The sequence below is a fragment of the Haemaphysalis longicornis genome, unplaced genomic scaffold (genome assembly GCF_048455015.1).
Source record: "Haemaphysalis longicornis isolate Haplotype H1 unplaced genomic scaffold, Haemaphysalis longicornis Haplotype H1 scaffold_5, whole genome shotgun sequence".
NCBI lineage: Eukaryota > Metazoa > Arthropoda > Arachnida > Ixodida > Ixodidae > Haemaphysalis > Haemaphysalis longicornis.
The window spans coordinates 143,179,551-143,323,729 of NW_027526385.1; the positions used below are offsets into that span (position 1 = coordinate 143,179,551).

General features: G+C 47.1%; 2 protein-coding genes across 3 annotated transcripts in view; both read left to right on the forward strand.

The window, feature by feature from the left end:
- The window catches only part of LOC144138716 (putative phospholipase B-like 2), a 22,548-nt gene extending 10,683 nt beyond the window's left edge, over positions 1-11,865 (forward strand). Inside the window, exons 8-12 of the mRNA XM_077671124.1 lie at positions 2,764-2,856; positions 4,152-4,223; positions 6,352-6,504; positions 7,420-7,579; positions 11,203-11,865. Of these exons, the coding sequence (XP_077527250.1) occupies positions 2,764-2,856; positions 4,152-4,223; positions 6,352-6,504; positions 7,420-7,579; positions 11,203-11,385 (661 nt within the window). The 3' untranslated portion in view covers positions 11,386-11,865. The remainder of the gene's footprint in view (positions 1-2,763; positions 2,857-4,151; positions 4,224-6,351; positions 6,505-7,419; positions 7,580-11,202) is intronic.
- A 14,773-nt stretch (positions 11,866-26,638) lies between these two features.
- Positions 26,639-80,929, forward strand: Dic1 (Dicarboxylate carrier 1). Of its 2 annotated transcripts, none has more exons than XM_077671125.1 (10): positions 26,639-26,812; positions 33,511-33,625; positions 35,807-35,926; positions 40,361-40,521; positions 45,614-45,655; positions 50,133-50,247; positions 57,459-57,551; positions 60,380-60,460; positions 68,828-68,884; positions 74,436-80,929. In XM_077671125.1, the coding sequence occupies exons 2-10, from the start codon at positions 33,515-33,517 to the stop codon at positions 74,541-74,543; spliced, it is 888 nt and encodes a 295-aa protein (XP_077527251.1). In that variant the 5' UTR covers positions 26,639-26,812; positions 33,511-33,514; the 3' UTR covers positions 74,544-80,929. The 2 variants fall into 2 exon arrangements, with proteins under 2 accessions (XP_077527251.1, XP_077527252.1); XM_077671126.1 differs by lacking the exon at positions 26,639-26,812 and adding an exon at positions 26,873-27,109.
- Positions 80,930-144,179: the final 63,250 nt, after the last annotated feature.

Consider the following 144,179-nt stretch of genomic DNA (forward strand, 5'->3'; position numbering starts at 1 on the left):
GAGAAGGCTTCGCTTTTTAGCACATACGTAATAAAATTTAAGTTAAAGCTAGTGCAGACCACCAGTCCCGCTGTTTCCTCAGTCTTCGCAAGGTGGCCAAATCTTTTCAGGAAAAAAAACCGCAACAGATGCTGCAAAAGCCTGAAATTTCGCGCTAAAGTGATGTATTATGGGCAGGAGTGACGCAATAAGACGGGCGCTAAAAACACAGTTAACAGTGTGTTAACTGAATGTTACCATTCCAGTGATACGACCAAAGGAAGCCAGACGCCTTACTACAATTGCCCCGTCAGGTTTTTTTGGTGGTGGTTATAGTCGGCGGCAGCCAATCACACAACCAAGATCCTGTGACGTCGTAGTGACGTTGCTGGAAAGTGCTTGGAAAGTCGCCACTGCTTAATCTGTTTTCCCTAACACATCCGTTTTTTTTTTTTTTGTCTGAAGCATATGATAAAATTTGTATCATTGTTCTCCGGACAAAGCAGAATTTTTATCGAACCAAACTCGTATTTCCTCTTCATAGCCCCTCTCATGTTCACAACGCGTGTGAATGGTCCCCGGTGCCCAGAGCCGCCAGAAACCGCTCGACAATTACCTTTATTTGCTTAAAATAGGAGCTATTCAAGTCAATATCGCTCACGCTCCGATTAATTAAGTACCTGCGATTCTCATTTTTAGAATTACGGTGGCGTTCGCGTCTGCACACGTCATCAGCACGCTCCAGTCAGTGCTCTTGTGCAACATTTTGTTGGTGCCTCTGCAGGTTTAGCTCATGGATGCCCGTTTCTATGTTACAGTTGTCTTTCACTTACGAACCGCTCACATCTGCGCGAATATAGCGAGCTGAAATAAAAGGTACTTCTCAGCATAGAACCAGTGTCGTGAAGTAATTGCAAATTACGTTGACATCATTATTACAGTTCAGATCCGTGATAGTGAAGGCAATAGATTAGATGTGAAGCCGAGGTGAAAAAAAAAAGCGAGTCATCAGGGAAAGTATGAGCTACATGGGGTAAGAATTTTATCTCTGCCACCCCGAGTTATCGCTCGTTGGAACGGGGCTTCAGAGCTCCCTCTAGAGTTTCTGTATATAGCTCCCGTTTTCAGCTGGCCATATATAGAGAAGCAAAGTGCAGTATTGGGCGAGTTGGTTATCCATCATTACTAAACAGCGCAACAAAAACACGGACTTTAGCTGAGGTACACAGGACGAGCGCTGACTTCCAACTGAGCTTTTATTGAAAAAACACATATTTATACCCCACACTCCTACACACACGTGCCATAAATGCAAGGGGGAAGGAACAAGGGGGAAGGAACGCAACATAGAAAGTAATCTGGGGGCGCAACACGTGTGTCATGGCTTGAGAGGGCTTATTATCATTTCAAGTGCGTGTGTTCTTAATGGGAATTTTTAGAGCGTGTGTGGCGCGTCATAGCACCGCTATGATGAATCGCTTGTTTTGTAGTGTGCATTTATGGCACGTGTGTGTAGGAGTGTGGGGTATAAATATGTGTTTTTTCAATAAAAGCTCAGTTGGAAGTCAGCGCTCGTCCTGTGTACCTCAGCTAAAGTCCGTGTTTTTGTTGCGCTGTTTAGTAATGATGGTCATATATAGAGAGGAACTTTAAACTCCATCACTTCTGCATATTCCCGCCAACGAAAGGGGAACGGGAAAGCTGGCGGCGTAGCAAGTAACAGGCGGGCAATGGACGAACCCCTTATGAAAGCGCAATCATGTTCGTTCACGCTATATGATTCTATCGTATTCGTAAAAAATCATCCTGGGCGCGATATATACTCTGGTGGCCACACACACGAAAGTCTAGAGTGCAGGGAGAGTTACTACTTAGTACGCTAGTAAACACTGCAAATAATAAACACTCAAATGAAGCATTTGATGAAAGCTGAAATTAATGCTGTAAGTGCGGGTTGTCTTATATTATTTTTTGAAAATTCATTGCGCCTCCGCATTTTGAATGCGTGAATCATTGTGACCATCACAGTGAATGTATGTGTGCACGTAAACTGGATTTGCAGCTCGGCCCTGAGTTTGACTTCGGCAACACGCAGCCCTATCTGTAATCATGGTACGAATTTTTTAACATACAATTGAAAACTTGTCTGCGAATGCGTCTCCAAAAAAACATGGCTGCCTCGTCGCCATGAGGCTCGTTGACAACCATGAAATATCTCTGTGCCGCCCTACATTATTTGCATAGATAGTTGTAGACAGAGAGTTTCGCACCGCCTAATATCTTCTTTCATCTCGATGCCCAATGGGGCCGCCAAAAGTAAACGGGCCAGCACACGGTTGATTGCCGCGCTTTTTACCCCACGTGGCGCTTCGGTAATCTTCTTGGTGAGCTTTTGGAAGTAGCCGGACCATTTACGCAAATAACTAGCGTATACCTCCCCGGTACATTATGACTGAAAATTAAGTCCAACACGCGAAACAAGCCAAACTTTCTGCATACGCAGCTCTTGTACAGAAAGGTTGCGACAAAGGTAGCCTGAAATGAGCCTAAAATTCGCGGACACACACAGGCAGTTCAAAGACGTTTTAAGTATGCCCAATATTCTGCTGTCCAAAAGGCTCCTTGGATGCGTTTCTTGAAGGCGTCGATCTAAACTTAACCTTGAGCACTCTGTGCCCTACACTTGACTGAGAGTGAGCGTAGTATTGGGAGAGTACAGCGAACTAAGCATTCAAACTAATTACTTTGTCCATTCTTCTATTAATAGTCGTGTTTTATCGACAGGAATAGCAAACAGTGGATGATCATCGACTACAGCAAGTTCCAGAAAGGCAAACAGCCACAGGACGGGCTCCTCTGGATCCTGGAGACTCTTCCGTAAGATATTCGTATATGAATATTTTTAAAGCAGCATTCATACGTTGGCTGCGAGTTTTCCTCTACTCAATTTCATAAAATTCCAAAGCCAACAAATATCCAAAAGCGTTGTATATAAAGGTCTTCGCAGTTTACTTCGTTCTTTTCCCAACAGGCCCTGCGAATGGCAGCAGGACGGTTCCATAATGTTAAGTGATTTAATAACTGAATAAGTAAGTGAAATAATTACTTTTGGGGGAACAAAACTGGAGGCGGAGATCGGGAACGACGTTTATTTTTGTGGCATTTTTGTTTGATTTCCTCCCTCTACCTTTTGTATTTCCATTTTACATACAAAAAAAAGTAGACTGCTTAATTTTGCTTCAAAGAACGCCGCTGTCATCAGATATTGCGCCTGCGTGTTCAGATCGTGCTGTTTTATAGTCTACGCTACTCTCCCCCTCCCCCCCCCCTCCCCCTCTTCCCCCTCCTGCACCATCCGTGCATTGTTTAGCGGCGTTTGAGTTTCGAACAGGTAGGAGTTTATCTAGTGTGTTGTGCTCTCCTTCGTTTTCTTTTGCCCTATCTCAGAAATACTGACTGCACTAACGTACGTAAAGAGGTTGTACAGAAATTCTGAGAACTGTCTACTTGTGTGTAAGCATTCTATTCCATGTATAAGCATTCTGCCACACATGGAACCCCCTTAGAGCTGGCTTCACAACTACACCCAAATGAAGGGTTTCGAAGACATTTTACTGCGGACAATGACAGCAGTTTCATGCCAAAGTATAAAAGCTTCGTGTATCCCCATGGAGCCGTTTTCACCGAGTAGCTTTAAAGTCGGCTTCAATGTTATGCACAAATCGTTGCTAACGCTTCGTTACACATTTCTTTTTATTTGAATTTTTTTCATCAATTCTCAAAGTACCAGCAATATACATTTGAACTACTGTAACAACCACATGTGTTCACTCGAACAATGATGTATTTATAAAAATACAAAAGGTAGAGGGGGGAAATCAAATAAAAATGCCACAACAAATCTACCGCGCCACGCCAAAAGCAGGCGTCCCAATCTCTCATTGTTAGTTGGCAAAGAATGCATAGTCATTAAAAGTGTAAGTGCTTATTGCCCCAGGCTGCAACAAGTGCAATAATGTTTGGCTTAGGTCTTATCGGAAGTGGGAATAGGTGTCCAAGTTTCGCGCCAGTAGCGTGCTTCATGGACTACTTGAATTGCATTATTTATTTTGTTATTCCAGTGTTTTTTAACGTAATTAATCTGACATTTATTTGTTTGATTACATGAACAGGGGCTACAACCACTCCGAGGACGTGACCGGCGTGCTCCGCAAGCAATCGTACTGGCCCAGCTACAACATTCCGTAAGCTACTCTCGATCGCAGCCGCCCCTAAAAGTGTTGCAACTGACATATAAAGAAGGTTCCCAGCTTGGTGGCTTCCAACATAGTCTGGCCAATTTCACAGACGGGGAAGTTAGCCTTGTGAGTAAAGAAAATTGTGTGAATTTTGTTGTAGGGAACAACGGGCAACAGGTCGAGCTGCGAAAAAAAAAAGCAACAGAGTTTCCCGAGCAGCTTTGGTTCTGGGGCATGGATGTTGAGGAGAGGGGGAGATGCAAAAACTCTTGATTAAGGTCATTCAGGATATTAAGGAAGTATAGATCACTCAAGTGGTGTACGAGGAGGGCTTTGATGGTGATTCAGCTTCAGCATTCAAAGGGATAGCCCATCAAAAGAATTTCTAAGGTGTGGTGGAGAGGAGAGGAGGGGCGGAACACAAGTGTAGCATCGCGTTCTTTTAGGCTTCTAAAACAGAATTTTCTGTGTAGATGGCGACGAGATTCTGAACTCTGCATGCTTGCTTCTATCGGTCCGTCCGAGAACGCATGCTTTGGACCTTCGCTTCAGATTAGTTTATATTTAGCGGCATTACTAGGGGCAGAAGAAGGGACATTTGCCTGCGGATTAAAAAAATTATTTCGTGCAAACGTAGCGAAAGGACGGGTGGACATGGACACCGTAATCTTCTATTCGTTTGCGTGGTTGGATGTATCATGCGGGCAGATTCAAGACTCCGTGGCCTCCGAAAGGTACGGGGAAGAGAGGGGGGTGGGGGGTCGAGTTCTTCCTTGTCAAAACTAAGTCTCCCCCCCCCCCCTCTACTTTATGGCGCGGAGGCATGGCCTCCGAAACTAAGGGGAAAGAAACTGGCGGTGTCGTCCAAAGTGACACGCTCAACAAGATTGATCATTTGGCCAGGGCACGCATCCCGTCTGCCAAGGCTAAACGATACTTAATTCCGTATTACCTTGTTTCCTTTGTTCCTGAAGTGGGTAAGTGAGTGAGTGAATTGTTAGTGAACATGTGGACCTGGACTTGACGAGAGTGCCGGTAATTGCTACATCCTCGCAGCACAAAGCTACCTGCGACCAATCACCACGACTCACATGTGTATGTGTCTTTCAAAAACTGAAGAAACAGGCGCAGTATGTCCCGCTAGTGATCCAGTGCCCGTACGGGAAAAGAACATCTTAATGAGGCACGCGGGGCGAATTTCCTTCGAAGTTGTTTAAATAAGGCTGACCGCTCCACCGCACGTCCCGGACTGTCTATGAAGCAATGTCTGATATCACCTGGTACACAACACGTTGGACACAGGATCAATAAGTTAGACTTCACTTAGTAAAGCCACGCCAGAATCCGTGCCAAATTCGTGCGGATACCGTACAGCAGCGAACGCATGTCTAGAAACACGGGCACCCAACGGACTTGCAATGTTCCAATACGGTTTGCTTTAAAATGCACCAGGTAGCTTTTTACTGACACATTACTAAATGTGGAATTTTCCTGTTCCTGTATGTGGAAGTAAAATAATTCCTTCCTGTACTTTTATTCGCAATTTCGATGGCATCACGCGTGAACGCGCTTGCAAGTGCATTTCGTGTCCCACCCAAAAGGCATAATTGCTCCTACCTAAGAATACAAATAGATAATAGCCCTTGATATCACGATATGAAAGATGTCTGAGTGGGATAAAAAATGATTTTTGATTAAGAATCCAGTTATAAACACCAGGAATGAGCATTGTGAAGAAAAAAACTTTTCAGACGTCGAAAGAAAATGTACTCTGATTTCTATACCCACAATATTCATAATGAAAAGGCAAAAGATTTCCCTGCATAAAATGTACTACATAATACAAATACGAATATCCAACAAGAGGTGTTCTTAAGGTTAGATATAATCAAAACAACAATAAGCAGCGATTTTCGTGATCCCTCCCCCCCCCCCCCCCTCCGGCACACGCACTTACCTTTGGAACAGTTCCGGGGCCTATGATCCCATCCGTCACTTGCCCAGCAAGCGTGTATTAATTTCCCCGCACTAAACCAGCTACTGTGTGTTGTCTCAAGTAAAGAGACGGAGACATTGTCACTCTTATATGTAACCTGTGCCCATTGATGATCTGGCAACGTCTATCGACCTCCAGGTACTCTCCCGTCATGTTCCAGCTGACCGGAGCTCCTCTGTACGTGCAGAAGTATGGCGACTGGTTCACCTACGACAAGCACCCGCGGGCGCTCATCTTCAAGCGAGACCATAGCAAGGTCGCCGGCATGGACGCCATGATCGGCCTCATGAGGTATACGCCTTGGAATATGCGTGGCCGCTCGGGCCGTAAAGACGAAAATTGTTTCCACTCATGTGGGAACTGTTTACAGTCATTATCGTATGCAGAAGGCCGAAGGCCGCTAGATGCTGGGCTTACGTGACGATCGGCACTGGCATAGGCCCTACTTCTTTTCGTCCAGGCGTCAGCGGGAACAGTTCCAAAGTCCAAAAGAATTACATGTGTGTGCGTGCGTTTGTGTGTATGGAGTGGAAAGGGAAAAATGTGACCCAGCGAGGCATTTTAGCAAACGACATGGACGTGACACAAGATGTGAGCGAAAACTGTGAACAAATATTATTTTTCTTGAGCGAGGACGGCGGTTGTCCCGCAGACAGAATTCTGTAAAGGAAAGTTTGACATCCACCTAAATGCAGCCATGCGGCTACATAGGAAAGCTATACAGCTTTCTCAGAAACTTCGCAGTTGAAGAAAAATTCGTCCTGGTCCAAACTTTCATTTACAGAAACTTACTCCACCTTGGGGATTTCCCCTAAATCTGGTCGATTAGACAGAATTCTGCGTCTCCGACTCGATGCATACATGCAACCACGGCCATACAATCTATATAATTCGCAGCGGGAATTGCTTCGGTCAGTGGCCAAGCGTGGCCGGTGGTGCTTTCGTCGGTGCGGCGAACAGCACGTGCGCTTGCCTGACCTTGAGTGCACGAGGCGCTTGCTTGGAGGTCAGAGGGACGGCACCAGGCGTTTCCTGGATTTGTACTTGGAGTAATAAGCTTCGCTTGAAATGCGTGTTCCTACAATGAACCCTCGGTGGCTGAACATTCTATGTTTATTTTGTGATTGGCCGAGTAACGCGTACGGGGACCAAACAAACGGAATGCCGCAGCTTATTTCAGCACATCTGTCACCGGTGATGGCGCAGGTACAACAACTTCAAGCACGACCCGCTGTCCCAGTGCTCTTGCATCCCACCGTTCAGCGCCGCCAACGGCATCTCGGCGCGCAGTGACCTGAACATCAGGCCCGGCCGGTACGCCTTCCCCGCCCTCGGGTGCGCGTCGCGAGGCGCCATCGACATGAAGGTGGGTCCCAGTGGAACAGATAAAAAAAAACAGGGTCACCTTCCCTTCTCGCATTCTTGAAAAATTTCTAGCGCATACAGACAAGCAAAAGTACAAAAAAAGCACATATCACTGTGTGTTCGCCCACCCTTGGTCTTTGTTTGACTGCGTGCGCTATGCATTTCAAAATTGCAACACCAAGTTGCCCGGGACTGCATTTTTCTCTATCATGGACTTCGACAAGGGCGCATAAAAATAATATGGCAGTTTTGTTCACGAACTGCGGTTACAAACAGTGACGCAGGCTTTTCCGACTACTTGACGCCACAGACCCTGACCCGAATCAGCGATCATTCCGCTGGATGACCCGTCCTTGCAACTCTAGTACTGTATCTACTTCCTATTCATCCGTCTGCCTAACAGAGCATTTTTCCCACTTCGTTTTTTTTTTGTTGAAAGTGCAGGACCCGACACTGAGTCTATGAATAGAATATTAATAACTTTTTTTTGTACAGAATTGATGGAGTAACTTGCGGGTAAAAGCTGCACACAACAGCAGCTTGACATGAGCCCAGTCGTAAGTCCGTACCTTAGAGTTAATGAAAAGCTGGTCATCCATCCGTCAGTGAGGACACCGTTCATGATTTTTGCTACATGACTATGACGATGCGTAATGACGTACATTCGCACGTGCGGGGAAATTTCTGATTGGTTACAGGCAAATATCATAGAATATTATCCACTTCCCGAACAACCTGCATGCACACTGTAGGTGATAGCGGAATTTTGAGGAGCTTATCACCACCGTAGCAGCTCAATACTGCTGACCAGGATGAATTTTTTTATTCTACCTTGGAGATTTCCGCTAATTGTGGTAGGTTATCACCTGCTATGCACAGCGTGCCTCCTTTATCGCATCCGCACAACCTCGCGTGTTCTCTCCAGGACTACCACTGTGTATTCGCAGCGAGATCGACATGTAGGTGGCGACAGCGTCGCGCTGCTGCTCCGCTGAGCTGCCCGGAAGAATGCACACAGTAGTCGCGCTTCGTGCCTTTTTCGCACCGTATGTGCGCACGAAAGGCGCAAACAAGAGTAGTTCGGTTCCTCAGCGTTCAGTGTATAGCACAGAAGCGGCAATAAGGTTTCATTACTGCATAGCATGGAAGCGGCAGTAAGTTTTCATACTATGCCAAAAAAGCGACTACCCATCGGGAATCTCAGAATGGCCGTAATAGGGACAATGAACTTGTACGCCGCGGCTCGTAGCAAGCTCGATCTTTCCAGACTATGGCTTTGAGCCTGCAATAAAAGCATAAATAGAAACATATCATGAAGCATCGATCTCTGCAATTCAGTTTACAACAGTAATTTCAATCGGTATCATTCTTGCATTTGTGGGATTCCTGAAATGGTAACACTACTTAACTGCCCCGACATACTTTCTAAGAGCTTACCATATTTCTTGTGTGTTCGAAAGGCAACATAAAATTACTGAATTTTAACTAGCGCAGAGATATAAATGCAATCGTTCTAACGGGTCTTTCGCGCAGCTTTAGTTAGATGAAATTTTAGCTAATCTGAAGGCAGGTTTGATGAATAACGGTGTCCGATCACTTATTTAAGGCTTTCATCACTAGTAAATTTGTGAATTAAATTGCTAACGACTGCAGTACAATCAACATCTAATGTCTAGCTGCACTTGCAAAGTGACAAGCAGGTTTACAGTGTGTAAACCAAGCTTGTGGGACCTCACACTGAGCACAGATTTTCTGTTACGGCGGCACTGTTGACCATTTGCGTTCCTTTTAAAATCTAACAGGCGCCTATAGCAGCGAGGTGTGTTTACATTCTTGCGTAATGTCGCTTACGAACCATTTGCCCTGTTGCAGATGTAGTAAAACATCCTTTTTTATTTCTCGTTACGAAACAGCGCAACGGGTTCCCGGTAACTACATTGTTTTGTAGACTGAACCTCGCTTTTGTCTTGACATTTAATTCTCGAGAATTCGTTAGAAAAGCAAGGATAAAAGTTTTCTTTTTTTCTTTGGGGGGGGTTGAGGTTCTGCCAACGTTCCAAGAGCCGCGAGAAGAGAACACATGTGACAGGAAATTCCAAACGTCGCTTATCAGTATTACTTGCAATTGAAAGTACGCTAGGCGTCGTGTTCCGTAGCGGTGAAAAAGCAGTACTTTAACAAGTAGACGCCAGTATTTTGAAAACTGATTAACCCTCATTTAATCGAGATTGTCGAGAAATTCTGCCTCGCCTTTTTCAAAATTGTATTGAAAGCAAGGATTGTGGTAAACATTTTAAAAAATCCAGCGAGTCATGACACACACCCTTCACACTTGCGGGCAACAACGTGCATTATATTACCCAATTTTTCCTCTTTCTTTAAACTTAGGTCCACCTTAAGATGTTAAGACGTGACCATATTAGGTATTTGGTTATACTGAGTGAAGAACATTTCTGGACAAGGTGATTCATGTCGGGATTCGAAAATGGGATATATAAAAATGGCAAACGAATTGCCACGGGACAGACGTAAACTCCCAACTGCCTAATTTTACCGAGAAATCCCCCCGAAATACTCTTGCGTATCTATAGAAACATATTTTAAATAACACGTAACATTAGCAACACAGTATATATCAGCCACGGCTGTCCAAAAATGGTATTTATTTTCGAAAAGGTACGGGAAGAATTCTAACACACAGGCGCTTGCGGGTGTAAAATACGTCTCTGGTAATGTATGGGCGATAGCGCACAGGTCGTGTACAGTGTAATTGTTTTTGTTTGTTTCTTCTTTCTATAAGGACACAGCGCAATTTTACAAGGGTGTAGCAAATGCACGGTTATGCATGTCACTTGTCTTGTCACTTCTTACCCGTTTCGTGTACTAAACTTTTATCCTTTAAATAATCCCCACGCCACCTTCAAAAAGCACCCTTTGACATTCCCGAAACGGCAGACGATTGCGCGCGTCAGCAAGAGAAGTGCAATGTGTGGAAGCAATGTTTATATCACGTTTCGCACTCAAGCGGTGACAACGGCGAAGATGTTTCGTGGAATTAAACCAACGCATTAACCCGCAACGGCCGCTGATTATTGCGTCTCTAGAGGAAACGCGCAAGCAGAGGTAACTATGTCATCGCTTACTGCCAAACAAGTACACATGTTGGTTGTTTTATCGGGTGCAGCAGTCGTCTTGCACCGCGCGCAACGTGAACGAGCAGACGACGCGAGAGCGCCATCCACACTAGGAGCGGTTCGTCCCGCCGCCGCCAGGGGCCGACTGTGTTCGATCTGGGGGCGAATAGTCATGTAAAAATGAAATGCGAACACGCAAATATGAACCAAAGCAGGCAAAATTGAAAACTACCTTTCCTGGAAGTTGAATAAGGGCACGATATGGGTACATTTGGTAAGCCGCATTTCATAACTTTGCCATGCAACAATTTGAACTGCATGGAAAGAGATCGTTCTATTTCTGTGTTTTGATTCATATTTTCTTGATCTCGTTTCATTTGTGCATGACTGGGCGTCTGCCTGTTACCGCTGGCATGTTTTTTTTTTTTTTTTCGTAGATTTATGGTGTGCATATCCTTCATCTACTCATGATGTCGGCGTGTGCGCGCAGGTCACGAATTCGTCAATGGCCGCCACCCTCGGAATGATCGCGGTGGCCGGACCGACGCACGACCAGCAGCCGGCGTTCCGCTGGTCCACGTCGGGCTTCCCAGACGGCCACGAGGGCCAGCCCGACTTGTGGGACTTTGCCCCCTTCGCCTGCACCTGGGGCAAGGGGGAGTGCAATCCCTGAAGGGAAGTCCGCACCGCAACTCTAGACCTGCACAAGACCCGGGAAAAATAAACACTCACCAGGGCACTTGCGTCTGCTTATGTGCTCGAAAGGCGGAAGCTCAACTATTATCGAAGTCTTCTTTACTGCTACATCGTGTTTCCTTCTTTTTCTTCGCTTTCGCTTCTTCGTCTTCAGAAGGCAGACAGGCCGGATGTCACGCGTGAGCTTCTAGTCAGAGCTACCCTCTGCGTGAACTGGTTCAACACACGGGCCGTCGCCTGCATCTTTCACGGTGTACGCTTCAGGGTAGTTTTTAAGTACGAATGCACTTCTTAAGCGAGCCTGAAGCGTCCGCCGCCGTCCGCATAGCAACAGCTGCGGGTGCGCGCGCTCCTCGTCTTCCTTGGCAACGGGGGGAGATGGGCGCGCGCTGCCTGGCCGCTGACATGGCACATACCCACGTGGGGGATTGGCCAGGAATCGGGCGTGAGAAGGGCTAATGCACCCGCCTAAAGGAGTACTGACACGAAATTTCAAAGCTGAGATCCGCTCTAGCAATCAAGTACAACGACAACACAAATAGGTGTCTGTGAATAAATGCATCTTTCTTTCTTTGTAGTTGTGTGTGTGTGTGTGATCTCTCTTTCGCGAACATTACAGTTGTGTGCGTGTGTGTAATCTCTCGACTACTCATTAAGATCACGATATCCACCGTAATCGCGCAATCAACAACCGTGCATTCGCACTTACACACTCTCCCCCTCGGGGAAGTGCGAGGGAATTTTTTTGTTTCATTCTGCTAGGGTGCCTGCCGGGGTAGCGCTGTGGTTCAAGTCCCACGCGAACCGAGGCGTGCTTTTAACAGCAGAGCTGATTAAGCTTGAGCTTGGTTCGTTGTTAGCAAAAAAATAGCAAGAAAAAAACTCCCCCGGAACGATCTTCGCGCAGTTGTTTTAGCAAAAAAATACCGAGCACCCGTGAGCGTGCCCCTCGTGATTAGCGCCCGGCATCGTCCAGGCTTGCGCGTGGGCTTGAGCCACGTGAGGAGCTCCCGCCTTCGTCGTCATCATCTTCGGCGTGGCGGAGCCGTGGCACGCCGGTCGCTACATGTCTTCCCCACGTAAAGCCGGAAGGAGGCCGTTGTGTTTCCCACGTGGCGTTCTTTGCCCATTGAGCTTGGGAATTACGAGGCGGGGTCATTGAGGTGGGGAAGCCCTGGCTGGGTCGGAGGGAGGCGCGTAAGCAGGCTTGCCTCGGTCGGCGGCGACGACGTCTTGGCGGAGGTTAATGTCGAGGGTGACAGTCTTGGGTTTCCGCTCGCCGTACAAGGAACGTGCATAGACTTCCTCTTTCTACTGCCTCTCTCCTGGGATCTTCTGTGAGCGTGGGGAGACGCTAGGGCGACCCGCCGCGGTGACTCAGTGGCTAAGGCGTTGCGCTGCTGAGCACGAGGTCGCGGGTTCGATTCCCGGCCGCGGCGGCAGCTTTTCTGATGGAGGCGAAAAGCAAAAACGCCCGTGTGTACGAGATTTCGGCGCACGTTAAAGATCCCCAGGGGGTCAAAATTAATCCGGAGCCCTCCACTACGGCGCGCCTCATCGCCTGCGTTGCGTCGGCGCGTGAAACCCTCCAATCATAAAAAAAAAAAAAAGACGCTAGGGCGACCCCCAGCTGTGCTGTTTCTGCAGCCTTGACCTTCTGACCTTCAAGCTCAGCCAAAGTCAAGCAAGCGCCTCATGCGTTGCTGTGGCGCCGACGGAAGCATCCCGTGTCCATGTGAGAGCAGCACGTCTCCTTTGTTGGCTCAGATAAATACCTCTAAAAGCACTTTGTCAAGGACAAATTCGGAACGCCATGCAAGCGAAGCTTTCCTTCACATCGATTCCCGCCGTAGTATGGGATTCGTCGATTTTCTTGTGTGCGCGCACGCTTGCGTTCCCGGTATTTTTTTTTCTTTTTCTGGTGCCGATCATTGCAAGAAACACATTTTAGGATAAATGTAATTCCACGGAGTAATTACCGCTCGAATAAAGAGGCAGAAATGGTGTTGAACATCGAACATGAGCTAAGACACGTAAGTACAAAATTGATACGTGAACTAAGCGAGCAACGGAGTCAACGGCATTGGGAGGAGGAGAAGCTTGTGAAGGGGTGAAAACATGGGCAACTGGTAGTACGTCAGGGGCAATGGGTCATTCTGTCAGCGTCACTACTCGGGAACAACCCTTTTACTCAATTTCAGGTTATATGTTCACAAAAAGACAGACTGATGATGATGATGTGGTAGTGGTGATGGGTTGAGGTACACTCGATCGGTTACAACTTAAGAACGGCAACGATGATGATGATTATTCCTATTGGTTTCCCCTTTGAAGCGGGGTGATGACATGTCATCTTACCAAAAAGGACTAATACCACCATGTTTTACACTCTTGGTTTAATACTAGCGCTGCTGAGGGCAGGCACTAAAGCTTATTAGGCTCGACATACTTTTTTCTCTGTTACAGGTGGTAACTGTCCTAGGCAATATTCCCCTCTCTGCTTTTCGTCCACCAGCATTCTAATCTTCTTTTCGTCCCCTCAACAGCCTTGAAGTTAACTTCCTCTCTGATACCCTTAAATCCTAGGGCTTCTGGAAGCCCAATATTCCCTTCATGTAGATTTGGATGGATACCCTCACATTCTAACACTATGTACAGCATAGTTTCTGTTTCTTTTCCGCAGACCACGCATACCCCATCATTTTGTGAATACTTCCCCACAAAACTCTTAGTTCGCAGGCAACCTGCTCTAGCCTCAAAAAGCAAGACTGCCCTGGGAATTATCGTAGAAATTTTCCTTTCTGATGCTTAATTTCTCAGCCCTGTACATCTCTAACGACGTTTTAGCTTCCATTTTTTCCCTCCATTTATTCGTTTCAATCTGCCTTGCCTCTTTTTTTGGTTACCTTGGCTGTTTTGTATTCTCCACTGTTCGTTCCGTATTTCCGTAACGATGATGATTGATGATTGATGATTTCTATTGGCTTCCCCTTTGTATCGGGGTAATGACATGTCATCTTACCAAAAAGGACTAATATAAATATCTTTTACACTTTTGGTTCAATACTAGCACTGCTTAGGGCAGGCACAAAAAGCTTATTAGGCACAAAATACTTTTTTTTTCTGCTACAGGTGGTAACTGTCCTAGGCAATATTCCCCTCTCTGCTTTTCGTCCACCAGCATTCTAATCTTCTTTTCGTCCCCTCGACAGCCTTGAAGGTAACTTCCTCTGTGATACCCTTAAATCCTAGGGCTTCTGAAAGCTCTAGGATTTACGGAAGTTGCCACTGTGCCTCATCACCGCTGCCGGGTGCTACTCCGCGTGGCTCAAGTAGGGCGTTACCGGGAATATTTTGAACATGGCACGAGCCATTCCCCTAATTTTGTGGACTAAATATGCTTATAAACTACTGTAGCGACGACTAATAAACTACTTTAGAAAAGGTAGGCGATATCACGCATTCATAACAATCTCTTTTCAAAACGTGCGCGCCCTTCGACACCCGGGTCCGTCGCTTAGGCGGAGTGATACCGTACATGAGCTATTGCCGTTCATAACTTGTTCCCGAGTGTAGTACTTGATGACCTATTGTATATTTCATGGGTGTGGGCGCGCCTCCAATCAGTGTATGGAGCGACACGGCCCTTTTCCAGGTAGTGAAACTGTAACAGCCGTTATCCTGCGCACCGAAAGAAAATAGAAGGGCATATCGCTTCATGCACTGTCCTATCGCAAGGGATGCGGAACAAAATCGCAGTGCAATCCCCACGCAATCCGAGCGCAATCCTTGTCGTCGACTAGAGAGGATCAAAACAAAGTGTCGATCACTGGGTCCCACACCCGAAGGCGAAAGTTCACCGGTGCTAAATCACGCGTTCGACGAAGGTCGGCATCGATCAGCGGCACACGAGAAAAGGCAAGTAACCGCATGTTACTTGCGGAGTCACACGCGCCAGTCAGGACGTCCTTGAGTGTTGTCATGGTCTGAAGCATCCGCCTCCTTGAAATTATTCCAGCGAAGCTGTCTGGCTAGTGTCCGAAAATTTTAGCGAGCGCCCACAGAGTTGCGTCGACGAACAATTTTCACTTTTGCGGCAAAGCCAACTTCCTGGTGAAGTGGTGACTGCTCTCTAGTTCTCAATATAATGTAGCTACCTTTAAAGAAAATACTGAAATTCGCGGCCTTTTCAATTATTTCTCATAACCAGTATAGTTAACGGTGAAGTTATAAACGTACCAGAATAGCCGCTTGCTGTCAATAGATGGCCGTCTACGCAGTAATATCTCGTTAACTCGGAGTTGAAAATTCCCCAAAATTTTTTTTGAGAGGAGTAGAGTTTCCAGTTAGGCGAAATGCCAAAAATGGTGGCCATGTTACTGAAATAAGAGCTAGTGTTGGTAACAAAAGCTCCACTGCACAAGGGAGCTTTCGTAATGAAAGCAAAAAAATCGCAGGAAAAAAAAAATTTGTTATTACGCTGGAGATGACTGCGTAATACTAACCTGTTTCGCAGTAAAACTATGGAAGTAACTGACTTGTCGCATTGCTATAATCTTTGACCATACGACGCATTTTCCAGCGCCTTATCAGAATTGTAAACACTCATTTTGTTCGCAGTTACCGCTGTTCTGCTTGTCTGTACCGTTTCTTAGTACCTGGCTGTTTTATTTTTTTTTCTCTTGTTCACTTTTGTATTGCTCGGTCCGTATGAATGTTATCTCCGTTTATGGGCTTTTCCCGTACTGCTGTGAATATTTACGATATTTTTAGACCGAAAGCTAGCTGTCTTAGGGGACCGATAGCGTACTGTCAGTAAATTCATGTACAGTAATCCCTCGTCATAACTAAGTCAGCGAGACGCGAAAATTTTCGTTATAAGCGGTATTTCGATATAAGCGAACACTCCAGAAAAGCTTGCGTAGTTGAGCTTTAATTGCCCCACAGCTGCAAGGAATCAAAACACAATGTATTCAGTGAAGAAAAGCTTTATTCAGGTGCAAAAAGGCAGCTAGCTTTGGCTGTTTCAAGTTCTTGCCGGGCGCGAGAATCCCCTGCTCCAATTTGACGAAGCATTGCATGAGGCTGTGGTCTCGATCATAAAAGTGGCAGTGGATGTGGCCAATTTACAAGGGAGCGTGCCAAAGTCACGGAACGCTGCTCGAGTTTCGCGCTGCTAGAAGCGCCGCAAATTCCGTCTCTAGAGTCTGAGGTTGCGTTTGTTGCGTTAAAAAAAATGATTAGCTGTTCATTTTGGGTGCACAGCGCAATTATGAAAACGAGTCGGATTTGCACTAGTGGCCTTGCATGATCTCTGGGAAATTTTTTCCGAGGTGTGCAGCAGTGAAGTTTGCAAAACAAGAGTTTTTCGGCGCTCCGTTGTCGACGACACTGTTAATTCTACGGTTTGAGTGTGGGTGTTCTCGCAGCGTCGCGTCCACGTCATTAACCAATGTCTAGGAACAAAATTCAATGACCCTACAACGCATTCGGACCGTTTGTTTAAAGTCGGATGGCGCGAATCGAGCATGACCGGCTCGAGCAAATCGCCGGGGAAAGACCAGCTTGCGTTGAACCGCCATGTTTGAAGCTTCACTCGCCGCTGGGCCACCGCCGTTCGGCCATGCGTTCGCTCGCCACTTCTAGCGGGTCAAGCTCTTCGTGCACTTCGAGTAATGCGGCCTAAAATGCATGCGTTTGGGATGGGACCAGAATAAATTTCGAATAAAGCGATATTTCGAGTAAAGCGAGTTCGTTATAACGAGGGATTACAGTATTTCCCCATAGACCGGGCAATTGACCGAAAAGCTCTAGAAAACACGACGCGTGTGTGAAACACGGCTTCCAGTGTGTCGAAACGGTTTCTTGGAAGTCGCGAAAAATTAATTCTTCCAGATAAGACAAAACACGCATTGATTATGATGAAGTAGTACAATAGTATATCCCTTATGTCATGAACCACGTATCGGCATATCGCGGCATGGGTTCGTTCTTCGTTTTCGACTCGGGTCTTTGAATGTTTTAATTACGACCGATTGGACGCACTCTCAGCAAAGGTTGTACGCACTTTTACCGACAGTTTCGACGCACTTTTGACGCGTTTCGATGTTTGAATGCTTTCGCGCTTCGTTCAACTTTTTTAAGGAAGGGATGCCAAAGTTTTTGCAGTATATGTTACACGATGTTCTAATTGCATCCCCCCTCTATGTAATAGCTCTTTCCGGGGCCCTTAAGGTGCTTTTAATAAAGAAGCTAAAACTAGATACAGAGTGCATTCCTGTGGGGTAGCAAGCCAGTCAAGGTGAAGAGGCAGATAGTGAAAGCAAGGGAGGCCTCGGCCTCGCAAGGCTGTACGGGTGTCCGATATGAACGGGGGGCTGTAGGCACACATATTGCTCTCACTCGCAGTTTGACTTCGTAATTCCTTTGCACCCGCACACGGGTATTGTTCGGCTAGAGCTCTTTTCGTAGTAATATCCTCCGCGCGGGTTAGCTGTCGCCTTTCTACAAGGGCACGGTTGACGACACCCTCCTAAATTCAAAAAGCAATCCTTATTGAAAACAAGGCGTCTCACTGAAAGAACTAACAAATATCCTTAGCACGGGCCTTCTCAGTCATTTTTTTTACTATTCCGTAGCTTTCAAATACCGCAAACGCCATTTAATTATCGCGTACTTGGTGGATGCCAGCCAAGCTTCATTTCAGTGACCCCACACATGTGAACGTCTTCACCCCCGCACCGTGTTGACCGTGTTGGTTACCGTTTTGACCAGGACCCGTCTTGGCACTTGGGCATTCGTCGCGGAAGGGGGGATTATAGTTCCTCGGGCCGGCCCTCGCCATGGCCCTGCATTCGTCACAATGAGGTGCGCCTCCTCGCCCTTCCTCCTCGCCCTTCTGCGCGCGCAGGCGCAGTCGGGTCCCGGTAAACACGGTAACTACGTACAGGACGGAACAGACGGACTTCCAAAACTCTCTTATATTTGCATGGTTGTTTCGCGGCGCGCACGAGACTGTCGAACAGCTTTTCTTAGAGTGCCTAATCACGCTGTCCCAAAAAATCTTTTAGAAATAAGGCGATCTCTTCGTCATGCCAGCCATGATATACCCAAGTGTCGGCCGGGTGTTCTCGTTATCATTCAGGTAGAGACGTCCACCACTGCTGCCCTGCGACGTTAACGTGCACGAAGTGCCTGCGAATGTGTGGTACGTTTCACTTGTGACGCCTCAGACGGGCCACAGAAATTCACAGAAAAACGGTGTCGGCAGTGGGGGGCCCTGGTGACCACACGTTCATGTGCGTTGCGGTGTCCTTGTGACCAGTTTCCAGATGCGCTTTATCCTGGGAAAGCTGAAATGGCGATTAGACGACTCGCCCGATGACACAAATGGCGCCACCCTGAGTCCTGGAAAAAGGACCACTGCTCTAAAAAAATGCCCATCAACCCTTTTTGGGCCAAAATAGGGCGTGCTGAGAGAAGCGTCACTAGTGCGTGGTACTCATTCGAGTGCCACGGCCCCTTCCAGTCTGTCAACGTCAGAGGCTTGACACAAGTGTGAGGATACGCTAGGACAGTGGTTCTCAGCCATGACTGCCCCGGGGACCCCTTTTGGGGTTGCGATAGTGATGGGGGACCCCACGATGGAGCGTATGTTGATCGGTGCCATAATGTCAAACAATTTTTACTTGAATCTATAAGTCTTCTAAACACCTATATGCTGCCTTGTGTGGGTCTGTTTTCTTTTTCTTTCATAGCTGGCGTGTTGTGAAAAATGCAGATGTTAAAATATGTGCCACGCGGAGAAGCTAAATGTACATGTAATGCGGCGGAGCCACCTTTTTGCATTGCAAGAAAGCAGCGCTAGTATTAAACCTAAGCAGCGCTAGTATTAAACCAAGAGTGAAAACATGGTTGTATTAGTCCTTTTTTGGTAAGATGACATGTCATCGCCCCGCTTCAAAGGGGAAACCAATAGCAATCATCATCATCATCAGAAAATGCTGGCGAAATCGAGAGAAAAAGGGCGGGTGAAAAGTTTTGCGGGGAGCTTCGCGGACCCCTGGAATGCTATCGCGGACCCCCTGGGGTCCGCGGAACCCCATTTGAGAACCACTGCGCTAGGATATATACTCTTGGCCTTTCGGAGCATTTTGACGCCACTGCGGATTTACCTCCGAGACACAGGCGCATGCACGGGAAGACACAGGGCAGCATTGATTGAAGCGCCTACTGCACAGCAGAGATCGGGAATGCACAAAGGGCAGGACGAAAGTTGCCCCTGAAGAAAACCACTCAAATACTTATTTTTTTAGTGCTAGCGTCCCCATTCTGTTTACGCTAGGCAAGCTATTGGCGAAAGCGTGGAAGGAAAAAAGAAACTTTTTGGCAATAGATGAGGGTTTCCAAAAAGGACGTAGCTATTTTTGTCCTGAACAAAGAACAAAAATACGCAGTGTGTGCGTGCGGCTGAAAAATAACGGGAGCGGTGACCAGCCCGCACAAAGAATTACGTTGGAGACGGATGAATGAATGAATAAAATATTTAATGAACAACAGGTGCGGCTGTTAGGGCACTCGCCCGGTGGAGGGGTCCTCAGCCGCAGTCCCCAGGCTGTGGCTGGCTGTGCAGGCCCTGTTCACCCCGTTAAGCTAGATCGTATAGTGTCCTCGCTAGCCAACCGCGCCGTCCACTGTTAAATCGAGGGATTAAAGATGGGCTGTAGACCTGGCGTTTTCTGGCACTCACATACCTGATGGTATAGGGCGCCGAGTGATGGACAGTAGTGGCAACTGGCCTGTTGAAGAATCTCAAAGGCGAACGGAAAGCAAGAAAAGCAAACTGTATTTACAGTAAGTACAGGGAAAAACAAGCTGATGATGATGATGATGATGTCCTCAAATTTTTTGGCACGTACCCACAAGGGGGGATTGGCCAGGGCTAAATCGGTTAAAAACGCGGGGACTTCAATATACTTATTTCCGGAAAGAGGCTGTAAAAGGAAACTTAGTTGTGAATGAAACCCGAATTACCCATTAATCAGCACCGCTTAGCAATTCAAACGACCTGAGGCAGAAAGAAAATTTTGAATGCAATTATATATATCCCTTCTTGCAAACCCCAGCTTTGATGCGCCAATAGATAATATAAGTGTTATCGATAAAGTCAACCCCAACCTCTCAATCGGCTCCTTCAAAAACAGTTGTCTAGCTGTTGAGAAACGGCGACAGTCGAGGAAAAAATGGTCGATTGTTTCGGGGACCTGGCACCGCACACATAGTTCTGTAGGTGAAAGTTCTGATCTGAACAGATAGAAATTAAGCCTCGGTACCCTGCAGCGCAGCTCGGTGAAGGTCACCTCGCATTGCCGAGAGCCACAAAAATGAACATTCCACCCGTACTTTAAATGTTGGAACTCTTCAAATGATAAGAGTGAATCGGAACGGGTGGCGTCTAAATGCCAATATCGTCTTAGTCTCGCAGATGCAAATAGAGCCAGATTAGGAATTCCGAATTGAATGGGAGCTGTGACGGCGAGATTAGCTAAATGGTCCGCTTGCTCGTTGCCCGTGATGTCCGTATGGCCAGGGACCCAAGACAAGCGTACCTCCTTCACGTGCCTGGGAACAAAAAATAATAGTGTGCGGTACAATGGAGAGTCCGAAGAGGAAGTTAACGCCGATACAACTGCCATCGAATCAGATAATATGATGATTTTTGAAACATGCTGCGGTACTTTGCATAGAGCTAGAGCTATTGCTAAAAATTCGGCCATAAAAATGGGTGTGTAATCCGGGATTCGCAGCGAATAACTCCAGTCTAAAGATTGTGAAAAAATACCAATTCCAGCTTTCTCGCCATTTTGAGATGCATCAGTATAAATCACAGAAGAAGCAGGATAATTGGATAAATATTCATTTAAAATAGCGGCTAATAGCGAGCGTGGTAGAAGTTTTGCAGCGGAAGGGAAGGGGTTTTGAAATTAAAACTCAGTTTCTCGCTCGATTGGGGATACCGGAATGACCTCATATAGCTTAACCGAAATACAATCCAGGCATGATTGAACGAATAGCACTTGGGGGGAGATACGTTTAGGCCACGGGGATGTAAAAAATATACTCGGCTCACAAATAAATACAGGCTTGGCAGCCCCAGAGGGGGCTTCGTACATGCGGAGGTAAGTTTGCACCGTCAGCAAGAGAAAACGGACCCTAAGTTCAGGAACGCGTGCCTCTAAGTACAGAACTCGGTTCGAAACGAACCGGGGAAGGCCAAGACAAAATCGAAGAATGCGCCTCTCCAACAGGTACAACGGACGCAGTTTGTAGATAGGACAACTGCAAAATAAGACGCACCCAAACTCCATGACTGGTCGGACGTAGGCTCGGTACAACAGTAAAAGTGTGTCCCGGCGCATTCCTGCTCGTTTCCCACATAGTCTTTTCATGCGACCAAATGCTCTCTCCGCTTTTTTGACCGATGTGTTAATATGTGCCTTCCAATCAAGAGCAGACGTGTATGTAACACCAAGATATTTCAGCGAATCCACCTGCGGAATGACTTGATTTTTGTAAGCGAGAGAAATTGAAATTGTTCCTGCAACCGGGAAGACAAGTAGAGCACTCTTCGACACATTTAACGTTAAATAAATGCTGTCAAGCCATGTCTCCAAGACAGATAAATAGGCCTGCAAACGGTCATATAGCGAATGAATGTCGACTGCGGCCGCAAAAAATGCTATATCATCCGCATAAACGTAGGTTGTTACATCTGGGAATATAGGAATGTCACTCATAAGGATGTTAAAAAGTAAAGGCGATAAAACCGATCCTTGAGGCACTCCTCTAGTTTGAGGAAAACTTCCTGAAGATAGCCTTCCGTTTGTACAAAAGAATTCCCGATCAGCCAAAAACTCCCTAATCCAAGCAAAAAGATATGTAGGCAAGTTTATACGCGCTAGTTTGTCAAGTAAGATACCATGCTCGACACTGTCATAAGCTTTAGCTGCATCTAAGGTAACTAGTGCCGACACCAGTTTCCCTTTTTGTGCTAAGCGGATCCTCGCCTCTAAGTCCACATGAGCGTTCCAAATAGAACATCCCCGCCTAAAGCCAATCTGAGCAGGACTGAGTACTTGCCTGTCCTGCATGAAAGAAGTCATCCGTTTAAAAAGTATTCGCTCTATTAATTTTATCATGTTGGAGGTCAGAGCAATCGGCCTTAAGTTGTCTAAATCGAAACCCTGACCTGGCTTTTTTTGGAGCAAAATTATCTTGGACACCTTCCAGTTGAGTGGAATCCAACAAAACCTGAGGGATGAATTTATCACATTCAATAGAACCGGTTGGAATTCCTCAGCCAAAAATTTAATAGCACCAACAGTCACGCCATCAAGCCCCGGCGCCGCAGAACGTGTGATGGACAAGGCCTCCGTCAGATCACAAGATCAGACTGGCATAATGGTTGGTTGGTTGGAACCAAAAGTCAGTGGCGCGTACCCACTCTGGGGGATTGGCCAAGTCAGATCGGGGAAACTGGTCAAGAATTCAAACTAAGGGTAAAATAGAGCTGTGGAGTGTGAGGGAAGTGATGTTGGCAATTTTGAGAGAAAAAAAAAAACTATAACATACTGAAGTAAAAACAGATAGTACACGTACCAGAGAAAGAAAGTACGAAGTGTCTTTTAACAGGGTAGGCGACCGGATTGTGAAATAAAAGCGTGAAGGGCGCGACAAACATCCCCGTGGCAGAAACCTAAACCCGATGCCCCAAATGACAGTAAATTCGATACAGACAAGGAAAGACCCAGGCGCCGGAGGGGAACCTCCAGGAATCGATTTCGGATAGAGGAGAACCGCCGGCAAGACAGCAGGAAATGTTCGATTGTCTCCTCCTCTTGACAAAACTCACATTGGGCCGAAGGCGCTATGCGTGCACGGTGAAGGTAGAAATTCCAATTGGGCACTCGGCAGCGAAAGCTGGTCAATGTGACCTCGCACAATCGCGACTGCACAACATCACTCTTCCACGCATACCGGAGGTGCTCAATTTCGGGGCATCCAGAGATACTGTCTGGGTGCAGGCTGTCCAACGAGCTATACCTGCGAAACCGGGATGAAACAACTTGGGCTATGGGGGGCACAGCATCAACCAGCGGTCCATTCAATGCCACACCCGCCAGATAATCAGCGGTTTCATTAAGGTGGATACCCCTGTGTCCTGGAACCCAGACCAGGCGGATTTCTTGTACATAGGGTGGTAGGAGCATCGAGAGCGTTCGGCTTAGAGGGGTAAATCTGGGATTAGATAGGGTGGAGCAGACTGAAAGCGAGTCCGTCACAATAATCACTTTCGAATGGTCTTCATTGAGTTTTCTAATAGCAAGGGCAATCGCCAAAAATTCTGCCAAAAATATTGTTGTAAAATTGGGTAGCCGCAAAGAAAATGCCCAGTCAAGTGCAGGTGAAAAGATACCAATACCAGCCTTTCTTTCCTGAACAGACGCATCTGTGGCTACAACCACATGGGTTGGAAACTTCTCTAAATGGGTGATTAGAAGACCAGCTATAGTCTTCTCCGGCAGATATTTGGAATTGGAGGGGAAAATATTATCAAAATCAATTTCCACCATCGCATTTCGAGGTTCAAAGGAAGGAATCGAGAGAATGTTGACGTTTAATGGGGCTAATAGAGACTGTACAAACACCACCTGCGGGCGTTTGTACCTGGGCCATGGTTGAGCGAAAAAAGGCGTTTGGGAGTGAACGAAGACCATTTGCGACCTTGAAATAGGCAATTCCATTACTCGAAGGTATGCCTCTACTGTCAACACTTTGAATCGGGGAATCAGGGGAAGGATGCGAGCCTCCCAGTACAATACCCGAATAGGGACGTACTTCGGTAAACCCAAACACAAGCGCAAAGCTTGTCGTTCTAGTGTAATCAATGGACGTAGCTTATAAAACGGATAACTTGAAAAAAGGATGGATCCGAATTCTAGAATAGGTCGAACGTATAGGCGGTAGAGCATGAGGAGAATGTCTCTACGCATACCCGACTTCTTGTTGCAAAATCTTTTTAACAGTGAAACCGCCCTCCTCGCTCGCTTTGGCTGCAGTATAATCAATATGAGGACGCCAGTTTAGATTGTTCTCATATATCACACCTAGATATTTCAGGGAAGTAACTTGTGGAATTATTTTCTGTCGGTATGTCAGACAAATGGAAACAGGGTCTTGAACCGGGAATGCCAGGAGGGCACACTTTCCGACGTTTAAGGATAGGCAGAGCCCGTCTAGCCACGATCCTAAGATCGAGAGGTACAGCTGCAGGGACCGGTGCAAAGAATGTATATTCCTTGACGATGCGAAAAAGGCTAAATCATCAGCATACAAATATGATTGAATTCCCGCTATAACGGGCACATGGCGACCGAGAATCTTCCTTCTTCTTTCTCGTCTTCGTCTGTCTCCTCCACGTGCCATCACGCCGAGATTCCCGCTATTTTTCCACGTGCTGGGCGCCGCACGCGGGCGCCAATTTCAAACCAGATCACAGTTCCTGGCAATAAGAAACATGGCCCATATAGGTGTTGGTTTGTGGTCTTCTGAAGGTGGTGGCTTCATCTCTTGTGAGTTGAAGGTATGGATGGGGGAACATTTTCTGTTGATGTTTCTGGGCCAAAATGTTCGTGTAGCGCAGGAAAGGTTGTTGGTTAGGTGTATAGGGGGTGATGATCCTCCCGCGATGGAGACTGCCCGGTCAAACTTGAGCTTGAGCAGCTTGAGCCGTTTTGTTCCCATCGGGGGATTCGTGACCGGGAACCCAAGCTGTGTAGACTTCGGGAGTTTTCAGGATTTTTTTGGAGAATAGAAAGTGCCGTTTTGGAAATGCGTCCTCGTTGATAATTTCTGCAAGCGGTCTGAAAGTGCGTGATAGTGATTGTGTCGAGGGCAGTATGAGCTATTGCGGCTTCTTCGGCAGTATCGATCGACATGGTCTTGACTGCGCTGGACGTTATTTCTTGTCCCTGTCCATTCGCTGCACAAGCTGGGAGGAAGGGTGCGAATAGGGAGATGCGGTCGCACAAAACGTGCACCCTTTGTCAAAATTTTGTTGGCCAATCCTAAGCCTTCTCGACCCCAAAGAATTCAAAGAATCGGCTTTACTTTTAAATGTGACAAAAAAAAATATTTTAACGCAGTAAGAACGAAAGGTGTTTTCTCTACCTTTCCTGCATAAAAAGTTTGAGCCTCGCTCGGGGCGTAAACTTGTACATTGAATTTTTTTCAGCCTGCGCGTTTCCGGCTTGGCCCACAAAATTTTGACAATGACCGTACGTATTCCGGTTATTTTTATATTTTGTGGACATGGCTTGAGCTCGGGCAATTCTTCGGGCCTCGTTGAATTCCGGGTGCATATTTCGTGGATTGGAGCTCCACGCACGCACTGGCAAATTTTTAACAGGTGGTATATAATAACCAAATCGCCGAAGAGTCATGTGCGACGGATTAAACGGGTAAGTGAGATGAATGGGTTGAAATGGGAATAAAAGGGGAAGGCAAGAGGGGGGGGGGGGGGGGGGGGAGGGCGGTGTAATAAAGGCCCCCTTTTGGATCTGCCACTGGCCGCATGCAGCAATCATTTTTTCTCAAAAGCGCCATAGTTATGCTTAGTAGTGGCGCGCGCCTGGAAACAGAAAAGCCCTTGCATCTTCTTACTCAATATATGTCTACGACTACGCAATGGTGGATATATATATGACACGAGTCGGCCGGGTTTCGGCATATATTAAGTGTTTTCTTACGGTACTTCTGTTTTTTTTTTCGTTATGCTCAGATGTCCAACTTACGTTTTAAAATGCTGTCAGCTCAATAAAACCCGCAATAGTCTTACTCGTTTTTTTTTGTTTATTTATGATGTACTTTCATTAAAACGCGTACATTTCTACGAAAAATAGCTACACGGTTGGAATTGCTGGTGCCAACTAGAACTTAGTAAGCTTTTTTATTTACAAGAGAACATATAACAACTTTGAAATGCCTCGTCAAATTATCTTGCTAAGACAGTCGACGATCTATCTCGTTACATAACCGCAGAATCTTGACCGGTTGTTGTCGTAACAGAACTCGGGCTAAAAACGGAACCGAAACTGAATGAGCTGCTGCGACTCCTGGTGTCGACTCCACCGAGACCAACTAGACAAAACAAAAGCCAGTATTGAATCCGTTCAAATCCGGTCGGAGCGCCGGTCGGCCGTTCATGCGGCTGCTTTCGAAATGCCGTACCGGTGAAAATTTCCTGTGCCTCTTTGACGAGGAAGTCGCCGCCGTGAGCAGTCGTTACTGCAACGACGTTCGAGCCCGCGCAACTATTTCCTCCTGTTGCATAACATCGCGTAAAGGTAAGGGAAACTCCGAGGAAACCCCTTCGAGCAGATTGCCGCTCGACCCAAGCTATTTGCTGCACGAACAAGCGTAGCTCGACGCACCAGCTGTCCTTTGCGAAACCACTAGCTTCGTCCGCGCTCGGTTACTGGCGTCACTTTCACGTCACGGGATCGCGGAGTACACTTGTGTTATCGCTTCGCGCCCTTCGACGCGCCGTTTGCGGGCGTCCTAAGGTTTCTAACGGAGCGTGAAACGCCGTTGTCCAATGCCCTAATTTGACCGCCGTTGCCTCTGGGTCGGAATTCACAAAGGTATCTACCGCTCCTCTGTCAGTCCGGCTTTTTGCATGTTGGTCTTGGTCTCCATGCCGTACCGTGAAGCCAGAGATTCCTGTGAACAAGCGCATATTTAGCTATAGTGGTTGTGGAGATCTGTGTAAAGTAGACCGCGCGGTGTACGACCTGGTTTTCCTGTCAGATGCTGATAACCATCCAACGGGGTCTGTCTCCGGGCAGATAGCGGCAACCGATTATGAGCTGTTGACTGCCGGTTTCGATAGACGGGACGCGATAAGCTACTGTCGGTGTTTTCGCGAGTCATTCTTTAGTTAACTCGAAGAAAGACGGCCGGCTAAGTTCCGTCCGGTGACAGGTATCGTCAGGTTTCCCTTGTTTTTGTTTTTGTCGGTACGTGTTCTTGCAGACTTTCGGCGCGCGTTTCGAAGAATCGATATCCGTATTTGTACGGGGTTACAGATTACGTACGCTAAAGCTACTAGCGTTTTATTCAGCATGCGTTGTAACTTTGCCGAACGGCGAGATTTACTGATTATACCCAGGAAGGCGCGCGAAATTTCTGCTGTAGGGCTTGGCTGACGCAATCATTTGACGTATTCGCTTTGGGATAGTTACTATAATCATTTTTTTTTTTTGCGGCCAACGCATTTTTAGCAAGGAAAAAATCCATGTGTCACGTGCAGTTTTGACAAACCAGTATATGGATACGTGCTTGGCATGACACCATATTTGATTTCATGTCTGCTCTTCTTGTCCAGGCTCCGTGCAATGTAACTTGAGGTTCTAGAGGAGAGACAGTTCTGTTACGAAATCAGCTTAGTGCAAAATAAAAGGTTGTTCCAACCTTGATTGTAGCATGTAGTGCAATTGTAAAGGCCAATGTTATCCGCGGTTTTTCGCTGCATTTTTTAAAATAAGGTGAACAAATGCAGACATGTGAAAGGTACTAAAAAAACTAGACTCTTTAATTTACAAAGTTTCTTGCACATGGCTGCAGCTGATTTTTCTTTAATATGAAATAAAAGTTTCTTTAATGCATGCCCGGTACCAGATACCAAAGTTACCAGGTACCAAAGTTTGACTTCTGGCTAAGTTATTTTAATGATGTTATGCGTAATTCTCCGGGGTATGTTTTTGTTACCGCTAATTGCTACCACACATACCAATATAGCATTGTTTGCTGTGCAATGTATTGCAATAGAAAGATGAAAATTATATGTGTTAGCTTCAAAGTGACAAGTCGTGCGGTTTAAACAACTTATTCTTACAAATATAAGCCGACTCGACTTCAAAATGATGCGAGGTAGGCCCACCAGGTATCCTCTGGCTGTAGCCTTGCTGGATGCTGTCCCAAAATATTACAAAAACAGGAGGAAGTTGCTCGACACTACAGCTACAGCCAGATGAGATAAACAAGCCTGTAAAGTGGTAGCATGTGCACTCTATATTTTAATGAACCGTATTTACGGCTGACATTGGCAGCCTTGAGAGCTGAAAAAAACACCAGCAGCTGTGGGAAAGCGTAAAATTTGGGGTAACATTTTTTTCCGTGAACATATGGACCAACAAAAAATAAGGGCACCTTACTTTATTTTGTTAGTAAAAAAAAAAAAAATCTGCTTATGTAACCCAGAGGTTTATGCATACATATGCTGATTATTTGATTTTGCATTCCGCTGTAGACACTAAAGATTTGAATATCAACATAACAAATATTGAGTGGCAGAGGGACGATGTATTGACAACAACCAGCAGTTTCGGGATGTCAAGTGGGGGTTTCGAGTGGAACCGCATTTGCTGTGCCATCAAGCCTAGTTACATTCTTGAGAAAAATAGAGTAGCGTTTTCCTGCTTAAAGTCTACCTCGCTAAAGGCTTCCCTCAATGAAGCGTTCAGAAAACCGGTTGCCCGACTCCGAGGTGCAGCTGTATCGGCTAGCACAATTGCAGGCTTCATGTAGTAGGATAGGAGCAAGATTTTAAATTGGTAATGTACCTGCTCCAGAATGAAAATGGCTACAAGAGGAAGAACATTGAAAGGCCTCTGGTATTTTTCTCAGAGTTCAAGAAAAAATTGCAGAGAAGTATCAAATAGAGGTGTGTTTTTTATTTTTAGAGTAAAAGCAAGGAGAAATTCGTGTTAATGGGTGAAACAGAAATTTTCAGGCAAAAAAAGAACTTTGCAATGACTGAGAACAGTAAAGCAAAAAAATAAATGTGCTGAATGTGTAACGAATCTGACCTGCAAGTGTAAGAGGGTTAAACTAGAAGCTGTCTGCAGATTAATGTAGCATCTGTAGTATAAAGGGATGACAACGCTTACGTTTGGCTTTGCACCAAAACGTACATAACTGCATCTTTTGCTTTGAGGACACTGGCATTTCGTTCATCCACCCTAATCAGACATCGAGGGAAATTGTAGGCGCTCTCTTTCGTTTCCAAAAACAAAAAAACAATGTGCATCCATCCATCACTATTATAGATAAACGAGTGTTGTTTGTGCAAGCGCAGGGTTAGCTTAAAGCAAAACCAACTGTACGTTGTGTGTGCCGGAGTCTCAATCGTGAGATAATAGGCAGTATGTTTTTTTTCTTTTGAAAGGAGAAACTCGTTTCTGACCTGACTATCCTGCTGCATTCCTTGTTAGCGTAACGAGAAAATTTCACCATGAGCGAACTCCAACTAGGCCGGCTTGCAGGTGTTTTGAAACTTAGCCACAGAGTAAGGGAATGCCATTTTCTAGATGAAAGTTTTCTTTAAGTCATGAAAAAAACAAACAGAATAAAGTGTTTATGTGCCACAAAAAGCAAAAGTAATGAAAAATTGTTATTTTATATTGTAGAAGTAATTGGTTGGAATAGAGAACGAGACGACTATGTCAAATGCTGCTGCTTCAGAACCTGCGCACTAGTGGCAGGGTGCATGCAAAACTTTGCTCTTTTCATTTTGTTCTTTTGTTTGTCCTTTTTCTGGAGGGGAATCTTTTCGCTGAGAGGACGCAAAAATGACATTTCACAGTTAAAAAAACAGCGAAGATTAGAGCGTTGGTGTGAGCCTTCTTCTGGTTTAGCAGTCAAAGACGATGTGATGTGCCCTGCAAGCCCATCTGGGAAGCCTGTCACTCAGTAATTAATTGTTTCAAGGGGCTGCAAAGATGTGCCTACTCATTGCTTAGGTTTAAGTCCAACTTGATGAAACCTTCATTTATTTTTTTTATTTATTTCCCCAAAAGGGCATTGGAGAGGGGAGGGGCGCAGCATACATTTTTAGCAGAGAACAAGGTTTAACAAGTTTTTTTACAGACTCGAATTAAACGCAAAAAAGATAGCGGTGTTATCCAATACCATACAAGGACAGAAAAAAAGGGAACAACTTTTGATTACAAGCAATGCAACAATCAGGCACTTCAACCATACAAAAAGCTAAAAACATGCACACAATGACGACAGTGCGAAGCAGGCAACTAATCAGCAGCCTGTACTCCAAAGTGTGCGCACAGCCACTTTTTTAACTCTTCTAAATAAATTGTTAGTTTCAACGACCGCTGCTGGAAGGTGGTTTCACTCTGATGACGTCTTTGGAATGAAAGATGATAAGTAAGAAGCACTACGACAAAAAGGCGTGCCCACTGTGTGGCGATTATCCATGCGCGATGAGACGTAGGTTGCTGGGGTGAACAATGCATTTCTTAGATATGAATTGATGTGATTTATTTTAAGGAACAAGCTTAAGCGTGAAATTTTTCTGCGTAGCTCCAGGGGTATCAACAATAAAGACTGCTTCATAAGTGTAACACTAGCTGTACGATCGTAGTTGGAGAGAATAAACGAGCTGCGCGATTCTGAACAGCCTCAATGGCATTTGTTAGTGCTTTAGTTGGGGGGTCTCATATCGGAACGGCATATTCAAGCTTTCTGCGAATTAACGACTTATACAGAAGAGTTTTAACAGAAGGTGACGTCATATAAAAATTCATTTTAATATACCCCAGCATGCGGTTAGCGTTGGCGATTACGCGGCTGACGTGACTGTTCCAAGAAAGATCAGAAGTATGTAAGACACCAAAGTATTTGTACAATGTTACTGTTTCTAACAGTGTGTCATTAAGGGGGTAGGAAGCATGGTCAGTAATTTTACAATGTCAGAAGTGCATTAGTTAGTTTGCATTTGTTAGTGTTTAGTGTCATTTTCCATTTGGAGCACCAGTCCGAAATCGTGCCCAGATCTGCTTGGAGTAACACGGTGTCATCAGCGTTTTTAATCTCTCAGTGAACAGCACAATCATCGGCAAAAAGTTTTACAGTGGAGGTTAAGTTGCTTGGCAAATCATTAATATAAATCAAAAAGAGTAAGGGACCAAGGACTGATCCATCTTGCTCTCTCTGCCTTTGTCCCAGAAACCTTGGGGGCATTTGTGGGTACAATGTGGTACTGTGTATTAGCAAAAGTGGCAGTAAATTCGTACAGTACACCTCTCCACCGATGAATATGCAACACCTACTTAGTAATATCCTAATAAATATCCTATATTTTATGACTGTCCTAATAAGTATCCTAAATACAAATTTGTTCACTTTGCAAGACCTTGCTGTGGTAACCCACTCTGCACTTTTCCAGCCATGAAAGATTCGTTTTAACCGAAAAAAAAAAAAGAAAAAAGAAAACTAAATATTGAAAACTACCGCGGGGTGGTATGAACAGGAGTGGCGCAGTCTATGCCAGCTCTAACAACATAGTTATCAGTAAGTTAATTGCACGTTAACATTCAAGTGACACGTAAGATAATCTGAACTATAGGCCACACTTCAATCACCTGGTCATGTTTCTTGGCAGTAGTTTAAGGCCACTAGTTGCCCTAACAAGATTCCATGACGTCGTAGGAAAATTGCTGCGGCTTCATTTGTTCTTTTCACTAGCTTCTTTATTTATCCGAAGTTTGTGATAAAATTGATGATGTTGTTATCGGGACAAAGCAGTCTTTTTTGTAATGAGCCAAACTTGTCTTCTGTCTTTGTGGTCTGTGTAATGAGAGGACAGAGTGTAACTTGATACTGAAAGAACAGTTGCATGCTCAACCAAATGGCAGCAAAATTCACACTGCTGTGCTTGCATGATAACTTTCATTTCGGAAAAATACGTCTTATTGTTTTACGAAAAACTGCATCCATATCTGTTTATTGGAAATTATTTCATGCCATCTGTTCTAAATGCTGTTCCAATTAATAGCTGTGTGGTGAGGAAGGGCAGGAGATTGGTGCTACGGATGCGTGGCATGCGAAACTTGCTGAGGCAAGCATTTGGAAATCATGCGTCACGTCACGTCATTCATGTTTTGTTGTTCAAGCCACAGATGGTTTTAAGACTAAGTACCCCCTTGGATATTTTTCTTCACAACTAGGTAGCCAAAAACAGAGGGAGGGAATGAAGAAATTATTGCACGCTTGGAGGTGCAAAATTATTGTTAACACTCTAAAGATACTTTGTTTTTTCGCGCAAATGATCAACTCGTTTGGGCTTGAATTTCACAAGGAGACCAGTGTCTCGGTCTGTTTTGTTTTAAATCACGACTGGTGATAGTTGCCTCTTTCATTGTTGAACAAAAGCAGGTCCACTAGACCCTTTTTCCTCCTTCACATGACTGGTTAAAGGAAGACAAACTACAAGTTTTGGTAATTGAAAAGGCTGTTCTGTCCCACTAATGGTGAGACCAGTTTTGTCGAAAACTTCAAACAGTTAATTGAGATATTGAGGACAATAGACAAAGCAGTGGCAACACCCTCTGGCGGAGTCTTTGTGATGTCACTTAATCTTGTCTTATTGATGATATCCATGTTTTCAGAAAAGTACGTGGCCATATTATGTCACCCCTGCCCATATTGCATAACTGTAGTGCAAAATTTGAATGTTTTTCAACATTTTGTGCATTTTTTCGGTTAACGAAATTTCCTTCATGGCTGGAATGGAGCTGATCGAGTTTGAAAGGCTAGTTGTTTCAAATTGACCAAAGTTGCGTTTGGTATTACTGGCCCCTTCTGGAATGGAAGAAAGAATAAAGTGGTCTGGAAGGTGCAACCCATTATTTGTTAAAAACTGGTTTGCATCTGATTCCAAAATAACCTGTTAAGTTCTGTCACCTGTCTTTATGAAAAAGCAAAACAAGAAAAGTAAAATAGACTACAAAACTCTGCCTCTGTATGTGTGATTCGCTCACTAACGTGCCATGTTTGGACAAACTAACGTTCTTCGAGTGTCAGTGGGGATTTGGTAACGCCCCGAGTTTGCCTAAATGGGGAAAAGTTTGTCCCTCTCTCGCAGTTTGTTCGTATCAATTACTGTTTTTTACAATGTATTTATTAATTGGGAAGAAATGAGAGAGATCTGGGGGTATTGATTGTCTATGCTTGTCAACACGTGCAGCGAGATGGCCAAGAGCATGGAGAAGTCCAAGGAGGTGCGGCTGGCGCGGTGGTACTTCGGTGGCGTGGCGGGGTCCATGGCGGCTTGCATCACACACCCACTGGATCTCCTCAAGGCAAGCTATGGAGGATAGAGAGGCAGAGAGCTTGTGTGCCTAGGTTACCACTTCTTTAGTCACTCCTCGGATGGTAAAACAAGGGCCGATGCAGCGGTTTTGGAGTCGCACAAGGTTCGAGTGGGTTCTTGAAAACCCTGGAACTTGAAAAACTTGTTTTCAAGGCCCAGAAGATCCTGTAATTTTTACAAAAAAGTCAACATTTAGGCAAGTTGATATTGATTTAACATCTTGAAGGGCAACGTAGTAGGCAAACACAAGAGAGCAATAAGATGACCAGACAACTCTGAACTAGCAGCTAAGTCTATTGAAAACACACCACATACATAAATGTTAAAACCTCATATCTTGATGCGATTCCATGCTGTGATGCATGTTGTTATCTAAGTAGGATATCATGATGTGAGGTCTTAGTATTTATGCGTGTGTTGCGTTTTTGCTAATATTAATTGCGAGTTTAGAGTCGACCTGTTGTTGCCTTGTTCTCATGTATTTGCATACTATGCTGCCTTTCAAGATGTTATATTTTTACACACCCTTGAAAAGTCCTGGATTTCTGGAATTTTCCTTTTTAATAGGCATAAAAGCAACATGATGCTAATTAGGGACTGATTGAGTGAGTGTTGAGCTTTGGTTGATCCAGTGTAGATAATGAAGTTTTGCATTTTGTAACACACTAAAAGTGCATGTCTGTGCAGCTGTAATCAATAGTTCTAAGGGATAGTGAAAAACATTGGGAACGTTGTTGGGGCCATCGTTTTGACGAGGGAAAGGAACTTGTCTGAAGACAAGCACTGGCTCCAGCGATCTCGTTTCTTGGTGATGTCCCACGATTTCAATGCTCCGTCTTGTCCTCAACATCAGTCTTGTTTAGATTGTTAACACACAGCGTGGTCCTTCAAAATTCACAAACAGATCCTTGAAAGTTCCTAAAAAGTCATGGTAGTCTATTTGTCACATAAACTAGCATGAACCTTAGGAGTGAGGCATGGCTATTGTGAAATGTTTTTGGGTTTCCTGAAAGCAGTGCAAAATTCTCTTTTAGGTTGCAGTTGCTTTCAAAAATGTAAGGGACTTTCCTTTATAGGAGACTGATGGGGGTTGGGGGGGGGGGGGGGGATAGGGGATGTGTGTGTCGTAATCGATCGGGTGAGAGCAAAGAGATTCCAAGACGATGTTGTGAAAAATATTTTTTCAGAAGTGCTGTTACCCCTGCTCCGTTGTTCTAAATAAAGGATGTCTGGGCAAAATTTTAGAAAATTGTGGATTCTGTGGACATTTACAGCTGAAGTCAGTTCGTGTAAGACCTGTCTCATTGCACGAGATTGGCAAACAGGTGCAAAAGAATGCAGCTGGAATTTTACTGTCACTTTCCTCCTTAAAGCAGTGGATTGCACAACGAAAAGTGGCCAGTCATAGTGTTCTTGTGTCTGCGCGATATGTTGGTGTTGGTTGGGCTGTCAAAGTGTCAGATACAGCTACAATGCAATTGCCTAGAGCATTCACAGACAGCTGAATGGCTGAAGTCTGATGTGCCTGACCAACACGGCTGAATAACTGCCAATCTGTGATACCTCCTGTTAGTGTGGTGTCTTTGGTACACAAGCAGTTTGGCGCAGGCAGAAGTAACAATGTTGAACATAAGCTGCGCTATTGTTGGCCATTGTCTAGCCATTTTCTATGGGCTATTGTTAGCAATTTTCTAATGAACCGTATATGTATTGAACCGTATTTCTTCGTGTGCCACTATGTACTACGACGATTTTAGCTCCCTACCCCACTGGGGTCCTTAAGGGTTGAATAAATGATGATGATTTACGTGGTTTTGTTGCAGTCTAAACTGTCTTTCTGCTAGCCATGGCTAACATAAAGCAAGCTTGCCAACATTTACCTGATGTATTCTCTGATGTGAGCAATGAAAGCTGTCTGACCTGATGGGATCGTTGCATGACACCTCTCTGTTCTCGCTCTGCTGTCTCTGTTGTCGTTGCTGGCCGCTACTCATTGGCAGGTGTCTTGCACAAGCTCGTTCCCTTCTCTTGAGTGCTCAGCGTGATGGCGGGGGTGCAGAGTGTCGCTTTCTCCTTGCAGTTTGTTTTCTGTCTTGCGTTGTTGTCTTTTTCGCTTCTTCTCGCGTGGTGTCCTCATCACAGTGCGCGTTCTATCTCATCTTCCTTGCAGGTCCACCTGCAGACGCAGTCGGTGGGCCGCCTGAGCCTGGTGGGCAGCACGGTGAGCATCGTGCGCAGCCAGGGGGTGCTGGCCATGTACAACGGCCTCAGCGCTTCCATCCTCCGACAGGTAGGTGAGGGGGATCAGAGGGGCAGGGGGGGGAGTGGCCGAAGTGAAGGGCGAATTGATCAAGGAGAAAAGCTGTGTGTGTGCGTGTGTGTGCGCGCTCGCGCAAGGGGGTGGTCATTTAAGATTCTGGCTCGGGGTAGCATCAGCAGCTTTGATGTCTTCATCATCATTCTGGGAATAAGCGCAAAAAATGACACGCAAAAAGGAACACACAGGACGGCGCACTTTTCTTGTGTTCTCTTTGATGTGTTCTCGTTTCTCGCGCTTATTCCCGGAATGTATCACCAACTCGCCCAACTTTCAATTGTGTTAGACTTCATCGTCATCATCATCATTATGAGCTTTTTTTTAGTGAAAAAGAAAGCTTACTGCTCAGCAAATGAGAATGATTAAGAAACGCACCCCTTCTTGTACTACCTATTCTGCATTCAGCTTCTTTTTTACAATTTGAGTCGGCGCTTCTAACTTGCTCAAGATAAACAATACTGAGTCATTATAAAAACAGCAGAGAAAAGGAAGCGGGTGCTTGAAGTCCTGAAGTCTCTTAGGGTAGTCGAATTGGATGTGATGATGCGCCATCAACTTCGTCGCGACGTGCGGCTTAATGGTCCGACTGTTACAGTGGTTTTGGGATTGAATTGCACAATAGCATTAGTCTGAAACCAAGGAAGAGAAAGAAGAAAAAAAGGAGCAAGAACGTGAGGCAAGCGATGTCTTAATTAAGCAAAAAATGTTGCCAGGTGATTGCCGTTTGCTCATATTACACAAACTATAGCAGCACAGTCTACAGCTCCACTGGGAGGCTGAAACTTGTCAATTTCAGTGTCTTTCAAGGAAAGGTAGAAGAGGGTCAACTCACTTATGCATGCTGTGGTTGCCGTAGGATCAATACATTGAACGCCTAGATCAAGGGCCGGTAACTTTGAAGACCATCCTAGGGCCATGGACTTGCCCCTCAAAGCAGCGTCAGGCTCTAAAAAGTTTGTTTGTTTTTATTTGGAGGACATTGGCCACATTTCAAAATTGTGAATTCTGTGACACAATCTACAAAATAGTCTGTTAAGTGTGTGAAACCACGCCGGGTTTTTTTTTTTTTGTTCTGGCCGCCTCTTTCTAGGTCCGTTTTCCCTACATCCCCGACCCCTAGCAGGGAAGCATGTAGGTGATTGCAAATGCCGGCAAAACTCTGCTTTTTTCACTAAAGAGCCTTCTCACTCTCTCACCCCTCTCCAAATTCAAGCTGCTTTGGCCATGTTGCAATTGGATCGACGGCTTCATAACGCGAGCGATCCAGGTTTGATTCCAACCACGGGAAGCGTTTTCATTGTTTTTCACTTCATCCACCGTCATCACAAACATTTCCCACAGGCATTTTTCCCTCATAGGTATGTTCTTTTAATCTGCTATTTACACATCTCCATATATTCTTTGCCACACCATAAAGGAACGTTATAAACAATGTTTGTGACGCATGGAATGAACTCTTGGGGGTTCTTGGTACCAAGGGGAACAAGAGATGTTTCACCATTAACTTGCTTAGAGAGCCTTACAAGCTTTTCAGGGACTAAAAAGGCAACATTTGTTTGGGAATTTCAGATTGTATGACACCTTATGCGTATGTATGGTGGCACTGCAGTTCTTTCTCTCTTTATGGTGTTTGGTGGCCATTTTTTTCTTCTTTTGTCTTTGTTTTGTTAAGACGCCCTTCGGCAACCGAAGTCAAAAGATGTTCCGGGTATGCTGCTTTCTTTAGATGGTTAACCTGTTCGCTTAAGCTGTGCGCTTGTTGAAGAGGCCATGTAGAGAAAATACAAGTCTGACTCATTAGAAAGACTGCTTTGTACTGGTTACAATGGCGCCATTTTTGTCGGCAACTTCAAACAAATAATGGAGGTATTAAAGAAAACAGGTGAAGCATTGGTGACATCACAGCTGCCTTCCAGGGATTTTTCTATGACATTGAAAAATATTTGAAAATTTTTGCAGTATTTCTTGCATTTTTTTTTTTCCGGTTTAGAAAAGCACCTTTCGGGGCTGGTACATAGCTGAGTGAGTTCTTTCAAATGGAATGCCTTATCTACCCAGCATGGAGGCTAGCCAGCCCTAGCTAGTAACACGAGTCGCTCGCCATTTTGAAAAGCGCTCTTTGTGTTGCGGGCAGCACGGTTGAGGCATTGGGGACCGTTCCTGATCTACCGTAACAATGCCTCCGCCAGCTCGGCGCCAGTACAGCGCGGTAGTCAAGCGCAAGGTGATTTTGTTTGCCCAGGAGAAGAACAACGTCGCTGCAGAACGAGAGTTCGGCGTCTCCGAAAAGTGTGTTCGGGGATGGCGGCAGCAGAAAGACCGGATCTTCGCGTGCGCTGGTACGCTTCGGTTGTTTCGCGGGCCGAAGCTGGGATGTCACCCCGTCGTTGAAGAGAAAGTGCTCGAGTGGGTACAGCTGCAGTGGGAAGAAAGCGTCAGCGTGTCTTACGAGGACATCGAAATGAAGTCGTGGGACGTCGCAAATGACTTAAACATCCACTGTGACGAGTTCAAAATATGCAAGAAATGGATAATGAACTTTATGAAGCGGAACGGGCTGAAACCTCCGGCGTTGCACAACAGTTGCGCAAAAGCTCCCGGAGACATACCACGAGAAGGGGCTCGAGTTTTGGCGGTACGTCGAGGACCTGAGGAGGTGGTGGGGGTTCCTGCTTGGCAAGATCGGCAACGCTGACCAAACACCGGTCTGGTTCGATATGCTCAGCAGGAGAGCCGTCGCCAAAAAGGGAGAGTGTCAGGTCCGCCTCCTAACAACAGGAAACGAGGACAACCGCTTCACGGTCATGTTGTGCTGTACGGCAGACGGCCACAAATTGCCAGCCTTCATTGTTTTCAAGCGAAAACCCTGCCGAAGGAGACGTTCCCGCCCAAGGTCATTGTGCGAGTCAACGAGAAGGGTTTCTTCAATGAAGAAACCGTGCTGGAATGGTTTTGGATGGTGTGGTGCAGGCGTCCCGGAGCTCTGCTGAAGCCCCGGAGCATGCTTGTGCTGGACTCTTTCCACGGCCACATGACGAACCGGGTAAAGAAGGCTGTGGCCAACGCCGAGTGCGACCTTTGTCGTGATCCCGGGCGGGATGACGCCGATGCTTCAGCCGATCGATGTGTCCCTCAACAAGCCCCTTCAAGGACCGTGTCTGGGCACTGAAGCAGGCGGACAAGCCCTGTACAACACCCACCAGCCGTGTGAAGCGCCCATCCCTGAGCATGGTAGCCCAGTGGGTTAATGACGCCTGGTACGGCCTACCTGATGACATGGTGCATGACGCTTTCGCGAAGTATTCGATTTCAGCCCCGCTTGAGCCAGCCACCTCCGACGATGAGAGCAACGACGACAACGACGAACAAGCTTAGGCTTCGAGCTACCGCTCTGGAACTAAACTCACTTTTTGGTTGTCACCCATCGCTTTTTGATATTTTTGTTTGGTTTCCTTGGCTCGGTGACAGCACTGATGGCCAGGGCTACGCCCGCAGGGCATCCACAGCGCGAATAAAAGTCAGTTTTTTTTTGTTCCCTCACAAATTGTTTGCCTTTTTTTTTCTGTTGGCGGACATGAAAACTAGGGGGGGGGTTGACTTATTTTCGGAGTTGACTAATACGCAGCAATATACGGTAGGCCCCCATTGCCACATTTTTGTCAATCTGCATTACATTGAGTATTGAGTGAACTTGCTACTAGCTGGTTAGGCTGTACTGTACTTATTGCAAATTGAGCTTGTGTTCTGTCTTGTAATCATGTTGTATTCCCCCCACTGTAATGCCTTATGGCGCTGTGGGTATCAAATAAACAAACAAACAAACACATTCACGGGACTAGCCCTTTCAGACCTGAATTTTTTCTTTCTGTAGGAAAAAAACCTTTGGTGTGTTTTCTTTATTATTTGGATGGTACAAGCTTACAAACTGAAAATTGAGCTTCTAATGCAAGTATTTAGCTATTTACATGCATGACATCTAATTAGGTGATCAGGTAATTAAAATTTAAATTTTCAGCAAAAACTGTTTTTTTGCTTGTTTTCATAAATGTTCTAAAGCTGTGAGCCCACACACAAAAAACACGGCTGGTGGTGCAAGTAGTTTTAGATTTTCAGCTATGTCATCAAACTGGGACTTCGGTCCTTGCGGTCGCAATGACGCCAGTTTGGCCTTCCCTGCAACGCCTTCCTCTTTCTAGCATTCAGTTTTAGCAAAAAACAAACAATGGTGATATCTATCAATCGATGCATCCTTGGAGAACTATTTCCCAGAAAACTAGCTGTTTTGGTTTTGTTCTCAAATTTCTAGAATTTTTTTGGTTCATGTCCTAAATATAGGACGCCAGGGCCGAAAGGGCTAGAGGGGGTTGACAGCTTGTCTCTGCCCCAACCACCGCCCCTTGACTGCAGCTGACGTACTCGACGACCCGTTTCGGCATGTACGAGGTGGTCCGCCAGTCGGTCGTCAAGCCCGGGGAGAACCTCAAGTTCTACCAGAAGATCCTGCTGGCCGGGGCGTCGGGCGCCGCGGGCGGGTTTGTTGGCACGCCGGCCGACATGGTCAATGTCAGGTGAGGTGATGTTAACTGGGCAAGGCACTTGTTCGCCTGAAAGCCACTGGACAGTCCAGGGCTGCTAAGGTCATCCAGTGACTCACTGCAATGGCTCAGTGGTAGAGGCGTCATGCTTCTGAGCCTAAAAATGCGGGTTTGATTTCCGGCTGCGGTGGCCACTTTTCATGTGGAGGCAAAAAACGCCTCTGTGTTGAGATTTTGGCGTAAGTTAGAGCAACGCCGCCTGTATAAACATTGCCTGACGCGTTGCGCGCTTTTCAATGGGAAGGGTAGGGACGCTTAGTTCAGCCACTCATCCGCTATGTGGCGCGCGCCGGCGGACGTCCCGCCTTATGTCACTGCTCGCGAGTCACGAACGCTGCACCCACTTCTACGACATGTGTCTGTCAGCTTGCTTGTTGGGTTGAAAGAGCGGTTTCATTCGCATCTTAGCCGTGACGGGGCGCTAGTTCCGGCAGGCACTGGGGATCTCGTTCAACGTGTCACTCGCATCATACCTTCTTCATTTTTCGAGACATGACTGACGGAGGACGAACTGAAATAGTGAAAGGACATAATAATTGTCGGGTCGACAAATATGAAACAGAAAAACGACATTTTCAGATGGTACAGCAATTATTTTTCTTATATTTCTCTCTCTAAAGGACTTACTGTAGGGAAAAATACGTGCACATTTTTTGTTCACGCGTTCACTTCTACCATTACTTTCCAAAAAATATCGCGTTCTTGTATGTTTCAGGAGATTTACAAAACTAAAGAATAAGCAGTTGAGGGTCCATTCACGTTGTCCGGGCGGTTCTACAGTACAGTTCTCAATTTGAAACTGTGTACCGATGCAGAGTGCGAATAGCGTAGACAAGACGACGCCGAAATGCGGAGGGGACAGAGGGGGGATGCCCAACACAGAAAATTTCGGGGCCTGTGATCCAAGTAGATAAGCACGTAAAGCCGGCATCAGCCTGCGGCAGCTGAAGTGATTCTGCGTCCGCCGTGGCAAAGGCGGTTTTATGACCGACAGACCAAGATAAACAGGCATAGTTAAACAGGCATAGATAAACAGGCAATAAGAAAGCTTAGGAGCGCCGCCTGAGTAACGTTAGACAAACTGTCAACTATTTTGCATAGTTTCCTAGAAGTGGTGCTGGCTGGCAGACATAAAAGCACGCAGGAAGGCTACGGAGTGGGAAAGGGTAGGTGTCTCGGAAAACAAAGCTACGCGAAGTCGTTGCTTTTTTATGACCTATCAATAAAAATGAACCGTACAGGTTTAAGAACATCAACTTTGTGCCTTATGATATCAGAAGACCAGGGACTGTGGGACTCTGTCAGGGCACGGGTTGAAATTTTTAGCTAGATGGTGTTGACAGGGACAGCTTGGGGGCAACCGCGTTGTCAGGATGCTGAAAGAGACAGGCGCAAGAGTGGAGTCTGTGGAACGCCAAGGAGATGAGAGAATCCTTAAACATCTTTCTCCTGCCCTTTGAAGGGACCACAATGGCAAAATACAACCTGCTTCAGTTTACAAAGTGTGTAGCCTTTGGTAACTCACTCAGCTCCATTCCAGCAACCAAATGTGTTTTTTTGAAAAATTGAAACAAATAAAAGAAATATTGACAAACTTTCAAATTTCACGATGCGTGATATCAGCAGTGACACGATTGAGGGAAGCACTGAAAAAATTAAAGCCGTTCCACTCGATATGAAAGTTGGCGGAAGTGCAGAGCTGTGATTCGGCCTAATGAGCTGTAGCCCCGTTATCCGCTAACTGCTACCACCAAATGCAATGCAGATTTCCCGCCTTCGCAGTGCTCGCGTGACCCGTGCCTGAAACTGTACCAGCAGAAGTTCTGTTCTTTTTGTGCTTGCTTTTCCTGCCGCGCGTGCCGGCGTTGCACTGCCACTGTTTTTCGCTTGCTATCGTAAAAACCAACCCAAGGAGCGTTCCTAACTCAATGAGCGCTGGCGCTGCCGGTTAATTACGTATAGTATTTTGCCTCACATGTGCCTGCTGTTTTCTTTGCGCTAAACAACGGGGAGATGTATGACAAGCGCCAGCAGTTCATGCGTTTCAAACCCTTATGACTATATAAACCACTTGGCTTTCGAAGCCTCTGGGTTACGCTGCAATGACAGCCACTACGACAGAACACTGTGTGGCTCTACTTACGTCCAGCGAGCAAGCTTCAAAGACAAGGCGAGCCCCTAAAGTGCTCTGCACTTAAAACGTTGTTGCCAGTATGTTAACTGCCAGTTTTCGATATAGAAGCCCCACTACAATCACCCAGTCACGTTTCTTGGTGGTGGCTTCGGCTGCCAGCCACCAATCGCACAAAGAAGATTCTCTGACGTTATACAGAAATTGCCCACAAATGGCCTGGGCGTTGCCCCTGCTTTGTGTGCTTTCGTTGATATCTAGATCATTCATTTGAAGTATCTGGTGAAATTGGTAGCATCAGAATTGGGACAGAGCAGTCTTTTTACTGAATTGAACTTGTATTTTGACTTCATGGCCCCCTTTTAAGGCGGTGTTCTTCTCTTCGCATGCTGCAAAAGTTCAGTAAAAAAGTCGTTCCTCGACCAAATTCACCCTGTCATCTTTCCACCCTTCAGCCGGTTTTTCGGAAGCCGGAATAATCTATTTTGTTGGTGCTTGTTTCGACAGCATGGTGAGAGAGGAAAACGGGCTTTTGCCGCATGTCACCGGTGCATTGCGGGAAAGCCTGCTGCTGCTTGCAGAGGAAGGCGTGCATGTTACTGGTAGTTGATCTCAAGCTATCAAACTGTGATACACCTGGGGCTCAACTAGTTCTGTTTCGTTGTAGACAGTATATTTTTATGTTATTTTATCTCGGGGGACCTCGTTTTTAACAAGACGTACTTTTATGTATCCGAGCTCGTTTGAACAGCTGTCCCTTTGCGTTCTTAAAACTCATTATACTTTGAGAACGTTCTCAAGTGAATAGGGCTGTCTGGTTTGTAGTCGAATCAAATGGCGCATTATTCGCTTCAATATTTCAATAGTCACACGCCCCTACAAGTTTCCAAAACAAAAAAGAAAAAAAAAATGTTATTTGGTATTCTCCACTAGTCTGAAAGCCGTAAAGTGGCCAACAGAGCAGGGTGTGGTAAGGATGTGACTTCTGAGGATATTAGGTCTTTTTTAGATGCGAAGCATCTCTTGCTCTCGGCTCCGTCGTCCGTCGTCTGTCCAACCGCACCTCTACCCGACGCTATAACAGTTAGCGGCGCCCGGTTTCGGTCGCACGACTCTCTGGCCGCAACGGGAGGTACGTGGCGCTCTTCCCACTGCGCTACAAAACTGAGACAGGAGCAAGTGCTACGAACACGCCTTATGTCCTTGACTTATTCAAACTACGTCAAGAAGCTACTGATACAACAAAGGCACGCGAAGCTGAACGTCAACAGAAACGACGAACTGAAAACTTTAGAGGAGGATGTTGAATAATTTCCCGTGGGAAAGCTGTGGCAGGATGTGCCGCACACCTTGCAGCTCAACCAGAGAAGAAGACGAAGAGGGCGGGCAGCGGGGTAGGAGTGTGAGCACGCAATAAAGAAAGGCAAGATCCAGGAGGTGTTCGATCAGGTAACGCCAGTGTCGGTCTCTTCACTGTCTCTACATTTCTCTACATTTCTCTGTCTCTACATGGGGGTTCACACTACATTCCCATTCGTGCTCCGATAAATGAAATAACATAACGGCAACACAATGGAACCTACACGGAACCCCTATGATTCTTCACATCCTCCTCTTGGTTCCTCACGGGAAGATGGTGTAATTTTTTCAAGAGTCGAAAAACTGCGCATCAAAGACAGGAGTCAGTGCAAAGGGGACAAAATGAGCCTAACATGCTGTACTGATATTATGTGCCATTACTGAGCATCAGAGTCATTTCTTTTTCTTTTCGAAACACTGAGCAGCTCAGTTCTGAGCAGCTTTGTACAGCCCAAAACAAGGCTCTCAGAAGGGTGTACAGGCGTATTGAGGTCACAGAGCAAGAACAAGACAGGTGAGGGGAAACGGCACTTCCTCGGGCGATCAGATAACATCAGAAGCGGTTGACCTAGGTTGAGATAATGCCGTTTGTTGCGCGAGAAAAAACTGCGTGGCCCGGAGGAAATTGGCATTTCACTGCGAAGCCCTGGAATGAATTGCAGCCGCTATTGTTTTGTCCATGAGATGCCGCTACCCTCTCCTTTACCGTTGGAGCTACGGAAATTCGTAGCCCGCGTTGGTTTTCACTGTGACATTATCTCGTTTCTCGCCTGGTCCAGCAGCATTGGGCTGTTTCCCCTCCCATATATTCTAGATTTGTGATTGAAGTGTAGTAAGGATGTTTGGGTGCCAAAACAACCTCTGTTTTTGCAAAGCTTATTTGACTGTAGGGTTTTGTGTATGCTTAATTTCTTCATGTTTGGAAACAAAAAATCTCGAGGTTTCGCGTGTCTTTAGAGTGTGAGGTGCTGGAAAACAAACATCCAGGTGTGTGCGCTATTATCACGTGGTAACCCCCAAAGTGGCACGCCATTAAAAACACGATTTACACCTCAAACTTATATGTTGCCTCACTTGGATATGCTTCTTCAGTAGATTACTTAAAATAGTCCCCGTTTTCGACGTCGAAACTCAGCTCTGACCTCAAGCGCATCTGTCTTATCACTTGGCTATGCGTTTTGAGGAGATTGGCATCATTGTCAAGATCAGTTGCATTCAAAATAAAAGTTTGTGCGTGTTTGTATATGTCTTTCTTAGGGATGGCCGCAGGTCATTCTGGAGGAAAATGAAATTCCCTCCTGCCTGTCACCTAAATTCTCTAAATTCTCTATGTAGTGCACTAAAAAGCTTCGCTGGTCACCCTCCTTCACAGATTGGAATGGCTCATGTTTTTTTTTTTTAATTTAAATTTGCGTGGCCACCGTCTGTTTTAATTGTCATGAAGTGTGGAAAATCAAAGCTGGAAAGGTTTGTGCCACTCTCAGATAGTCACTAGGAAAAAAAAATGTGTGTGTTTGTTGTTGAGGAAAAATGCGAGCTTCGTTTGCTTACACTGTGTGTTTTTCAATTTTTCAGGATGCAGAATGACATCAAGCTCCCCCGAGAAAGTAGGAGGAAGTGAGTGCTCGTTTGTCATTTTTTTATTGGGTTTTTGTGAGGGGCATTACTCAAGAGGGACTCTGAGAAAAAGGTTAGAGACGTCTTAATTACGTTACTAGGTTAGTAACTCTTTTGTGACCGTGGAAAAATGGCCGATTTTGAGTGCTTCCATAAAACATTTTTTTTTTTTCTCGTGAGCTGCTCGACACATTTAGCATTGCTGTGCATAAAATTGGGGCTTGTAGATTGCTCTTTCAAACACATAACAGCAGTTTCGTGAAAGGTACAATTATTTATAGTTTATTTGTCAAATAAACAGAAAAAGAAATACACCAGAAAAAGTACACACACAAAATATATAGGTGATTGTACTGAGCCTACAAGTTATTTTAAGAATTATAAGATATACAAGTTGTTTCTACGTCAACGCTGTACACCAAGTTTTGGATGTTTGCGGGCCCGCCAACCTAGCGGCCCTGACTGCTGTGCCACTCGGCGAAGCAAACTCGAGAGTAAGTCGGTCTCTCTAAAGCATACCTGCTTGCGTTCTGATGCAAAATCATTATCGCTTCAGTGGTAAAAAGCAAGAGAAAAAAATCTAGCGCTCTTGAGAAGCAGCGCTAATCTGACACGAGGGCCAGACTATCTTGAAGGTGATAACGCAATACGGCAAAATATCCCCACCGCACATTTTCGAGAGCCTACACATGAAAGTAAAACCACAGTCGTCAGATAAGAAGCAGGTTTTATTTATAAATACCGCGTGAAGTCAAAAACGAACCTTACCTGTCAGCACCTGTTCTTAGGCCTCTTAGCACCTGTTCTTAGTCTTAGGCCTCTGAATGGGAGTGTCTTCATCAGAACGAAAATCTGACCAATCTACATCGTTGTTGGAGTTAAAAAAAAAAAAAATCAGCAACAGCAGCGGCCAAAGTCCCTGAAAGAGCTGTCCGCCTTTGTGGAGCGCGCAGTGAAACAGGACGCTATTTTCGCCAAACTCGCCGCTACCTTGGGTTCAAATTTCACTCCCAATGCCGTCTACGTTCGCAAAATGGAGACAAACAGTAATCAAATGAAAAAATGAGTTTTTAATAAATACGCCAGATGTGTTAGTTATAAAAACGCCGCAAAGCGCCGTTTTTAGCTTTCACAAGAGGTTTGAAAATCATCGTTCACCCGTGAATGGTGGCCTGTGGTGCGGTCACGAGAGAGTTAAGGTAGAAAATGTTAAATTGGAGCTCTAAGTTTGTTAAGAACAACTTATGCGATTTCTTTCACGAGGAAATCGTGATATTTATCTACGATTTGGCAATGTGTGTTTTCATAGACCATAGTTGCGGAAAAAAATACAAAAATCAAAATTTCCGTCAAGTTGCCCAAGAAAATGACAAAAAAGGAGTTTTGTATATGATACCACCAATAGTAGAAAAAAAATAGAATATACATTTTGTGGGGAAACATTTCAAAAACAAGCCTTCGAAAAAATGTCGACTTGCACAGAACATTTTGTCAGATACAACAAAATATGTTAGCACGCATGGTGCTCATGCCATGCGGTGAAGCCCAACCTACATTTCAAAATGTGTAATTTCAGGTGGTTTACTGGAAGAAATCTGGCGGTTTCACATTATCAGAGGCACCAATTTGCCCCACATAACGTAAAAACATTTTGTCAATGACTGACTTTGCATTTACAGCCAGCGCAATATTTGGGACAAGCACGCAATGCAGAAAAACATGCATGAAGTTGAAAACGGAACTCTGTGATTGATGTTTGTTGACGTTGACCGTCAGTTATCTCTCAAAACATCAAGTTGCACTTTATTATCACCTTCTCACTCACTATTGTAGCCTTGCTTGCAGGAATAAGGTGTGATGCGCGAGAATCGTGCCCTGCAAACTTTGGCCGAGTAGCTGTTGTGCGATAAAAAAAGATCAGTGCAACGAGCCTCCTCTATTGCAGCGCCACCTAACAGTTTTCAAATGAAACAGTACAAAAACTTATCGGAGACTGTCACCATTTTCTTAATTGGGTGCGCTGCTAGAAGATGTGGGGAGTCGACTCAAGAAACAAACAACCCTACCGAGTCTACAGGACACAGGTGACGAAGGGGGTGGCCGTCTGATGTGCGGCTTTCGCCGACGGCTTTTGCCGACCAGAGCGGTAAGAATGAGTCAGAGCCTTGAACGAAACAACAGGAAGATTTTATATTTGAACAGGCAAAACACTGCACAAGCACGAGGACATGTCACGTTAACCAGAGGTAACAAAACGAATACAATTGCGGGAAATGTACAATTAGGAACTCTAACAATGAATATTATGAGATAGAAAAGTTAACTAAAAGAAAGGCAGTTCGATGCATATGAGAGACAGAGTCCTACAATATTCACCGACCGGGCCGGACGATGCACCGCTGTCGGAGGTGGTACGGCTACCTGTAAAGCATGGCTCCGGGCCGTCCGAGACGATCATGGTGATTCGAGGCCAGGGAGTACGTTGGAGTCCTCCAGCGCACAGGTCGCCGATGGTGTGATGCACAAACTGACAGGTGCCATTGTTACATCACGGCGCCCAGCGTAACTAATTTGCTTCGGTGCGAATTCTCTTTTTATAACTGCGCCGGCCCGGAGAGAGGGGGTACAACACACAACACGCCTGCCGCCGTCAAGCGCACAATTTCCCTCTTTCTCCCTTCTTGAATCATCGGCGCACCTTAGCACTGGCAAAGCTACGCTCGCCCCTCGAAAGAACTCAAAGCTTCGGTGAAAGTTGAGCGGCAGAGGTTTTATTTTTTGTATTTTCTTGCCAGCGAGCCGGCGAGTGGGCGGAGTTACTGCCGCCTCGTTTGAGAGAGTTCGAGGGTTTTCCCGGGGCGAATAGAACCGAAACTAAATGAATCAAACGACTGTAACAAGAATTAGGCGGTGTACAACAATATGAAAAAACTTTTCGGTACTTTTTAGGCGTTGTATGCTCGAGTTTGTGACAGAGACTCCGTCTGAATAGACAGTTCAAGTACGAAGGAACACTATACCCAGGAGATAACCTCGCATGGATACGAAACTGGCAGGCGAACAGCTGGTGATGTGTTAGGCCGATTTGAAGCGCTCTCCTGGTCAGAACAGATATCCAACGACTGGGTGTGACCTTTTGACTTGCATCGGAAGTTCTTATCGCAGAAATTGGGTTAGGGTTGGGTAAAATCAGGAGCGGCATGCTTTGTTCGAGGATCAGTCGCGGACGTTCAAGGCGCCGTGGCAGGTAGCCTTGAAGTTTCGTAACTGCGTAGTAGCGCTAAATATGAATTTCGCGATGCAGAAACGAAGCCGAAACTGTTGTGAACTGTTTGCGAATTGTCCTGGGTTAAGTAGAACTACCACAGAACTTAGAACAACATGCACAAAGGCAGTAAAACTGCCTAAAATCATTAAGTTGCTTTGCAAACAGGCACTGCTTGACATTTTCAGCCGATTTCTGGGATTATTACTGTCAGAGTGCGAACCTGACGATTGAAAATCGTGTGCTGGTGCCCCATTCATGCCCTGATGATGAAAACCAAACGCTGACGGAGAGTAATTACGAGTGGCACGCATTCTTCTTTGGTAGCAGTGACGTGCGATGACCACGCCCCTTTTCGATGTGATTGAAACGTGTCAAAAATCACGTTTTTGTTGCAAAAATGAAAACAGAACTGACTTTGAAAGGCCATTTTCTGCTCTAACTCCGAACAGCTTTACTTGTTCAAGCAACGCCTGGAATGCTATGAAAAGGCGCTCCCAAATTATCGATCAAATTGATCGATTTTGAATAGCCGCGGTAGCGAAAGAGTTAAGCAGCGACAATTGCAACGCCGCAGGGGCCACCACTGCGAAAGAAAACATCTTAGCAGGCATTACTGATGACTGCAATCCACAGTTTCGTAAAAGTAATAGTTATTTTTATAAGTATTATGCTGTGTAAAAAGTAAATCAAAGCATTTCACAACCATAAAATGTCACGAACTGTTCAACTTAAAGGACAAGTTGGTTCGTTGTAACATTAATGTACAAAAAGGTGGTGCTGGCGTCGCGTTTAAGTTTCTACAGGGAAGTAGCCTGCATTGTTGTCAACGTCGAGGCTGTCACCTGCTGCGATGTCGCATTGGCTGAAGCATTGCGCTGCTAAGCCTATGGATGTGGGTTGAATTTTCCTGGCCACAGTAGCCACTTTCCAGATGGACGCAAAAAATTGAAAATCCCTTGTGTTCAAGATTTCGGCGCGCGCTAAGGATCCCCAGGTGGTCAAACTTAATCCATAGTCTTCGACTACAACACGCCGCATAGCCCGGGTGAAAGTTGGGCGCGTTAGGCCTTACAATCGTCACTTGCATGCGTTTTCTGGGAAGCAGTCATTGTTACTGGCTTTGTTCAAATTGTACCGAGCGTTATTAGGGTGGCCAGTCCCATACTGTCTAAAGGGAAAAAATTGCAATGGCCCTCTGCCCCTGCACAGCTACAAGAATGCAGTGGACGGCCTGTGGCAGGTGTTCAGGCACGAGGGACCCCTGAAGCTCTTCTCCGGCGGAGGCACGGCCACGGCCCGGGCGGTGCTCATGACCATCGGGCAGGTCGGTGGGGCTCATTCTCTGGCTGCCTGCCTGCCTGCTTGACCCCGTGTTTTGAGTTGCTGTATCCACTCACGTAAAGCTTGTTTTTCTGGGGTTGAGAAATTAGTGTGAAGGGGATAATGGTTGTGACAATTGCGTGCGGGAAGTTTGGGGGAATGTTTTGGGGCACTGGGAAAATATATATGTATAATACGTCTTCTAACCTTCATTTTCATGCCAGCTATTGCAAAAATGTATGCACCTTTTTTTTTTTTTTTTCACATGGGGCTTATCTTTGTACTTCTATAAGTACATTTGCAGCGGTGGCCCAGGTGCGTCATTTTAACTACAATTGCACTTGTCTGCATCTTGGAGTGCCCAACCAAGCTCCATGTTAAGTGCGCCATATTGCACTAACGTCGAGAGAACACTGATTGGAATAGTTTCATTGTTCATATGTTCACAAAGCTCAAATTTTGTTGCCACCTGTGTGTCCACCAGATTCTTGAACGCACCTGCTGTCAGGGGGTTACCTGTCCTGCAGTTCCTACTTGCAGGAGGCCCGTTGTCCAAGTTCCCCTTTAGTGCAGTTGTGGTTGACCTCTGAACATTGGTCATGTGCAAATGGGGGACGGGAAGCGTGGACGGCTGGCCAATAAACACCGACGAGCACAGCAGCTCGCGGCCAGTCACCGTCACCACCAGCGCGCTGTGGGTCGTCACTCGACCCTCCCACATTCACGAATGCGGGGCTAAATGGTGACACTGGCGACGAGGGAAGAAACCCGTGCACCTGCCGAAGCCACCGAGAGCGCCAAGACACCGCCCCCTCAAGCCAGTCGCCATTACGCCATGCCGCTGTATGGGAGGCTCGAGCTGTTCCAGGGTGAAGGGGCCGCCTGGCCGGTCTACGAGGAACAAGTCAGCGTGTTTTTCCGGGTGAACGATACACCGGACACAAAACAGCGCGACATTTTCCTAGCCAGCTGCCGGACCCGTGTCTTCGATCTCCTGCTCGACCTCCTGAAGCCGGCCATGCCGCATGACAAGTCGCTGGGTGAGGTGCTCGCGACGCTGCACTCGCACTTCAGCCCGGCCCCGTCCATGTTAATGGAGCACTTCTGCTTCAACAACCGGAGCTGCTGAGACAGAGAGACTCTCGGGCAGTTCGTCGCAGCGCTGCGAGGCTTAGCGAGCGGCTGCGCCTTCGGGGACCAGCTCGACTTGCTGCTCCAGGACCGTTTCGTCTGCAGCATCAACAACCCCGCCATGCAGACGCGACTCCTAGAGCTTCCCGACCCCTCTCTGGACGACGCCGTGAAGGCAGCGCTGGCGATGTATGCTGCGATCAAGGACGCGGGCGAGATAGCACGTGCGGCCGGCTCACCGTCGACGGAGGTGGCAGTGAGCAAGATGGCGACATGGCATGGCAGGTGCAGTCGGTGCGATGGTGACCACCCCCCTCACAGTGCCAGTTCACGCAAGTGGAGTGCTTCACGTGTGGGAGAACTGGGCACATTGCTCGGGCGTGCCGAGGGGGATGGCGAATGGACAGAAGCAGCAGCCGGGGGCAAGCACGTGTTCCCCGGACGCCCATCGCCAAGAGAGCTGGCGCAAGGGTAGGCGGCGGGGACGTGCGGCAGCAGCTTCAGGTTCATTAACAGCTAGGCTCCACGTCGTGGCCGAAGACCCGCACATTTTTGACATGCAGCACACGGACATACTTCAGTCATCTGTGCCACCGTACATGGTGACCGTCGAAATCTGCGGGCAACCCATCTTCATGGAGCTGGACACAAGGGCCAGCATGTCGGTCATGGCCGGGAAAGTTTTCAAGTGCAACTTCCCTGGCGTGTCCGTCACAGTGTCTGGTTTCATGCGCGCAGCTACTCTGTACAGCTCACCCAGGTCGAAGGTCAAGCCCAGGTCAGCGTTTGCCTTGGCGACAGGGAGGCAACTCTTCCCCTCTACTTGACCAAAGGGTCGGCACCGACGCTGCTGGGCCGGAACTGGATCCAGGCATTGGGCGGGCAGTTGCCGGAGTACCAGGAAGCAGTACATGCGGTGGAAGGTGTCCCAGGCCTCCTGACCAAGTTCAAGGCCCTGTTTCAGCCTGGGGGGGGCACATTCATGTCCCAGAGGGAGCCCGCCCCGGTATTTCAAGCCGCGCCCACTACCATTCGCCTTGAAGGATGGGGTCACCCAGGTGCTGCAACGGTTGGTGTGAGAGGATATCCTGGTGCCCGTGAAGTCATCTGAGTGGGCCACTCCCATCATGCCAGACCTCAACCCAGACGGCAGTGTCAGGATCTGCGGGGACTTTAAAGTCACCATCAACCGCGTCGCTACTGTGAAAAGTACCCGCTGCCCCGAATTGAAGATCTCTGGTCGGCGTTGTCCGGAAGAAAGAAGTTCACAAAACTCGACCTCAGAAATGCTTACCAGCAGCTGGTGCTCCAGGAGTCGTCCCGGAAGTATGTCACTATATGAAAAACGCTGGGACTCTTCCACTACAAGCACTTACCGTTCGGCGTGGCTTCAGCGCCGGCGATTTTCCAGAGGGATATGAACAACCTGTTTAGGGGCATGAGGCACGTGGCAGTGTACTTGGACGACATCTTGGTGACCGGTACAGACGACGAAGACCACCTGCAGAACCTACACAACGTCCTGGCACGACTGCAGGATGCCGGGCTAAAGCTGAAGCTTGAGAAATGCATTTTCTTGGCCCCCAGCATTGAGTACCTGGGCCACGTCATTTCCCAGGCAGGCCTGGCCCCGGCACCCCGCAGAGTTGAGGCTGTGCTCAAGGCGCCCAAGCCCCAGAACAAGAAAGAGCTGCAGAGCTACCTGGGCCTGGTAAACTTCTACAGGAGCTTCCTGCCGAAACTGTCTTCGCATCTGCAGCCGCTGCATCTTCTGCTTCGAGATGGACAGCAGTGGGCCTGGAAGAAGGAGCAGGACTTCGCCTTCCAGCGCAGCAAGGAGCTCATCAGCAAGGCTCCGGTGCTGGTCCATTTTGATCCGGCCAAGCCTGTCGTCCTGACCGTAGATGCGTCACCGTACGGCGTGGGAGCCGTTTTGGCCCACCGGGAGAAGGATGGGCAGGAACGCCCTGTATCGTTTGCGTCCCGTCGGCTTCATGCGGCAGAGCAGCGGTACAGCCAGCTGGACAAGGAAGGCCTGGCCCTCGTATTCGGGGTCGAGCGCTTCTACCAGTACCTGTGGGGCCGGAAGTTTGAGGCGGTCACGGACCACAAGCCGCTGCTGGGACTACTGGGGCCTGACAAGGCGGTTCCAGTGCAGGCATCGCCTCGAGTGGTGCGCTGGGCCTTGAGGCTCGCGGCCTACAGCTACCAGCTGGTCTACCGTCCGGGAAAGGACCTGGCACCTGCTGACGCCCTGAGCCGACTGCCCCTGCTGGAGGTGCCTGCTGCAGTTCCTGAACCTGCCGAAGTGTTCATGCTGGAGCACACTTACCCGGAGGTGCTGTCCAGGTCGGCAGTGTCGCAGGCGACCAGCCGGGACCCAGTCCTGTCGCAGGTGGTCAAGGCGGTGTCCCGAAGGGAGGAGTTGGCTGAGCGCACGTACAGCCACAAAGCCGGCGAGCTGAGCCTGCAGCAGGGCTGCCTGCTGTGGGGCTCTAGGGTGGTGATTCCGCAGAGCCTGCGGTCCAGGGTCCTGCAGTTGCTGCACGCGGGTCATCCAGGCGTGGAGAAGACCAAGATGGTGGCCCGGTCCCACGTTTGGTGGCCTGGCCTGGACCAGGACATTGCTCACATGGTGCAGAGCTGCCAAGTCTGCCAGGAGAACCAGCGATCCTCGCGCCATGTGGAGATCACCCCCTGGCCGTTCCCGGAGAGACCCTGGTCCCGCCTGCACGTGGACTTCGGGGGCCCCTTCAAGGGCCACTACTTCCTGGTGGGGGTAGACGCCTTCTCCAAGTGGGTGGAGGTACTGCCAGTCACCACTCCCTCGGCAGGAGCAACCATTGCGGCGCTGCGGCTAGTCTTCGCTGCCCAGGGGTTGCCGGACGTCATCATATCCGACAACGGTCCCGCTTTCGCCAGCGAGGAGTATCTGGCCTGTGTCCGCCAGATGATGGTTCTTCCGTACCACCCTGCGTCGAACGGTGCTGCCGAGCGGGTGGTGCAAATGGTGAAAGACAAGCTCAAGAAGAGCAAGGCTGGGGATTTCCGGACACAGGTTGCCCGAGTCCTGTTCCAACACCGGACCACACCCCACGACGTCATAGGCCGTGCCCCCTGCGAGCTCCTGTTGGGCCGGATGGTGAAGACACCGTTAGATGTGTTGCACCTTGACCTCCGGTCCACAGCGCTCCTGAAGCAGCTCAAGCACAAGCTGGCGGCTGACCGAGGTTGCCGTCCTGGGCCTTTTCCGGAGTCTGTGGCTCTGGTCTTCGCCAAGAACTTCCGGCCTGGTCCAACCTGGTCCGCCGGGTCTCTCCAGCCAGTGCGTTATCACTGCTCGACCGCATGTCAGACGGGACCACGTGGCACCGGCACGCTGACCATGTGAGGCCTCACCTGGCAACCTCAGCCCCCCTTTAGGAAGCCAGCAGGCAGGGGAGCCAACTACACCGGCCGCTGCCAGCAGAGCACCAGGAGCTGGTGCTCCTCGCGCCACTGTGGCGCCACCTGCAAGGCTGACAGACGGTGCGAGAGTGACACAGGCGGCACCCGATGCTGCCACACCTACATCGACACCTGTGCTCAGGCGGAGTACGACACTGCTGAGACCACTGGACTGTACTCGCCAGGTTAACATGTGTAGTCTTGTGTTTGTGTTGGACAAACAAACTTTGGGCATGAGGGGTGTGACAAGTGTGTGGTTCCTCCCGACCCTAATCTTCGTTGGCCGCTAAGTTCGGTGGCCCCGCCAGGCCCTGTGGGAAACATTGTGCACGGCTGGCCAATAAACACTGACGAGCACAGCAGCTTGCGGTCAGTTACCGTCACCACCAACACGCTGCGGGTCGTCACTCTGCTGGAGGGACCCTCCCACGTTCACGAATGCGGAACAAATCGTGACACATGGGTTATGTCATTCAGTTATCTCATTCAGATAAGGAGAGTGCTTCGCCCTAACATCACTAGCCTAGAATAATCTTCTTTGATCTACAACGTTCTGGGTGTAAATCGACGGTTTGAGAACCACTCGCGCCGAAACATAAAAAGCCTGCAGAGCAGATGCCTTGATTGTAGGGTTTAACGCGCCGACGCAACGCAGGCGATGAGGCGCGCCGTAGTGGAGGGCTCCGGATTAATTTTGACCACCTGGGGATCTTTATCGTGCGCCGAAATCTCGTACACACGGGCGTTTTTGCTTTTCGCCTCCATCAGAAAAGCAGCCGCCGCGGCCGGGAATCGAACCCGCGACCTCGTGCTCAGCAGCGCAACGCCTTAGCCACTGAGCCACCGCGGCGGGTCAGAGCAGATGCCGTGGTATTTGACTCGCCAACGCTCGCTTGCGCGTGTCACTTTGTTGACTGCTTCTTCGCCGCCTGTGTACTCTTTGAGTTGTTAGGGGAGCACAAGTTCGCTCCAATAAACTTGTTTTCCTTGAAGACAACTGCGTCGTCTTTGGCTTCGTGACAATATCACATTCGTTTAACTAAGGCAGAGCAAAGCTTCTGTGTTAAATTACCCTGAATTTGTCGAGAATAGATTTCCAAGTGAAGAGAACCTCTAGAGATGTGTCAACTGACACTGGAGAGTACACCCACAAAGGTTAGGAGCCATCGTATCTGTACGTTGTGTGTCCTTTTAGTAATACTGCGCTACACGTCACCAAATGAGTTAAAAAAATTATATAAATATGTCATTCTCAAGCTTAGTGCATTGAAGACCACCCTTCTTTGCCAACTGCTTTGTGAGAATTTTGTTGCACAAAAAGATTTTTGACAGCTTCACTCATAAACTTCACTTTTTCTCAAGTGATGTGAAACAAGGCAGCTCAACTCGCCAGTGGCATTGCTGGTGCGGGCTGGGGCCCATATTTAAAGTTCTTTTCACTTCACTTCACTTTATTACTTTAAAGACCGCACAAAGGGGTGTTACATAAAGGGTGGATTGTAGATGTGATGTTACAAATTCCACCATTTTTTAACAAGACAGATACGTGGATACACTTTGAACAAAATGTGATGGACAGGTGATAGAAACGATGTCGTGGGGAGGCCATTTAGGTAACTAGGTGCTGCTTGCCACCATTGATTCTTGTAAGAGTTGCAACCTACCAAACTATGTGGGTAAGGGGAAAAAAAGTGGTGTGTGCACAGATGTGAATGAAACTACTCAATTTTCGGTTCCTTCTGGATGGAAGGTGTGAACATGGCAAGATATCTTTCAGCTTGCTTTTCTCCAAAATGCTGGTTCAACTGAAGACATTCGATACTAAACTTAACCATTAACCATTTGCTTCCATGTTTGTGTAGTGTGAACGCTGTTTGAGCGTGAATTTTTTGCGATTTGCGTGCCCCTAAAGCTAGCAGGGAAACAAAAAACAAGTTCAAAACACAGGAAAGAAAAAAAAAACATCTTAAGAAAAACAAAGGGCAGGTGGGGATTAAAGGAGCCATGAAGACAAAATACAAGTTGGGTTTATTAGAAAGATGGCTTAGTCCCGATAACAATGATACCAATATCATCGCAATCTTTGAACAAATAACGGAGATTAAAGAAAACGGGTGAAGCAGTCGCGACCCCCTAGCCAATTTCCTGCAACTTTTCTATGACGTCACGGAACCTTGTTTGTGCGATGGGCGGCCGCCTAACTGACCTGTTGCGACGACACCTGACTGGATGTCTGTGATGGGGCCTCTGGTTCCATTTGACCGCATCACTTGAATGCTAACGTGCAGTTAACGTACTAAAAATTATGTTTTATTGTTGGCCCGTACGACGTCATTCTTGCTCATAACACGTCACTGTGGCGCAAAATTTGAAAGTTTTTAAATACTTCTTGCTTTTTTTTTTCGTTAAAAAACATCTTTTGTGGCTCTAATGGAGCTGAGTGACATACTCAATCCTAGTTCTTTCAAATTAAACGAAGTTGTATTTTCTCTTCATGGTTCCTTTAAGTGTGTGTGGGGAAAAATATGTTTGCTTTCAGGATATCTCAAACAGTCCAGGAAGAGTTCTGCTTGGTTTCTCCATCTTGTTCCAAGTTTCTCACAGTGCTCTGTTTCTTTACGTGTCGCTCCTGTGCAGATCTCATTCTACGAGCAGATCAAGCAGCTGCTGCTGACCACCCCCTACTTTGGCGATGACCTCACGACACACTTCACCTCCAGCCTGGCGGCGGTAATGTCATCCCCCCGCTGTTGTTTCCGTCTCCTTCGTTCTATCCGCAAAGTGCCTTCAGGGATACCGAGAGCACATCTCCGTAGGAGCGTGCGAATATTCGAAAATTTCGAATATCGTAGCGCATAATGCAATATTCAACGTGTCTTCAAATCAAGTAGTAGCACTGTTTTATCATTTGAAGTAGAGTTTTGAAGTCTTTCAAAGTTTGAAAACATACACCAGCATTCTCTGCTGCTGGCAATGGGTGCAAGTGGTTTTTAGAAGGGAAATTTATGAGTTGTTAGTTCTGGAAAAAAAATGTGGTTGATGCCTCTTTCATAGGAATCGGTAAAACGCGAAAGGGAAATGTGCCTTCACAGGAGAATTTATTGTGTGGCGATTTGAACTTGCACATCGCTATTTACGTTACGTTGGTATGGCGCCATTAGACGCATCAACATTAGACACTGGATTGCATGTGCCGGAACATTGCGTGAATCCGACTGAAACCACAGCCCCTTGGAACTGTGCGAACGAAACGCAACCGTAACCGAAAACAGTAGGTGGCGAAGGGTGGCTCAATTCACCCGCGTCCCACGTACAGAAAGACGCTGGCATCGAGGCACCAACTGTTGGCGCTCATTAGTGTCATGATGAACTACTTTGCTTCACTTCTCCTAGACGGCAGCATCTCTTAGATGGCATCTGAATGAAGAAAGTAGTGGGAAAGGTATAAGGCGCGTTCGTAGACGCACTTGCGCTTGAATTTGTAGCGCAGTGGGAAGAGCGCTGTGTACCGCCCATTGCGGCGAAAACGTTCATGGCTTGAATTCGGGCGAAGCTGTGTCAACGAAGCTTTTTTTGGCAACGTCATTTCCTGGACGCCTATGCCCATGTGAAAATAATATTTTTTCTAGCTGGATTATTGAACCAGATAGAAATATTTCTAGCTTTTATTTCTAGCTACAAAGAGATAATACATAAATAAAATAGAAATACATGTTTCTAGCCAGAAATAGGCAGAATTTCTAGCTAGAAATTTAATTTCTAGCTCGTTTATAGTTGGATTGAGATTTTTTTGTCAGTCCAGCTGGAAGACGAAAACTTGCAAGCTGGAAATAATCGTCTCTTGCTAGACGAAGAATTTTTCTACTTAGAAGCTGTCGATTCCAGCTAGAATGCATAAATCTAGTCAGAAATGAATCTGGAGTGACGCCGGTCAGATCTTGGTGTACCTGGGCATAAAACACTTTTGTGTTAAAAGGACTTGTGAGCAAGTGGGAAGTGGGGTATGATTATCACCATTGTGTGAAGGCATGGAGAGGAGGGTTTCTATTCTCCATTTCATACATAGCGTGCAACGCTGCTAAGACTACAAAGTGTGAATGATGGCTTCCTAGGATGAGTGAAGCAGGCTGGAAGGCTGATGAAAGCAAGAAACTTCCAAACACTGTGAACTCAATTAGTATCATAATTAGGATCTTCCTAGTGTTACCTGGACAGACAGAGTTTACTTTCACTGCTGCAATATTTCTTAGTAGTTTACGTAAACTATTTGTTACAAGAGGAACTCGGGAATGGTGCTGTGTGTTCACGCAGAATGCTGCGAGGACGAGCGCGTCTGAACTTTGGGCAGACGACGTGAACGGTTTCGCCGCTCCTGCCATTTGTTCCGGCCATGTAGGGAGCATAATTTGTCCGGGGTTATTTTCTGACCTTTATTGCTGTTTTTAAAGAATTCTTTCTGACGAAGGATCCCAGGCTGCATTGTCCTTCGGACGTACACTTTTTCCTGGCATGCACATCTGAGCCACGACGCGATGCGGAGTGATACCAATTGTTTGTTTTTTGCTGCGGACTACTTGCATAGCTTTCACTGTGTTGGACGCTACGTATTACATGTAGTATAAACCCGACAAATTTTTCACGCATTACGTTTTTCACGCGTCACGCATTAACATGGCAAGTTAAGTTTGAAAGATGAGTATTTAGTAGCAACAATAGTGTGTACAAACTCAAAACATGAATGTGCGTTTGTATTTGATTTTCTTTTCTCACAACACAGTATGGTAGGCCAAGTGGAAACCACTGGGCTTCAACTGACAATTCTTTGCTGGACTTTTGGACCCAAGTACTAGTGGACCCAAATTGTTAATTTTGAATATGAGATATAGCTTTGATATGAAGGGTAAAAGAAAAAAAAGCCTCTGCGGTGAGTTGGAAGTGAACTCAAAGCCTCCTCAACATGCCACAAAATTTAGGGGGCTCAATATACTCTTACTTGGGAAGGAATTCAAGGCCAACCTGCTGATGCCGATACTGGAATGTGTACGGCTATCAGGTGCTAGCATTTTTTCTTTCCTGGGATGGCATAAAAGAGGAACACAACAAAAAGAAAAGCATGAGATGCACAAGAACTCTTAGATTATTGCTTAAAATAGAGCATTTTCCGACCTTGTGAGCATTTTCCGACTCTAAAGGTGAAACAGTAGTGTGAGAAAATTTTCATTGTAGAACTTTTTGTCGTAATTTTTTAAATGTATGAAAGAAGTTGACGCATCTCGAAACCAAATACTAACAGTAGCCGACCGTTTTTTCGGACTCCGAAAATTCGGACTTGCTGGATATTTTGGACTTTCCTAAAGAACTGCTAGTTGTCCCATAGGGGTGATGACTCGCGGATTTTTCGGACTTCTCTTTTATTTGGACTAGTTCTCATTCCCCTCCTGGTATGAAAAATCGGTCGGCCACTGTGACTATTCCCTGGCCTTGTAGCTGGTTCCTGGCTGTGGTTTGGTCCTACTTTCTTTTTCTTCTTCTGATAAGTTCCCTGTGCTTGCGTGCAGGCAGGAATAGCCACGACGCTCACGCAACCGTTGGATGTCCTCAAGACACGGATGATGAACGCCAAGCCTGGCGAATACAGGGTGAGTGGGCACTGTTTTTGCTAACGCCGTGCGTAATCCCCCGTTACCCATTACAAATAGGGGAACAGCGCAACGCAGACAAAATGCAAGAAGGAGGTGACAACCACAAGCGCCGACTTACAACTGTGTTTTATTCCTTGGCTTTTCACATATATATGCCAATAGTCAAAAACACAAGAAAAGCAGAAAATAACACGAAAGCTGGCGATATTCAAACCACTCGTCGCACTTCACCGATGCCACGTGCCACAAACACTTGCTGTACTACTGAGGGACAGATATTTCTGCGACTTCAATTATTTCTCCGGTTATTTTAACTTCGTGTCATGAAATGACCTGCGTTTTTTGAAAGATTGGGGCGCACCCGCGGCAATCCCAACAGTGGACACCTAAGTGGCTACTAATCGCCTTATGTACCTACATTATAGTTATGTTCTTTTAATCTTTCATTGAGACATCGTCCAGTTTGGTCTACGTGCGTTTTCCCACAGGATGGTTACCCACATTTTTCTTTTTAACAGCGAGGCTCTGACTGAAATTGGGTGCGTCTGTAGGGTCGGGTTGACAAAGAATCGCGTGGGATGGCTCAAGAGTTGGTGTAAAATGCTCTACAGCACTCCATCTAATGTGGGTATCGTGGAAAATAAATTGTACTGAAAGTGGTCACTGGGGTCGACTCTATTGTTACGTTGAGTTTCATTTACTTGTCATGATTACTTACTTCACGTAAATGTTGCATAATTCCCATCTGCTGTCAAAATGAAGCCACCTGCAGAGGAAGCATGGTCGCAGCTAACAACTGCAGCTCTTGTTTTATCCAAACTATCTGGAAACAGATTTTATGCCGGTTAAGTTAGAATCACTTTCACAGAACTCGTGTGTGTGTTGTTATTCATTCAATGTAAGGAGTTAGTCACTGTACATGACTAAATACAGTAGAATCTCGATGATGCTCTACCCCAGTGACGTGTCGAAGCGCAGCAGAAGACGTACAAAAACACAGATGAAGACAGACACTGCGAATGTTTTGTGACGATTTCGAACTTCTGCGCAGTTTTCGTTTTTGTGTTGCTGCCATATATTGAATGCGTCCTGGTTGGCTCAAATTAGGCATGTTGGCTGATAAGTGGGGTATATATATGTGGTGGTAGGGATTCTATGTCATTGAAGTTGGAAGTTAGCGCACGTTGTGTCTTCTTCCGTGTTTTTGTCCCTCGTGTTGCGCTGCACTTGGCGCTTCGCTATGTCCCAACTCGCCCAAACCACTGCTCCGAATTACTCCGGTGCTGTGCGGCCAAACAGCAAGAGAAAAGTGCCTTTGTGCGATGCCTCTTGTCTTCTCAGCATCGGGCCATCTCCAATATTTTACGGTCGTCTCAGCTTGTTTGAATGTACGTCCATAACGGAGCCATGAAGACAAAATACAAGTATGTTTTATTCGAAAGGTTTCATGTTTTATAGTGTCCCCAGCACTTTCGCGGCAGCGAATGATGCCGTATTCACTGAGAAATTAATTAATTGAGGTTAAAAATTTGATTTTCCTGCAAAATCGTGTGTTTTGGTGATGACTACAATGAAGCCATAACGGCGCATATGTAAATGACCTTCCAGTGCGCCATTCAGCTTGCAGGCTTGCTTGCCGTCAAACCTCCCAAAGGGCACTAGGATACTCAGCACTGCGCCGTTGCTTTCTTTTTGACTGTATTTACACCTGGCTTGTTTTTGTTTTAGTAGAAAGTAACAGTGATGCTACCGCTGCGCCAATTGCGCCAACCTCCTCCCAAGTGCTCTGGCTGCTACATCCTGCTACATTTCCTCTAAATTTGGCAATTCTGTGCCCAACCTGCACCCAAGGGTGCACGCTGACTTTAAAGGGACACTGAAGTGATATGTAAACATTGCGGTATTACTAGCGCAAATTGTAGTCCGGAGTCCCCAGGCCATGTTTCGACCACTCTAGGCGCGTTTACGCGATTTTATTTAGTAGAAAAACTAATTCGAAAATGCTGTCCTCCTCTCTTTACGCTCGCCCATTTTCTGTGGCGTTTTCGTGTGACGTCAGGAGGGGATGAGCTGGCAATTGGCTGCGCCACGGCTGCGCTACTGCACGGCTCCCCGGCCGACAGAGTCAGTCGGCCCAGCGTTTCGTCCGCCGGCCGCCGGCGGGTCGTCGCAATCAAGGAGGTTAAAAAAAATTGCTTGGTCGCAATTCGTTCGCTTAGTTGAAACGAAGCCAGGACACGTTTGTGAATGGAAGAATGTGCCTTTCTTTACTTGGTTTGTTTGTACACTGTATCTAGCTCCAAGTCAAGGTCGCTTCACACAAGCGCTGCACAAGCGCACATGCGACGCTTTGCTGACTGGTACGCCAGTAGGAAAATATAAGGCCTCTTGAAGGCGGGAGAAGAGTCAGCGAAGTCAATATAGGTACTAAGGAAATAAAATCAACTGATATTTTTACCGTACAGCGTAAAACTAGGGCGCGGGAAGCACTTTTTTGCGCTGGGCGAACAAGCACAGCGGTCAGCAGCACGGCTACGCATCTGCGAACGCTTTTCCGTCTACGAAATGCAATTGCTAGACGTGAGCTACTGTGGAAACTCGGGCGACGCTTACTGCACGATCGCAGTACAACAAATAGTCACCTAAGCTGCTTGAAATGCCAAAACTAAATAAAAGTGTAAACCGGTTGTACAATATATACCCTATATTAACTAGGCCTCCGCGTCCCGCGCCGTGGCTCAGTTGTCTGAGGCGCTAGGTATGTCACCGCAAATATTTTGCAAGTCACGAGTTCGAATCCCCGTGGGTACGTGCTTTTTTTTTTTTGTAAGTTAACTTTTTTGTTTTCCGCCGATGTTTTCTATATTGAGTTCACCTTTTTTGGGCCGCAACGTTCATGGCTACACGAACTAGTTCACAAAACGCGCGCAGGCTGGCACTGGCGCGCTAGCGAGTTCTCGTTGGCGTGCTGTTGCCATAAGCACCGACTGCTTGCAGGCAGTGGGCACAGGGCAGAATGAACAGACCCTTGGCCTGGTGCGAACACGCTTTTTACGATACAGGCATGAGGGAGGCAAGCTCCAAATATGGGGGAAAAGCGCATGACATTTGGGCGTCTGCGGGTACGCGGAGGGCGTTCATGCACTGCATAGGTCTCGGCTAGTGAATGCTACGACTACAAGCCGTCCTGGGAGGCTTATCTTGTGCATTTTAGAACATGGCAGAAGCGCGGTACGATGATTACTGAGATATTGAGAATGCCCATCCAACAACGCAATTGGTAATGTTTTACAGAACCGAAACCGAAACCGAAACTTGTGTGATTGCTAACCTTGGGCATCGTCCAATCACGGCGCCCCTCCTCCCAACGTCACAGCCTTAGTTGGTGCGGCCGCCGCAAACCGCGCATGGTAGTTTTTCTTCTTTCGCGCTTTGTAAAATAATTACCGATTTGTCAACCGGATAAACGATGAAAAGTGTGCTAATTTGATCCAGTCTACGCAGTGCAAGCAAAAACGGGAGCTTGAAAAATTCACTTCAGTGTCCCTTTAAGAAACGAAACTAACTACTTGAGGTTTCCCATTGAAAGCGACATGGCGGTGCACCTGTTTTCAGGACGCAATCCGAGCTAATTTAATGCAAACTGGCCCTTGTTTCGATAACGGCGATGATGCGTTTTGCGGCTGGCGCCTCGTAGGCGTTGTGAAATCCCCCCCCCCCCGCCACCCGAGACTGTTAATTCCATGTAGTGCACTTCGCATGTATTGCGCTCGCGTGACCGGCTGCCGCCATCGCGACCGTCCGCCTCGCGGTCTTCGGGCCGCAATATGCGTTGTGAAATTGCCGTACTCGGTCGCCAACGCGCCCCAACAGCGTACGCGTCGACCGGGTGTTGGCGGAGTTGTGCTGGAAGAAAAGTAGGGGCAAGAGATGAGGACGCAGGAATTGTAGTTACATTGGAATCTGGATACGATTCACGATGATATGAATTTCTGATAAGTTCCGGCGAAATTGCATTCTTTGAAATTGGAAAAATTTCGGCTCTTAAGCGGGATTCACACGACGGAGAAACCCTCTCTTTTTGGCCCGCGGGACCCGCTCATGTGACCGGTTTTAGGCTCCGCCCTTCAGTGGGGATAGCCCGCGGTGGCTCCGCGAAAGAAAATGCCTCCGCATGTTTTCGCTCGACGGCGGTGGCCCTCGGCGGGGAATGGAACCTGTTCCTCGGCGCTGTCGTCTGCTAGTCACTCCGCGTATCTCCGCATGTGTGGATGCGCCACCAGGCCGGATAATCCGGTCACGTGCTGGTGACGTCACATAGTATCCGTCCGCCTCCGTGAGAGGGTTTCTCCGTCATGTGAATCCCGCTTTACGAACGGACCTGCGGTGCCCCGCGGATGATATGAACGAGTTGGCGAGGCGCCCGACTGCCGAGCAAGCAAGCTACGGCGACGTACGGGCTCTCTGCTCTCTTTGTCGCTCTTTCTCCAGGAACGGCCGCGCTGTTGTTTTCTGCTCACGAACGCGCCGTGCACTCCACAGGCACGCTGCCGCCGCCGCGAAACCACCCGCACGCTGCACGGCCCGCCGCGGCAACATGGCGGCGGTTTCGGTCGCGAAGTGGTGCGAGGCGCTCAGAAGACCGCTTCTAAGCGCTCTTTAAAATGCCTCTCAAAGCACACACGAAGTTTCTTGTGCGGTAAATGGGCTAATAATGTGAGCGAAAATGGTGCTATAAAACGTCATCTTCAGCGCTAGTGAAAGCGCCCATGAAATATCTGTCGGGGTGCTAAGCCTAAACATCCCTGGCGGAGCCAGCCGGCTGTCTCGCCGTCATGAGGCGCGCGCCTTCCCATTGTCGCAAGTCATCAGGCTCCTCCCACTGCCACGCGCGTCGCGCGTGATTTTCTGACCGCGGGCGCCGAATCGCCGACACGGGCGTGAAAATATAGCGCGCACAACGCAGACGCGCACGAATCGCATGCAAAAAACACACCTGTAGCGAGCTTGGGCACCGCAAGTGAGGAGATGGAAGTCCAGAAAGGACCGCTCGGCGACATGAAGGTTTAAAAAAAAAGCAGAAAAACGTCGCGCATTTCTTTACGCGAAAGTAAGAAAAGAAATAAACGAAAACTTGTAGTGCTTAGTTTTTTGGTTTGTGTTGTTCATACGAATTTCGGATGATACCAATATTTTTCGCGGTCCTGCGAGATTCGTAGTGTTGAGATTTTACTGTAAACAGATGAGAATTTAAAAAGTGCAGGGGGGAGAAAATATTATCCAAGGGCAGAAACTGTGAGAGAGTTCGGGCCGCGCGCCAGCGAGCGAGTACGGCAATTTCACGACTCCTGACGTTGTCGAGCTTCACGAGTACAACACGCATATGATGACGCTTGTCTTAGATTTCACGTAGAGTTCATAGAGGCATAGAATTCACATATGTGGAAATTGAACAAGAAATGCGCGCATGTGGCCTCGCAGGGAATTAACATAGTCTCGGGGTAGGGATTTCACAACGCCTATGAGGCGCCTGCCCGTTTTGCTGTGTGAACGTCAACTGAAGTTTCTGCGCACAACTGGGTGTGAAAACCGTTGACAGGCCTTGTCGATGACGTTTCGAAAGCTGAAAGATTCCTACATTTTACTTGTATTTTGCTTTTCGTGTATGTGTGCCACTGCAGGTCGATGGGGATCTTATTTCATGACCGCCTTTAGGGATAGCAGTGTGCAAACAAATGACGGAGCGGTTCTTTTGCCCATACTTGAACCCTTGTTATACACGGGCACCTTAACGGCCGTTATGAGAACGGCAGTTGGCCTTAAAGGCAGTTACGCGGAGTTGCATGGCAGTGCTAGCGTCGTTGGAAACCCAACGGCAATCAGCGCGCCAGCGGAGGTCACCGGTCTCCGTTCCGTCGGCAGATGGGCAAGATGGCTGCACCAAGCAACGTGTCCCCGCTGCAGGCGAGCGCGCTGCCACAAAAACGCTTCGTGTGGACACCGTCGCTGACACATTTTTACTTGTGGTAGGACAGCGGTGCTGCGGTTAGTTCAAGCGATGGAGTGGGAATTAGGACGCTTCACCACATTGGAACTACAAAAGCGCAGCCATTTTCAGTGCCATGAATCGGTATGTTTCGGTTAAATGTTACGCAGTACTCACTGTACTGTTACAAAAAACGGTTGCGACGAGTGAAAGAAATACGCTGTGTAACATGCAGCGCAGAAAATAATTAGAGAAGAAAATTTTTGAGTTCGCGAGGTAGCATTTTAAGAGTAACATGATGAATCATCCAAACGGAACTGAACATGGGAAGTGCCGTGTGAGCACAGCCACTACCGTTCAGTTCCCTGGCTGTGAGGGCATTCAACTGCCGTTTGCCTTAACGGCCATTGCAAGTGCCCACGTAGCCGGGGTACAAAAGCGATGGCTGATTTGCCGTTGATTATTGCTTCAATGGCGGTGCACCAGCGTCACAGGCAATTTTTAATTCGGATTTTAATGGGCTACCTTGTCATTAACGGGGGCGTTTTGGTTGCTGGCAGCAAATGTATCATGAAAGGGCAAGATTCAGCCTGGTGCTGTATGTTGGTTGCCAGAAATGGCTGCCCGCTGCCTTTGTAAACAATAGCGCTGCTATCGGTGGCTTGTCGTTTTAGACCCTTACGGTGGCAGTGCTGACGCTGCTAAATAGTGATGCATGTGCAACACGGGGAGGAGCGTGATGTTCAGTTATGAAGTCAAAGCCATGGCGCTACTGATGTTATTGGTCAGCACTCCCACGATAGCCTTCCAATAGTGTTAGATTTTACATGACACGTTCATTGTGACAAGCAATTTTTAGTTTGTTCATAGTAAATCTGCTATTGTGTAAAAATGAGAGCTTTTTTTATATATTTTTGTTGTGCAGGCCACTGCACTAAGTTCAATGCCGACATTCTTCAGGAGACTGATGAAAATGGGGTTCTGGGTTTTTTTAATTTCTTATTATCGTTGAAGGCCATGCTTTTAGCGATTATCTATCATGAATGCCATACGTGTCTTAAAATTGCTTCTATCAACACCTGCTCCAAAAGCTGGTTTTGCTGCTCCAAAACGCATTTTTGTCTGCTCCAAAAGCTGCTCCAAAGAGGCCTAAGCCGGTAGCATCACTGAAGTAATCGCTTGGTGAAACAGGGGCTATGCTTGACAAACACGGTCACGTAAGGCATCGTCACTTGCGCCAAACGGCCAGCGTCGTATAAGACAACTCCAAAGCATCGGACTGCTGTGCAGCTAAGACAAGCATAGTGCACCTAGTACCAACAGCAGCGCGCATCGGTACCTCTATGTTTACGGGTATTTTCATAACTTTTGTTGTTTACCGCACCAGTGTTACTTGCTGCAAAATGGATATGGATTACATTTATGTTTGCTTTTCCGGCCTCCGCCAATCGTAGAGCAGGCTGGTATTACATAATAGATTCTCTTGCGGGAAATGAGCGAGTGGGTCGCATGGCCGTTCCCTTTTTTCCTAATTATATAGCTTATTTGAGCGAAGTTTACGTCAAAACTGGTGTCGGTATGATTCTAACGAGGCAATCTTTTGAATAAACCAAACTTGTGTTTTTTCTTCATGGCTCCTTTAATACAATAATACTGAAACACTTGTAGGTGAAGTCGCCACGTGCAATAAAAGTTGCCCCACATTATTAAAATGTATCGTCATAAATAAAGCCTGATGCACAGGATACCTTCTGTAGGTTTTTCATGCCTTCAAGGAATTTTGCAAACTCTTTTTAGCGAGCCATTCACCATTCGCTGCTGCCGAGTACATTGCAAGGCTTCACTTTTTGAACGAATCTGCAGACTTCTTTTCAGGATTTCTAGGCTTGTCTTGAGACCCCTTTTAGCAAGTGTGTTTCTTTCACGAGTGCTGAGTTGGCACCTTGCCTGAAGGTTCAACAAGTTCTCAGCCGCTAGCACAACTTTCCTTTTAAAGGTGGCACTACAGTGACGCCACTACTGACACAGGGGCACCAAGCAGGCAAGCTTGCTCTGCCTGGCCGATAAGAAACACAGAGTGGGCAGGAGGCCTGTCACATATGCTTTGGTTGGCTGTGGTCACGGACACTAGTGGCTACAAATACCCTCTTTAGCAGAGCCTTTGGGGTACAATAACTGCAAGTGACTTTTTGACTTTGAATCAATACTTTGCACATCGGAATGTAAACCTTCAAACTTAAGAAGACCCATGACTTTTCTATCCTACCTTTCCTAAAGATATCAGCGTAAAATCAAGTAGACAAATTGTGCTCCAGACATGAGTGTCCTTCTGTTTCTTCACTGCTATAGTGTTCTCTCCCATTGTTGTCCTTTTGCAGAGTATACCGCACTGCATCCTAGAGACCAGGAAGCTGGGCATCTTGGCTTTCTTCAAGGTGAGTGCGGGAAACCAAGGGGGCGGACTGCCAGGCAGCAGAGAGCATGCATAGAAAGCGTCACAGGTCGCGAATCAACTGTTTTTACCGCCACACATACGGAACATTGATGTCTCGTTCTTAGGCGCACGTGAATAGAGTAGGGGTGTGGAAATACTCGAATATTTGAATGCAAATCGAATAGTACCGCCTCGAATAATTCGATTCGCAAATCGAACGTCTGCCGTTCATTTTTTTGAATAGTTGAATGGAGTTTCCGAACGTTCCCTGGCTTTGCAAAAGCGAAAAACGTCGGCGCACGCAAACGTACTGCTCCTCAGCAAATTTCATCCAAATCGCGCTTTTGACGGGCGTGCCTTGCAGAGGCCGTAAATTTTATTCCGCTGCACGGAGTAGGTATTCTGCAATTGCGACGATAAGACCTTTTCTTTCCGAGACGTCACCGTCGACTCTGTCCGCCATTTTGAATTCTGTGACCAGATGTTTGCATGTTAGGGCAGCTTCCAGTAAAGACCACCACTGTTTTGACAGCACTTCCGTTAATTTAAAATCAAAAGCGGTTCTGGTTGTTTTTATTGCAGTTGGTGTATGGTTACTGCGTGTTTACTTGTTTTTTAGAACACAGTGGATAGCACACTCTTGTGCATGGTGACTGTAGAGCAAGCTTTCCTTCTGCAATGGACCTATCAGTCACTCTTCCTGCTCCACGTGTGCTTCCAAAGAAGTGCCTCATCGTCGTCCGTGATTGTGGTTGTGCCGTGTTTTCACGTCCTACTGGGCACGCCTGCAAAGTGCTCGCTTCTGAGTTATGTGGCGCTGTATAGTTGTTGCCTGTGATTGCAGAACCACAACTCCAGTGCAAGTCGTTTATTTCTTTCTTTCTTTTTCTTTCTTTTTTCTTTTTTTTTTCTTTTCTTTGAAATCCGTATTGTGTCCGCTCCAGATTCCTGGAGTACCACCGATGCGAGTTGAAAAGTGCGTCCTCCGAGTTGAAAAAGACCACCATGTCTCCCAAGCATGCGAAGTAGCTTCTACTTTTGACAAAATCCCATGAAAATTCGAGGCCTGTAAACAAAAATCAATATTCGATATTCTGCTTTTTTTTTTTTTTTTTTACAAGTTCGACTCGATATTCAATTTAGAAGTTACTGTTCAGCATTCGCGCATCTCTAGAATAGGGATTTTTGGCTTCCGAATGGTTCAGGATTTGTTCTGAACACCCACTGCGGTGGCTGAGTGGCCGAGGCATTGTGCTGCTGGGCCCAAGAACATGGGTTCGATCGCAGTCACACTGACTGATCCTCAAATGGAGGCAAAAAACAAAATTTCCAGTGCGTTTGAGATATCAGCGCACATTAAAGGTTAGTGTATCACAGTCAATCCTGAGCCTTTCACTACTGCCTGCCTCACAGCTCACGTTTTAATTTTTTAATTCGCTTCGAACAGTTTGGCTAGTTGCAAACAAACGTAACTGGCGGAAGCTGTGAACAATTTGTCGACAAGCCAACTGATTATTCATCTTGATCGATGCACTCCGTCAGCAAATGCGAGAAATAATCAATTCCCCAGTCAAAGATCCTGAAAATTGCTCTGCTTTTCACGCAGCCGGCAGTTGTCCCCATCAAGACTTTGTTTTGCTTCAAGTTAGGTTTGCATGCATAGCGCAGTCATTTCTGTCTTCAATATGTTCGCAATGTGATGACTGCACAGAGGCAAACCAATCACCAGTGCACAAGAGAAAATTTCGATTCAGAGATTTTTTTTGCCTTTTTTTTACTACAATGCACTTGTATTTTTCCACAAGTCATGGGCCGAAATTGAACTATAGCATTTATGCTTCTTTAGTAGCCGTTTTCTTTATTCCTTTCTCAGCTGCTTATTCCCTTCGCGTACACCAAAGATGTGCGAATCATAGAAGTGTGCAAATATTTGAAATTTTGAATACCTTGCAAAAAGTATTTGCCATTAGATTCGATTTGCAGTGCAGTTTTAGCTTTCGAAGTATTGCAAGTTTTCAATTACGTCGAAAATTCGCGAATAATAGAGCTACGAAACTCAGCTCTGCTCCAAGACATATGAACTTTTTTATGGCATGCTGTTTTAATAAATGAATTTATTCTCAAGAAAAAAGAAAAGGAAGGTCCACCACAGGCCTAAGTTTTCGCACCTAGAGGTGGACACCAGAACACCTGGTGTGGGAAGCTGTGGAGGGGTGTCAAGACTGACAGGAGAGGCAAAGGAGAAATAGACTACGAGATAATGAATTTTTCGGGTTGGCTTTCCCGCACGACACCAGATTGTGTAAGAAAGCGTGACACGCGCGAGTCTTGTGCCAATCAAATGCATGCCAACACTACTAAATGTTACCTAAAGTGCCGCGGAACACTACGTGTGTACAATCTATAAGACCCAAAGAAGTTTCCTGTCACTATAGTGGCATAAGTGAGCAATGAAGGATTACTGCTCATTGAGTTTCAGCAAGCGCAAACCCGCCGTTAACATGCCTAGCCTATTTTCAACAAATGAAGAGATGGCAGCCGAACATACTTGCTGTATTCACAGGTGGTTGTCGACAAACTTCCATTTCGCCATGGCACTGTTGTCCAAACCTTTGTTTCACTCAGATGTGGAAAGTACTTACGGCTCAAGTGGTCTTTAGGTATAGTCTGCGCTTACTGAGGCAAGGATATTCGTACTTAAAAACATTTGCTTTGATTCTTTGATTCGCAGTCGGTTGTTACTACAGTTAAACCTCGATATAACGAAGTCGTACTTACGGGCGAAAATTTCGTTAAATTGAGAATTTCGTAAAATCGAGGTTTCGATTTTACAGTTAATTTAACCAGTTATTGAGGTTTCAAAACCTTGCCCATCGCTCAGAAACAACTGCTATGTAGTTACCTCTCGACTTAAAGGGAAATTTGTACTAAAAATTGCCGCGAAAATTGTGTGAATTAAGAGCTTCAACACTTAGGCAATGGAATTCGGATAGCCGACAGTAGTTCGTGTCGTCGTAAAACCGGTTCTTTTTCCGCAACGCCTCATTAAATATGATAGCAGGGTAGGTTTCCACTTTTATCTTTTTTTCATTTCGGTCACTACTAAACGCCGCAGTTAGTCAATTGAACCCGCGTCCATGCCCCGTGAACTTCACCCTGGCGAGGTGCTGGTTCGTTACGCCTCTTTTTGTCTATTCAGTGGTAGGCTTAGACACGGCGTTGAGGGGTGCGGTGGGCCAACAGCGGAAGGGTGCTATAAAGCTTTCTAAAGACTTTTTTTATGCACAAAGGCTCTGCAGTATGGGCGCGTGATGCAACCACGACACTCGAGATAAAGCCATGAGTGAGAGTTGAGCGGAGTACACACGGACCGCTTCACTTTGTGGATCACCGCTTACGTGCTCCCGCTAGAGCGGAAAGCTTGCATTAAATATCTTCTGGTAAAATTTGATTAGGCACTTACTTTTATGCCCGCTGAGCCCTAAAGAAACCGATTTCTCCGCATCGCAGCTGTCTAATGAACACATTTTGACCACGTTCGGAGAGCAATTTATTGCCACCAGCACTCGATGTTCAAGCCGTAGTGAAGAAATCCGTAAGCAGTGCTTGGCGTTTCTTGAACAGAGTGGGCTTTACGTGATGCTCGTATGCTGACAGCGCTAACAAGGCTTGCTCCTAAACATTCGCGTGCGCCTGCGTGCCTGCACAGAACGTCGATGGCATCCATCACTTCGGTGGCCTTCGGTTTCACCGACACTTCCTAAGGCTCTTGTTCGGAACACTATTCTTTCCCTTTGAGTGCTCATGCTGCTTATAAGACCCACCTAATGATGCACGAACAAAATATTAATGTGGTTTAGCGAGCACATCCCAGAGCAGCAGCACCGTGAGCAAGGACTCGTAGAAAAAACACTTAAAGTAGGCTTCGGCAGTCCAAGCATAGGGGGCGCTGGCGTAGGCAACGATGGAGACGTCAAAATGGTGGCCCCACTATTAAACCATCCATGACCGCCAGCAGTTTTTGAGCCGCTTCTTTCATCGCTTTTAATTGTTGTCAACAGCATAATTCACCGCTTTTCTTTCATTTTAGCCTTTTAAGAGTTAATGTGAGTATTGAATGTTTTCAATGTAGGCTCTGAGAGGCAAAATAAAACGTGCCTCGACTGGAATTTCGTTCTTCCTTTTTTGCCATGACTTCGTTAAATCGAAAGCGCCGCGCGAAATTACTTCGTAAAATCGAGATAAAAATACATGGATTTGGCAAAATCTTGATAGAAAACTTGAACGAATTCGTTATATCGCGAATTTCGTTAAATCGAGGTTCGTTATATCGAGGTTCAACTGTATTCGTTTTCGGTTCACAGTCCTTAATTTGACATTTTCACAACTCTCACAAATAACTCATCTCAATGCCAGATCTTATGGTACGAGTGCTTGCAAACGAGCGCATTAGATTGCATTCCGGTAGTGAATTGCTCTTGTTATGTTAGCAGTCGACATTGTGAACGTTTTTCCCCCTCTGTGTGATGAATGCACCATTTTTGACCAGCAATAGGCAGCTAAAGTGCATCATTCTATACTGCCCTCTTTGGCGCACTAGAATTGGTGGGCCAGAGAGATGAGATAAGGCAGCGTAAGGGAAACTCCAGCTGTTGTAGAAGATAAATGGGCACTTTGATTGGAAGGCTCTTTTATGGGGCACCAAAATCTTGCAAAGGGCTATGTTCTGGAGGGCAGCTTATATCTATACCTTTTCTGAACTTGTATTGTCTTGTGCGTTACTACCCTGCCCTGCTTAGGGTACGCCTTCAAGTATTGCTTGAATTCACTGGCGAGGCGCGCATGCAGGCAACCGTGTGAGTGCGCCGTCACTGATTACGTCGGGCTCTGCGGGATGGCAGTACTTGTCCGTGCTAAGCGCATGACTGTGTTGCATGTTACAAACTCTACCTCGCTGAATGCAAAGTATTGCCTCGCGTCCAATGTGAGTGCGATTAATAGCAGCTGTGTTGACGCCACTGTTGAGAATTGGGTTTGAAACGGAGCAGACGACGCGCGCCAGTGTTTTTTTTTTTTCTTCGTCGTGCGGGCGCAAGGGCACAAGCCGCGCCATGTCTGTGGCGCATCGGCCATGTCTGTGGCCATTTCCAGTGACAGCTAAACTTTTCAACGAATACCACCTATACGTAGCAAGTCGCGATACATGACTTAATGTAGTTATCCAGAAATACAGCTTTTCTGGTCTTTCATCTCTACGGTTGTGGAAGGGCTCTAAACCTATTTTAAAACCATACCATCTGCTGCATAATTTGGAATCTTTGGTGAATCCTCCATCTGTACAAGAAGCGTTCTTTGAGTGACATCATACGTAGGTGTGTTGCGTGCTTCCTAGGATTTGGTTCATTGGAAGGTAATAGGAATAGAAGTAATAAGAAGGTAATAGGAAGTAATAGTAGTAGGAATAAAAGTAATAGCAATGATATGAAAAGAGAATAGAGTAAAAGAAAGTTGGTCTCTAAATTTTTTCCCCTCCCCGTTTCTTTGAATTCCAGGGCTACGTTCCAGCCTTTGTGCGGCTAGGTCCTCACACCATCCTAACCTGGGTCTTCCTAGAGCAGATGCGTCTCAACTTTGGCATCATCCGGCGCACGGGCCAGTGATGGGCGATCCTCATCACTTCCTCCTCTTCCGGGCATCCCCAACCTCCGCTGCATCCCAAGGCAAACCCCAGCACACAGCTGTCAAGCGTTTGGTTGCGGCGGGCCGAGTGGCAACAATTCGATGTACGGTGAAAACGGCTGCCAAATTTTTCTCTCGTGGCTCATTTATCTGGAACTATTTTAAACCGCAAATTGTTGGCGTGCTTCAATAGATGGTTAGTGGCCTGTTCCTTTTTTTTTTTTTATTCATTCGTTATGCACACTTTCTTGCATCCCAGTTAATTTGATGCCAAGTGAAATTCGATTCTCTTCTACAAATTCTCCCTCCTTTCTTAATCTTTCTCGCTGTAAAAGTTGTAGGCCTCCATGCAACATTGATTTATGGCTTATTTTTTGCAGTGACGAGGCCCCTTTTTTGTCGAATTGATTGACTTATTAAGGGGGTGGTGAGATGTACTGGAAGTGTCTTTAGTCATTTCAGCCTTTGTGTAATGTTAAAATAAGTATTTGTCTCCTGCCGTGTGAGTTGAGAGAGTACTTAAGTGGCTTTTGTTCTTCTGCTTAGATGTTTAATATTTGACGTTCGATGCACAGCAGCCGAGCTTGGGCTCTGCCCATAATAAGAGCTGACAAAGTTATCACTATCGAAGTGGTAGTTTTGAAATCATAGCGATTTGTCAACTTGCCATATGGCAACAGGGCACACAACAGAAAAAGCTCCTTTATGGCTTTGAAATGTGTTGCCGTATGTGCATTCGACCTGCGTCATTAGTAATACCGCATATTCATCTAATGATGAAAATGTAATGTTTGATGCTATTTTCTATTTCATGGTGTAAAGGGCTTTGCTATTTTCTATTTCATGGTGTAAAGGGCTTGCCAAATTTCAATGCAAAATTAGGACTTACAAAACTATCTCTAAATCTACCCAAATATTCAAGTGTACAATGGTGACTTTTATGATTGCTCGCGTAGTAGGTATTATTGTGGTCTCACATGTGTTCTCCAGAAAGATAATTCCGTAAAAACCCATTTGGTGCCAACAGTACATGAGAGTCCAGCACAAGTTGGTATGGAATGTTGTTGTGTTTGAAAGCAGACTTGTTGTGGTGGGTCGTTTTTTTTGTTTTCTTTGCTTCGAATTTATTTGCACTTCTTTTTCCAACGTGCATGTTACCATTGAAGGAACTCTTCTTGAAGCAACAGTTAAATATATTTTGATGAAATAACTGTTCCGCACAATTTCGCTACTTTTGTATGCTGTATTTTTTTGCAGAGTTATGAAATTTTTTGTGTGCCCCTAAATATTCTAAAAGACGTTGGAAATCTACTCCAATCGTGTGTGCATCAGTGCTGCATTTTCTCATTGTAGCGTTCAGTACTCTTGTAGATCTTTCTCATGCTAAAACGTTCTTTCTAAACTCACTTTGCACCTGCTTTTTAAGGCTGCATGCTAGGTCGTTTTACAGTGCTGGTGTTTTTAATTGCACGCACAGTTAAGCCAACCCTAACACAATTCCTAATTAACGTGCATATGTGTCTCTGAGTTAAAGTGGCAGGGCAGTTTTATATTGAGAACTGAATACCCATTGTTGCCACGGTAACCGTAACTTATTTGTCTGAAAGGTGAGCGAATTCTGTTGGATATTCACATCCAAAAACCATGAACGGTTGAGCCTTCTTTTGTGAAAGCTCTGAAGAGTGTCTGTAGTGTTGTCTAGTCAGTGCCAAGTGCTGCTTTTAGGTCTGTTCCATGACTTGTATAGGCGCAGGCTATTGTCACAGGCAAAGGCTCCCTTTAGTGTCAAAAAGTTTGCTTAGTTGCCAACTGCCTTTGCACTTGAAGGCAAGATTACCTCCTATTTGTGCAGCACAAGGCTTGCTGCAAATGAGTCAGCTATCTGCCAATGAGGAAAGTTGATGGCGTGGCCAACATTTCAGCGTTTGCTTACATGATAACTTGGCATACCTATTCATTGAAAAAGATCTCCCAAACTTAGCTAACTCTGCATAGCACTTGCAGTAGCAAGACAGTACAGGAAGAGATACTGCTAAAATGATGATGCGTAGATACCATCGTAATGAATGCACAGCTGTATGGAAAAAAAAGTGAAGAAAACCAGTGTTGGGCTTCCACGACACTGATTTGATCTCCAATGCTGTTGGTTTCGCATCAAAGGCCAAATTGTCTTTTGCAATTATGTTTGTTCTATGTGCCAGTCATCAGATGTATGCACTGGTCATCAGAATGCATGTGGACTGGTTTCAAGCTGAATGATCTGTATTTATCCATTTATGACACTTAGGCAAGGTATGTTTTATTGCTTTTATAGTGGTTGGGTGCCCTTTAGAAGCTGCGAAAGTTAGGTAACATGAAATTAATGGTATCAAGCAATTGTGGCATGGGATTTGGAAGCGACTGCACAAGATTTCATGTTACATCGCACTTTTGAATAGTCTCAGCGGTTTGATGTGAGTTCAGTATTGTGGTGAGTTGGACATGTCGTAACTGTGTGGCTATTCTAATGTTGCTGACACCAAGAGTCATGCTTAACTCGAGCATTGCACTTGTTCCAACGATTGCACGTTGTGTAGTGTATGGCCTTTTGAGGTTGTGCGCAATGATCTTATTGGGAGTATTGCTAATGCTAATCAAGCCAGTGAGTACCTGGTGAAATTGTGTTTGTTTGTACACAACCAGAGCTCTTAATTGAAGTATCTTTGAGAGAAGTTGATTCAGAGTTTCAAAGTTTATTTCAAAAAACGCAAAAATGTGTGATTACATAATGTAAGTATACAAGAGAAGGTCCCAAGGTAAGAAACTGTGGACGGGACCTTCTGATTGATTGTTGGTTTTAAGGCGCTGACGCAACGCAGGTGATGGGGCGTGCTGTAGTGGAGGGATCCGGATTAATTCTGATCACCTGGGGATCTTTAACGTGCACCGAAATCTCGTAAACATGGGTGTTCTTGCTTTTCGCCTCCATCAGAAAAGCGGCCGCCGCGGCCGGGAATCGAACCCGCGTCCTCGTGCTCAGCAGCACAATGCCTTAGCCGCTGAGCCACCGCGGCGGGTAATCATTGAGAGAAGTCACCTCAAATCTGCACCAATCGCGTCAACACTATGAGGTTGGTTAAATACTGGCTACTGGGTTTGGTGTCGGTGCTTGCAACTATAATTTCGTAATGAACGGTACGCACAATATTTTACTGCGACCATTCCATCCTCGTTAGGTTCTTACCCTGTTAAAGAAGAAGCTGATTTTGTACCCATCGTCTTTGCTGTATGCGTGAAGACCAGTGTTGCTTTTTATGTTTACATAGCCACGTTTGGTTTTGTTTGCCGACTTGTATTCTTGGTGTGTGCTCCCTTCGTTACTTTCATGTTCTTTTTTTTTTCATTTGTTGCGCTGGGTGTCAAAGAAGACTATTATGCGGAGCAAAGTTTTAGTTGGGGCTAACTGTATTTACTCGCTTTTAACGTGCGGCCTGTTCTATGGCGGGTGTGTTCTCCAAGAAAAGAAAGTGGCAAACTTTTTGGTGCGGGAGGAGGTCGGTATGGATACCAGAACTGTTTTTTCCAGAGGAGGGTTGCTTGTAAGAAGAATGAAGTAATTAGAGTACCTGTTTCAGTACCTGAGTTAATATATTTGGCCTCCTGTTGAACAGTTATTTTTTGCTTCGTTACTGTTGTTACGTTGCTGAAATTCCCGGCCATGCATGTTTTGTAGTTAAGGTGGGGCGCTGCAAAGTGAGATATCACATTTTTAATTCATAGCTACGGATATTTTATTTCTGGAGGAGAAAAAGTCGAAGGTACAGACACCTGCACATGTTGAGGAACTTCAGAGAGAGAGGATCGGGGTGTAAAATTACTTTGGAGCCATGAACTGCCGAGTGCTGCGTACTCCTCAAGGTATGTTAGCTATGCTGAAGTCCGGATTGTAAAATATGATTTTTCTAATAAAATATTTTATAATTAATACAGTAAAACTTTGTTGCATGTGGCAATGCAGTGTTGCTGACTTGACGAACGTAGGAAATCAAACCAAGCAATTTTCATTCTTGTGTCTTTATAACCAAGTGTCTCTTGTAAAAGTGTCTCTTGTGACAAGGTTTTACGGTGCTAAAAATTATTTTCGCTGTCAAACTCGTCAAACTCGCTGTCAAAGGTGACGCGTATTTAACAGCGTTAGCCTTGTAATGCAATTGACTCATAGCAGCAGTGTAGGTTTGCCTGTCTGCTGGTTTGTAGATGTGCAACTTGCTGTGGTTGCTACCAGTGGCTTTATTGTAGTGAATTGTTGGGAAGGTCCTAGGCATGTAGTGCATTGTGTCGTGTGGATACTTGAGGCCAGAAATGTACCTCTGCCCTTGTAATTAGCTTTTGCCTCAGTTGATCCAAGGCAGTTTGATGAGCCTTAAAGTCATTGGTGTTTGTTGTGACATTGTCGCATAAACGAGGGAATTTTTTGTGAGCTTTGTGCTGTCAGGTGTCTCCTGAGGTCTGTCTTTCTGTTCATCCCGTTTTTGGCACAGTGATTTCTAATCGCATCAGATCAGATTGTGTTGATCCTGTTTGGCACTGATGCTCAGTTACATAAACAGCTCACGGATACGATGTGCCCATTATTTGTGATGAAACAAACAACTGTGGTGTACCTGTTTTATGGATGTTCTAGTACACTTTTACTTTGGAAAAGTGTTGTGCTTCCAAGCTATGGGTTGTCTTGATTTGTGCTCTCAAGATGAACCATTTTCCTGTATGCAATTCACTCTGGATTCATTTTTGAGTTCAGCTCAGTTAAAATGTGCGCAAAATTTTCAATTTTGCTCGCATAGTGAGGATAGCATCGACAGAAATGGATTGCAGAATATTAGAAAGGTTGAGGTTTAGTAAGGTCGTAGCCTATGAAAACAACTAGTGCGACACGCTCCTGTCTCTTAGCGTTACTCTTCGCTCATTGCTTGGTAGGAGTGGTGGAGCCTGACCTCTTAAAGTACTGTTGTAAGCAAGAGCTTTCGATGTTTTGTTTGTATGCTTGTCTTGTGAGAATTAGAGTGTTGGTAATGGTTGTTTTCAATAGATATAGACATGCACTTCTCGTAAGCGTACACTGCAGTTGTGCGCCTTGCTGTTCGGTATTTTTTCTAGATTGTGCTTTACAGGGTTCTAACTGTCTTTCAGACCCCTCGAACAAGTTGCAGAAGGTTTGCAGTAGCACAGCTTCCCAGCATTCCAAATATTAGACATATTTGCATAGAATTCAAAATGGCTAATGCTAAGTAGAAACTACCAGGAGTAATCTGGTTATGTAAATAACTAATAGCAGAAGTGAACTGGCGTAGGTTATATACTAAGTACGAAAATGAATGCAACAGTGTCGACAAGACAACTTCAGAATTTGTTAAAGTACGCTATATTTCAGTGCTTTTACATTGTAATGATCAATTTTTACATACAAATGAAATTCCTGTGACTTGCTCATCTGCGTTAGGGCTGCTTTACCTTGAACACTGCTGCTGTTCTTGTGAAGCATCTGTCCAACATTGTGCTCCCCAAGCAGTTGATTTGTATGAACGTTGCACTACATGGCACATTTCATCTATTTCTGGGGTAGAAAATTTATTCGTCACGCGGATTTCTCTCGCGGTGAAGCCAAAATCAGTGGCTAAGAAAGGAATTAGAAATATGCACTGCACGTCCAGTGAAGACATCACGCTTGGCATGGGTTAGCATTGCATTCCCTACACCTGACAAAGCTTGGGGCTTTGTGTTTAAGTGTTTGTGACGGTACGCAAAGCCACACCTTTTCTAATTCCTTAAAACGAAACGTAAAATGGTACTTAAAAATAGTCCCAACCGTCTAAGCCCAAACGAAGGTACTTTACTTTTAAGTGCTCATAAGAGAGTGTCTTGGTTTGTCGGTCCGGGACCCAGTGTAAAACTGCGGTAAATTCAGTCTAGTATTTTGCTTGTTCCCACGGGGTAATAGTACGGCAATTCGGCCATGTCATACTTGCACGTACGCAATTATGTCATCACTTCCGTACCAGTGTTTTAAGTTTTGGTAGCGTCATTTACTGGTATTTGCACTCGTGAATGAGGTCCTAATGTACCCCCGCATTGTGTACTATGACTGTCCTGCTGTGTGCTGTGTACCTGAGAAGGTTTTGTAAACTTGTTTTTTTGGCTACTGGTTCTTGGTTGAGGATTCTTATGTGGGGGAGGAGTTCGCTTTTTTATTTGTTGTCTTGTTCCTGCCATTGTAAGGAGGGGCTGGCGATTGGGTATGTACGCTAGTGCTGGAGCTATGCATAAATGCTTTTATTTTTGTACAAAGTTATACCGGTTATTGCAATAATAAATGTTTTGGTGTTGTTGAGTGTGGTTTCATATTTTATAGGGTTTTTTATTTGTGGTATTAGCAGGACACCAGAGATTACCAGTTTGTGGGATCCTGCATTTTGTCTTTACCGTATCAAACCTATGTTCAGTTACGCAAGTTGTGAGTAATTTTTAAACGTTACCATTCCAGCTGAGAAACTAGTGAAATTGCTTAAAGGCAGTGAATAAAAAATGAGCAGATCCCACGCAGAGGTGGGAATAGACTTTATAAAGAGGGCACACGGGTCTTCAATCAAAAGCTTTATTTTTGCAGTTGTGATGATAAAAGTTGGGGGACATATGTAGTTTTTCATTGTAATTGTAGATATAAAATTTGTTTTTCTTTAAAATGACTACATTCAAGTTTATCGGTTTTTGATATTTCATTTTGTGACAGCCTTTGTAAAACAACTGCTGGAGTGATGCAGCTGAACAGGGTACCAGTGAACTGTGCACAAATCAAGCAGTGCAATGAGACTAACAGTATCATTCTATCTGGTCTGTGGCAGAATTTATGACCGTTAGAAGTTTGGGCTTGGAAGGCAGAACCGGTGCTTCTGGTTCCCACCTGAAGGTTCTCTGGTTCTCTGAAGGTGCGGGGCATCTTTGATATCAACAGTACCGTCGATTTCTCATGATCTTTAGTGACGTAGGAACTATTTTTGTCCTGGAGGAGCGAAAAATATGCTACCATACGCATTAGCACCATCATCATCCTCCTCATTATATTAGTAGTAGTATGTAAATACCATGATAATTTATTTTCATTGACTACTGCCGGAGAGGCTGTACAGTGGCGCTACAATGACTAGTATGTATATGTAATCAAAATCAACCCGGCAACGTAAAACCAAATCAAATTCAAATATTCATTCAACATCGCAGATGCTGGATAGCACAAAAAAGTAAATAACAAAGATGGTTAAAACGGGAAGCTTTCTCCCCCCGTGCTAACTGAGTTAAAGTGCAAGTCCATGAACTGCAGCTCTCGTCGGGGAAGGTCATGTCGAGTGAGAGCTCCCCGCGTCGGACCGGTTTCCCCGTGACCCGTCGGCATCGTCCGCATCAGCTGCCCACCGGAAAGATGTCCGGAAACTCGTTGTTTCTGCACGGCGACCCGTCTGCACGTCCGTTCACAGTGGAAGATTTCGCCTCGACACTTGCTGACGTCACGGACCTGCCGGAGATAGTCTCGGTCCCTTCCAATTTAATCATCTAGGGACGGTGGCATTCACATCAGAAGAAGATATATGGGGGAGTTTGCAGCGTGCATGGAAATAACTGGCGGTGCCTCGTGGTTAATCCCAAGCGCCGAGAAATCGCGTTAAGGGTGCACTGGGTGCCGCCGAAGGTCCCAGATGAGCTGCTCACCCAATAGTTCGAACGTTTTGGCCGGGTGCGGAGGGTTGTTCATGAAAGGTGGCAGAAACCTGGCCTCGCACACGAGTGGCAGCACTAGGACTTTTTATGTTAACCCGTCGTCTCCAATGTCCCTCGACGGGATCCCCCACCAGGCCACCATAAATGGCAGCCCCATTTTAATCGAAGTGCCGGGTCGGCCATCGCTCTGCCCCTGCTGCTACCACACTGGCCACTACCGGAAAAACTGCTCCGCTCCTTGGCGTCCCTCGTCCTGCACCTACGGGCATGACCAGACTAACTGCACCAGTCATACGCTCCCAGAGTGAAGCAGCGAACGCCCCTGCGAAATCTAGAAAAGCACATGGACGCCGACAACATGGCGGCCGTGATGAGCGCCGAGGAGCCAGCGGCAGCCGCTCCCCCATCTCCTCCTCCCCGCACATGCCTTCGCCTCCAGTGCTCCTGTGGAAGGGGCAGGCCAGCTAGACGAGGTAGACGGGTCTTAACAGAGAAGGGCGGAGACAACGAGCAGCTCGGCCTCCAAGCTGAAGACGGCTCTAAGCTTAAGTGCACACCGAGACAGGGAGCGCAAGGGAGACACAACGACCCCAACCCCTCGCAGTCGGGATTACCGCCGGCAAGACGGAGGGAACAAAAGTGACGGAGCGGCTTTGACGACATCGGCCCCCTTTCCGCGAGGCAACCGGCCGGCAGAAGGAACGACAGCGGGCCCGCCCCAACACCAGTTCGATATTTTGGTCTTCAAGTAAATTGAGTGTCCAGCACCGGCGCGTCGCGGAGATCAGACTCACGACATTAAGCGTGGCAAGCTTAAATGAATTCTGCGCAGTGGCCATTGTGGCTGCTACCCCCAAGCCTTCAAAGAAAAAGGAGTGTACACCAGGGATTCCAGGCAGACGTAGTGAAACGCTCATGTGAGGCCTCTCCTCTACGTAAACCACGATGGCCACACCACAGAATTCACTTAAGCTTGCCACGCTTAATGTCGTGAGTCTGATCTCCGCAAAGCGAAGGTGCTGGACACTCAATTTGCTTAATCGACGTCGTCTTCCTAAAAGAAACCGAAATTGCAAATCCGGTTGGCGGAAAGAACTTCGTTCAGTTGTTCAGAAACAAATATTAGGGTTTTTTTTTTACCATGGCGGGCGTCCAAGCGGAGGGTTCAACTATTCTCGTAAAGAAGCAAGAACTTGTTAGAGAGAGAAAGGGTTTGTTGAATAACTAATATTTACATGGCGAAGTTTTGGCTCTCAAGAGAGCGCACAGGTCTCGCCAGGGGAAGGAAGAGCATTAAAAACAAGGACAGTGAAAGGGCAATGGAATATTAGGAATATAATAACAGGTGATTAGAAGGCTATATACAGAGTATAATACATACACAGGTTTATTGACTATTCACATACACATGCACTCACACCCACACACGCACACAAAAAGGAACAAAGGAAACGGGGGGTGGTGGGTGGTGTTTGGCTTTCACAGTTCATGGGAGGGTGTTGAGGCCTGACTCGTCGAGGTACGAGAGGAGCAGCATGAAGGGTCCCCTAGGACGCAGGATGTCATCTGCAGTGCTTGAGGGTAGCCCCAGTCGCCGGTACCCAGAAACTACTTTGTTCCGGGTATCAGCATACGCAGGGCAGGAGCAGAAGACGTGATCCAATGTTTCAGGGTCGGAGCAGTGGACACAGGTGAGTGTGCCGTCGCGACCCTAGCTACAGAAGCCTGTGGAGGCGTGCTGCTGTGCGGTAGCAGCCGCTGCAGAGCCGGAGGAGGAGGAACCGCTCTGGCTGGGCTATGCTACTGGTGGGAAGGAGCCGCGGGGCATCACCGGTGGCCACTCGTTTGCAGGGGTGGCATGTAGCCACCTCTCTTCTGATGGCATCCCTAGCCACATCATAGCGCACCAGGAACGTACCGACTGGAGTGGCTTTCTGCTCACGTTGCCGGGGAGTCGTGGGCTGCTTTGGTCAGTGCATCTGCAGCCTCGTTCCCTGGTATGCCAACGTGAGCAGGAAGCCACTCCAGTCGGAGGTTGCAGCCTTGTCCCTGCAGGTCGCGCAGCTTGGCAACTATAGGTAAGGTCCCTAAAATAACTAGGAAAATTACCTTAAAGTAATTTCAGGGACCTTAACTATAGGGACATCTCGAGTTAGCCACCTCGCCCCGTGGCACAGATGCCTCCGTCAGGCGAAGTAGCGCCAGGCGGAGGTCGCAGAAGATGGTGGCCGCTGGTGGTGGATCTTCCAGTAGCATGTGCGCGGCCAAGTGTAGGCCTGCCAGCTCGGCCGTTGTGGAACTGGTGGGGAACGGCAGCCGGCATTGCCGGTGGGCTCATCTGGCCGGGGCAGTGCAGGCAGCAGCACCGCGGCCCTCACTTGGAAGAACCGATCGAGCCGTCTCTGTAGACCAGGGGCCGCATTCTCTAAAACGGCGGGGCGTCGCTTTGAAGCGACGGGTCAGCGCCATTGGAATGTATGTGTTGTGGGGTTGGGGCCGTCGCTTTGCGGTGCGCCTCGTGAGGAGTGACCGTAAGAAACGCAGTGTGGCAAGGGCGCGAAGTGAGAAGCGAAACGACGGGGGCAGTGGGCGTCGCTTCGCGCCCTTGCCACACTGCGTTTCTTACGGTCACTCCTCACGAGGCGCACCGCAAAGCGACGGCCCCAACCCCACAACACATACATTCCAATGGCGCTGACCCGTCGCTTCAAAGCGACGCCCCGCCGTTTTAGAGAATGCGGCGCCTGGAGTTGTCCCGGCGGTTCCAGGTCTATGAGGGCAGCAGCTTCCTGGCGAATCCCAACCGCAGTCTCGCCGGGGCAGCGTGGTTGTGACGTCAAGGAGCGTACGGCTGCAAGGGGTGTGTGTGTGTGGGGGGGGGGGGGGGGGGGGATTATTTACATCCATAAAATTTGTCTCAAGTTAAGGAAGGAAGGTTAACTTAATTGATTGATTGATTGTAGGGTTTAACGTGCCGACGCGACGCAGGCGATGAGGCGCGCCGTGGTGGAGGGCTCCGGATTAATGTTGACCACCTGGGGATCTAAATAACGTGCGCCGAAATCTCGTACACACCGGCGTTTTTGCTTTTCGCCTCCATCAGAAAAGCGGCGGCTGCCGGGCTGGGATTCGAACCCGCGTCCTCGTGCTCGGCAGCACAACACCTTAGCCACTGAGCCACGTACCGCGGCGGGTTAAAAAAGGAAGGTGCCAAGCGCAACGTGTGTGCAGTTTGCTCAGCACAAATGAGACTTTAAGGGCTATTCAATAGAATAACCGGCAAGAAAGCGTGATGCCGAAAGCTCAGTACGGCGGAAATCGGCAAACCTATTATGTGAAATGCTCGATTAGTGTTGTGTAATGCATCCCGATACCTAAGTGCGCTCAAAGAGGACCGCGACGCGTGCGCGCGCAGACTAGCGGCCCAGGGAGCTTTGCCGGCGTGCATTGAAAAGTGTGCGGATTGCAGGCGGTGTTCGGAGAAGACATAGTCGTATTCAGATCGCCAGAACAGCAGAAGAGGAAAATTAGGGAGGCATTCAGCATGGCATCAGGCACATGTGGTGTGTGCGTAAGAATTTCGTTTGTGTGAAATTGCTTTTTTGAAATTGCTTTTTTTAAAGACGCGCCCTGGCCCCTGCAGCTGTGTGGGTGCGAAGAATAAATGCGTACTATATAGAATCTGGAGATTAGGCAGGTGCCCCAGTGCACATCTATAGTTCATCGGTTTTCATGTCGTGCGTGGGTTCCGTTTCACGTCGTGCCTATCATTACTTCCCTTTTTTATGTGCCTGTCTTTTCCTTATGTGCACACGTCGAATGCGCTCCGTAGTTGGTAGTATGCGCCTTCCTGTTTGTTTTCCTTGTTCCTTAATTGTACGTCTCCATACGTGTTTTGGTCAGCGTTTGCATTGTTAGGCAAGTATTCCACCGTAAATTTTTTGGTGAAGGGATTAACGCGCCTACAGCAATGCGTGGGCTACGAGGCGCTTCTTATTGGAAGGCTTCAGGGCAAATTTAAGCTGCGCCGAAATCGCGGCACCCGAGCGTTTTAGTAACAGCTAAGCTGTTGAGAGAATATGGTGTCCGAAGTTAAAAATACCGAGAAAATGCCGAGCGCACGTGAGCGCTTTCCTTTCGGCGACCGGCCGACAGTTAAAAAAAAGTCAGGAAAGTGCCGAGCGATCGCGTGTTCGTGCCTCACGGCGACCGCCCAGCGGCGTCCCTGGCGCACGTTTGTCAAGCCAAGCATACCCACTCAGAGATATTGGCCAAGATTGGGTCAAAAAATTACGCCCACCTCCCCTCGCGGGAACCCTGGTGTGATGCGACGCTGAGGGGGTTCAAGCGCAAGCGGAGAGCAACCGTCGACCGAAAGGCCGCCGGAGAGCGGCACACCGGTTATATAGCGCGCCCGAAGGAGAGGAAACCGCGGAGAGAGAGAGTACTGCACATGCGCACCACCGCGCGCAGCGCCGCCCACTGGCGGAGTGAGAGAGCGCTGGGCCGCACACGCTCTCACCTGGGCACGCGCCGGCGCCAGTGTGTCTGCCGCGGCTATGACGCAACACAATCCACTTTAATCCAATCCAATCCAATGTAAATCCAAGCCAAGTCAATCGAATCCAATCCAATGCCCCTCGCGAAAGAGTGTTCGCTATCGGAGAGGAGAGTGGCTGCAGACAACGGACGCACGCCGCGGACAACAACGGACGCACGCAGGAAGGACAGGGCCGCCGACAAGAGATGCTATGAGCGTCGCATCTAAAAAATTCCATCGTTCGCAGTAATCGTGGCAATTAACACTTGCTCGGAATGAGGAAGACACCAGCATTCGCCGTAATCGTAGCAGCACTTGCTCGTAATGAGAAGGACACGTCATAGCGCGCGTCCCTTAAGGGGATGTCCAATGATTATCACTTAAAAAAATGGAAGAAGCTCGCACTTGTTGCAACAATTAATTATGGAGTAAAGGTCGTTGCATCAGTGAAGAAGAAGCAAGTCGGCTGAAATCGTGGAAATAAACCGTCGTGATGATCGTCAAGGTTGCGTACAGCTTCGATACCTTCAAGCCTTACGCGTTTTAGATGCGAACGCTTCTCATTCACCCGCCTTGTCCCTGCATCCATCCTGCGTTGTCGGCGTCCACCCCTCCCCCATTCTCCTCGCCGCGCCAGCTGCGCTCTCCGCCGCTCACCCCCTCTCCTCTCCGATAGCGAACACTCTCTCGCGAGGGGCATTGGATTGGATTGGATTGGCTTGGCTTGGCTTGGCTTGGATTGGATTAAAGTGGATTGTGTTGTATGAGCTTGATTTTTTTTTTTTTTTTTGCTATTGGCCTCGATCAGAAACGCAGCCACCACAGCCGGGAGCCGAACCCGCTTCCTTGGGCTTAGCAGCACAACTCCATAGCCACCGTGCGGGTATGCTGGCTTCAGCATGACCAGTCTGTGAGGACTGTCAGGATAGCAGCTTGTTTAGTCAGGGAGATTTGCAAAATGTGTCTTCCTGAAGACCATGCTACGGTAGGCTTTAACTCGACCACACTCACAGCTGGAACGCAAATTCATCTGCTGTTTCTGCGAGAAACTTTGACAGGCTTACAGGTTCAAGTTATTTTCATAACATCTTTCTTTGGTATTGATCTCCTATCATTTTCTGGCCAGCGGGAGTGGATTGCTGCAGCCTTAAGCTCCATGCCGTCGATAAAGACAGCTGAGTTGGATCATTCGAAATAGTGCGATAATACTTCTGCAAACTTTTTCAAGATATTTTTGGGGGTACTCACTACTATTACGTAGAGCATGCGACTGTGACCCTTCATTTTTATGCTCGGTATTTCTTTGAGAGTACTATAAAAATCACACTTGTGTAATTACACACAATGCCTAATTAGTGAAGTAACTAAACGACTTGAACGAAGAACCTAATACAGATATTTACGCGCTTTCTTGGAGTTTCTAGTAAAGCTCCTTTTCTGTAAATAGGCGTAGTTACAGACCGGAATTTCTATAAAACCTCCCGCATGTTACTTTTTCGTGAAATTATGTAAAGGTAAATATTGTTTGTTGATATGCAGCTTTATAGTTCTGTCTGAAAATATGTCTGTGCCCCAAAACAGAATATATAATCGGTTTCGTTTCTTGGATTATTTTTCCAACATAATGTTTTAGCAAGTGTTATATTTCTGAAATGTTTCGTTCGCCTTTATAATCATACATGGTGAAATTTCCGCCTTACGTGGCAACAAGACTTGTTTGTATTTGGGTTTTGTTAAAAAAAAATAAAAAAATAATCATTGCGCTTTGATGCGCTTTGGCACATGCCGATAAATCGTGTGCAACACTGGCGTTCTTCTTCAGGGCCTGAGAAGAACTTTGAAACAAAAGGTATAGCTTCGGACAAACTGAGGAACGTTGCAAAACCCAGATAGCCAATTCTGCAGGCCCCAAATTACACATGCTCTTTTAGCCGAGATAAAATTGGTTAGGCGGAAATATATTTTTGAACTGTAAAATTACTTTACGCTGACTCATGCCAAAATGTCTGCGGTTGAACAATCACGTACACTCAAGAGCAGAAGCTTACGGACCACGAAAGCAGCAATTTAGAGTTATTTCTCTGCCGCGCGGCAGCCCGGGGTACTATGTGCGGTAGTTTTCATTAGTTCACTACTTATACGACATCTCGCATGCATCCGACAGTTTGTCGGGCTGATATAGGAAGAGAAATAACCTAAAATTGTCATTTAACTGGTCCGTAAACTTTTGATCGTGGCTGTACATTATGACAAAGTCAGAGTAAACGCATTTATTCTGGTAGAAGTGGCTGCCATGATTGTGGTCCCATGACTGTTTTTGTTTACTGCAGCCCGACAGTTCTTTATATTTTCGGCAACTGGCATTTTCACGCCAGAACGACAATCGCCTGAATGGAGAAATAAGGGCTCTGTTTTGAAAAAAAAATAGCGAAATTAATAAGGCAGCGTTGAGCGAGCTGAAAGGGACACAGAAAGGACAAAAAAGGACACAAAAGGGCACAAAAGGACACGACGGCAACGAAGCTAAAGGTAGAGCCGAATATTTCCAGAATATTCGAGCAGTTTTCTTCTCATCTACACAGCAGGTAACATGTAAGCCTGGCGTGCGGGGAACGGACACAAATTCATGGCTGCCAACGCTGCGTAACGAGACAAACGAACTGTCAAGCGTGCTAAAATACCGAAATACGCTTCATTGACAATTAGCGCGGAGAGAGCGAAGCACGCTCAAAGCAGCAGTAAATATTCCCGGTGGAATGTCAGCCCTGACAAGAGTAGCGGCAGAACACAAGATGAATCGGCTGCAGGCAATGGCGTGTGCTGTGGCGCTTGTCGTCCGCTTCCAATGCGACATTTGCGCTGCGCGGACTGGTGAGTTGTTGTTCCGCATTTCTAATTAAAAGCATTGTCCTGTCCTCTTTAGCGTTCCCGAAGTTCGTTCTCCACTTTGGCGCCTCCTCTAAGTGGGCGTTTTTACCTTCCGATTTGGTTCTGGAAGGGAATGCATGAGATTTTGCTGCAGTGATTTGGAGCGTAGGCAAGGGACATTATGCGCCAACATGGTTTGGTTAGTCTAGGCAGACGTGCGTGAGCGCGCAAGACGGAAAGTCGAAAAATAGTTATGTTAGGTTCGCATTGCACAACCCAATTTTTAGTCATCCGTCTACGCTTGATTGAGTGTACATGCTGGCGTAGATACATTTATCAGAGACGTGAAAAAAAAAAAAAACGCATAACTTCTGGCAATCGAACCTACGCCTCGGGCTATAAATTGCGGAACCATAACAAACCAGTAAGTAACGACTGCTTGGTGATCGAAAATATGTGAGTGTTTTATGCACCAGCTTTATGCCACAAAGTCAAACTCCAATACTAACTTTCCCATTTAAAACAAAAAGATAAACCTCAGCCACCATAAATCGCCCCAGGCTTTTTGCCTACAACTCCGAAAGCAAATACCGTATTTACTCGATTCTAAGCACCCCCCAGATTTTAAGCACCCTCCCCTATTTTTGGGGGAAAATTTGGAAAAAAAAAAAAAGTTTGCATGCGAATCCAAGCACCCCCTTTTCTAAGCAACCAACGCAAGGTGGATTTCGGACGCGTAAAAGCGGGCCCGAGTTGACGCGTTGGCCAAGTCATTTCTGAAGCTTTCAATTACAAACCACTTCGACGGAACAGAACAAGACCTGCTGGGGGATACTGAAAGTGGTGGCCCAAGCGGAACGACGGACTCGGATGGTAGTGAAGGTAATGGGTATCATACGAAACCGGTAGGTTTACTGTCCGTACCTATTTTTTGTTGAATATTGGTCGCTCCATGTATTTTTTTTAACATTATTCCTTGCGGTCGTTTCGTCGAGATACGGCGGCGAAAACAAGTGGCGGCGGATGGGGGGGGAGGTAATTTAAGTTTTTGATTCGAAGCACCCCCCTCACTTTGGTCATCGCTATCTTGGAAAAAAGGAGGTGGTGCTTAGAATTGAGTAAATACGGTAAATATCGGTCCGCTGTTATTACTTATGTTCTTAACAACGCTCGGTCTGGTTCACTCCCATTCAGTTATGCTGACTCACAGCGCTACCCGCCGAGAGAAGGCGCCATGTGTCTTTTGAAGGGTGTGATTCGGAATTCAGTAGTCGTCACCGCAGGTACAAACGTGATATCCCGTCCTACACGACACGCCGTCATTAGAGCAAAGTGTACTATTGAGCGAATTTGAAGGAACACATTACGCATTTACAGCTCGCGTTCTGTCGTCTTTTCTCTGCTTTTCTTCTGCGGTGTAACGGCTTAAAATGCATGTGAGGCTGCTTCACGGTAGCAGGCGTCTGTGCACTTGAATTGTCATCAGGCGGGTACGCGCGCTGCTTTTTGAATCACACATTGTCCCTGCATTAGAAGAATTCGTTTGAAAGGATAGCAATCACGATCGCCCTGCGACCAGGATTAATCCAAAGCCACTGCAGGGGGATGAAAAAAATCTTCGGTGGTGTCAAAACCAGCGCTGTGAGCTTACCTACACTACAATAATACCGGAGACAAAAATCCTTCCTGGTGCTGGACATGAGATGCAGCTGTCAAGGATTCTACGCAATGCATCTGAGAGAGAGAGAGAGAGAGAGAGAGAGAGAGAGAGAGAGAGAGAGAGAGAGAGAGAGAGATGAAACTTTGTTCGGCAGCTCAAGTCAGAGCCGCGGAGATATCAGTCCTCGGAGGAAGGGGATGTCCCACGGTCCTCCGACGGTGGCGGGCCGACGGTGGAACGCTGCGTTTTTCAGTTGCTGCCACAAAATATGTTTGTACGGGGGCATTTTTAAAGACTAAAGCCTTTCTTGGGCTACTTTAAGGGGGGACACTGGTCTTGAGGACCGAAAATTTGCCAAAAAAAAAAAATCAATTTTCTGTATTAATTTTATTTGCAGTCTACAGGTCCCAAACAATGTACCTGCAAAATATCATAGCTTTATCATAAGTATTCACAAAGCTGTCGCCCTTTGAAGTCGCCTACATGACCATTTTTTGCCTATGTTTGCAAACTTCATGCCCTGTTTTCTCAGAACCAACTTTTTTCCCACATGGTCAGCTGTCGGGTACAATATCTTGGGATGTGCTGGTTCGATTTGCATCATTTTTGCTGCATTTGAAAGCTTATGAACTGAACAGTGCAATAAAAGCACAAGAAGTACAGAATTTTTTTGCTGGCACAACATTTTATGCAGTTAGTTTTACAAAAGCATTGTAAATTGATGACCGTTTACGCATTTTACAGCGTTTGCGGAAACCATGCTAAAATTACTGCAGTGGTATAGTTGCACTCCCTGGTCCTTCTAGAGCACAAAGGGATAAAAGCTATTAGAGTATTTCATAGGTACATAATGAAAAAATTGCCCGAAACGGAGTGACATAACATGCTCCACAACTGTAAACTTGCACCCCATAGACGAAAACTGACTGCACATTTGTGCTCAGGATGTTGAAATACACTCAATGTGTAAATATCAAGCACATAGTTTAAAAAATAACAAAAATGTCCTGAAGACCAGTGTCCCCCCTTAAACCCAGAAATATTCGTCTGTCTGTATGTCTGTCTGTATGACTGTCTGTATGACTGTCTGTGACTCGATTCAGCCACCCGGCGAAAGTGAAACAAAATCTGCGTAATAGTCTTATATACTCAAAGCCAAATCTGAACGTTTAAAGGAGTACTGACACGAAAATTGTATGTTCCACTTTTATTGCTTTATCGATGCTTAATGGTTTGGCGAACCCGAAACAAACTTTAAATACTTCAGCGTGCGATAGTTAATTACATTGAACGGCCTGAAAATCGTTGGTTTCAAATTCCCGCGCTTTCATCCCGAAAGGCGCATATGACAGAATCCCGGCATGACCTCACCGCTTTGTGCGGATGTGAAAACACTGCGGAGGCCGGTGGGGGCGTTGTTTCGACCGCGCCGCCGCCGGAGCTGAACGGTTGAGCTTCCTGAAGGTGCTAGGCCTACCACTGCGGCGGAAATACGATGACCGCTTTCAATAGAAGTCCTGATGGCGACCTCTATTGCGATTCCGGGCTATACTGTCGCTTCCTTTTCCGTGTGTGGACTTTATTTTTGCCAACAGTGCCTTTCTGGGCAGCGGTTATGCCTGCAGCTCTGGCACGTGTACCCGTTTGCGAATTCGCCGGCGCCCGCCCGTGAAGTGAGGTCACGAGTTTTTGACGAGCGCTGTCCGCGTCACTTCTTTTAGCTATGACGGGATGATGACACGCTGATGTTCATTTGCTGAGTGCCGCTCTGCGTGCTGTTCCATTGGCGCGACAAATGAGATCCAATTGAAGTATGTTCTTCGCGTTGCAGGCCGCTTATATTTCATCCACGGTATTTTGTTGAGTAAAGGAAGCAAACCGTGCAATAATATTAACGCCAAAAATTGGTGTCAGTAAGTCCGGTGTAAACGCTCATACTTGTCGACATTGTTGAACACGAACAAGAAATTACGAGAATATGAGGCGGAAAATCATTACACAAGTGATATCTGCAGTGTTCCTTTATTGCAAATTCATAAATGCTTCGTTTTTGCTAGAGCAAGTGAAATACTGCATCAATCGTCGCCTGCTGTTGCCAGCGCTCCTATAGCTCGTGGCGATATTTAAGAAATCAAACGGCAACAGCAACGAAGCGTTCCACTTGGTAGCTTCCACGTTCCGCTTGGAACGCACGTGGGGAAGGGCAACGTGGTTCTATAAACGTTGTAGTAAGGAACTCAATTCACGCGCGTCTCCGCCGTACGGCAGCGCTGGCATCGCGGCACCCGGCCTGGAGCAGTGGAACGTGGTAAATTTAATTGACTTGAGCAAACCTTTAGTGTGTTTACCTTGGGAGGAGTGCGACGGAAGAGGTACAGCCTGAGAGGTGAGCGGGAAAACAAAGGGAGGCATTTACTTGGCAAATATCGACAAAGGTTATCGTCTCTTGTCGACATTTGCGACGAAAGGAGCAGCTAGATACGCGGCCATTTTTTTACTGGGCTAACACTTTCTAGTACTTTGTGTACTTTTTAAAGATAAGAGAGAAAATGTTATTTTCATTTGACAAATTTCGGATTTCCACGCAGTTGCTGACCCGAGTAACGCTTCATGCAAACAGGGAGAGGTGCACTACGACTGCGCCAGTTCCACGTGCAGCGAGCAGACGTGCTGGCGGATGACGAAGCCCGACAACTGCACCATTGAATGTCTTTCTGGGTGCTTTTGCAAGGACGGTCTCTACCGAAGTGCTTCCGGTCACTGTGTAACTTCCTCCGACTGCATCAACGAAAATAAACCGTGAAGCTCACGCCATACTCATGCGGAAGTTCCGCCGCGTAAATAGAAAACAAACTTTGCGTCCTTTCAATATAAATGCCTACGAAGCAGAGGGGCTGCCAGTACAAGGCAGAACTGCTGGTAATAGTGGTGGCATGTGAGTGAATGTCAATAAAAATGAATTTCGTAATGATGTTCGCGTTCTCTCGCAGCAGGCTGCGAAATTTATTTACTCGAGCCATAATTTAGACTTTAAAATCAACAATACCGCAAAGAGGGCAACGGCACCAGCATACGAAACACTATTTATCATGTCCACCGGAGTTTTGAAGAACACTCAGGTTGCCAAGTAAATTTCGGTAGATGATTTCACCTGTATAATATCCAAAAAAACTAGGAAACATGCATAAAAAAAAATTGGTTGTCTTGCTTTTTAGTCGCTGCTGATTTTAGGAACAAGGTGTTTGACGTAAAGTTTTACGACTATTTGAAGTTACAGTATGCATATTCCGGTTTTGGCACCTTACAAATGTCTTCCAACTTACAAACAAGGATAATTCCAGACAGCACAGCAAAAAAAAAAGCATTTTCTGCAAAAGTGGTAGCAGAGGCCTACAACATCTTTGTTTGCAATCGTAAAATGGCAGCATCAAAATGTTTGTGCGGCGAACGCTTGCACTAAGGTCCCTCCGAAATAGCGGCATCATTCAAAAGCTTTGAACTCTTTCCTCGTGTTTCTTAGAGCTTCAACCTATGTGTGAAATGTGCTGCTCTTTATAATAAGTTGTACACGACATGGTGGCCATCCTTGACGTGTGTTAGGAGAAGCACCACTTACACCTTTGGCTCATTGCGACTGCGTTTTTGACACCTTGAGGGGGACACTGGACTTGCAGTTGCGTCTGTGGTGACGAATTGCTTGAGTGCAAGTTGTACCCATGTGGATGGCTAAGAGACAAAAATAATTATAGGCTGTTTCAGTATTCACGATACAAAATTGTCGCGAGGTTAAAGCAAACGTCTTTCCGACAAAAAAAAAAAAAAAATTCGACATGAGTAATTAGTCCGGCCGGCTAACATTACGCTACTTGAACTCTCCTTAGCAGGCACCGGGAAAGGGCAGGTGCGATAGTTTTTATACACGTCAGTCTAACGGACATTTTAACGACGTCACAAAGTAGGTCATTATAACCGGAGGGTCGTGACTTCTCCGGAACACAGATGCTTCTTAGAGAAATCTTAAGCGCCTAATCACACGATTCACACAAATATTTTGGAAAAGCTACATCAAAGACAGCCCGAACTGTTCCGGCCGCGCTCGCCTCGCGTTACAGCTGCGGTCATCTGTGCTGCCACTTGATCGAATCAAAATGTAGAATAGAAGTTTGAAATCATCTGGGCCTGCGATTGCTGCCCATCCTGCCACGCCCACATTCATCGACGGCTTCTACCGTTATGCGATATTTCAACCTCTCTGGAATGCAACAAATGACCTGAGAAAGGGTGCGGTTGCCAGCGGGCAGAACTATACCGAAGGAAAGCAGCTCCAAATACAGGGAAGCCCTTAAAGTGTAACATTACGATAGGATGTTCCGCCTCTCATTTTGCCGTGCCAAGACAACCTAAACACCGATCTGAGGCGATATCGAATAACAAAAAAGGCGCGAAGATAACCATCGCAGCAGAAAGAACAGAAACAAAGGCTCTGAAAGCGTTGAAACTTGACCTGGACGAGCTACGCACTTATGCGAGATGCTCAAGGTGCCCTGTCACCAAAATTTCCATTTGGCAGCGAGGAGGCTGGACCGTGCTCAGTACTCAGAAAAATACCTTCTGTAAGCGCTATTTTCAATAACTGAACTTGACCTAATGTGTATATACCCTGGCCCTCTCTAAATTTTATGTTTCCTGTCTACGGTTAGTACGGCGGATATGAACCGCACTGGAACAGCCAAAAGCCTCGTTGGTCCCCGCGAGGTACCATAATTGAATATGCAATGAAGGACACTTCCTACAAAAAAACATTGGCCGCGTATGTGCTCCTTTCGTTGCAAATGTCGTCAAAAGATGATAGTCTTTGTAGACATTTGCCAAAGAAATGCCCCCCTTTGCTTTCCCGCTAACCTCTCACGCTGTTCCTGTACCGTCGCGCTCAGCCCAAGGTAAACACACTAAAGGTTTGCGCAAGGCGATTTGAATTTACCGCGTTCCACTGCTACAGGCCGGGTTCCTCGATGCCAGCGCTGCAGTACGGCGGAGACGCGCGTGAATGGAGGCGGCCGACTACAAGGTTTATAGAACCGCGTGGCCGTGCTGCACGTGCGTTCCAAGCAGAACGTGGAACCTAGCTAGTGGAACCTTTCGTTGCTGTTGCCGCGTGATTTTTCATATGCCGCCAGGAGTCGGCGGTTTTCTGCAGTAGATGTAGAATATCATTTGTTATGGAAAAACCAAGCATCCATAAATTTTTTAATAAAGGAACACTGTAAATATCCCTTGTGTACTAATTTCCTGTCTTATATTTGTGTAATGTCTTGTTCTTGTTCAACAAAGTTGACAAGTATGAACATATAAACCGGGCTTAGACGTTTAGATTTGGCTGTGAGTATAAAAGACTATTGCGCAATATCAATTATACTTTGGCCGGGTGGCTGAATCGAGTTAAGGACAGACAGACAGACAGACAGACAGACAGACCAAAATTTCGGGGTTTATGTAGCCCAAGAAAGACTATCGTCTTTAAAAAACGTAACAGAAACCTCAATGTGAGTGTCCTCTGGTTACCAGGACACCATGGCAACACGGGTAACTTTGAAGCGCACGATCTGGCCAGTGAGGATCGCTGTTCAACAGCCCTCGCCGCCTGAGTGCATGCCTAGCAGAGCCCTAAGTCACAGCAAGAGAGAGAAGCGTTAAAGAATCAAGCTTCAATCGCCCGAGGAACTACTGACCTACGAATAAACATATCACCGGGAAAATATAACGTACTATGCAAACGCGGTAGAATGCAAACTTGCGCTAGTTGGTACATTACGAAAACGAAAACTTCGCATAAAACGAGGACAGAAGAGAAGGCGGCTAGACGCGCAGACTAGCAACTGCTAGTGTAGTGTTGCTAGTCTGCGCCCTGTGTGTCTAGTCGTCTTCTCTTGTGTCCTCGTGTTATGCGAAGTTTTCGTTTTCGTGATGTACCAACTAGGCTTGTCGTGGGCGTCGAAGTTTTTGTGGTGAAAGCCTAAACGGGTATTGCTTCCACGGAAGAGGTGGTGGCAAGGCAGATCAACTATCAGAAGTACTGCAAACAACCTTACTAGCCTCCCCTCCCGCGGCCATTGTGGACTGTGTGCTTGGCCGTCTAGCTGGCCAACATAGGTCACCTGGCTTATACTGCGACGCATTGAAGAATGAAGGTATTCGTGTAAAGCTTCCATAGCGCGACCCACGTGGTCATTTCCTTTTTTCACTCAGACTGCAATAAGGCTCGTGGTACCCAATTTTTATAAATTTTATAGGTTTAACATAACCGATTTCAACATGCCACTCCGTACTCGACAAACCTTGGGCGCGACAAACTTTTGCGAGCCAAACCAGTTACAGGTCGCTCTGTTGCGCGCGACTTTGGCCAAGTGTGTAAACCTAGCCAAGGTTCGCTGCAGGCGAATCTGCCCACGCCAGCAGTTCGCGCGATCGCACGTTTGACGCGCTGAGATGTCGAGGCAGGCGTAGGCCCGACTAAAATTCACCAGTGACATGTGGGACATCCATACCAACGAACACGCGGTGTACTTTTGGGCGCAGCAATCCATCACCATGTTGATAGCCGTATTTTTACGTCTGCAGCTTTAGTGAACCTCAGGTGTTGCAAGGAAGGCGCACATTTCTTGCTGGCACAGCTGTAATGTAGATTGTCGGATTTAGGGCGTACTAGACAGTGGAGAGGTGCAACTTGATAGGCCAGTAGGTACATATTCACGGAAGGGTAAATCAGCGAAAAGAGACGCAAACACAAGGCGAGGCGAGACAACAAAACACTGGATTAGTTGTTTTTGGGCAAGTTTAGTTCTCAGTCCAGCGTTGTGTTTTCTCGTCTCTTCTTGGGTTTGCATCTTTTTTTGCTGTTTTGCCCTTAACAGCGGCCCTGGGACAAGCCTAACACAGGAATTTCGTTCTCTCTAAGGTCCTCCGACATAAGTTAGTATTTTACAGGCATACTTCGAAGACCTACTGCACACAACTTAGCGACAATATTTTATAAATAGCGAAATATATTTCCCTCTAATGGTGCCTTTGTCGCACCACTTCGATGAAAAAACAGAGTTTTGCCATAGATGGTGAAACAGTTCTTCAGCTGGCTGGGATGGGGGTTCTCGGCGTGGGAATTATACTTTTTGTTAGTTTAGTGCTAATTAATTGAATAATTTTTGAGTCAGCGCACGGCAAAAGTAATTGAGTTTCTTGTATATTGGATAAGGGGGCAGGTAAAAAGGCGTAAAGTGACCATGGCGGACAAATGTACGGTGCACTGTTTGTAATCTTATTTTTATCCCGATACACTCGCAAACAGTTTTGCCTGGCAAAAAGAACGCAAAGAGAAAAGAGAAGCCCGCAATCTCGTATTTCATTGTCAACGTGACAAAACTCAACTTTTACTCCGGGCTCTCCTGTTATCTTCATCGGAACTTTTAACCGTTATCGGGCCACGCTTTCGTGAGGCGCGATTGCGATACGTCAGGCCAAGTATCCCAACACTCTTGGAAAACTTGTCTTCGCATGATAGCCGCACTGCTTCCAGGGTTACCACGCATACCGAACCATCGGCGTATTTGTCTCCTGACCATACAGCGTCTTATTTTGGCGGGTATTTCAAGAGAAGGAAACAGCGCGACGCAACCAGAGTTGATTTGGGAATACACCTTAAAACTTCCTGCTTCGAACATCGCTTACACAACTGCGACAAAGAAAGGATGAATACATGCGCTGTCCCCGTTCCCGTTCTTTGACCCCGTCATGTAAGCGCTGTTCGAAGTATGCAATTATACCAACTAAATTTCATTGCTGCTACACCTCAAAAGCCATTCACCACCTTCATGCGGTTATGTTGATACAAGGCGTTAGAGAAAACAGTCCTGTTCAGCCATCTTTGCATAACTAATGTCAGAGTTTAGGGGTGTAAGAGTAAATTAATCTGACCATAAAAACAACTCGCACAAGAAAATTCTTCTCGTAATTTTTCATACGTCCCGGGACGTGACTTAGGTAACAGTTTATTAATGTAAGCGCGTGCTTGGAATCCAAAAAACTCAATTCTCCTACTACAATAGACGTCGTTATTATGAATATTTGTGTTTGCAGCCCCAGATTTATATCTGAACCTCTCCGCCATCTCTGGTGAAAAAATTGGTAGCTGCGAAGATTCGTGTAAACCTTCCAGAAGCCCATCGCCGAAGTAACATAATCATTATGCTAAATGCAGGCTTTATTAAGAGAGAGCGCAGTTTGTGATTGTTTACTAATGCAAGCTATGGGTCTTGTCACATAGTATTAGTACTATATTCTAGATAAACAGGAGGTTCGTAGAAAAGAGTCCCTCTTGTTTACGTTGCCAGACTTTTCTGCGACGGCATCTTATTTCCCTTGATGCCTGACCAATCTACTGAGATGGTAAACTTGTTGACGCAATTTGGGTTGCTTTCCATCGCTGAAGGAACCAGAACAAGTACGCGTATTGGTTTGGTGTGGGTACCCGTGCCTGATTGCGCTATTTTGCGAGGTTCAAGAAACGCTATCAACTATCCGAATTAGCGTTTGTTCCGTGTATATTTCAGTTGCGCTTAGATAATAGTGAACGTGATTTACGTCTTCAACCACCGGTATCAAGGTGAAGAGTCTCGCGAGTGGAGCGATTACAACAATTCGGAGGTGGGGTGAGTTCCAACAAAATGTCATTGCACAATACGGATATGGTGTTGGGATTGCATAATAGCGCAAGCTTGCCTTATTTGCTCTTGTTTTTTGGAGTGGCTTAGATGTGATGCGTATTATGTGTATTCATGAATTTATGAACAGTTTGAGCTCTATTGAGACTCTATAAAGATGATTCGATTCCTGAGGACGCGTCAATGGAAAGCATGAGAGGCAAACCGATGGCTCCCTTTAGAGAATCGCCAGGGGCTTCCACAGGCACTAAAAATCTTTGGACGAAGTAAGGAACCGTAACAGCCTCCATCAAATGAGGGTATTTTCACTATTAAAATTTCAGGACTTAGGCTCTGGCATACCCAAATGTTTTATGTTCCCCCTCAAAAAAGCAAAACACTGCTGGAGAATTTAGTAACAATATCTGATTCGCGTGTGCGAAACCAAGAAGGGGTTTGTGCTGAGGCAATAAATCGTCAATTTGATTTAAATATGATGACTAGTTGAAATTACTACCTACAAATCTGCATGTGGTACGTTGCTGCATGGAATTTGGGATTTCATTTTTAAGCAATACGGGCCGCTGCATACGTGTTCACTGAATAAATGCGGAATGAACTCGCCAAAATTAAGCGGTTCAATACACAAATATCGCTTCAGGGCAAAAGACATTTTTCATTGTCAAGCTTTTAGCATGCGCAAAGAGACTGAGCAACAGATAAACCAGCCCTCATAACAATGACACGCAGCGGTGTCTCAGTGGCTAAGGCGTTGTTCTCTGAGTCCAAGTACGCGGGTTCGATTCCCGGCCGCGGCAGCCGCTTTTCTGATCAAGGCAAAAAGTGAAAACGCCCATGTCTTCGAGACTTCAGCGCACATTAGAGATCCCCGGGTGGACAAATTTATTCCGGAGCCCTCCACTACGGTATGCCGCATCGCCTGTGTGGCGTCGGCGCGTTAAAAATAATCAATCAATTAATCCTCACAATGCTAGTCTTTGGGAAGCACAGCGGCAGAGCGCGTCCACGAAATTTCGACATCGGCATTGCAACACCGCCGTTGTAGTGTGTCCCAGAATATATAGTCGATCGCATTACTTGAGTTTAATAGTGCTATTACTTCGCGCTAGCACTTCATTAAATGGAAATGCTAGGTTATGGGTTCAAATCCCGAGGAATACCTTGATAGTCGTGGGTTTGCGTCCTGGTAATGCATGGAAGATGGGGAGTTGGAGACTCAAGACATAGTTATATGTGGAAGGTCCTTATTTAAAGACCCTATACATATTCTGAAGAACTTGTGCTTAAGTCCTCACGCACAAGTGAAAACATACGGGTTCGAGTCTGGATGCACTGAGCAGTTGGGATTGCCTGTAATTGCGCGTTGCCTGTTTCATAACGTTTAACAACGTATATATATCAAGAATTGTGTCCCGAAACATGCACCCTTACGCTCGTCGACTTCGCAGTTTGCCGTTCGGCGGGTGCGCTTTACGATCGGGAACACCCTCAAACCCAGCAGCATTAAGTATTCTGTTGCTGCGGAGGACCGCCTCAATTCTATACTCAGCAGCACCGACTCTGCCACGCATCCTGCATCCGGTCTAAGTACGCCCTATGGTTTAATGCTGCACTGTGCACAATTCCAAATCCCTCGTTTAGGCTGTGCAAGGGATAACTGGTCAGCTGGTCGGCTTCAGCTGATTCACAATGCCTAGACGCCTGGATGCTCCACCGGGTTCTTAAACGAAAGGAACAGATCAAAGGTATCTTTGTTTGAGTAATGGCTTGAGGACGCAGGGTTAACAGGTTGGTTTATTCGTTAACCCCTATAGGTACTTCGACCAGAAAGTTCCATAGGTGGGCCAAACTGTATTCGTGCCGAGCACGTTGTCTGGTACAGTGGTAATATTGTTACGTGCGGGGAACGACGGTTTATTGCCAAGTCAACAAGGGGGTAGCTCAGTATGTCCGACTGCAGCCGCGAACGCTAGCAACCTCGTCTTTCTCTACCTTGCCAACACATTCCCTTAAATTCGTTGGTCAATTCCTTGGGACACTTGACCTTGTGGACCGTGAGTAGACAGCGTAACATTTCCCCCGGTGGAGACGTTGCCCTCCGGGCCACTCAAGGCATGCCGCGTGAGTAGTAGGGTTTGAGTCGGGCCACGTGAACTGTTTGAGACTTGCTGCTTCGTCTGCCATTTCTAAGGAGCCGTGAGATGACGTAATTCACATCACTGGTACGATTGAGAACTACAAATGGCCCTGTGTAGTGTGCCAGAAGCTTTTCACACAGACCGCGTTGGCGGAGGGGGGTCCAAAGCCACACAGAATCTCCTCTTCTGAACGACATGTCTCGGTGGCAGCTGTCGTAGCGCAACTTCGACCGGTCTTGCGAGGCCAGAGTACGTAACCTAGCGATTCGACGGGCTTCTTCAGCGAGGCACAGAGTCTTAGCTACGCTGCGGTCATCGTTCACAGAAAACGGAAAAATCGTGTCCAAAGTGCTCGACGGCGGACGCGCATAAAGGAGGTAGAAAGGGCTGTATCCTGTGGTCTCGTGGCGGGCGGTATTATACGCGTACGTAATGAATGGCAAGATGGCGTCCCAGTTTTTGTGTTTGGAATCAATGTACATAGCTATCATGTTCGTAAGTGTCCGATTGGTGCGCTCAGTGAGGCCGTTCGTCTGCGGATGGTAAGGGGTTGAGTGACGAAGCTGCGAGAAAGAATGCCGGAGCAGTTCTTCGACAACATCGGCGGTGAATTGGGGCCCACGGTCGCTGATGATGACGCGAGGCGGGCCGTGGCGGGGCAGAATACGGTGCAAAAGAAAGTTAGACACCTCGGTGGCAGTAGCTGATGGGAGCGCAGCGGTCTCTGTGTAACGGGAGAGGTAGTCCACGCAGACAATTATCCAACGGTTACCGTGCGCTGACCGTGGGAATGGACCGAGCAGGTCGATACCAACTTTCTCGAATGGAGAGTGCGGTGGGTTTACCGGGTGCAGTTGGCCAAGTGGCCTTGACGCAGGAGTCTTGTGCTGTTGACATTCCGGGCAACTAGCGACGTATCGTTCTGTCACCTGACGCATTTTGGGCCAGTAAAAGCGCTGGCGCGTGCGATGAAGCGTCCGAGCAAGTCCCATGTGGCCCGCAGTGGCATCGTCATGCATAGCTTGGAGAACCGATGTAAGCAAGCTTTGGGGAACCACAAGAAGCAATCGGGAACCGGTTGACGAGTAATTCTTTTTGTAGAGTAACCCGTCGTGCACACAGAAGGAGCTGCGCGTTGGACTTTGACGTGCTGAATCGAACAGTGATGCTAGGTGCGGATCTTGCAGTTGTGCTTTCCTGAATGTACTGAGGTCGGGAAACTCCGTGGTCACAGCTGCAAGATAGTCGTCGAGGTTATCAGAATCGCCGTCTGTTGTTTCCATTGGGAGGCGGGAAAGACAGTCGGCGTCGGAATGTTTGCGGCCGCTCTTGTAGGTGACCGTAAAGTTGAATTCCTGAAGACGCAAAGCCCACCGTGCAAGACGGCCTGAAGGGTCGCGGAGGTTCACAAGCCAACACAGTGAGTGATGGTCCGTAACTACGGCAAAGCTGTGGCCGTACAGGTAAGAACGAAAGCGTTGAGTCGCGAATATGACTGCCAGGCACTCTTGTTCCGTGACCGTGTAATTACGCTCGGCTTTGCTCAGCGAACGACTGGCATAAGCGATAACGTGTTCACGGCCGTCATGACGTTGAACTAGCACGGCACCAATTCCCACTGCGCTAGCGTCTGTGTGAACTTCTATAGGGGCCAGGCGGTCGAAATGGCGCAGGATTGGACCCGATGTAAGCACAAACTTCAACTGGCGGAAAGCTTCTTCACATTCTGGAGTCCAGATGAAAGGGACGTCTTTTTGAAGCAGGCGCGTTAGGGGAGACGCAATGTCAGCAAATCTGGGCACGAAACGTCGAAAATAGGAGCAGAGGCCAAGAAAACTTCTTAAATCCTTTACAGACTGTGGCTCTTTGAAGGACGCAACAGCCTCAGTCTTGTTCGGGTCTGGTCGCACACCATCCTTGTCAACCAAAAGGCCTAAAACAAGGGCTTGGCGCTCGCCGAAGCGACATTTTTTTGAGTTCAATACGAGGCCTGCGTTCTGTATGCAGTCAAGCACAACAGCTAGGCGGGAATTATGCTCGTCGAAAGTGCGACCGAAAATGACGACATCATCCAGATAGCACATGCATATGTTCCACTTCAGACCACGCAAAACTGTGTCCATGAAGCGTTCGAAGGTGGCAGGCGCATTACACAAGCCAAAGGGCATAACATTAAATTCGTATAGTCCATCTGGGGTGACGAAAGCCGTCTTTTCTTTGTCACTTGGATGCATAGGAATCTGCCAGTATCCGGATCTTAAGTCGACGGAAGAAAAGTAAGAAGCTGAGTGGAGGCAGTCAACAGCGTCGTCAACCCTTGGTAGAGGATATACATCCTTTTTTGTGACAGCATTCAGGCGGCGGTAGTCAACGCAAAACCGCCAGGAGCCGTCTTTCTTCTTCACCAAAATAACGGGCGCTCCCCAAGGACTCGAGGACTCCTGAATCACGCCTTGCTTCAACATTTCGCCGACTTGGTCGTTAATAACTTTGCGCTCGGATGGTGATACTCGATAAGGTTTCTGCCTAATTGGTGGTGCTGATCCGGTATTTATGACGTGGTGCGCCCGGGATTTTGGAAACGACAGCGTGGAGCGGGTCTGGGAAAAATCAAATACGGCAGAGTACCGGGAAAGAATCCTCAATAGAGACCGGCGTTCGTCAGAGCGGAGAGATTTATCAATCATTTCAATGAACTTTGCTTCCTGGGGAGAAGGATCCAGAGAATGAACTGGGGCATCGGTCAGTGCAGAAATTGCGGCTGGGGCATATTCGTCGTACGAAGCAATTTTCATGCCCTGGGGAAGCACGGTGGTTTCGTTCGAGCAGTTCACCACCCACAATCTGGCACAGCCATCAGCAACTGAGACGACACAGCGCGGAACAAGTAGGTTCTTTTTGGCACAGCGTTCATGTACTGGCTCCACCAAGGCTTCGAACGTGCTTGAACGGATTGTGGGCGAAGTAACAACAATAAATCTTGCCGAAAGTGCTGGTACGGCACAGTCTTCCAATACAGAAAGAGCAGCGATATCAGTGCAATCGTCCATGAGGGGTGAAGGAACATCATCTGGCAGGTGAATTTCTCCATTCGCGCAATCAACAGTAGCGCCACACTCTTTCAGGAAGTCAATACCCAATATGACATCGTGTGTGGAATGGGGGAGTACAGTGAATTCTGTCTTGAACACCTTTCCACCGAGATGCACTCCTGCTAAACAAGTCCCAAGCGGACACAACACTTCGCCTCCAACTCCACGAAATGTAACAGGTTGATCCCAATGAAACATCACCTTTCGTCGTAAACTCTGTTTAAATCTCAAACTCATAACCGAAACCGTAGACCCAGTGTCCACCAAAGCGCTTACGGGAATTTCGTCAATTATAACATCCACTTTGTTCTTTAACATTAAGACAGGCAGAGGTATTTCCGAAAAAGACTGTCCCGCGACCTCACCCCCATCGGCCGCGCCGGCTAGTTTCCCGGCGGTGGCGAGCGACGTCGTGGAGAGGGGGACCGCCGTAGGCGCTGAGTCGGGGGTGTGACACTCCTGTCAGAGGCCGGAGAGTTGTTGCGACGAGATTGCTGGAATGCCTCCTGTCTAAGGGAAAGTGCTGACTGCGGATGTCCGTAGCCCCCAAAATCGCGAGGGTAGGTAGTGCGCGACAACACGGGCCGTTGTTCCAATCTCGGTGTTTGGCGGCGGCGGCGGCAATAACGCGCAATGTGGCCAACGCATCCGCAAAAATAGCAGACAGGAGGTTCTCTCCGATACTCGGTCTGACCGTCTCTGTACTCGAGGTTAGGACGTCCGACATAGCTTGGGTACTGGGATAGGTATGGAGGGTTGAGGTGCTCATTACGGCTCCTCCTATCCCGGTCGACGTGAGGTGCCAGCTCCCGGGGATCCGCGAGCGTCATTGAGTTGAAACGGGTGTTCCTGGTTGGGAAAGCGTTCAAGGGCTCTTCTTGCATTGCACAGCCATCGCGAACGTCATCAGGCCGCTGAGTCAACTCTGCGTGCCGTACGAGTTCTTCTCGCACGATACGCCGCACAATCTCAGCGAGGTCGCCTGACGCGGCAACATCAACTGCAGCGACCGTGGTGACATTGGCAAGACGTCCAAACTTGGTCGTAACGCGCCGCATCTTCAAAACTTCAAACGTCCTGCAGTGCTGGATCACATCAGCCGTAGTGTTCAGCTGATCTTTGCTTATCAGAAAGTTGTAAACATCTTCGGCGATGCCTTTAAGAAGGTGACCCACTTTGTCTTCCTCAGACATCGCTGAATTTACGATCCGGCAGAGCTGCAGCACGCCTTCAATGTATGCCGTGCATGTTTCCCCCGGGAGTTGAGCTTTTTGTAGCAAGGTCTGTTCGGCTTTTTTCTTTTTGGCGTCGGAGTCACCAAAACGCTTCCTGATTTCCGTTACAAAGCTATCCCAACTGGTGACGGTTGATTCATTATTTTCGAACCAAATCAACGCTGTGTGAGTCAGGGAAAACGGAACATTGTCGAGCTGCATGGTCGCGTCCCATCGGTTGTATCGGCTTACTCGTTCGTAGTGCCGTAGCCAATCGTCGACATCCTCACCGGATTCGCCAGAGAAGTCGCGGGGCTCTCGTGGATGTTGCAAGGTGGTCAGTGGAGCCACGCGCTGAGCTGGTTCGTTGGGCATCTCCGGCAGCGATGGTGGTAGACCAGCGACTCGTCGGCTTCGGCGAAGAACCTGGGTGTGCTGAGGATCCGTCGTGGCGTACCCGGCACCCTCCATCACAATTGTTACGTGCGGGGAACGACGGTTTATTGCCAAGTCAACAAGGGGGTAGCTCAGTATTGTTGTTGTTGTTGGTCCAGCAAAAAATGGCTCGTACCCACTCAGGGGGATTGGCCAGGAAATGGGCGCTAACTGAGAGAAGAGAAAAAACTAAATTGGATTAAAAGAAGAAAAGTGAATAATTACAGAAAAAGGTGAGTATGAGCGGGAGTAAAAAGATAATAAGTAAACTGCCAGAAAATAAGGTGCGGTAGCAGATAGAGCTCACCAACTACAAAATCAGCACAAATGAATAAGGAAAGGATTGGCCGAAGGACATTCGTGGAAATTATGTAAGAAAATTAAAGAAAGAAGATTCGGCAACGAAGGGGAGGCAGAGAGCGGGAAGGCAAAGGATACAGGCGCAGACATGTTTTTAAGAGCAGCCCGCCATCTTGAATTAGCTGCTAGCACGGTAGACGGCGTGATTCAAAGATGAATGAGTGTACAGCGCGGCAAAGATCCCCGCGGCAAAAACCCAGTACTGTCGCCCCGAATGATAATATTAGAGGAAGAGTGAGTGGGTGGGCCAATTGATTAAAAGGGTTTTCCAAATATCTTTTTCGTAGGGAGGCAAACCGTCGGCAGTGGAGGAGAAAATGTTCTATAGTCTCTAGTTCATTGCAAAATACACAAAGGGGTGAAGGGGCCAGATCACAGCGGAACAAATAATAATTTAAATTTGGTACGCCACAGCGAAAGTTAGTTAGGCTAACTTCGCATTCGCGTGATTGGCTAATCCGGCACTTCCAGGAGAACCGGAGGTGCTCGAGCTCAGAACCTACGCACGCAGTTTCAGCCATGCTTTTTAGGAGGCCTAATCTGCGAAAACGTGCCGAGGTGAGGAACTGTATGGGCGGCATGATTTCCACCACTGGGCCGTCCAGTGCAAGTCCCGCCAACGTATCTGCCGATTCGTTAATCCAGATGCCAGCGTGTCCAGGCACCCACACCAATCGCAGCTCTCGTAGAGATGTAGGCAATAAATAATTGAGGGCTCTACGTAGAGGAGAGCTATTTGGGGACGAAAGAGCAGTGCAAACTGAGAGAGAGTCGGTGATTACTATTACATGTTGTTTAGTAGAATCTAACTTTCGAAGGGCTAAGAGAATTGCCAAGTATTCTGCATGAAAAGAGCTAGTGTAATCAGGTAGGCGGAGTGAAAAAGACCAATCTAAACAGGGAGAAACAATCCCTACGCCTGCCTTCTCATTACGGACGGAGGCGTCAGTGCCGATAATGACGTGACCTGGAAAACCTGTAAGGTGATCCTGCAAAATGCCGGATAAGAGATTTGACGGGAGCAATTTAGCATTCCTGGGGAAAATTTCATCGAAAGCTACATCTAAGGATGAGACATGACGATTAGGTGCGGTAACAGATAATAGGGCCACGCGTAACGGGTCTAGTAGGGATTGTGCCAATATCACTTGTGGGCGTTTGAATCTGGGCCATGTGCTGCTGAAAAACAACGACGGCCATGTTACAAAGGCAGTCTGCGGTCTGGATATGGGCGACGCCATTATTCTTAGGAATGCATCAACAGTGAGGGCGTGCAGGCGGGAGACTAGTATGTCCGACTGCAGCCGCGAACGCTAGCAACCTCGTCTTTCTCTACCTTGCCAACACATTCCCTTAAATTCGTTGGTCAATTCCTTGGGACACTTGACCTTGTGGACCGTGAGTAGACAGCGTAACAATATCATAGGACCCCATTCGGAAGCTATTTTTCGCTCAGGCAGTTCTAGTGTGCCTCAGTCCCTAAAGAGTTGTTCGATTGTTTGTCTCGTCCATTCTGGCGACGAAACATGCGAGCGGTCTCGGTCGCGCACTGTGGAGCCACCGTTGTTTGGCTTTGGATTCTGCGGTAAAGTTTGGTGATGGTGATGCTGCCATAGGGCCGCCACCTCATTCGTATAAGAAAACGCAGAATGTGGCAGGTTCTGGAACACCTGCGCATATAAGGGCAAACTTGGAAGTAAAGGGTTGTCGCATGGTGAAACCATTCTTAGCAGTTGCTAGCGCTGTAAATCCCCTTCTTGACGAGTAAAAGTGTGATTGTTAGCGTAGGGCTCACAAATACGGAGCGGGGTAAAAGGAGTCGCTCGCAAGCTGACAAACTGTCTCGTTTCCTGGGTAACATTGAGCTGCGAGTATACAGGGCTGTGATGGAATCGTTTGGCCTTGTGGGTGTACGACGCGTACGAACGGGGCTCGAGAGGTAAATAGGGGATGAAAGCATATTAAGAGCGCTACCAGAAAGCGAGACAGCAGAAAAGCGGTGCCATTGCGAAGCAGAACAGCAAAAAAAAAAAAAAAAAAACACGAGTCCAATACTCCTAACCAGCGTTCAAGAGAGGAGGAAAAACGTTCTCACAGCCGCCTCGACGGTCGATGTTCTGCGAAGTCGATGGCGGGTCGTCGCCCGTCCCGGTCGAGCGTTGGCCGTCTGTGGCCAGCTCTGCCCGAGCGAGACGGCAGAAGATGCACCACGTTCTACTAGGCAAGTGCAGCGGTGGTTCTGCCCTGGGCCGTGATCCCGAGCCGCGGCCAGACGCGCGATGACGCCCCGGTCGTCTGCGGGTCCCACACGCGTTGACGGGCCCCGACTCACACGCCTCGAACTACTCGAACTCGAACGGGACCACAGGAACTGCAGGTCCGCCCCCGGTCCTCGTCCACTCGTCAGCTCCGAGTCTTTCTACAATCTTCACAATCTGGTGTCCGCGACAGGACAAGCTCGATTAACATACCCAAGAGCTTGATCTTGCAAGTGTGTGTGACGGACAGAGATGGACCTCGAAAGGCTGTACCTTACTGGGAAGGGCTTGGGCTTTAGTGTACACGCACTAATAGAATATATTGACAGGGAACACGACATCCAGATGATGGCGCTAGAGAAAGCCCGTGAGGCCAGGCGCAAGGAAAACGAAAGAGCAATAGCAGCTCTTCAAGCCAAGAAGAAGGAGCTGGAGGTAAAACTGCGGCTTATAAATAAGTTTAAAGCACGCGAGCGCGAAACTCTTGAAAAGACATCAACTGCTACGGCGCGCGACTCTGAGGAGAGCGACCGCGAAAAAAGCAGATGGGGAAGCTTTAGGAAATGGGAGCGCATGGCATGAGCCAAGTTTGGGTGTTGGAAGTGGTGTACCCTGGATAGCGACTCATGCTGTTTCATTCAGAGCTGCCAATATTAATGCTCCGCAAGTTCCTGAGCACGGCTTGCAGGGTGAAAATGACGTCAATGATACCGGCAGCACTTCCCATGCCCAAGTATTTTGCGCGGGTACAGGCGCAGCTGGTATATTGTGCAAGGTGTTGGTTTTCTCAGAAAGTAGTCTGGAGCAAAGTGAGGCGGCTAATGGCAAGTCTGACATTACTGCCATCGCGAAAGGCAGTTGTGATGCAAATGAGCACCGTAGCTATTCACGTTCTAGCCAGTATACAACTTGGCACAACCTGTCTGTAGGTTGTGACTATGTGGGTGCTTCAGACAGTTACGACTGCCTAGAAGGTGTAACTCAGGCCTTTTACGTTTCGAGACGTGTACTTCTCCTACAAGGCGCTTCTGAAAGTGAGAAGCGCACAGGACTTTGGACTTACCCCGAAAATTCTTTCATCAGTTCATACCAAATAGATATGTGTCTAACTGACATCACTCGTGCTGCCTGGGCCAGAACTGATACTATTGTTTATACTGAGTGCATGCAATCTGTGCTGCGCAGCAAGTCAGCAAGTTTTCAGCAAGTACCTTTTCACTCGAAACGTCTTTCCCCTACAAGAGGGAAAAGCAGAACTTCCAAGGTACTGACCACAAAAAAAAACACCAAGGAACCCAAAAACCTGTGTAGATCAGTTAAATTTCTGAGGTTCAAAAAGAGACCGTAACATTAACTCTGACTCTAAATGGAAACACAAATTCCCACCACTTGGATGCCAGAGCTATAGTGAACTAGAATACTTATTCTAGTTCACTATACCAGAGCTGAAAGTTGCTCGGTAAACGAAATAACAGACTCAAGCCACTAGCCGGAAACCACCCAGGGCTTTGTTTCCGAAACCGAGGCCGAGACTGGCATCGCAGCAATGTAAGAAAAAAAAAAAAACTCTGACCTCCCCTCGCGGGAACCCCTGTGTAGATGCGACGCATAGGGGGTCCACGTTGCAGCGTTGGACAGCGGAGGAACGGCGCTGGAACGATGGAGCGGAGCGGCGCAGGCACCGCGTTTTATAGCGCGCATAACGTTGAGGGGACTGCGTAAGCCGCACCCAGTCGATGACGACGTTGGTGTACTTGTAAAGCGGCGTGGACTCTATGTGTTTGAGCCAAGCGTGGATGTTGCTTCGCCGGAGAACGGCACACCGGTTATATGCGCAGCGCGCCCGAAGGAGAGGAAACCGCGGAAGAGAGAGTACTGCACATGCGCCGGCCCCAGCGCGTCTGCCGCGGCCATGACGCAACACAATCCAACACAATCCACTTTAATCCAATCCAATTCAATCCAATCCAATCCAATCAAATTCAAGCTAAGCCAAGCCAAGCCAAGCCAAGCCAATCCAATCCAATCGAATTGAATTCAATCCAATGCCCCTCGCGAGAGAGTGTTCGCTATCGGAGAGGAGAGGGGGTGAGTGGCGGAGAGCGCAGCTGGCGCGGCGAGGAGAATGGGGGAGGGGCGGACAACACGGACAACGACGACGACGCCGGAGGGACAAGGCGAGTGAATCAGATGCTCTGCATCTAAAAACTCCCACCTCCCCTCGCGGGAACCCCTGTGTAGATGCGACGCATAGGGGGGGGGGCAGATGAGATCAAGAAGTTCGCGGGGATAAATTGGTCACAGTTGGCACAGGACCAAGGTAATTGGAGAATAATGGGAGAGGCCTTTGCCCTGCAGTGGGCGTAGATAGGCTGGTGATGATGATGATGATGATGATAGGAAGTTCACGTTGCAGCGTTGGACAGCGGAGGAACGGTGCTGGAACGATGGAGCGGAGCGGCGCAGGTACCGCGTTTTATAGCGCGCATAATGGTGAGGGGACGCGCCGGCGCCAGCGCGCCTGCCGCGGCTATGACGCCACACAATCCAACACAATCCACTTTAATCCAATCCAATCCAAATCCAATCCAATCCAATCCAATCCAATCCAAGCCAAGCCAAGCCAAGCCAAGCCAATCCATTCGAATCCAATCCAACGCCCCTCGCGAGACAGTGTTCGCTATCGGAGAGGAGAGGGGGTGAGCGGCGGAGAGCGCAGCTCACGCGGCGAGGAGAATGGGGGAGGGGCGGACGCCGACAACAACGCCGACGCCGGATGCAGGGACAAGGCAAGTGAATGAGATGCAGTCGCATCTAAAAAAGATCTCCATGGATGCTGTAGCGAATAATGGTTCTGGACATACGCAACTCTTTTACACCTAGTTATGTTCTAAAAATAGAAATCTGTGCTCATCGTTTCTACCAAGTTTACTGATGATTGAACCTTTAAAACTAGTCAGTTGCAAGTATGTTCGTGCATGTTTTTGGACATGCAGTGTGTCGTTCTACATGGGACATTTGTATGTATTGCTCCTATGTGCAACTTTACTTCATTTATAGTGCGTATTGAGGACAATTTTGTGGACCTTGAAGTGGGTCCGAGGACTGAACATGGACAGTCACACGATAGCGGTCAGTGCAGGGACTGGGACAGTATAAAAATGTATTGCGAGCGTGTGTGCGGTTGTTCGACCGAAACAATCTTTTGAAGTGGGGGTGAATGTGGTGATTGTCCATCAGCCACAAGGCGGAAGAAGACGATGGCGACTGGGAGATTTGCCAAGTGGAGAAAGAAATGGGAGGAAGAAGAGGAGGTGGAAGCGGTCGGTGAAGCCGGGGGTGCGTCTCGCTGGCGGATATGGAAGGCGCGTCGTCAGCGGGCGAGGCCTAGGACCGGCGAGGACCCCGTTGCCCCGGGCCGGAGGACACCCGGACACGCCACTGCGTGCGGGTCCGGACGGCCCAACGAAGGACCATCTTGGGCACTCTCTTCGAGGGCAGCAACGCTACTCTCCTGCCTGACTCGTACGCTCTGACGTCACCAAGGCCTGCTCCCGCGTCGTTCGCAAGGTGGTCCAGATGCGACGGCCACTACACACCGAACACGCGTGAGAACGTTTTCTTTTCTTTCTGCGGCATTGTGAGGGACCATGGATTGGTTTTGCAAGTGTATGCATCGAGAGCTGCGCGTTAAGCGCCATCCCCAGGATTGAGGGACACGCGCCGCGGAAACCTGACTGCGCCCCTCTCCCGGCGCTTCGCCCGTCCGGGGCGTAACTGAATGGGGCAGAAAAAAGAAACGGCCGCCGTTTAATAACAAAGACAGCTAGAAAAAACGACTCCGGGATATACGTAGCATGGCTCTAGCGGCACGCCGTGGCAAAATATTGGGCTTGTTACAATGCCACCTGTTCACGGTGAACAGGTGGCATTGTAATTTTTGCTACTCAGCGAGGCGTTGCTGTAAATATTTTTCTATACTCGGTTACAACTCAAGAACGGCACCACCTCATGTAGTGTATCACTCCGCCAAAGCGCCGGACCCGTGAGGTCAGTGCGCGCGCGTTTTAAAAGGGGTTGGCTATGAATGCGTGATATCGTCTGCCTTGTCTCACGCAGTTTGTTTGTTGTCACTGGAGTCGTTTATAAACATATTAAGTCCAAAAAATCACGGGAACGGCTCACACCATGTTCAAAATATTCCCAGTAACGCCCTTGTTACGCCGCGCGGAGAAACATCCGGCTACGGTGATAAGGCACAGCGGCAACTTCCGGTGCCGTTCTTAAGTTGTCGCCGAGTATAGCTGCCTTTTCGACATCTTTCCTGTCAGTGTAAATATACTCGCGTTGTTCCCTGTATGAGCCGCAAGTACCGTGCAGTTTCGTTTCTATGGTCCCATCCACTCTGCTGTTTCCTCGTCGCACGCCAGCAACAATCTCCCTACAATCTTCACAAAGGTATTATCAATGCTTAGAGAATGTATTCACTCCCCCACGTGTTTAATTTAATTTAATTTCATTTATTTACCCTCAGGGCCGCAAGGCATTAGAGAGAGGAGTGATATTTTTACGGGAATAAAAAGTAAGACAGCATATAATAATAACACAATTTACAACAAGAAGTGGCGCACCGCAGATTTGAAATGAGTTGGGTCGATGATAGTGATAATGGAGGCGGGAAGGTGGTTCCATTCGGAGCTAATTTTGGGGAAGAAGAGTAAAAGTGCAGATTTGTCTTGCACATGGACGCTACAGCCTTGAACTCATGATCAGTACGGGAAGAGACGTACGACGGTACTGCAAAAAGTGCATGCTTTAGATATTCGTTGTAAAGAAAATTTCGTGGAACACACACAAACGGGAAATGGGTCGCCTTTTAGCAAGACCAGGAATGCTCAATGTTAGTTTCATATCAGTGACAGTTGCTGTTCTGGAGTAACTGGATAGTATAAAACGAGCCGCACCGTTTTGAATACATTCAAGTGGTGAGGTTTTTGGAAGGTTGTTGAGGTTGTTGGATAGAAGCGGTAGGTCAGGCATGGGCGAGCCTGTAGGGTTATTTGCTAGCGGGACCGAACTTGGTTGTTCTATTTCGCAAATGCCATCGTTTTGCAGAAAATGAACACAGACTTTTAGGTGCGGAGTACCTTAGGACCGCACAATGTCCGTCCGCGTCCGTGCGCATAGCATTTACAATCGCAAAAAAATCACACAGGCACCGGCAGGATTCCAGCCTGTGTCTGGTAGACCAGACATAGTAAGCGTCAGTCGTCTTGCCAATTGGGCTACGACCGGGAGTTAGTACCCGAGAGTAAAACGGCTTACTCCACCACCTGTAGCGGTGGGGGGTGCCTTAGGACATCCCAATGTCCGTCCGCGTCCCTCCGTGCGCACACCACCATCAAGCGAAAATCAACGGAAATTCCATTTGAGCCGTGCGTTGCAGTTGCATTTAGGGAACAATCAAGGTGCAACTCACGGCTCGAATCGAATGAAGGTAGGAGCGCAAATCGAATGTCACTCCTGCCGAAACTTGGATATCATTTCGAGTAGCGGTACTCCGCACCATCTACATCATTCATGGAGTGCAGATGCTGCCATTTCTTGTTTATACGCAATTTCTTGTAACGCAAGGTGAAATCCTGACCAGTGTTCTTTTTGTACTCTATAAACGTTTTGGCGGGTTTGCCTCGTTTCTTTGCAAATGTCTTCCGGTATCGCGACGCTACTGCCCTTTAATTTCGATCGCTGCGACAGGATTTTATCTTTGATCTTCGAAGAAGCAAACTTCACGATAAAGGGGCGGCATTTATTAGAGAGGTAAGTGCCTTTTCACGGGCTCGGGCAATGATTCATCAGGAAGTTGATGTTGGAAATTACCAGAGAGAAGCTAACGTATCCTTACCTCTGCCTCTGCCCTCTTATCTTTAGGGTTTTCGGCTATCCCATAAAAACCAAGTTGTCCCGGCGTGAAATGTCCTCGTAGCCGTCAAGATGAGACCGTAGTGCAGCATTCTCACTTCTCACAGCATCTACGAACTCGCACTTTTCATCGACATCATGACTGCCCTCATTAACTTTTGACTCAACGGCTGCCAATCTTGGGTAGTAATACCGGCTACGCGTTCTTCGAGTAACTTCTGACTGGCTTTCACTTCGTTGAGAGATGACATAACTTCTATGTGTCGTTCCTTCATTGTTTATGCAAGACATTTAAGCCTTGCTAGTATTTTGCTGGCTGTTTTGCTCAGGTCTTCTTTTGGAGGACAAGGATTCAACTCTCCATCTCCTGTCAGAAGTAACTATTTGCCAACATGAACACAGTCGCAAAAATCACCAGCAATAAATGTGGACATGGGACAAGCGGCAAGAATCGGTTACTCGTTCGCTTTGAGTACAAAGAGAAAGAGGGACTAACCTGTACAGCAAAAAACAGCGGATTTAGCGACGAGTGTCCCATCGCCGCAGTCCTATGCCCACTGGCTAGAACATGCGTCGTGCGGCTATTTAAAGCCGATTCCAGATATGGTGCCGGTGCTGATGCGGTTGTCTTGAAGGAACGGAGTTCAATCGATTATTCCAAGCCAGGAAGCGGCAGCAGTCGCTCCAACGGGGTGGTGGCTCGAAGATAAAGTTATCGGCACAAACGGTGCGGCGGCATCCAACGCAGATTTAAAGGGGGAAAGTAGGGTGGTAAAGGGCCACGGGAAGATAACAGCCAGCTGCTGTACAGCAAAAAACAGCGGTTTTAGTGACGAGTGTCCCATCGCTGCAGTCCTAGGCCTGTGTTGTTTGATAGCCTGGCTTCGCTATTGTGCAGTTCGGAAAAAAACGTAATTTTATCGCATTATTACTGCATGCAGGCTTATGTACTCACCCACAGGCTTATTCCGGATAATCGGCGGCCACTCGACTTGGCGTCTGAGGTCGAGGCTCTCTTTTATGGGAAAACACGGTGGCTTTGTATTATTAGGGTCGGCGTAAAGGGAAATGACTCGGCGGATGTGCTTGTCAGCGACTGCTGCGGGTGCCAGTGTTGATCTCCGAGGAAGCTGACCCTTTGAGATATTTTATCAACTTAAAGGGGCACTGACACAAAATTTTGAAGGCGAGATAACTTCGGAGATAGATTGGTGGGAACACACATACATCATCTGCAAAATATCAGCGACGAATACAGCCTAGAACATATTTAAAATCAGTTTTGAAGTGCGCGAAACGCAACCGAGCAGCCAGCAGAGGACCACGCGCAATTGTAAATAAACAACATCCAAACACGTCACGAGTTTGTGTTTGCCGCTTCCGCACTACCGGCGTTTTGCGCCGGCTCGCGCGGCTCGCCGCTCCAATCGGAGGGCCGGAGGGCGGAGCTTCTGCTCTCGAGAACGAACGACCCGATCGTTGGCGACGGAGGCGCCGTGATTTCGTCAGCTAATCGGGCAGCTGGCCGCGACCAAAGTTCTACAGCGATTCCAGGCACTCTGTTTCTATTACTGTTTATTACCATTGGATGCGAAAACGCGCCGGAGGCACGAAAAGCTCACTGAGCTAGCCGCACGGTCGCTGTGCAGGCGGCGGCCACGGCCGCGAAGTGGCCCAGGCCAGCGCAGGTAGCTCGAGTGATAGCTTGTTACCGCTGCACGAAATTGTCCCCAAGTCCCGACCATGGTGGCTTACGTGAGAAAGGAGTTAATGATGCGATGGCGGGTTGCATTAAAAATTGTCATCTGCACCGCTTACGAGAGCGGCACTCGAATATCCGCCGCAGTGCTGAGCCGAACACATCTGTAGGCGGACCTGTAGGCAGACCGGCCGGCTGCTCCCAGCGCGCGTCTTGCCACCCACCGTCTCGAGCGTCGCGCGTCGTTCTTTAGCCGCGGTAGCATTTGCACTCGCAGCGCCTGCGTCACATCCACGGTCACTTTTTAATTAAGCGCTTCACGAGATCAGTACGTGGGGGCATTCGCAGAAACTGCCGTCGATGCGGATTCGACAGTGCTACGGCGGCTCTGCTCTGTGGTATCCCTCCGACGGTCACGTGGTCAGCTTTGTTCACACAAAATCCACAAAAGCCATCGTTTCGCGGCACTCGCTGAAACCGAAACTGCGACTGGCCGCATTGAAAATGCCTCTAATTAAACAACCGTCGCACGCTGAAGCAAATGAGGTTTCTACAGGTTATAAGTAGGTCACTAGCTACTTATCGCAACAAAAAAAAACAAGATGCAAAATTTTTGTGTCAGTGCCCCTTTAAGTTTATTCTCTCTTTCCTCCACTGTGGAGTTCCCACCCATGTGGTCACATGACTCACATTCCTGATGACGCCGCCATGGGCGAGAGTTATTTTTCTCGTTCACCTTTTGGGTTTGATGAGACGTTTACGGCTGCCGCTCTTACAATAGCTATTTTGTTGTAAAAGATATCAACATCCTTGGCACCAGACGCTTTCGCGCTCAATCCCAGTTCGAGCACGCGTGCGAACCGTCGCGACCGAAGGGTATGCCTCTGGATAACGGAGCTGGGCAGCCGTATGGACCGGTAGGTTGCAAAAATACTGAATAAGGAAGAAATGGTTAGTATTAGGTACGCAGTTATTTCGGGGGGCCCATCGTTACGCTATAATGCAATTTATTGGGAGAACACATTTTCACATGTCGAGGGTATGCAATGTTTGCAAGCATAGTATCTCGACACTGAAAATTGAGGAACTGGGTCTCATCAGTTTAGAGAACGTCATCCCTATATGGGATGAACAAAAATGATTTCATGCTGATTTACCTATTGCTTTTGCGTCATTCTTTCATAAAGGGGGGGTTCGCCGATCTGGGAATGTTTTTTTTACCAAGTTTCCCTCTTGTTTTTCTTCTTAAATAGGCGAAGTCAGCTGTTTTAATGATGGATACACAGCGCAATATCGCCCGATATAAAGAAAAAAGAAGTTGACCCCGACTGTGTTCGTCGTCATCCTTTTTATGACAAAAAAGGAGCGACGATACTCGCGTGACAAAGTCAAACCCAGGAGGGACGGTGTAACACCACAGATGTTTCCACGTAGCTGCTATTTTGCATACTTCGAGAAAGCCATTAAAACATCTCTAAAACACTTCTAGTTCATATGAATAGGAACTCAATGGGCATAAACAGTAGGGCAGGTATTTTATTATGGAGCGCCTTCAACAATAATAGCGAAGAAAGAATATATCCATGCACCATTTATAGGTTTGTGGTGAAGAAAATCCTTGCAGTTTAGGTAATGTCGTGAGCCGAATAATTTATTTAGGATAAATACATGATGTATATTCCAAACAACCACCACCGGGCGTCACCGAAGAAGTTGAAAAACGCTCGTCACAAAAAGGGGAGGGGGGGTTTAAAATAAATCAACCCTGGTCTTACTTCCGCGACGGGTAAGTGTCTGTGGTTCGTTCATGAGTTTCTAGGATTGTTTTTTCTTTTGGCATTTTAACTTGCGCGAGTATTTCCGTCCGGTTCCTCCTACACAAACGTTTTGTCTTCAGACTGATGTCTGCATGAAGTCATTATGACCATATACAATGATACTCCTAATCCCAAAAATGAAACTGCCCAATGTAGCGAAATTAAGTTAAAATCCTTGCCCTTGTATACATGGCTTGCACCGACGTCACTTCCGCAAAGGCTGGCTCGTTTTCAGACATGTTGGAGCACCGCGGAGCACCACGCTAGCCACGCCGCTGGTGTTTGCGAAGGGCACTGCTTTGCAATTGCAGTTTGCGCAGTTGTTGGGTGCTGTAATCGTAGCAAAAGCAGCTCGAGGAAGGAGTCGGCATACACAAATCTTTTTCGTCTTCCGAAGGTTGTGGAGCGGCACGGCGAACGAACGAAAGCGCTTAGCTCGAAGCGGCGGAGCCTGTGGCTCGCGCGTATCAAACGTACCGATCTCAAGGGCGATCTCCCAAACATCCGAGTGTACGGCGTCCACTTCGTGCGCTATTATTACATAAGACACTACCAATGCGCTAGAATCACATTTGCTTTCGTTTGTAGGGAGACCGGCTAAACTCTGGGAAGAAGCGAACCCGGACTGGGCGCAAACGCTCTTGCTAGGCTACGAAGCGAAGCATGAAGGCACTGCGCGCTACGAGCGTGCTGCAAGCCGGCGGTTTCAACGTACAACATCACAGGTGGACGCAGAAACCGCAGCACCGGCAGGAGCTTCTGGACAGTGGCAGTTTGTTTCCTGTCTGCCCCAACCTGCAAACTCGCATGTCTCCTGCACGCACCACTGACTAATCACTGAGTTCTGAATGTTCCGCACGAAATGCGGGGTTAAAAACGGGGGCGCCTGCTTACTTCTCCTAGTAGGAGCACCTTTTCTCCTTGCAGTAGCTTCGCGGACAGAGCTTTGACCCAGCCGCTTGTAGAGTAATTATGGGCTTCAAGTGATTTGTAGGCCTTGATTTCTTCGAGTGTTGCAAAGCTCGCAGAGAAAACCAGGTAATTCACAATGTCGCTGTGCGTAACCTCTGGGAAAGCACTGACGTCCATCGTCGTGTCCGCACCCGGTCGCAAGGTGTACGGGTCAACATCGGCGCACAATTTTACTTTTTCTTCGTACCGTGCGCGCGCCGACCCTATCAGCCCGGCGTAATATGCTTCGTGAAAAGCATGCTTACTATAAACTGGTGACATTGTTTGCTAAGAGCGGCAACATCCGAAGCGTAGAGAACACCACTTTAGCGCGCGCGTCCTATGCAACGGCGGCGCGCGCGGTGCTCCGGCATGGCGTCGACGCAGCGGCGGGAACGGACGTGACGTCACGTGCAAGCCACTGATAGGGAGGCGAAGCTAAAGTTTGCCGGGCGGATCAGCTCTGCCCTCTCTCCTCCGCGGGAGTACGCGGTGGCTGCCGCCGCTTCGGCACGTGCTTTTTAAGTGCGAATGCACTTTATAAGCGACCCCAAACCATCCACCGCCGGCGGCGGCGGCTTCCGCAGTGCTCCTCTATATTTAAAAAAGAAATAGCATCCGGCGCCAGGATTCGATCCGAGGACTTTGCGGCCGCAGCGCGACGCTCTACCGACCAAGCCACGGACGCGACGCTGATATAAGTGTTAGTGACGCGCCTTATATCTTTAACGCATTCAAGCTACGTCGTCAGCGGCGTGCGTTGGCGACTCAGCGGCGTTATAGCGGCTTGATAACTGCGTGGTGTACACGTGATACTACAAACCCGATGGAAGAGATGGAAGAGAAGGCGGCGAGGCGGTGGGCTGCGGGGGCCGAGCGCAAGCGCCGCAAGCGGGCCGACAACCGTGCATTCGCACTTTCACATTCTCCCCCTCGGGGAAATGCGGGGGAATTTTTTTCGCTGCGCGCGTGCTGCATTTTTCGCGCTAGGAAGAGGGCTGGGTAAAATTTTCTTTTGACTTATGAAACCATACGCGTCAGCACGTGTCCAGCAAGTTCGGTTTAAACGTAGAGTAGTTACTGAGTTCATTATTGTCGACGTTTGTCTTGTCGTCTGCAACAGACCCGCCGCTCGACCGGCAGACTGCCCCGACGATTTTAAGGGGGGAAACGCGTTGTTCGGCGGTCGCCGGCTGCTGTCCTTTTGTCTGCAAGGCGACAGCTGTTCAGCTTGTCACATGGTACTTTTCTCTTCGCGTACTCCCTTCGCGTGCTCGAGCTTCGGACATCCGGATTTTCTGGACTGCAGCAACACTGAGGCTTGCAAGAAATGTAAGATATACGTGATTGATTATGGTAATAGGTTATTTCTTTCTCTTGAAACAATCAGCTCCATCTCATAAAAACGCATTAAGGCCTGAATACATGGAGCGAATATGTGGTGAATAGTCGACAAACAACGCCCGGCGGCGTCCGCCGGACGCTCGGCGGCGGAAAAAACTTCGTCTGCCATCGATCTGCCGAGGAGAGAAAAGTTCGCCCGGCGTCGACGGCACCGGAAGCGGCAAACAAACAGCGTAGCGAAACTAGCCAATCAGGAGGCCTCGCCTCTCGCCCTCATTTCCGCGTGCTCCGCTTGTCTGCGTCGTCTGCTGGGCGTGATTTTCACCGTTCACGCCGGCGCACACACTCGACGTGCACACAATGAAGTGGCGGCGACCTGTGCAGCTGGGAATGAGCGACTGTACATAAATAGGCCGCTTTCGGCTAATTCACGGCCACCTAAACACCCACCGCTCGGATACCTACCTAACCGTAATCATTCAGCGGAGGTAGTGATAAAAGCTTCCCGCTTAGCTGGAGCAGACGATGAAGTGCAGACGATTTTCGCCCTGTGTAGCCACTAGCCAGACCCCATTCAGATCGCCGCTTTCTTTCAACTGCGCCGGCACATGCACATCGGCAACACATCAACACGATTAGCTTTTTTGCTTGTGATACACTTCATTTCGCTGCAATTGCCTCATCTAGCCACACTGACGGCGAGATTGTGGCGGACGCCGTGTCTTCGCCCAGTGTAGCGCATCCCGACGAACACTCGGCGCTGTGCCGCGGCGGATTTTCCGCCGGGCGAACTTCGTCGTGAAAGTTCGCTCCATGTATTCAGGCCTTTATAAAGGCACACGCTAATTAAGGGGTGCGCTGAAGAAAGGCACACGCTAATTAAGGGGTGCGCTGACAGCGCCGCATTTCCATTTTACTTGTCCTTGAAGGAATTTTTGTTCGCAATGTTTGTCACCCGCTTGGAGTACAAGTATGGGTTAGAGTGACAGTTCGCGGAAACAACAGAACAGCTTGTGGCGTATAACTTTTAATTACTATTAATATACAGAATTTGGTATATACCCCTTTTAATTACCAGTATTTGTAAATGTGGGAAAAAAACGAACAACGCAGCAATCCCGTCCAGAACACAAGTCGCAATGACAAGACGGATCAGAGCTACTACAGCTAGGTAAATCGCTGGAAACTATTTTTTTTCACCCATGCTAAATGTCAACCTATTGTGTTATATATGAACGATATCGAACGCACCAGCTAAACAACTCCGAAGTTCATTTCTTATAGCGGAAAACAATCATTGGCAGCATGCATTAAAAAAGTGTAGAGGGGAGGACTCGTTAGAACACTAGTTCGCATTTTCAAAGCCGGGTAATGTAAACTGAAAGCACACAGATACAACCAAAAATGTGCCAACTTATTTCACCTTTCGAACTGCAGTGATCCATGCTTATCGTCTATCCCTTTGGTGCGCTTTCGCGGGGAATATGCAGAATTTAACGAATGGATCCTCTTCTTTCGCCTTGTTACTGTCGTGGCAGCTGACCATGCAACAATATGGGGGGTTTGCTTCGCTTTCAGTTTCATCTTTTCGTTTCGGGCTAGTGAGGAGTGTTCCCGCGGCCCTTTGTACGTGCTGGCTTAGGTGGCTCGCGCAGCCGGTGGTCTCTCTGTCGCATTCGTGAGTAGGAGGATGGATGCCTCAGGCGGTGCGGGAGACAGCGCGAGCTGCGCGTGCACTTGCCGGACGCGGAGGAGCGGGCGGGGGGCGTCTGCTTAGGGCGCTGAAAAGCCGTTCACCAGACGCAGTCGTTTTGCGATGACTGAGGTGGTTAGACCAGCCAAGGGTCGCCCACAAGAGCACGTTTTATCCCGTGAAACCGCCGGGGTGCTCGGCCGTTCGACTGGCGCGTAGCAGACGACGGGTCTCTAGCAGACGACAAGATAGGCACCGGCAAAAATGGACCCAGTAGCTACTCTACGTGTAAACCGAACTTGCTGAAAAAGCACGTGCCGAAGCGACGGCAGCCACCGCGTACTCCCGCGGAGGGGAGAGGGTAGCGCCACGCGGCGATCGTTCCGGAGCCTATACAAGGAAAATCAACTATACAGGCTTTATTAATTTTTTGGCAGCATACCCTGCGACACCTCCGGTGGAAAACAAGAAGAGCAGGCCAAACAGCCCGTAAATGGTTACGCAACGGGGGGTGCGAGTTCTGTCAACGTGGGACTCATTTACAAAAGCAACATCCACATCACTATAGGAGAACCGTAAGTTCCAGTATTTTATTGCACTCAGTAACGCTTGGTGTTAATGATGTCGAATTTAATTAATTTCATTATTACTTTTCGACGAATACTTGGCGAAGCCATGAGCATCTGATATTTTTTCGGGTTACCTTGGGCTTTTTTTCTTTAAAGTGTCTCGCAGGAGCATAGTGAACAAGCCGGTCACTTGAGTGGTACCTCGCTGTGTATTACTCGAAAACGATTTGGCCTTTGAGATGTAGACGTTTTTGGTTTTCAACCAACGTACAGACAAAGGGGCACCGATTAGCAGCCATCCTATAAAGATCCTTTCTTTTCTTTCCTTTCTTTGTCGCTTTTGTCTGCCTGAGTTTTGAAATTTGCAAGAGCATTTGCAAAAATATTGTCACTAATTAGCTATAAATAAACTGGGCAGAATATAAACAACTGTTAGTACAAACCCCAGCAGACAATTGGATTTTCTCTTCCCGAAACCAGAATAATTGTTGAGAAATATTTTTTGTAAATACTTTTTTTAATGTTTAGCTTTTAGGCGGCATGCGCAAACAGACTGAGAAACAGACAAACCAGCCCTCATAACAATGACACGCCGCGGCGTTTTCAGTGGCTAAGGTGTTCTGCTGAGCCCAAGTACGCGGGTTCGATTCCCGGCCGCGGCAGGCGCTTTTCTGATCAAGGCAAAAAGTGAAAACGCCCGTGTTTTCAAGATTTCAGCGCATATTAGAGATCCCAGGTTGATCAAAATTATTCCGGAGCCCTCCATTGCGGTGCGCCGCATCGCCTGTGTGGCGTCGGCGCCTTAAAAATAACCAATCAATCAATCCTCGCAACGACGTCCGCTAGTTTTTGGGGAGCACAGCGGCAGAGCGCGGCCAGGAAACTTCGACGTCGGCATTGCAACATCGCCGTTGTAGTGTGTCCCAGAATATTTAGTCGATCGCATTACTTGAGTTTAATAGCGCTGTTACTTCGCGTTAGCACTTCATTAAATGGAAATGCTAGGTTATGGGTTGAAATCCAGACGGATACCTCGACAGTAGTGGGTCTGTGTCCCCATAATGCATGGAAGGTGGGGAGTTGGGGACTCAAGACATAGTTATATGTCGAAGGTCTTTGTTTCAAGACCCTATACATATTTTGAAGAACTTGTGCTTGAGTCCTCACGCACAAGTGAAAATATACGGGTTCGAGTCTGGATGCACTGAGCAGTTGGGATTGCCTGTAATTGCGCGTTGCCTGTTTCATAACGTTTAACAACGTATATATATCAAGAATTGTGTCCCGAAACATGCACCCTTACGCTCGTCGACTTCGCAGTTTGCCGTTCGGCGGGTGCGCTTTACGATCGGGAACACCCTCAAACCCAGCAGCATTAAGTATTCTGTTGCTGCGGAGGACCGCCTCAATTCTATACTCAGCAGCACCGACTCTGCCACGCATCCTGCATCCGGTCTAAGTACGCCCTATGGTTTAATGCTGCACTGTGCACAATTCCAAATCCCTCGTTTAGGCTGTGCAAGGGATAACTGGTCAGCTGGTCGGCTTCAGCTGATTCACAATGCCTAGACGCCTGGATGCTCCACCGGGTTCTTAAACGAAAGGAACAGATCAAAGGTATCTTTGTTTGAGTAATGGCTTGAGGCCGCAGGGTTAACAGGTTGGTTTATTCGTTAACCCCTATAGGTACTTCGACCAGAAAGTTCTATAGGTGGGCCAAACTGTATTCGTGCCGAGCACGTTGTCTGGTACAGTGCTAATATCATAGGACCCAATTCGGAGGCTATTTTGCGCTCAGGCAGTTCTAGTGCGCCTCAGTCCCTAAAGAGTTCGATTGTTTAAGTGTCGTCCGTTCTCGCGACGAAACATCCGAGCGGTCTCGGTCGCGCACTGTGGAGCCACCGTTGTTTGGCTTTGGATCCTGTGGTGAAGTTTGGTGATCGTGATGCTGCCTTGGGGCCGCCACCTCATTCGTATAAGAAAACGCGGAATGCGGCCGGTTCAGGAACACCTGCGGATATCAAGGCAAACTTGGAAGTAAAGGGTTGTCGCATGGCGAAACAATTCTTGGCAGTTGTTAGCGCTGTAAATCCCCTTCTTGACGAGTAAAAGTGTGATTGTTAGCGTAGGGCTCACAAATACGGAGCAGGGTAAAAAAGACTCGCTCGCAAGCTGACAATCTTTCTCGTTTCCTGGGTAACATTGAGGTGCGAGTATGCAGGGTATTATTAATGCTGAGAGAATGCATTCAGTTTCCCGCGTGTTTATTTCATTTCATTTAATTTATTCACTCCCAGGGCCGCAAGGCATTACAGAGAGGAGTGACATTTTTACGGGAATAGAAAGTAACACAGCTTATAATAATGACACAATTTACAACAAGAAGTCGCACACCGCGGATTTGAAATGAGCTGGGTCGGTGATAGTGATAATGGAGGTGGGAAGGTGGTTCCATTCGAAATGTACTGCAGAAGAACGGAAAGTTGGGCTAGTTCGTAGGTGTTCATCTTGGTGGAAACAGAGTAAGCGCGAGTAAGCGCCGTGCTGTCTACGTCTTCCTTCGTCCCCGTTTTTTGAGCGCTTCTATTTTAACCAAGGTTCCATTCGGAGCTAATTTTGGGCAAGAAGAGTAAAAGTGCAGATTTGTCTTGCGCATGGAGACTACAGCCTTGAACTCATGATCAGTACGGGAAGAGACCTACGACGGTAGTGCAAAACGTGGATGCTTTAGATGTTCTTTGTAAAAAAATATTTCGTGGAACACATACAAACTTGTAATGGCTCCCCTGTTAGCAAGACCGGGAATGCTCAATGTTAGTTTCATATGAGTGACACTTGCTGTTCTGGAGTAATTGGATAGTATAAAACGAGCCGCTCGGTTTTGAATAGATTCAAGATAAGTGCTGAGGTTTTTGGAAAGTTGTCGAGGTTGTTGGATGGAAGCGTTAGGCCAGGGATGGGTGTGCCGATAGTGTTATTTGCTAACGGAACTTGGCTGTTCTATTTCGCAAATTCTAACGTTTTTCTGACAATAAACATAGACTTTTAGGTGCGGAGTACCTTAGGGCCGCACAATGTCTGTCCGCGTCCGTGCGCATAGCATTTATAATCGCAAAAAATCAGACAGGCTCCGGAAGGATTCCAGCCTGTGTCTGGTAGGCCAGACAGAGTTAGCGTCAGTCGTCTTGCCCATTGCGCTGCGACCGAGAAATAGTACCCGAGAGTAAAACGGCTTACTCCACCACCTGTAGCGGTGGGGGGTGCCTTAGGACATCCCAATGTCCGTCCGCGTCCCTCCGTGCGCACACCACCATCAAGCGAAAATCAACGGAAATTCCATTTGAGCCGTGCGTTGCAGTTGCATTTAGGGAACAATCAAGGTGCAACTCACGGCTCGAATCGAATGAAGGTAGGGGCGCAAATCGAATGTCACTCCTGCCGAAACTTGGATATCATTTCGAGTAGCGGTACTCCGCACCATCTACATCATTCATGGAGTGCAGATGCTGCCATTTCTTGTTTATACGCAATTTCTTGTAACGCAAGGTGAAATCCTGACCAGTGTTCTTTTTGTACTCTATAAACGTTTTGGCGGGTTTGCCTCGTTTCTTTGCAAATGTCTTCCGGTATCGCGACGCTACTGCCCTTTAATTTCGATCGCTGCGACAGGATTTTATCTTTGATCTTCGAAGAAGCAAACTTCACGATAAAGGGGCGGCATTTATTAGAGAGGTAAGTGCCTTTTCACGGGCTCGGGCAATGATTCATCAGGAAGTTGATGTTGGAAATTACCAGAGAGAAGCTAACGTATCCTTACCTCTGCCTCTGCCCTCTTATCTTTAGGGTTTTCGGCTATCCCATAAAAACCAAGTTGTCCCGGCGTGAAATGTCCTCGTAGCCGTCAAGATGAGACCGGAGTGCAGCATTCTCACTTCTCACAGCATCTACTAACTCGCACTTTTCATCGACATCATGACTGCCCTCATTAACTTTTGACTCAACGGCTGCCAATCTTGGGTAGTAATACCGGCTACGCGTTCTTCGAGTAACTTCTGACTGGCTTTCACTTCGTTGAGAGATGACATAACTTCTATGTGTCGTTCCTTCATTGTTTATGCAAGACATTTAAGCCTTGCTAGTATTTTGCTGGCTGTTTTGCTCAGGCCTTCTTTTGGAGGACAAGGATTCAACTCTCCATCTCCTGTCAGAAGTAACTATTTGCCAACATGAACACAGTCGCAAAAATCACCAGCAATAAATGTGGACATGGGACAAGCGGCAAGAATCGGTTACTCGTTCGCTTTGAGTACAAAGAGAAAGAGGGACTAACCTGTACAGCAAAAAACAGCGGATTTAGCGGCGAGTGTCCCACCGCTGCAGTCACGTGCCCGTTTTGTTTGATAGCCTGGATTCGTTATTGTGCAGTTCGGAAAATAATATGGCTTTTTATCGCTTTATTACCGCCTGTTGGCATATGTACTCAACAACAGCCCCATTCCGGATAATCGGCGGCGACTCGACTTGGCGTCTGAGGTGGAGGCTCTCTTTCATGGGAAAACACTGTGGCTTTGTATTATTAGGGTCGGTGTAAAGGAAAATAAATCGGCCGATGTGCTTGTCACCTATTTCTGTGGCCGCCAGTGCTGATCTATAAGGAAGCTGACCCTTTGTAATATTTTATCAACTGAAGTTTATTCCCTCCTTCCTCCACTGTGGAGTTCCCGCCCAAGTCGTCACATGACTCACATTTCTGTTGGCGCCGTCGTGGGCGAGTTATTTTTCTCGTTCACCATTTGGGTTTGATGAGACGTTTACGGCTGCCGCTCTAACAATAGCCTTTTTGTTGTAAAAGATATCAACATCCTTGGCACCAGACGCTTTCCCCCTCAATCCCAGTACGAGCACGTGTGGAAACCATCGCGGCCTCTGGGTATGCCTCTGGGTAACCGAGCTGGGCAGCCGTACCGATCGGTAGGTTGCAAAACTACTCAATCGGGAAGAAATGACTGGTATTAGGTAGGCTGCTATTTCGGAGGGCCCATCGTTACGCTATAATGAATTTGACCGTGAGAACACATTTTCACATGTTGAGGGCATGCAATGTTAGCAAGCATAGTATCTCGACATTGCAAATTAAGAAACTGGGTCTCATCAGTTTAGAGAACGTCATCCCTAGGGGATGAGCAAAAATGATTTCCTGCAGATTTACCTATTGCTTTTGTGTCAGTCTTTCAGAAAGGTTGGGTTCGCCGACCTAGGAATGCTTTTTTATATGCAAAGCATCTCTTGCTCGGGGTCCTTCCGTTGTCCGCACCTCTCCCCCTACAATATAAAAAAAAGAAATAGTTAGCGGCGCCCGGTTGTGATCCCACGACTCTCTGGCTGCAACGGGAGGTACGCGGCGCTTTTCCCACTACGCCACAAAACCGAGACAGGAGCAAGTGCAATGAACGCGCCTTATGTCCTTGACTCATTCAAACTACGTCAAGAAGGTACTGATACAACGAAGGCACACGAAGCTGAACGTCAACGGAAACGACGATCTGAAAACTTTAGGGGAGGATGTTAGCGTCTCTTGCTCGGGGGGGATGTCCAGCGTCCGTGCCCGTCCGCAGCGCCTCTGATGATGATTGTGGCAGGATGCCCCTAGGGACTGGCCAACCAAAGAATCCATCACGAGATAGCTTTGCATTCAACCACCGTCGTCATCTTCCAGTAGGGGAACCTCTGAAGACGAAGAAGGAGAAGACAAAGCTGCGAAGAGGAGGCGTGTACGTTGCTCTCACCCGTCCGTAGCGCTGATGATGATGATTTTGGCAGGATGCCCCTAGGGATTGGCCAACCAAAGAATCCATCACGAGATAGCTTCGCATTCAACCACCGTCGTCATCTTCCCGTAGGGAAAACGCTCAATAATTAGAAGGAGAACACAAAGCTGCGAAGACTAGGGCGTGTACTTTGCTCTCAGCCGGTGCACCAACGTCAACATCCTTTACCTCACCAACGCTGACGGAGACTACCGATTCTATCGATAGGGCACGCGCTGCTGCTCCCCTTCCCCTCTCCACGCCAGCTGCGAGATAAGCGCGCATGCGCGTTTCTCTCTCATCTCCTCCTCTCCACTTCATCTGCTTTATATAATAAACCGGGTCCGCGTGCCGCTTCCTCAGTTGCTGCTTCGGTTGAGACACGCGCGCCGTCCGATGAGCTTAATGGACGACAGCAATTCTGCTTTGCGTCACCACATTGTTCCCTTCAAGGAGATGGTGTAATTTTTCTTACCAAGTTTCCCTTTTGTTTTTCTTCTTAGATAGGTGAAGTTGGCTGATTCTCTGAGGGATACACACCGAAATATCGCCCGATATAAAGGAAAAAGAAGTTTACTCTGACTGTGTTCGTCGTCATTTTTTTTATGACAAAAAAGGAGCGACGATACTCGCGTGACAAACTCAAACCCAGAAGGGACAGTGTCACGCCACAAATGTTTCCACGTAGCTGCTATTCTGCATACATTGAGAAAGCCAATAAAATATCTCTAAAAGACTTCTAGTTCAGGTGAATAGGAACTCAATGGGCATAAGCAGTAGACAGGTATTTTATTATGGAGTGCCTTCAAGAATAATAGCGATGAAAGAATATATCCATGCACCATTTATAGGTTTGTGGTGAAGAAAATCCTTGCATTTTAGGTAATGTCGTGAGCCGAATAATTTCTTTAGGGTAAATACATGATGTATATTCCAAACATTAAACCCACTATCAACAATATTGGACATGACCAAAGAAGTTGAAAAAACCTCGAATCCTAAGGGGCAGACACTATGAGTGGAATGTGAGCTAACCTAAAAAACGCGTAAGTGTCTGTGGTTAGTTCATGAGTTCGTAGGATTGTTTTGTTTTGGAATCTGAACTTGCTCGAGTATTTCATTCCGGTTCCTCCTACGCAAACGTTTTGTCTTCACACTTATGTCTGCATGATGTTCTTATGGCCATATGCAATGCTACTCCTAATCTTAAAAAATGAAGACAGCGGAATGTAGCGAATTTACGTTAAAATCCTTGCGCTTGTACCCAAAGGAAAATCAACATATAGGCTTTATTTTTTGCAGGATCTTTGGGGACAACCCTGCTGCACAGAAAGATGACCAAGACCAGGGGCAGGTCCCTAGTACCGCAACGGGAGGCCCCAACTCATTTAACATAGGATGTATGTACCGAAGTACCATCAACATCACGACTTCGGGCCCGTAAGTTCCAGTCTTTTTTTGCACTCAGTTAAGCTAGGTGTTAATAATTTAGATTTTAAGTAAGTTCATTATTATTTTTTGACGAATACTTGGCGACACTATGAGCGTCTGATATTTTTTAGGGTTACCTTGGGATGTTTTTCTTTAAAGTGTCTCGCAGGAGCATAGTGCGCATACCGGTCACCTGAGTGGTACCTCGCTGTGTATTACTCGAAAACGATTTGGCCTTTGAGATGTCGATGTTTTTGGTTTTCAACCTACGTTCAGACAAAGAGGCACCGATTAGCAGCCATCCTATAACGACACGCACTTTCTTTTTCGCTTAAGTCTGCCTGAGTTTTTAAATTTGCAAGAGCATTTGCAAAAAAAATGTTACTAATTAGCAATAAATAAACTGGAAATAATATAAACAACTGTTAGTGCAAACCCCTACAGATAATGGTCATTTCTCTTTCCGAAACCAAAATAATGTGGAGAAATTTTATGAAAAAAGTATTTCTGTTAAGGTTCCGTTCCCATTCTTTTTCATTGCTTAAAAAATACATGTGGTTCCTCCGTTGATTTGGTATGTCATTTCAACCAAAGTATACTTGATATGCATTTTCAAAGATTCCGCCTAGAAACCTTACAGAGGCCAAGTGCCCAAGATGCAAAAATAGGCATTTCCTAATACAATTATATTGTGTATGCTTACCTGTACCTATATTCTTTTAGAGTATAGGCACAAGCCCGACAATTCGACTGCAATAAAGAAAGCTTTCTATCATGTCGCTATGCCACCCCCTACCTCTAAACCGACCTAAACGATACCACACCGCTTTTTGTTACGAAATAACTGCGCTGATATCAGCTCACATACTAGAAAAAACGCACGCGTACTAGAAAAACTATTGAATTTGCTTGAACTCGAAACGGGGAAGTTCATTCCTAAGCCCATGATTTTAGCCCGGGACTAGAAAACCAGTACGGCGGAGGTCGTTTAGTAGTTTGATAAAGAAACAGGAGTGTTTCAAGTAAAGGAGCAGATGACGCTTGATGCACGAGGAATACCTCGGACTTGCTTCCACAACGAACGGAATATCACTTGCCTGTACTGTAAAGCTTGTATATCTCGATCAATCCTTGTCACACCTGCAACAAAGCGCCTGACTATAAGAACCGAAAGTGAGTGCGGGCAGTATATTGTGGTGTGCTATCGAGTTGTTTGTCTCCTCGCACCGTTATATTAGCATTTTTAATTTATTCGATCGCAGCAACAGACGCAATTCTGTTACTACCGGAATGGCCCACCCTTTGTTTCAAACGGGACGGTTCGCATAAAGGAATTGTAGATGACACTCCCTTTGCCACGAGTCATTCGCCCAGAGTGGCCACGGGGATTACCAGTAACGGCTGCAAATCACTCCCTTGGTGGGTTTAGTGCTCATTTGGGGGGACACGGACACACAATTTTGGAAATAGGAAAGGATGGAGACTGTGAAGACTCGTACGACAGGCATAGCGCGCAGACACTTATCGCGGTGTTGTGGTGAGCCATTGTTGGTATCCTGCGGTACTTTCCTATTTGATGGGGCATCACCGACACTTTTGCCGATAGTAGGACATACCAAAGCACGTTCCGTCATTCACCATCGTCATCATGGTTATGATCATCGTCATCACCATCACCATTTACGTTGCCCTTAGAAAGCCCTTTCAGGCTACAGGATAGGGAAAAGGAAAGTTAAAAAAGGAGGCTACGAAAACGCAGTTATAAAATGAAGGTCATGCAATTGGCGAAAAGTTGCACAAAAGGCACATTTTTACAATTGTAAGCGATATTGAGTAAACAAATTAGTGCCCTTTCATTCTGTGAAGAAAAATGACCTGCGAAGCATGACCCAGTACATAAAATGCACCAAGCAAAGCCTGTTTATTTGTGATTCGCGGTCCAGCAGAGACAAATAAGACGTATAGCCCAATCAAATTTCGAAGTACTCGATATTTATTTTAGTGGACAAACTTTGAGCTGTCTGTTTGCATCCCATGTTGTAGACGTCTTTTTGTCTGCGTAACACACAAACGCACTCCGCTCGACCACTGCGGACACTGGGAAGACAAATTGTGGCTGTGGACGAACGTATTTACACCTCTGGACAGCACAACGGGCATCGTAGATCCTATAGACCAGTTTCTGAGTATAGGCACTCTTTTCGGTCATTGTTGAAAGCCATGGACCGGGCCGCTAGTCGAACCTCGTCACGTGACATTTGTTTACCTCGGAAGACCCATGGGCACTAACATTTTGGTGCCTCTGGGTTGCCACGCCCGCGATCTTCGATAACTCGTGATTTCCGAAGTGCAGTGTGCCTCTATGACACGTACAGAGTGAGTTTTTAAGCCCCAGACAGAGTAGTGATGTCGTGCTGCTCTGTACTGGGATGTTTCAATCCGGTTGGACGATGGACAACCAGCGTAGCTTAATTAGCTGCTCCAGCGTAACATAGAGCCACTAAATAGGCTGCGCTAGCCTAACCGAGCCTGACCCTATCGCCTTGGGCGTGCTGTCTCTAAATCTTCGAGAAGTTCACACAGCGGTCATGGTTGCCAATCGGCGCCCGGACCAAAGCCATCTGTCAATGTCAGCCGCAATAGTGTGCATAAAGCTGGCCACCCTGGCCTGAGGCACCAAAATGGCTGTAGCCGTGCGTGAGTGTCGTTGCTCCTAAGCGTAGCTTACTCAGTGGCTCTAGGGCATGTCATCAGTGAGGGCTTGCAACCTACAGCTGAATGTGCGCGCTCTCCTCCTCTCCCTTCCCTCAACTCTCAACTCGTGCCTGAAAAACGGGCAACCAATTATGTGCGCGTGATTAAAAGTGACAGGCACCGTCAAAATTGTCGCCCATAAAACCTTTAATGCTTGACAAGACATAATGGCTCATGTCAACGTTCTTGTTTATCCGGGATAGATTCTCAGCTACTCGGCGAGCTCGAACTTCCGGTGGAAATGGTGGCGTAAGCAGCCAGCTTTCTCTTGTTTTCTCGCCCATTCGCGCTTCTGTTCCGGCAGATGCTCCTTCTTTTCCCGCTGTTCTTCCTCCCAGCAAACGACATGCGTCTTTCCATGGGCAGTTGAAACCTCAAAGGACTCGAGCTTTATTCTAGTCGACAAACATGTGGCTGTCCGTTTCCGTTGCGTGTCGTAGGCGTCTCACTGTCTGTGCAACGCACCAACCGTAACCCAAATCACTCGACCATGGACGACGGGTCGCACTGAGCTGCAAGGCTTCCAAGTTCAAGCTTCCCGCCAGCGAAATGTTCACGTCATCGGTGACGGCATGACGGCTAGCTGTGCATGCACACCCACCTGCTTCCACCCGCAGCCAGTGCACGCGTAAAGCGGCAACCGGTGATTGGCACGTGCTTAGGCGTGAAATAAAGTAGCCGACCATTTTTCGGACTTCAAAAATTCGGAGTTTCTTGAGGAAGCGCCAGTTGTCCCAAATGAGTAATGTATATGAACAAGGGTTATTTCGGACAAAATAAACGTAAACGTTTGATTTTTCGGACAAAAGTTTCCGCGACAATGATACGGTGTGGCTCCAGGACGACGGAATTTCGAATACTGAGGCACCTGGCTAGCATCGTAGTCGACGGGAATTGACTTGACTCCCACCGGGGTAACGAACTTTGTTCTTTCGCGACATTTCGAGAGTGTGCTGCATGTGAACAGCAGCAGTGTTGTCTGCGTAGGTAACAGACGACCTAATCGTGCGCAAAGTGACCATGCTGCCGCAAAGCGACTGTGATTCTGACGAAGACACTCCCGATTGCCCGCAACCGTCAACGGAAGACTTTGCCAACGTTTTCGCGTTTTTGCCCAGAGTCCATGAAGAAAATGTGACGCTTGTAGAGATGCAAGGAGACCTTCTCACATGAAGGAGTAATTTAGGGCTAGGAACCATTCGCGACTTCTTCAGAGTTATTTAAATGAAATAAAGTTCTTGCGACTCGCGGATTTTTCGGACTGCTCTTTTATTGGGACTATTTTTCGTTCCCCTCCTGGTCCAAGAAATTGGTCGGCTACTGTACAGGGCCAAAAATGTCACGCGGAGAGACTTTAATGCGGGAAAAAAAAATTTAGCTCACGCTAGCGTTCAAAGCGGGAAACTTGCTCTGGTAACGGATAACCAGGGCGCTACCACCGCTATCATCCTTTTGCGTAGCTTGTGAAAGAGGCATCGGTGGCGGCGAGGGGAACCAAAGTAGTGAAAGCGGGGTCGGCCGTGGCGAAGAGGAGCGCCGCAACGGGGCTGAGTAAATGGATTTCACTTGTATGAAAACGGGGGGTGGCGGAGGGTTAGACCTAAACTGCTGCGCAGTAAAAAGTTTGAGATGACATCATCTACGTTTAGGTCTTAATATATGCGACGCGATAGCGTTACTCTGACGCCGATAAAGCGTTTTGGAGATGAGTTGCTCTTTTTGGAATGTATGCTGTCGAAGCACTGATGTTCAGTACGAAGAGGGAAACTAGCGGGAACGGTTTTTATTCGCCGTGGCACAGGAATGGCAGAAGGCATCTGCGCTGGTGGAGCTGCTGCCCAAGCGTTATGAAGGCGGCAACAATCCGATTTGTCGATCTTGACATGGTAGAAGCGTTTGAAAAAACTCAGACCACAACCAAAGAAGCCGTCACGAGAAGAATGGCCAAGCAAGCTTTATTGAAGAATGGCGTTGCTCTCGCCGCAAAGCTGTTAGCCCCAACACGTTAGGCCTAACTTCCCTTTCTGGGGTTCAGTAAGTTAGGCCTAACGTCAGATCTTGGGTTTAACACCTCAAACCGGAACCCACAAGAAAAACTGCCTACTGAACGCCAAGCAGCAGGTACTGATTCGCCCCGTACACTCCAAACACAAACGTTAGGGCTACGGAGTACACTCCCGAGAGTTGCTGTGAATAGAGTAGAAAAGTGGTGCGCACGTCCAGAGCAGCGCACACTCGCAGTGTGGGATTGGTCAAGCAAAGAAGCCATCACCAGAAAGCTTCGTTTGCAAACATCGTCTTCGTTAGACAGAAAGGTGTATGAATTTTCAGTTTTGGATTACCTGAGCGTATGTTAAAATATGACCAGGTTGTGCAGAGCAGGTAGGAAGTTTTCTCATATTTAGCAGTTTCGTGGTTATGCCGAATGTTCCCGGCGTTATGACGGGTGTATAACAATCTTTACTGTGCAGGCGCGCCGACACTGCTGATATCGCGTATCTTTGCTTTTATCTCCTCCGTAGTGTCATTCTCCTCTTTTCCAGCTTACAGTTGCTGCTAGGCAACATTCGACATTCGTGCGTTGCCCCCATATCTGGCTGCACCAGTACTAGCTTCCAGTTGGCAGCGATGACGGACTTCTGCGGATGCTTGATGAGCACGGCTGATGGTGGTGGACTAGCAGGCACGGGGAAATAAAAAAACGAGCCTTATAATGCTATCGCGTTTATACGTGGCGCTTAGGCAAGGTAGAAATTATGTTTAGCGGTAAATATTTGGAAGGCGCTACCTGCACCAAAATTACGCCTTTGCAGTTTGTCTATCCTAAACCCTCAGGCTCGCTACGGAATGTCTGAAGTGATCTTTAGGCAACCTATCATCGTTCTTTTAGATTTTACCTTTAAGTACTTTTCACCTCTTTGTGGCGGTTTTTGGCATCTTTGTCTCTCGCCAACACAGTAACATCCGGAGCTAACACGTCAAACGTTATTTAAAGTCAGTGCACTGCAGATTTGGTAAGAAACCGAAAGCATTGCTCTCCATTCTTTTGCTGATGATGTAGCGCACGCAGAAAAAAAGTTGTGTTATCGGATGGCAGAAATACAGAAGAAGGACAAAAGGGCTCCAAGAAGTTTTGGAACCATGTAAAATTACTAGGCTCAAAAAATGATATCCATAAAAAATTCCTGATTGATGAGGAAGGGAAACATTTAGAAGGAGAGCACGCGTTGGCGCACATTAATCGAGGGATTAGTGAGAAGTTTACAGCAATATTGGTAGGACAGCCTGCACCAATAACACCAGCGCCACAGAAGACTGCAGAAAGGGAAATAAGTTTGAGCAACCTTGATTAGAAAAAAGCAGAGCAAAAGGTTTCCCCCCAGACAGAAGTGGGCCCGGACGTAATACCAATGCAACTGATAAACTTTCTTGGACCTAAAAGCAAAAAATTGTTTATGAGGGCAATAGATAAGGTGATAGAAACCAAACGAATACCAGAGGACTGGTTAGAATGTAGGATGAATTTAATATATAAAGGCAGAGGAGACAAAGCCAGTATTGATTCATACAGACCACTCACAGTAACGTCGGTGGTGTTTAGATTCGTAATGCAGGCGATAAAATCAGAAATTCAAGCATGGATGAAAGAAAATGAAATACTTGGGGAACTGCAGAATGGATTTAGACAAGACAGGCGACTGGATGACGATTTGTTCGTGATGACGCAATGCATCGAAATTGCGAAAGCACAGAATAGACCATTATGGATTACGTTCTTGGACATTAAAGGGGCATATGACAACGTAAACAGAGAACGGCTGTGGATGATGCTGAAACTCCAGGGATTAGATGACGAGTTTATACAGTTCCTTATGGCAATCTATAAAGACCATAGAGTGCACCTTACATGGGAAGGACAGAAATGCGCCCAGCAGGTCAACATCCATCGGGGACTGAAACAGGGATGCCCCCTGTTTACAATACTGTTTATGCTCTACATGGCAGGGTTAGAAAAGAAGCTGGAAGAAAATCAAGTAGGGTTTAGCCTAACCCATATGCTACAAGGTGAAGTGGTACAACAGCATATTACAGGAATGTTATACGCAGACGACATTGTTCTTTTAGCTGATAACCAAACCGATATGCAATGGCTAAAAAATATTAGCGGCCAGGAAGCCACCGACTTCAGATTAAATTTAGTGCAGAAAAATCACGAATAATGGTTTTGAATGATGCTACCACTAACGTAGTGCCTATCCAGCAAGGTAAATTACCCAGAGTGAAGGAATATAAATATTTGGGAGTGTGGATAAACGCAGGGTATAACTACTTAAGAACTCACGAGGAGCAACTTAAGGTTAAGGGAAAGTGAAATGCAGATATAATGAATCATAGAGCGTTGTGGGGGTATAACAAATATGAAGTAGTAAGAGGAATGTGGAAAGGAATAATTGTTATGGGGCTCACGTTTGCGAATGCTGTACCTGCTTAAAATCAGACATTCTATCAGGCCTTGAAGTGAACCAGAGAACGGTAGGACGTTTGGCCTTAGGCGCGCATGGAAAAACAACTAACGAAGCAGTTCAGGGAGATATGGGCTGGGCGTCGTTTGAAGTTAGAGAAGCACTGAGTAAAATATGCTTTGAGATGAGGTAGAGGGAAATGGATCAACGAAGGTGGGCAGCTAAGGTATTTAGGTACCTACACTTGAAAAGCGTGGACACGCAGTGGTTAAGAAAGACCAGAAGGCTAACGACGAAATACGGAAAGAACAGTGGAGAATCCAAAACAGCCAAGGTAACCAAAAAAGAGGAAAGGCAGATTGAAACGAATAAATGGAGGGAAAAAAATGGAAGCTAAAGCGTCGTTAGAGGTGTACAGGGCCGAGAAATTGAACATCAGAAATAAAAATTTCTACAATATTTCTCAGTGCAGCGCTTTGCTTTTTGAGGCTAGAGCAGGTTGCCTGCGAATTAAAAGCTTTGTGTGGAAGTATTCACAAAATGATGGGGTATGCATGGTCTGCGGAAAACAAGCAGAAACAATGCGGCACATAGTGTTAGAATGTGAGGGTATCCATACAAATCTACACGAAGGAAATATTCGGCTTCCAGAAGCGCTATGATTTAAGGGTATCACAGAGGAAGTTAACTTCAAGGCTGTCGAGGGGACGAAAAGAAGGTTACTATGCTGGTGGACGAAAAGCAGAGAGGGGAATATTGCCTAAGACAGTTGCTACCTGTAACAGAAAAAAAGTATTTTGTGCCTAATATGCTTGCTGTGCCTGCCCTAAGCGGCGCTAGTATTTAGGCAAGAGTGTAAAACATAGGTATACTAGTCCTTTTTGGTAAGATGACATCCCATCACCCCGATACAAAGGAGAAACCAAAAGAAATCATCATCATCATCATCGAATGCCATCACTGAATGAAATCGGCTAACTCGCGTAGAACCACTCACCATCATCTCCAAACTTTTTGCCCTAGTAGTGGGAGAACATGCTCATCGCCTCCGATCATGCTGACAAGATAATGTTTTTCACCTGGACCAGCACTGCCATGAAAGACCGAGCGTGCCTGGGGTACTGAGGCAACCCTTTCCTCCGAAGGACAGCTTAACTCCTGTCACGCTGTTTCATCAACGAAACGCGTATTCTCACTATTTCTCCCAGTCCCACTCAACACTGTCCTCGTTGTCGGGGGTGACCGGATGCATTACCGTGCCCTGCTCCTCTTGACAAAGGGCATTAGTCCCTGGTGTCTGATAAGGCGTGGTCAGTATCTGCAAAATCTTCAGCCGTATATTTCATGACAGAAACCTTGTTAATATTGGAGCAAATTATCGTAACGCTGCATTTTCAGCGCAGTCCAATGCATCACGCAACTGAAAGGCTACCACAAAAGCGACGTTCGTCATCACATCATCTCTAAGTAATTAAATCCCTCGCAGAGTTCGAATCAGCCGCATGCATGCTGTCGCAGGTAAGCCAATAAGCGGGGTGTAAATAAATCTCACTTCAGCAAATATGAGAAAAAGTCCTGAACTGAGAGATTAGTAAAAAAAGAAAAAAAACCCCACGCAGAGTTTGAATCAGCCGCATGCATGCTGTAGCAGGTAACCCAAGAAGCCGGGTGTAAATAAATCTCACTTGAGCAAATATGAGAACAGGGCCTAAACTAAGAGATTAGTAAAAACGAAATAAACAAGGGTGACCAAGAATTCTCATGTCTCAAATGCTGCGAAACCAATTATGGAATGAATAGTGTAAAATTACTCTCATGAATAGTCGTAAGTGCTATTTCGGGGGAAACATGTACGTGCGGACAAAACGTGATTACCCCATTTGTGCGTTGAAAAAATTCAGTGTTCACGCGCTTATCATCAATGTGCTATTGCTGCACGTAACTGTATTACCAAGAATAAGCAGTTTTCCCGTCACTGCAGGCGCTATATAATAGTTCCAACACGGGTGTTTAGGTAGCCGCAGGCTAGCATGTACATAATATTTAGTTACGAATCATCATCATTATCATCATCATCAGGAGCCTGTCTACGCCCACTGCAGGCAACCGCCTCTCCAATAGATCTGCAATTATCCAGCTCCTGTGCTGACTGTGACCAGTTTATAAACTCAAACTTCTTGACCTCACCTGCCCACCTAACTTTATGCCGCCCCGTGCCCCGCTAGCCTTGTGTAGGGATCTACTCTGTTACCCTTAATGACCAACGTTTATCTCTCCTTCGCATTACATGCCCTGCCCAGTCCTATTGGTTCTCCTTAATTTCAACAAATGCGCCCTTAACACGCGTTTTTCCCAGACCCGCACCACTCTCTTCTTGTCCCTTAAATAGGCCAGGCAGACGAAATACACGTTTGCTTTATTCGAAAGATTTTGTGTTTTATAGTGCCCCCAGCGATTTTCCGGAAGCAAACGATGCTTTATGCACTGAGAAATTAATGAAGTATATTCCGCCAAATTGGGTGTTTTCATGATCTGCAATGACATCTCAAGAACAGCTCTTCAAGCTAAACTTGGTGTCTTGTTTACTATTTTCCAACTAGATGGCACCACCATACCGTGGAAGGCAGTTTTATGCCTCTGCTTTGTTTGTGACCGCATTTGTACCCGACTTGTTTTGACTGATTTAGAAAATATTGATTGATTGTAGGGTTTAACGTGCCGACGCAACGCATGCGATGAGGAGCGCCATACTGGAGCGCTCTGGATAAATTTTGACTACGTGAGTATCTTTATCGTGCGCCGAAATCTCGAACACACGGGCGTTTTTTGCTTTTTGCCTCCATCAGAAAAGTGGCTGCCGCGGCAGGGAATCGAACCCGCGACCTCGTGCTCAGCAGCACAACGCCTTAGCCGCTGAGCCGCCGCGGCGGGTAGTTAGAAAATATACGTTACGCGGTGGAACATTGTGTTCGCTGGACAAATACGGTCACGTAAGACACCGTGGCTCACGTCAATCGGCCAGGCGTTACGCTCCGGAGCACGAAGTCGCGGGTTCTATTCCCGGCAGCAGCGGCGACTTTTCTGATGGAGGAGAAAAGCAAACACGCCTGTGTGTATGACATTTTGGCGCACGTCAAAGATCCCAGGGTGGACAAAAGTAATCCGGAGCCCTACCCTACGGCGCGCCTCATCGCCTGCGTTGCGTTTGGCGCCGGTTCGGCGCCGGCCCTTTACAGATTACCCAAGATCCATAAGCGAGAAGAACCAATGCGCCCCATCGCGGATTACACTCGCTCCCCCCCCCCCGCCCCCCCCAAGCTGTACGGGTACCTGCATCGCGTGCTGCGTCCAGTTGTAGGGAATAGCGCAACGCACATCCTTCACTCTGGAGACTTCATAGACAAGGTACGGGACATCGCCCAGGAAGATGACGACATTCTGGTGTCTTTTGATGTCCAGTCCCTGTTTATATCCTTCAAAGCGAGTTGTTCCCTGTCTTGTATACCCGTCATCCCACTTCCCAAGACAGCAGACCACGCTTTTATACGTACCCTTCGTACCTGAACCAAACACCAAAAAATCACGCTCATCCTGTATTTACTTCGCCTTCATAGCTCACCAGAGCCTGGGAGCCTTGTTTGCATGTAGAGAACCATTGGCAGTGGCTCTAAGCCGACTTGATTTACCATCGGCCACATAAGACTGGGTTGACTTGACGCTGTTGCTTGCTTTAGATGGTGCCTGTCGTTGAATTGGCAACGAAATGGTCTTTTTGAAGCTGCCTACGTGATGCCTTGTAATGGCTTACAGTTCGTTTTGGGCCGATAGATCTATTCGTTATTCCGCTTCTATGTTGATAGCGATGCGGAGATTTGAGAAAACGATGACGGTGAAATATGATTGGCGAATAAACTAACGACAGTTTCGAACAGAATCGTCTTTTAAATAAGCGGGTGACGTAAATTTGCTGGGTTTTTGATCACGTAAATTTGGTTGCTCCCTATATATACGTTCTTGCTAATAGCCTGTTCCACAGGTTAGCCCTTGGCACAGAATAAGTTACGCCAAGTTTGATTGGACGATTGCTGATTTGTGGAGTTATAGCAGTCCGGCGCTATAACCCACGAAAATTGAAAACTTCGGCCCCTGGCTGTTGAACTCTTCGTATCTGATTATTCAGTGTTATCCATTTCGCTGAGGATAAAGTAATTTTGGCGTCAGACATGGTTCGCAACAATCTCCAAATTTGCTTTTTCTCCCACGGTCGTAATAGGCGAAATGAAACCGGACGCGTAGTCAGTTTTAACGGCCAGTGAATGCCTAATGCACCGTCGGATTCAGGAGTGGGTTCCCCCTTCTGGAGTACCTCATTAGAATTATCGATTACCTAGTTTGAGACCGCAAATATGTCCGAAGACAACCCGCGATCAAGGACGTTTTGTTACCTCACTTAGGAGAAGCCATCCAGAGACGTGGCAGACGGGATCCATGCTCCCGAAGTAATGTTACGGCCGACGCCACAAATTGGCGCGGGAAGGGTGTGAGCGCACGCGGGTGATTCCTTGCGAGCTTTTCTGTCGGCTCCTAATTGCTAAACTGGTGCTACACTGGTCCGCAGCCTTCCAGGAAGATAGATGCGAATAAGGTAACTTGGGATGCTGAACAAAAGCTATTCGGTCGAGAGAGAAAATAACCGTCTTTTGCCACCGGTTTTTCAAAACGTTCTGCATGTGGAAGAATTCAGGAATATGCTTTTGTGACCAACACGTCGTGGTCACCTGCATCGTGGACATCTGCAAGTGACCACGATGTGTTGCTCTAAAAGGCGTCTTATCAAGGAGGTGGTGTCGCATTTTTAACAAACTTTAAACGACCACACACACTCGAATACCTTTGCAGAACGTACCTATCTAAATTTTATTTATTCTGCGTTTAGACTTCTGTCTCCCTAAAAATTCGACGTTTTTATGGTGCAATCATAATACCTACTTAAAATTTACGAACGCTTGCTGATTTGTTTGAAAGTAGACACTAAATGGACGGTATAAAATATAAGGTACACAAATATTAACACACAAAGAATCTGTAAGAAACGTAAGAACACCCACTTTGTTAGAAGCGCATGCTTATTAAGCAAATTTGTCAAATTATAAAAGGCAATGAATACTTAAGGCACAACCGGGAACCCAAAGCTTAGAAAAAGCTTCTCTTGCCATAATTGCCATACTTGCCCCACTTGTCTCGTCAGCTGGACCGTACTGTGTAGTTGGGATCCGCTGTAGGAATCAGAGCATGCCCTATGTGACTCCTATGGAGGTACGCATCAAAGTGGGAAGATTATGACAAGGCAGTCTCGCATTTCTAAGAAAACGTCAGAGGGAGTAGGCTACTTATCGTAAAAACAATTCCAATATAACCGGAATATTTCATAAAAAGTCAGCTTGATTTAATTTCGATGCTGGCGCACAAAAACGCACACGTTATCCTTAAACTGCGTTGGCGGCTGATAGACCTCTAGTGTATAAAAATGATGCATTTAATACGTGCGATAGAGCCTAGCTCCGTTTTTTAGAGGGGGCGTGCGGGCGTGGCTGTACACCATCGTGTACGTCATTGCAGAAGCGAGCTTCCTGGATCTATGATATATGTTTACCCCCCCTGCATTCAGGTTTTTTTGTATAATCAGGCCTACTCCGAAGTCATTTCGGGATGGTTGGTACGCCCCATGTAAACAACCGGTTAATGGTTTAAGACTGTGCAACCTTAACCTAAATATTTCACATTTAAACTAGGCGCGGCCATTGCGTTCCTCGAAGAAAGGCGCGAAGCAAGTGACGTAATAGGGGTCGCCGACTGTGAACGCGTACCGAAGATGCCTTCAAGCTTCCACATCCCTTCCACGTGAATCCAGCGCCACCGCAAGGAGAAGAGAACAAACTATTGGCTTTGCTGCCTCGCTACAGCTATTCTTTTTCGTTGAACTCAAAATTACGTGAGGCACCTCTAGGAAGCCCCGAATTATAACCGCAGACTGAGCCTGACCTATTAGACAGTCACCATACCGCGTCTCTTCACAGGAGTGGGGAGCCATCCGGACAAAAGTCGAAGACTTACTGAGCGACGGCATAATACAGCCATC

Coding starts and splice junctions, on each gene's coding strand:
- Dic1 (XM_077671125.1), top strand. CDS start 33,515: ATGGCCAAGAGCATGGAGAAGTCCAAGGAGGTGCGGCTGGCGCGGTGG. Junction 45,656..50,132: donor CCCCGAGAAAGTAGGAGGAA/GTGAGTGCTCGT, acceptor GCCCCTGCACAG/CTACAAGAATGCAGTGGACG. Junction 68,885..74,435: donor GCATCTTGGCTTTCTTCAAG/GTGAGTGCGGGA, acceptor TTTGAATTCCAG/GGCTACGTTCCAGCCTTTGT.